Source organism: Quercus suber, unplaced genomic scaffold (genome assembly GCF_002906115.3).
Source record: "Quercus suber isolate HL8 unplaced genomic scaffold, Cork oak 2.0 scaffold_19, whole genome shotgun sequence".
Taxonomy (NCBI): Eukaryota; Viridiplantae; Streptophyta; class Magnoliopsida; order Fagales; family Fagaceae; genus Quercus; species Quercus suber.
In genome coordinates, this window is record NW_027069484.1 from 1,881,985 (window position 1) to 2,012,611 (window position 130,627).

The 130,627-nt window shown below is 33.5% G+C and overlaps 9 protein-coding genes and 3 long non-coding RNA genes across 20 annotated transcripts; 6 read left to right on the top strand and 6 right to left on the bottom strand.

The window, feature by feature from the left end:
* Positions 1–3,265: 3,265 nt before the first annotated feature.
* LOC111987212 (alpha-crystallin domain-containing protein 22.3) lies at positions 3,266–13,142 on the bottom strand. Its single transcript, XM_024018918.2, is given in 5 exon segments — positions 3,266–3,722; positions 3,725–3,745; positions 4,203–4,415; positions 4,418–4,572; positions 13,067–13,142. Coding segments are annotated over 5 exon segments (618 nt in total). The 5' UTR covers positions 13,084–13,142; the 3' UTR covers positions 3,266–3,510.
* Positions 13,143–19,529: 6,387 nt separating this feature from the next.
* On the top strand, positions 19,530–25,297 carry LOC111987208 (increased DNA methylation 2). Its single transcript, XM_024018916.2, has 3 exons — positions 19,530–19,726; positions 23,463–24,512; positions 24,897–25,297. Exons 2-3 carry the CDS (start codon positions 23,492–23,494, stop codon positions 25,148–25,150), a joined length of 1,275 nt encoding a protein of 424 aa, XP_023874684.2. The 5' UTR covers positions 19,530–19,726; positions 23,463–23,491; the 3' UTR covers positions 25,151–25,297.
* An 828-nt stretch (positions 25,298–26,125) lies between these two features.
* LOC111987198 (nuclear transcription factor Y subunit C-9) lies at positions 26,126–29,756 on the bottom strand. Of its 2 annotated transcripts, none has more exons than XM_024018907.2 (4): positions 29,659–29,756; positions 29,367–29,409; positions 27,597–28,412; positions 26,126–26,428 (listed from the first exon to the last, which is right to left on the bottom strand). In XM_024018907.2, the coding sequence occupies exon 3, from the start codon at positions 28,409–28,411 to the stop codon at positions 27,623–27,625; it is 789 nt and encodes a 262-aa protein (XP_023874675.1). In that variant the 5' UTR covers position 28,412; positions 29,367–29,409; positions 29,659–29,756; the 3' UTR covers positions 26,126–26,428; positions 27,597–27,622. The 2 variants fall into 2 exon arrangements, with proteins under 2 accessions (XP_023874675.1, XP_023874674.1); XM_024018906.2 differs by having other exon boundaries at positions 27,597–28,421; positions 29,659–29,755.
* Positions 29,757–35,711: 5,955 nt separating this feature from the next.
* LOC111987204 (putative calcium-transporting ATPase 13, plasma membrane-type) lies at positions 35,712–39,537 on the top strand. Its single transcript, XM_065761885.1, has one exon. It carries the CDS (start codon positions 35,929–35,931, stop codon positions 39,496–39,498), a length of 3,570 nt encoding a protein of 1,189 aa, XP_065617957.1. The 5' UTR covers positions 35,712–35,928; the 3' UTR covers positions 39,499–39,537.
* Positions 39,538–40,241: 704 nt separating this feature from the next.
* On the bottom strand, positions 40,242–42,769 carry LOC136062618 (uncharacterized). Its single transcript, XR_010624357.1, has 2 exons — positions 41,990–42,769; positions 40,242–40,437 (listed from the first exon to the last, which is right to left on the bottom strand). It is a non-coding gene; the product is annotated as an uncharacterized LOC136062618 (long non-coding RNA).
* Positions 42,770–45,161: 2,392 nt separating this feature from the next.
* On the top strand, positions 45,162–48,925 carry LOC111987196 (cation/calcium exchanger 5). The gene is made up of 2 exons (XM_024018904.2): positions 45,162–46,108; positions 47,855–48,925. The coding sequence occupies exons 1-2, from the start codon at positions 45,260–45,262 to the stop codon at positions 48,617–48,619; spliced, it is 1,614 nt and encodes a 537-aa protein (XP_023874672.1). The 5' UTR covers positions 45,162–45,259; the 3' UTR covers positions 48,620–48,925.
* A 3,545-nt stretch (positions 48,926–52,470) lies between these two features.
* LOC111987079 (disease resistance protein RPV1-like) lies at positions 52,471–59,878 on the bottom strand. Its single transcript, XM_065761892.1, has 5 exons — positions 59,164–59,878; positions 55,168–56,275; positions 54,747–55,013; positions 53,849–54,673; positions 52,471–53,726 (listed from the first exon to the last, which is right to left on the bottom strand). Exons 1-5 carry the CDS (start codon positions 59,655–59,657, stop codon positions 52,827–52,829), a joined length of 3,594 nt encoding a protein of 1,197 aa, XP_065617964.1. The 5' UTR covers positions 59,658–59,878; the 3' UTR covers positions 52,471–52,826.
* Positions 59,879–71,176: 11,298 nt separating this feature from the next.
* LOC112024910 (accelerated cell death 11) lies at positions 71,177–87,561 on the top strand. The gene is made up of 5 exons (XM_065762448.1): positions 71,177–71,539; positions 71,665–71,840; positions 73,774–73,836; positions 86,084–86,262; positions 87,143–87,561. Exons 1-5 carry the CDS (start codon positions 71,387–71,389, stop codon positions 87,259–87,261), a joined length of 690 nt encoding a protein of 229 aa, XP_065618520.1. The 5' UTR covers positions 71,177–71,386; the 3' UTR covers positions 87,262–87,561.
* Positions 80,983–84,243, top strand: LOC136062428 (accelerated cell death 11-like). Its single transcript, XM_065761450.1, has 4 exons — positions 80,983–81,344; positions 81,466–81,641; positions 83,305–83,367; positions 84,117–84,243. Exons 1-4 carry the CDS (start codon positions 81,159–81,161, stop codon positions 84,241–84,243), a joined length of 552 nt encoding a protein of 183 aa, XP_065617522.1. The 5' UTR covers positions 80,983–81,158.
* Positions 87,562–88,688: 1,127 nt separating the features above from the next.
* Positions 88,689–98,342, bottom strand: LOC112024905 (cysteine synthase). 7 transcript variants are annotated; one of them, XM_024057552.2, is made up of 12 exons: positions 98,179–98,342; positions 96,204–96,268; positions 95,890–95,946; positions 95,662–95,771; positions 95,118–95,175; positions 94,427–94,690; positions 94,203–94,340; positions 94,049–94,100; positions 93,354–93,433; positions 92,302–92,361; positions 92,067–92,147; positions 88,689–89,190 (listed from the first exon to the last, which is right to left on the bottom strand). In XM_024057552.2, the coding sequence occupies exons 3-12, from the start codon at positions 95,926–95,928 to the stop codon at positions 89,101–89,103; spliced, it is 972 nt and encodes a 323-aa protein (XP_023913320.2). In that variant the 5' UTR covers positions 95,929–95,946; positions 96,204–96,268; positions 98,179–98,342; the 3' UTR covers positions 88,689–89,100. The 7 variants fall into 7 exon arrangements, with proteins under 7 accessions (XP_023913320.2, XP_023913321.2, XP_065617977.1 ...); XM_024057553.2 differs by lacking the exon at positions 96,204–96,268; XM_024057554.2 differs by lacking the exon at positions 88,689–89,190 and having other exon boundaries at positions 92,065–92,147; positions 92,271–92,361.
* LOC112024907 (uncharacterized) lies at positions 89,583–91,601 on the top strand. Its single transcript, XR_002884191.2, has 2 exons — positions 89,583–89,726; positions 90,393–91,601. It is a non-coding gene; the product is annotated as an uncharacterized LOC112024907 (long non-coding RNA).
* Positions 98,343–108,105: 9,763 nt separating the features above from the next.
* LOC112024912 (uncharacterized) lies at positions 108,106–112,734 on the bottom strand. 2 transcript variants are annotated; one of them, XR_010624365.1, is made up of 5 exons: positions 112,507–112,734; positions 111,423–112,354; positions 110,196–110,269; positions 108,983–109,984; positions 108,106–108,256 (listed from the first exon to the last, which is right to left on the bottom strand). It is a non-coding gene; the product is annotated as an uncharacterized LOC112024912 (long non-coding RNA). The 2 variants fall into 2 exon arrangements; XR_010624364.1 differs by lacking the exon at positions 110,196–110,269.
* Between the last annotated feature and the right edge of the window lie 17,893 nt (positions 112,735–130,627).

The window sequence follows — 130,627 nt, forward strand, 5'->3', positions numbered from 1 at the left end:
CAAGTAAACAGGTCCTGTTGTAGATTACTGTTTACCCGCAAACCTCAATACAATCACAAAAGATCGTTTCAATGCAATTTCTTTTTGTAGGTTTTTTTTTCATGTAAATATTTTAAATATCAATCAAATATTATTTATTCAATTTCAAAAAAAAAAAATTTTGAGTCTAAAAGATTCTTCTTATTTCTCTTTATTGAGCTTCCACTATTTACAACATTAAAAATCAAGGGTGCCCTAAATGGCTATCTTCCTTTTGCGATAACAAAATACAATCTTATTAATTATTAAGATAGTTTACCTTAAAATATGTAAATCTATGACCAAAATATCAAGTGACTTACTCATTAAAATCATATTATCTATGTTTAAGAATTTTAAAATACAACTTCATCTAAGATAATATAAATTAGTCAAGATCCTTGTAACTCAACTGGCATCTCTTAATATTTCCAACGGAGATGTCCAATGTGAATCCCTCCTACCCTGGTTTAACTATCAATTTATAATATATAAAAAAATCAACTAAATATATCCCACAAAGCGGATTCACAATGGCCTAAAACGGGCCAAAAAATATGTGGCACAAGTCGGAGCACTCATGAACTAAGCCTTAAAAAAAAAAAAACTCTCATTAAAAAACCATAACACTTTTATATTAGATTATGTCATAATATGGATTAAACACAGACTAAGTTTCACATAGCTCAATACACATAATCACATATATAACCTTCTTTGACTTAGTGTATAAACAATTAATGTGAGATTGGGCAGACACTTACTCTTCACACATTTATCCAATTCTTATACAATGGCATGTCAATCTAGGTCTAAAAGCATAAATACCTTCCCACTTTCTTATCTATTTCTTTTCCTTTTTATTTTGTGTTTGAGAAGATATTTTTGCATGTACAATGGCATAACCATAATTTGATAAAATATTGGGGCATTTTTTTTATCAAGAAAGGTGATATTCCTCTAGTAGTTTTATATATAGTTGAAGTTATAAATGCCCTCCAAGTTAATTGAGAAACTGAAGCTAACTTAGAAACTCCCTAGAGATGTTTCAAAGAATGAATTCGATTCTTGTACCTGTAAGTATTGATTATCGCTTCCACAACATTGTGATATAGATGTTAAATGCATTACTATTGGTGCTATTTAGTTGTTAACTTGCATTTGCATTTTTTTAATTGATAATTACACTCAACTAGTGAGTTTTAAACTCATGGTGTCACCCTCTAGCTTTTATTTTTAAGATGCAACCCTCCACCTTGTTCTTCCAAGGAAATGAGATTTTATATTTTTCTTTTTGATAATTTAATAGTTATAATAATGAAAGAAAGGGGCTTCAAACCTAATTCTCTTAATAAAAGAGAACGGACTTTTCCATTAAGTTACAAGACTCTTGGTGAGAAGATGTCACTTGAGTTAAAAAATTGAAATTAGACTATAATTGCATTTCAATTTAGTGTCAAGTATATATCCTTCTAATTTCATGTTAAGTGTCCTTCCGCTTACACTCTTATTTTGTGTCATATGTCTTTACATAAAAGTTCATGAATCTAAAATTAGAAAATATCAAAACCCTCAAATAGAATTTATTATGTCTCTATATAATCTAGTGAATGTCTACAACTTGTTTACTAGAGCGAAACATTTCATATTATAATTTTGTTTACTATTAAATCTATAAGTTTATTTGTTTAGTGTAGGAATATTGGACCCAGAAATTCATTATCTATTTTTACATTGGGCCTATAGCCCAAGCCGAAGATGAGGTTTTGTCCGAGGAGGAGGAATCTTTGTCAGAAGAGACTATGTTAGTAAACAAAGAAGTTAGTTTTGTATCCTCAGCAGATCAAGGCTGAGGTCTGAAGAAGTAGTCTGTCAACTAAGGTAACATTCCAGGAGATTTTGTTAGTGCAGATAAGCATTGTGAAGACATCAGATAGGGAAGTGCCCTAAAATATCTAAGGGGAAAGCTGCTACTTCCGCATTAAATACACAACAGCTAACTTCCTGGTCACATTAATATGGAGGTGATACCTGAACAGTGTATTTCAGCCTTACAACTACTACATAAAGACTTATAGGAAATGCTAATGGGACAAGTATCAACAACAACCATTTGGCATGCACGTGGAAAGTAGGGATGAAAAGGAAAGACAGGATAAAAGAATGAGGGGGGCAACGAGAAAAGGGAATCGAAAAATCAAAGAAGAAATACTATAGCATTCAAGAACCAAATTTGTAACCAAACCTAAGAATAAGAAATAAGAACAGACCTCCTTGGACCTTGCCGAGGACAATTTTTCTTCAATACAAACATTCTTCTTTTCATTCTCTTATCATCTGAACTCATTCTAATGTTCGTTTGATTAACTAAAGCACAGTTTTCTAACCCATTCTCTATAAATTCATTGTTTTGGGCTTTTTGAGCCTAAGTTCATCGATGTAGTGGGCTAGGAGTTCAAATCTGGTCCTTACATTTAGCATATTGTTTTTTTTATATATATATAGATAATTTAGCATATTTAAGAATTGAAAAAACTATTATTTTCAACACGTATAGATAAGAGACCTTTGAATGCACAATCAACTTAATATTTGGTGAGCATAATAGTTAATTACATGAAAAAAAATTGTGCAAATAACCTCATAATTCAATTGACACCTCTTAGTATTTTCAACTAAGGGTCCGTTTTGATACAGCTGAAAACTGAAAACTGAAAAATACTGTAGCAAAATAATTTTTAAATATGTGAATAGTACTATAGGAACCATTTTTAATGAAAAAGTTGTTAAAAAGTAAAATTTATGGGTTCGTGAACAGTACACACCGTGCACTGTTCACAAAAAAAAAGTCAACTATTTCGGCTCAAAAAGCAAAAAAAAATTCCTTCTCCATATGAAGAGAATACGATCCTTGTACTAAGACAACTCTGTAGCATAAATTCTAAACTAGTTGGAGAAAAGTGCATAGCTTAGCAATTAAAACCTGGACCAACCTTAATTATATAGTCATTTTCAATGTTCCTTCAGCCGCTGCTCCACCATTAATATGTGGCTGATATGAGCAACAGTCTTAATTCATGAACAAAAACATTCTTCTAAATGTGCACCATATCTTTGATTTTAGAACTGAACATGTTCCACAAACAGACTAAAATTACTTAAAAATGGATCTAAAAGGTAGAGAGTATTCCCTCAAACGAGAAATAATTTCAAGTTTTAAACTTATCAAAATTAGAATAGACTTGACTGAACTCAACAGTCTTAAAATATATTTATTTGGAGCAATCTACAGAGATATATTTTGCCATTCAGCTATATCTAGAAACATATATCTGCAAAGTCACTAAACAGCAACCTGAACCACATTTTTCCTAGAGCTTCTCTTATCTATGTTAAGCCCTCAACTAAAACTAGATTAGTCCATACGGATAAATTCATTGGTCTTCAAAATCAGTACGTATATATGTTCACCAACAATTGAAGACTTCTTAGTCACCTTTTCTTCACAATACCTTCCAAAATCCCATCAATTCCGAAAGAACCAGAAAATTGTTGGTTGTCTACTGGACCAGGCAGCTGGAATGAGATAGAGAAGTGCCCTGGTGGGCATAGATTCTGTGATTGCATCTGAAAAATTTGGGAGTTCTTGCACACTATTTTTTCACCAGTAGTTGTTACTCCCTTTATAACTATCTTTCCATCAGTTCAACCTCACAACTGAAATCCTCTGCAGTCAGAAATGACGACCAGACTCAATAACCACAGAAAGATGAATATTAGAAGCTAGCAGTAGGAATGAGATAACCCGATCATGATTTTCCAAGCATATGAAACTCAAATGTTCAGAACAAGTAAATTAGATAATTCGTCAAAGTCTAAAGTGAAGGATTATAGACAGAAATGAATTAATGTACAGAGATCAGATGTAAGAACAATTCTAATTTGTAGCGAGTAAAACCAAACCAATGTCAAGAGGTATGCAGTTATGCCAGCAAGCTAATGACTATATCACACGATCAATACTAGCGTTCCTCATCTATATAAAATAACGCATAAAAGGCCAAACAATCAACTAAAGTTCATACAACATTATTTAAAAATAAAAATTGCCTTAACAACATTTTATTAGCAAGAATTTCAAAATTCAATACTTGAACATAGTTTACTGGTTGAATGAAACTTACTCTCATCCCTTGTTACACCCGGAAGGGAGACACGAAAAAAGTAAGAATCATCAGATTCACCAATGTCCATTGGTCCTACAACTGGTCCTATCTTTCCCATAGCTGCACTCCCAGTCAGTGCAACCCCAACTTTAGTGGCAGCTACAGCATTGTTCCACTCTTCTCGAGTTGAAAGAGAAGGGAGAAATATCATAGCTGGCCCAACTTTTCCACAGTCTCACTATTCTTTTTGGCTGGTGATGAAGCAGTATAGCTGTGTGGTGTAGGTGGACCAATGTATGGCACACTATTGAGAGGTGCCACATGAAGAACAGTTTGCCTAGGATTTAAAGGGTCTGGCTCAATATTGTCACTTCTAGATCTCCCACCCCTGCAAGAAGATCTAAAGTCCATCAGGGATTGCAAATATGGTGTAACATGATCCCTTTAAAATTGTAGCATGATTTAAAAATGCATTAATAATTTCAAATTTTGTGTTAAAAAAATTTTGGTGTTCCAGAAACAATGATGTTCACATCACATGAATTGTCTAGATAAACCTAAGTTCTGAAAATAATTAACAGAGGAATTGCATTTTAGAATAAGTGAATAACTATATTTATCAGTATTGTTATCCCTACCTGAATTGTGTCAATAATAATCCCTGATTTGTTCAAGTTGGTATCATTATCTTGTAAGAAATAAGCTTGTGCAATAAGTGATGCATCACACAATAGGAAATAGAGAGAAAAGAGGAACAAAAAGAGCAATAGAACAACCCTAGGCATCACCATTCACCACCTAAGGGGGTTTGGCATCACCACCAAACAAGGGGACAAAGGAGAAGACATTCTCAACTCATCATAATTAATTCTTATTCAAATTCAATTGTCTTTCACGATTACATGAGTACCAGTTAAATAGTTTTTAGGGATTAAACTAATATGAAAAACATCTAATCAAATCCCTAAAAACCGTCAACATTAACAACCAAATTAATTCAAAACAAAATTAATTGCAAATTAAAACATAAAATCTTGGTTCCCTGCATCAATAAGTTAACCACCAGCATCATCTGTGACTCTTTAGTTTGCAACACGCACAATAATTCTTATATCACATCAACCAATTTAACCTTGGCATAAACACCAAAGACTGGAATTAAACAATTCAAAAAATTAGTTCAACCATGATATGTTTGCAATATGATTGACAGTTTACATAAATATAAAAGTCTTAGTCTTTTCTCAAATAACAAATCATATAAATTTTGCACAAAATTGCATCCCAATGTCAGCAGGTGGAGTGATTTTAATAATGTCCCTTCGATGACTAAAAAAAAAAACTCTCAGAAGTTTTTTTTTTTTTTTTGAGAAACCAGACTGGAAACCCAGCCTGGGCTTTTATTAAACCAACAAAAACCTTAAGAAACATCAGCAAGAGCCAAGTGAATAATGTCCCTCAGAATGTCTTCTAACCACACTTGAAAATCTAAACCAACATTGACTTTTTTTGCCAAAGCATCAGCAACTTTGTTACAAATACGTTTAACATGACAAAAATCAGAGAACCTCATCTGGGCTGTTTGATGAAGAATATCATCAACAATATGCCCATACATGGATTGGTATGCTGTATCAGCTTTGATAGCTTGGATCACTACTTCTGAATCACCTTCAAAGATCACCTCGTGGAGGCTTAATTCGGATAATGTCAATCACTACCAGCCTATTTAACTGAAGTCCCAGTTTAACTATCTGCAAGTAATATGGATAATGTTTTCCTTTCTTGATTAATAGAAGATATGACCTTATATTAGTTGAACAAGGCTATCCATATAAAGGGAGAGGTCTTAGTTCCATCCTTAATATGGCCCCCACTGTATAAACTACTGTCACCAACTCACCGTGCCAAAAACGAAAAACCCTTATATACATAATACAATAAAGGGGAAAAATATCAAGAAATTGGCTGTAACATATTCAGACAAACAGATGAAAATATGAATCATAGAAAAATGTTAAACAGTTTAGTGTAGCAGCTCACAGTGGAAGGTAACTTTGGAACAGAATAATTGGTGCTGGCAGTTTACTAAAAATGTTTCCACTATAATATGACTAACTAATTGTATATATTCATACTGATCCTTGTCCTGATTCAATGAAGCTGGAATTTTAATTAGGATTAAAAAAAAAATTGATAATTACACCAGCATCCAGTGGATTTTAAACCCACAACCTCACCCTCCACATTGCTCTTACATGGCGAGGGGATTCCATTTAAGTTATAACTCATGGGCACCACAACTTTGCTATTTTATAGTCTTAGATCCCATACATAAGTTAATGGTGCTGTGCCAAATCTCTGGTTACATGGTGAATTCTGTTTGGTAACCATTTCTCCATAGAGAACAGAATGTTCTCCTTTTAATGTAAATCACATACCATATCTGCAAATCAAGAACATTGATTTCCTCCATTTCCAAATATATGATTTCTACTAATCACATTGTTGAAACATCACATTTTTTCTGAATCCAAAAGGGAAAAAAAAAAAAAGCACTTTTTTTTTTCTTTTGATAAGTTACACATGCCTAGTAGGACTTCATGCCACAACCTCACCCTCCCCCACATTCTTAAAGTCACTTTCCACAACTAAAGATAATTCTTACAATATATGTGCCTAGGACAAAATGAAAAACTAAAGAATGAAAAACAATTGCCTGGAGTAATGCACTTAATTTATAAACATTGAGATTCTTTATTATCGCTGACAAAATCTATCTCATTCAACGATGCATCAATAGAAAATCTTAAAATGAGAACTATTTATGGACAAAAACCTAAAAGACCTACAAATAAACCAAAAACTACCCAGGTGACATTGCGACAAGATAAATCATCCAACTGAAGTTGTACTGCATTACAAAATCAATCTATTTTGTAAAGGATGTTCCTTATCAACCTTCACACACACAGAGATACTCAGTTTACTACTCATGCAGACCACAACAAGAAATATCATTTGACAATATCACATATCGTACAAACACTTCAAGAGGATGGTTTCCCATCGAAACCTAAAACACGTTCTGGTCATAATCAGGAAGGTTGGTTTTCTGGTAAATTGTAGACCCGATTCACTCACATTATCCTAATGAATTCGCAGTGTTCATCTTCATCTCTATCTTCTTCTTGGATATTGAGAACCCAATTCAATCCCATTTCCCATTGCAGGTGAGATATGCTTTCCTTGGGCAAATTATGTCCAAGTATATTTAACATCAACTAGAGGTTTTCTAGGGCTAAAACCTATAAGCTTGACTTTAAAACAATTCATGTTATCAAGAGGCAATTTTCTGATCACTTCGACTTACTATTTCCTTTCCAAATTACTCATGCGTCATTTATTTGTTTTCCACAAATTCACCCTTCTGATCAGATGATGAATTGTTTTCCTAAAACAGAAGTGCCAATTTATGTAATGAATATTTAGGAGAGCGTTCAAATTAGTGACAGATAATCATATTGAAGCCAGAAGTGTATAGACAGTAATTGCCTATAATCCATGTCTGGAAGTCAAATTTGTTGATATGTGTGTGAGGAGAGTGTTCTTGCACAGATGAATGACTAGGTAGGTGCAAGAACCTCCACTTTCTTGTACATGTCTTTGCTGCCCGCATGTGAACACATGCTCCCGGTGGATCTTGAATCCACAACCTCCACCTCCAATTTGCTCTTACAAGGGAGGAGGTGCCATTTGGGATAGAGCACATTGGCATGCCTGTGAGCACATGCGCTATTNAAAAAAAAAAAAAAAAAAATACAACTAAAACGCAAACGTGCGTTTGGGAAGCGCAAACACGCTAAGATAAGAGTTAAATTCTTCCCTCCCCTATTGTAACTATTGCAATATAAATAAAATAAAATGAAAAAACATTTAATCAAATAGTGGGTTTAACAAAATATTATTGAGAAAAAGAGTAATCAAGTAGTATAAATTTTGTTTTTGTTATCCCATTATGCCATTTGGAAGGGAATCACTAAGCTGTCTAGAATTTAGATTCTTGGGAATATAATGTTTTGGAATCTATGAATGCCTAAGAACGTATTGATACTCAATTTTGGTTTGATAAGGTTTGTACCAATATGAGATTTTTAGTTTTGACTTACTATTATAAATTATATATGATTAAATTTTTATCAAAATAACATTGCACAATATAAACTTGAAATATTTTATATGTTTCAATTATTCTTGAAGATACCAATAATATTGCTAGAAAACTTAAATAAAATAGGGATGAAAATAAAGATAACATTAGTATTACACAAATTCATGGAATAAAATTTAAAGACGTAAGATAAATATTGTTAAATAAAGATCATTGTTGGAAAAAACAAACATTCTTAAAAAAAGGATCTAGCTACATGATTGTTTTTTTTTTTTTTTTTTTTTTTGAGAAACCAGACTGGAAACCCAGCCTGGGCTTTTATTAAACCAACAAAAACCTTAAGAAACATAAGCAAGAGCCAAGTGAATAATGTCCCTCAGAATGTCTTCTAACCACACTTGAAAATCTAAACCAACATTGACTTTTTTTGCCAAAGCATCAGCAACTTTGTTACAAATACGTTTAACATGACAAAAATCAGAGAACCTCATCTGGGCTGTTTGATGAAGAATATCATCAACAATATGCCCATACATGGATTGGTATGCTGTATCAGCTTTGATAGCTTGGATCACTACTTCCGAATCACCTCCAAAGATCATCTCATGGAGGCTTAATTCGGATAATGTCAATCACTACCAGCCTATTTAACTGAAGTCCTAGTTTAACTATCTGCAAAAAATATGGATAATGTTTTCCTTTCTTGATTAATAGAAGATATCACCTTATATTAGTTGAACAAGGCTATCCATATAAAGGGAGAGGTCTTAGTTCCATCCTTAATATGGCCCCCACTGTATACACTACTGTCACCAACTCACCGTGCCAAAAACGAAAAACCCTTATATACATAATACAATAATGGAGGAAAAATATCAAGAAATTGGCTGTAACATATTCAGACAAACAGATGAAAATATGAATCATAGAAAAATGTTAAACAGTTTAGTGTAGCAGCTCACAGTGGAAGGTAACTTTGGAACAGAATAATTGGTGCTGGCAGTTTACTAAAAATGTTTCCACTATAATATGACTAACTAATTGTATATATTCATACTGATCCATGTCCTGATTCAATGAAGCTGGAATTTTAATTAGGATTAAAAAAAAAAAAATTGATAATTACACCAGCATCCAGTGGATTTTAAACCCACAACCTCACCCTCCACATTGCTCTTACATGGCGAGGAGATTCCATTTAAGTTATAACTCATGGGCACCACAACTTTGCTATTTTTATAGTCTTAGATCCCATACATAAGTTAATGGTGATGTGCCAAATCTCTGGTTACATGGTGAATTCTGTTTAGTAACCATTTCTCCATAGAGAACAGAATGTTCTCCTTTTAATGTAAATCACATACCATATCTGCAAATCAAGAACACTGATTTCCTCCATTTCCAAATAGATGATTTCTACTAATCACATTGTTGAAACATCACATTTTTTCTGGATCCAAAAGGGAAAAAAAAAAAAAAAGCACTTTTTTTTTTTTTTTATACATATTGAAGCCCTAATAAATTCATGTAAGTCATTTATTTGCTCATCCACATATATTCCTTCAATGCAGTCAGCAGATTAGAGATTAGTTTCCAAAATTTGTTGAGATTTAAGCAAAGAAATGTTGATGTGAGACAGTAATTATTTCTTAAAATCATTGACAGGTGATTAACCTTATCCATGTATGAAGTAAATTTGTTGATATGGTGTGAGGATAGTGTTTTGCCGATGAGATTGACTAGGTAGGTGCAAGAACCTCCACTTTCTTGTACATGTCTTTGCTGCCCGCATGTGAACACATGCTCCCGTGGATCTTGAATCCACAACCTCCACCTCCAATTTGCTCTTACAAGGGAGGAGGTGCCATTTGGGTAGAGCATGATGCTAGCACATGCGCTATTCACAAAGGAAAGAACCTACATTCCACTCTCCCAAACAGCTAAAATTATAGAAAAAAAAAAAGGAAAATGTCAAATCATAAGATGATTCCATTTTTATTAACTTTATAAGGAGAAGAACGACTTCAAAACTATAGTGCTGCAAATATACCTCCAAGGACATGATTCCTTCAATCCCTAAGATGGAGTTGGAGCCTTTCAACTTATACCAAAAGCAACTAGTGCTTTCTTCTTCAAGGTTTCACTTTGATCATGATGTGGCAATTTCTTTAAATGCATATTTAACTTAGCAGGCTATGGAAGTGACTCGCGTTTCCAAACAGGACCTCAGTTGGCACTTTTTAATTAGTTGCAAAAAAGTTTTGTGGAAATACAAATATGGAGAACACCTGTTCCTACAGTCTTATGCTTAAGTTAATTTTCTACAGAATAATTATGAGTTTGTTCAACATCTTATCACTTAGTGGTAGGGAAATCCACAATGTATAGCCTTATGTTTTGTTGCCATTGAAATGGCTTAAATGAAACGGGGCTGANTCTTTTGATAAGTTACACATGCCTAGTAGGACTTCATGCCACAACCTCACCCTCCCCCACATTCTTAAAGTCACTTTCCACAACTAAAGATAATTCTTACAATATATGTGCCTAGGACAAAAATAAAAAATGAAAAACAATTGCCTGGAGTAATGCACTTAATTTATAAACATGAGATTCTTTATATCGCTGACAAAATCTATCTCATTCAACGATGCATCAATAGAAAATCTTAAAATGAGAACTATTTATGGACAAAAACCTAAAAGACCTACAAATAAACCAAAAACTACCCAGGTGACATTGCGACAAGATAAATCATCCAACTGAAGTTGTACTGCATTACAAAATCAATCTATTTTGTAAAGGATGTTCCTTATCAACCTTCACACACACAGAGATACTCAGTTTACTACTCATGCAGACCACAACAAGAAATATCATTGACAATATCACATATCGTACAAACACTTCAAGAGGATGGTTTCCCATCGAAACCTAAAACACGTTCTGGTCATAATCAGGAAGGTTGGTTTTCTGGTAAATTGTAGACCCGATTCATCACATTATCCTAATGAATTCGCAGTTTCATCTTCATCTCTATCTTCTTCGGATATTGAGAACCCAATTCAATCCCATTTCCCATTGCAGGTGAGATATGCTTTCCTTGGGCAAATTATGTCCAAGTATATTTAACATCACTAGAGGTTTTCTAGGGCTAAAACCTATAACTCTTGACTTTAAAACAATTCATGTTATCAAGAGGCAATTTTCTGATCACTTCGACTTACTATTTCCTTTCCAAATTACTCATGCGTCATTTATTTGTTTTCCACAAATTCACCCTTCTGATCAGATGATGAATTGTTTTCCTAAAACAGAAGTGCCAATTTATGTAATGAATATTTAGGAGAGGTTCAAATTAGTGACAGATAATCATATTGAAGCCAGAAGTGTATAGACAGTAATTGCCTATAATCCATGTATGGAAGTCAAATTTTGTTGATATGTGTGTGAAATGGCTTAAATGAAACGGGGCTGACTGCCCTGTGGAGGTTTTTTTTTTTTTTTTTTTTTTCCAAAACTTAATCAGACTTCCCTATTTGGTTCGTATTTCCTAAGCAACTTTGTACAATCTATCATCTTTTCCAAACTAAAATGATGAAAATTTTACAACAGCAAAAGCAAATCTTTGTCGGTGCATTTGCTGACAAAATGATAATTCAAAGGAAAAAAAAAAAGGGATCCTAATTGGCCTGTTTGGTCACAAAAACTACCAATATAGGTTCCAAAACTAGGAGAGAAAAATGTAATGATGTGTCGTTCTTGATAATGCAATAGAATGTATTGATTGGCCCATTTGGTAACAAAAGTACAACAATTTTAGGCTTCCGATGATGGGAAACATATCTTTATCGGCCCATCTGGTGTCAAAAAACAAAAATTTTCAATGTTTCCCCAAATAGAAGACTTCAAAAATACGCGGGAAACCCAATTAGTAAGTGTAAGACACCATCAAAAATTGTTTCCAAACTAATTTCCACATTACAGGCAATTTTCAGGACATTTAAAGATTGTATTTCTTTAGCAGGATTGCGCCCTACTAACTACTGCATGAGACCCAAAAACAACAATCAAAAAACAAAGTTCATTCCCATCTGTTACAAAACAAATTCCTGAATAAAACTAATTTTCATTCACACTACCAAACAGGCCCTAACCCTCCCAAAACAAATCAGCCACTACTTGTACTATAATGGAAAAATCAGATTCAAAAATCAACCATTAAACTGAACAACTCTTTAGAGAAACATCACCAACTAATTCCTTTTTTCTTTTCCAATCATTACATTTCCTTGCAAATTGCTCTATGTAATCAACAAGACCAACACTAATAATAATTAACAACAATAAAAATGAGATCTTTGTAACATTAAGAAAATTTCTTCACAGCAATTACATAGTAAATGGGAGTCTAATTAAACAAAAAAATTAACATCAAGCATTTACAATCATTACTTCAAAAAAAAAAAATACCCATTACTGTATCAACATCACAAAGTATGGCATTTTTTTTTTTTTTTTTGATGAAACAAAGTATGGCATTTCGCAAGAAGACCCAAAAAAGACCAAATACCAAATTACAAAAAGCAAAGATGGGCATTCAAAAGGACATGCATTTATCTAAGTTTGTATATATGTATAAAGATATGAATCTATGCATGCATGTATGATGAAGATGTTTACATATTTATGAATGTATTCACTAATTTACCTGATAGAGGAAGCCATAGTTGGAGCAGAGAAGTTTTTTTTTTTTTTTTTTTTGGGTGGGGAGTGGTTGCAGAGGCGAGTTTAGCAGAGAAGTTTTTTTTTTTTTTTTTTTTTGGGTGGGGAGTGGTTGCAGAGGCGAGTTTTTTGGGAGCTCAGTAAGATTTTGGACTGAGGAAATCAAATGGGTATTGTTTTTTTTTCTTTACTGTTTGGTCAAGGTCTTATATAGATTGAGTAGACCTTGGGGGTGGAAGGAAATGATCGGGTGCTTCAGAAGTATCGTACACTCCTGGGGTTTAAAGGGTGCGCGTAATAAGAGAGAGGAAAAAGTTGGAGAGTTCAGGAGGAAAAAAAGGAAAATTTTCGATTTTTAAGATTTTTTTTTTTAAATATTAAAAAATTCTTCTTTAAATGATTGGTTATGTTGATTTAATTTTAAAGTTTAAAAAAGAATGTAACCCTATCTTTTTTACTATTGTGGAAATTAATTATTAAAATCATACTAATTAATAATTATATCTCATTTGATTTATATCTCATTTGATTTGTAAAAAAGTAAAACTTAGATACTGTATCTTTTTAAATTTTAGTTATCTGAATGAATTATACAATTCAACAAAAAATGTTAAATGGCGAATTTAGGGGGTGGAGGGGAAGAAGAAGAAAGAAATAACAAGAATGAAATCTTTTTAGAGAGAGAAAATTTTAGAAAGAGAAAAGAGTATGCATTGTTGGTTAAGCCAAATTTCTTCTAAGGAAATCACGGTGCCCATGGGCCATAGTTTGTTTGCACACCTGATGGGTTGACCTGGCCCATTATAATATTTTGCCCAAGGGGTGCCTTGCTTTTTGAATGGCATAGTGAGAAAGTTGTAAATTAGAGTATTGGCCAATTTTTATGATTATGATCAACATTGATTTGAGAAGGAAAACCTAAATTATAGTTTTATTGAGGCCAAATTTCTTTCTTCTGAGATTTAGTGAGAGAATGTCGGGGTTGGAGAGATGCCCAACTGGACTTTTTTCACAAGCCAAAAAATAAAATACTAAAAAACAAACAAAAATGACTGAAATTTAAGCAAGAAACGGTATCTAAAATACTGTATATAAGTTTTATCCTTTTAAAAAGACATTCAATTCAATATAATCCTTATTTAAAAAAAAAAAAATATATATATATATATATATTATGCAACAAGTGCATACATCTACCCTCTCACAGCATGTGAATTCCATTAGAAAAACAACATGAGATGATTCATGGACCCAATAGGAAAACAATATGTGGCGAAAAAAGTTGTTGAACCATCTTTACAATAAGCGTCACGATTGGAAATTCGAGGTTGCATGCAATTACAAAATGATGGCCATGGGTGCAACTAATGGGAAGAAGGACATCAAGTATCTTTATTCATAATCAGTACAAATAATTAATATCATCAGGATGCTTAGTAGAAAGGATGGATGATCCCCAATTCAAAGGGGCTTAGAGCACATGAACTTAATACATGAAACAGATTGACATTCATATGAATTTACACTACACCATTATGCATGTTTCCGAATATTTTGTCCATGGTTCCACCATCTTTGACATGCCCCATGATCAAATCATTTGTGTGGTTGGAATCTCAAAGGTCATGTGGGGATCCTACAAATACTTTCGGGTCGGGCTGATGAATTTGAGAGGAATGAAAAACACACCTAAAACATTTCTAGTTACAAGTAAGCAAAATTTTTTATTGCTAATTTAAGAAACCTGTTGATTTTGCTTGGGATGTTGCTACTTCTACTCTCTAATGCTGTGCAAGAGTTGAGTAATCCACCCGTAGCCATCTCTAATACTGTACATGGGATCTGTCATAAATTACAAGTTTTTTGGTCTATGCAAATGTCACATGTTAAGTGGGGAGGTAACAAACCAATGCATATTTTAGCAAAATATGCCATAAGGATTGGTAGTTTTGTAACTTGGGTAAAAGAGAATCTAGTTATCATTAAGTCGGCTTTAACTCAAGATGTATTGAATTTATTTCCATCTTAATAAAGTTACTTGTCTTTTCATCAACAAAAAAAAAAAAGTATGGGAGAAGTTTTGGCCAATATCACATTGATGCCTATTTTGAGTGGTACAGTATTTACTTATGCAAGTTCTCATGAGTTAGTGCTAAACATGTGGTCATTAATCTTGTGCATCATCAATTAATATTATTATTAACTTTTTCTCTAAAAATTTGTGGCGCATTGAGTGTTAATTTAAAAATAAGAATGGAGGTTTATGTCTTTTTTCTTATATTTTTATAATTTGATAGTTAGGGGAGAAAAGATTTGAACTATGAACATTTTTGTTCGAAACACCAAAAAATGTCAATTGAGCTACAAATCTCTTGACTCAATTTATTATTTTTATTAAAACCTGAAATGGTTTAAGACTTTAAGGCCTTTATCATAATTGCTAAACATGGCAAATTCTACTAAAGAGCTTTTGACAGCCCAAAGAGTGTGATAGGTGTTGATGCCCATTTTTTGCAAATTTGTACCCAAAGGCCCATAAAGAAGAAAGCCTAGTGAGAAGCAAGGCCCAAAGACCCACCAAGAAGACCGAAGAGTAAGAAATTTCCAAAGAAAGAAGTGCAAGTGAATGCAAATCTGCCGCAGAATACAAGTCTGCCGCAGAATGCAAATCTGCCACAAAATACAGTTCTCTGGCAAGATGACTTTGGCAAATGAAGATAAATTGAGCCCAAGACCATTTTGCTCCAGTCAACATCATTTGGCCCACAAAGGCCTAAATCCTTTTGTATAAAACAAGATAGGCGTGAAAACTAAGAAGAAAAACACACGGCAGACTCAAAAGAGTCCGACAGGATTGAGATAAGGAGCAGGCATAACAATCTGGTATGGCAGGAGATGCCAAGCCACGAAGCAAACACCCAAACTAAAGGGAGGCCCAATGATCTAACAATGCCCAACTCTCCAAAGAAAGGGACAAGTCATAAATGTTGGCCTGCCGGAGATGCAATCCACACCAGAAAAGGCCAAAAAGCGCACGGCAAGATATGCGCACCCATTTTCAGACCTCGACAAACGTATGAAACATCGAGAAGGTAAAGCATGCGTACGACCCAGACATCACCAGCCTATACCCAGCCACTATGGGAAAATGTGAGGTCATGGGAGAGGGCACGGTCTGGCAGTGGGGAGAGGAGTGGAAATCTATTCTTGTGTTTCTTGCCCAGGCTCTTTCAGTGGGCACAGTCCTGTTGGAATGACATGCCACCCAAAAGAGGCAAGGCTAGGTAAGAACCATTGGGTGCATGCCATGAGAGACCAAGAGGGAGAGGGTACACACTGGATGAGTAGAAAAGGAACCGTCGTTGTCTGAAAGCCACAGGTCAATGGTGGTAGTTAGAACCATTGACTCGGTAAGTGGTCGGCAAAAGGTTCCTATATCAGACAAGGGCCATGAAAGGGCTAGAACAGTAAAATCGGTCACGGCATGCTCTATATAAGAGACCCGTAGCTGTGTACAGGAAGAGGGGAGGAAGGAATTGAAAGAAAAAACAGAGAGAAAAGATAAAACAAAAGAACGGAGGAGGAATTGGAAAAGAGAAAACAAAGAGGAGAAAACAAAAGAAAAGAAAGAAAGAAAGAAAGTAAAAAAGAAAAGAAAGGCAAGAATTCTAAGAAAGAAAACATAGAGAAAAGATAGAACAAAAGAACAGAGCAGGAAGAAGGAAAAACAGAGTGTTTTATGGCAAGCATGCACCCAAATGGGTTAACCCCCTCTCTCCCTCAATAGCCTTGCTCTCTATTGAAGGAAAATACAACTCATACCCGGGCACATATCATTTGGGGCTGGCCTCTCAAAGCAATTAATTTTTCCTTTGAAGTTACTTGCGTTGAGGGAGCAATTTTCCCTTCCCTGGTTAGAGTCCCGCGGTAATACTTGGTGTGACAGACCCATTACTTTGATTCTACTAACCCCATTCTACTCTTTGTTTAAGTTTTATTCTTTGAACGTGAGGCCTTTTGAGCCATTTACTCTATTTATTATGGCAGGAATAGTGACTGCATTTTCTTTACGTTTTTTATATTATGTCTACCTGCCATAATCTCTTAACAATGACTCTGCCTGCTGTGAGCTTATAAACAGATTTTAGCAAACGTGATGTGGCTTGCGCACAAGCCAAGCCAAGGAAGTGGAAAAATGTTTCTGCAGTAAAAACGAAGAGTGGTCATTCACATTGTAGAAGGCTTTAAAGCACGGCAGACAGCTTTAAAGCACGACAGGAAGCTTCACTGCATAGCAGAAACTTTTATTGCACGACAGACGGTTTTACTGCACGATAGAAAGACTTGCTGCACAGCAGAAAAGTCAATCCTGCGACAGAAATTGGAGAAAAGTTCCTGCGGCAGGAACAAAGGATAAGCCTACTTCGCAGCGTCTTCCCTTGGACTTGGACTCAATGTTTGCGTACAAGCCGGCCCAAGTTGAGTTCTAGTTAGACCGATCTCAACTCCCTTACTCAGAATACTCGGGCCTACTACCGTGGCCAGCAGCCCAGCCCAACGCACAACAAAAAAGGCCCCTACAATAGGTAAAATTGAAATGGGTATTCAAACTTTTCTATATAAATCTTAACCAACCACCTCTTAGGCATATTGCTACCTCTCATGCACATAAGTGCTTGGGGTATTAGGAGGAGTAGGGTTCGAGTAGCAGTATTAGAACTTCTAGCCCCAAAAATTTTATTTAAAAAAAAAAAAAAAAAACTCTTTTATATAAATCTTAGAAAACAAAAATAAGAAACTCAATACAAGGTGATAAAGGTAAGATAGCTTTAAAGTTATTAGACAATATTAGCCTCATCACACGCGTGTGCAATGCCAATAAGGCTCCTTTTTGTTTTGTTTTGTTTTGTTTTTTTGTTTGTTTTTTTTTTTTTTGAGATTAGTGTCATCATTTTTCAAAGTGAGATAAAATTTGAGGAAATCAAAGGAACTGTTGAAAGAGATTAAAAAAAGTGAAATTAGTATAAAATTGCAGAAAAAAAAATGCAAAAACTTACAAAATAATAATTTCAACCATGTAAAAGGAAACAAACCTTTCTGAAATTGGAGATAGTGGTGAAGTGAGTAAAAAATTAAGGCAATCCAAAGACGTATGTAAAGAAACGTGTGAGATACGGCATCTATATAGAGATGGGGTGAACTAGTTTTTAGAAAAAAGATATGTCAAACGTAGTTATTGGCACTTTAAAATTGTTTCTAACCGTTTATAATTATTAAAAAAAAAACAAATTTAATTAGATAACCAAAACGTTTGGCCATTTTGTGTTGGTAATTAGGAAAAAAACCATAAATTTTAGTATTAAAAAGGAAGATATAAAAGAGGCCAAAATTTAGGAATTTAAATTTGAAATGTGGATAGGAGAAACATGGATGAAAAAAATATTTTTTCAAATTATCTAAAATTTTGGAGTTTTGAAATCACTAATTTTACATGTTTAACCCTACAATTTAAACTTTCTAAACATGTAAATTTTATGATATTTTGAGCATTAAAAAGTAAGAATCCAAGGAAGAAAAACCCTTAAATAGTAGTAAAAATAATAAAATAACTCAAGTAATTAATAATTAGCCTCATCATATGTGCTACATACATGGTCATAGATTTTTTTCCCCATTATTTCAAGATAAGTAATTGTTTAGATGTGGAAAAGTTTAAAATTTTTGCATACTTATAGCTGTGTTAGTATTTAATGTTATTTTAATAGTTAGAAATTTTGATAAAAAAGAGAACAAAATGAAATTTTGCATAGTTATGTACCTTTTATTTTAATTTTTTAATGAAAAATTGAAAATGCTTTTTTATTCTTAATTTCTGTTTTTTGATAAAATCAAATTGAATAAAATGCTAGTACTAGACAATAACAATACAAAATTGGTGAAAATCTTGATTATAATTGATATAAATGTTGGGCCTAAGTACAATTTACCTAATTACACTGATAGCTCTTATACTAGGAAAACAGTATATATATAGAGAGAGAGAGAGAGAGAGGATAATTCAATAGACAAAAGAGTAGAATTTAAATATTGAACGACTTTGTTTAAAATATAAGAAAAATGTCAATTCAACATTTCAACATTTTTTTTTTTTTTTTTAAATATAGAGAGAGAGAGAGAGAGAGAGAGAGAGAGAGAGGATAATTCAATAGACAAAAGAGTAGAATTTAAATATTGAACGACTTTGTTTAAAATATAAGAAAAATGTCAATTCAACATTTCAACTTTTTTTTTTACTAAAAATTATTTTAATCTAACATAAGCATGATTAGGCTATTAATACCGAGTATTGGGCCCACATTCAGCAAAAAAATGTATTGGGCCCACCAATACATTTTTTAAAACATAATTCCCAATAGCCCCCCAAAAACAAACAGAAACCCCATTACTTTTTTGGTTAAACTGATGTCATGTCACCACCCAAACGGGCCAAACCCAAAGGTGCCACACTGCTCTTGCCTCTGTGTTTTCCTTCCCAAATGAAATACTCACCACCCCTGCTCATTTTTAATGCTCTTTACTTGTTTTAGTGACACCAACCCAAAAACAAAAAAGACCCTATTGGCTTGGGTTTCAGAACCTCTCTCTGGTTAGTTTCGTCTCCATAAAACTCTATCTCAGTGTTTGTGTTTTTTCTTAAAGAATTCATTATCTATTGTTTGGTTTGGATTTCTTATAAGCTTGAGAATTGATTTCTGGGTTGTGCTTGAATTTCACGTGGGGATTTAATAAGAATACCTTTGTGTTTGGCATGTAGTGTTTGCTACTGGGTCAATTTTACTTCTTTCTGGCAGTAATATTGGGTTGGTTGTGTTTCCCACCACCTTTTTGTATATGGGCTTTTGATAATTTTAAGGAATAACCCAATGCCTTGTTTGGTTTGGTGATTAAGGTGGACTATCCATAATTGCATGTGTCTTTGGTGGCTGCATGTGTCCTGACTTAGTTATAGATGCCTTTGATAGCATTTGGAATTAAATGGGTTTGTTTAATTTACTTTGAGCTTGGCTTCTATTCGTGCAAGTTGAGATTTTGGGGAATGAATTTATTTCCATGTCATGTAGTGATTAAGGTGGTGTTTCATTGAATGCAAGTTTGCATGTTTGATGTATGCTATATGGACTAGTCATTTTGTTTCTTTGTATTTGATTTCTATTTGAAGTATATATCATAGTCATGAGAATTTTTCAACCTCAAAAAAAAAATGTGTTGATCTTTTTTGTTGTTTTGTACACGCTGACAAAATCTTTTACTCGGTTAATTTTTCATTTTATGGTGGGGTTTGGATTAAACTTTTTACATTTCTTATTCTTCTGTTAAATGTTTAAAATCTTGACATTATCCAAAGCAACCATCTCTGTACTCTTTTTTTCAAACTCACTGTGTTTTGATTGATTATCCAATACCTTGATCAAAATATGAACTTATTAGCTGAATTTTCTAAATTTTGGACCATACTCTTCTAAACTTTGTCCAAGTTTTTGGATTCAGGGCTGAACTTTTACATGCCAATTACAATTACAGGATTCATCCAAGTTGACTGGATTTCTAAATTCCATGAATATATGAAGAAACAACATAATGTTTCACAATCCATTTCAAATATTCAAAGTTGGGATTAAGTCTTGGTTGACTTGCCTTTTCGTTTTCCTTGATCATTCAGGCCATTTTACATACATGTTATATAAGCAAGATAATAATCCTGTCATCTTTCTTGAGTTGCTGTTTAGCAATGTTCACAAAATATTGTCAGAATCAGGCTCCAAATTCCCATGACAGAGATTAAGTTGGCAAATATTTTTGCGAAATAAACTCTCATATACAAGGCAAAGTGGTATAATTGTTAATTGTGTCATAAGCAATGAAATTGTAGATTACTCATTAGTTTAATGAGGTTGAAAATCAATCATGGTCCACGTTGTTTATTGGTCCCTGCTAAAGTTTTTTATGTATCTAATGCCTGTCATTCTTGTGTGACATGTTTCTGCCCATACAAAGTTTGTTAACGTACCTTCATAAGATTTTTAGTTTCGAGAAAAAGCGGATCCTGTCCAGTATGCTCATTTTGTCTATCAAGTGAAGGCCCATAGAAATTTTTTTCCCTGCAAAATTAGTTGACTGATTTGTTTTCTTCTGTATTCTCTGACTTCTTGTTTATTCTTCGTTTACTACTAGCCAAAAACCACAATTTGATGACAGCCTGTTAAATCTTTCTGCCTTAACAGTTAAACATATTTCCTGAATTATTGTCAATAGGGCCATATTTTTTAAAAGCTTCCAGATTAATTTGGGTTTCTGTAAAATTGCTGATAATGGGCTCTTTCATCATCAGCAGAAATCATTTTGAGTCCGAACAACACACACACACACGCAAAGCCTTCTCAAGTGCCTACTATTGTTTGAATTATAGTAGATACAAAGCTACATCGTCTAATGCATATAGTTATCAGCATAGGCTGGCCCTAATCTATTTTCCAATTCCAATAAAGTAAAAGAAGTGTTGTGAGCAGTTAAGAATGTAAAAAACCTTGACATACTGACATAATTGCCAATTTGGTCACATTGGGGTCACGGCCTGTATATATTGGTTAGTTCATTTAGATGTATACCAATTCATGTATTCTAGTATTTTTTTTCCTTGGGGAACAACCCAAAATGTTTAACCAAATCAATTATTTATTAAATATGGGCAGTGCAATACACACGATACACTAACAAATTTATTTATAACTGTAGTATGGTTTTACCTCCTCCAGTATGTGAAAATAAGTATCAGTAAATAATTTCTTTTACAGTCTTCACAAAAAAGGTGAAAAGTAAGTCTTCTCTCCTGAAATTGGAGGGCCTGAACTGATGAAAGAATTTCTGATAGTGAAGATAATGATATGCATGTTTAATATACTGTTTATGAAATTCAGCGTATAAAATCTGAAATTTATTGAATATTGTCAAATGATTTGGTAGTGCATATTTAAATGCCTTTTTAATTTGGATAGTTAAGCATATTATAATTGTCTTTGATCTGAATATTACTCTATAGTTGGAATTTTCCCCATTTTGTGTAGCTGCATTCCTTAATCATCAATGGGTTTACGTTTTAAATTTCTTCTTAATTCAATCTGCATATTGCTGCGATTCACATAAAATTGATTTGTATTGTTAATAGCTAGCAATATTTTTCCCTCATGCTTGTGACGAATAACACTCCCAACTATAGGTAAACAAACTGAGCTCCTATTCCTTCTATGTTGGACTGTTACTATCTAGATAAATCTGCAGCTACCAATTTCGTGTTTAGCAAAGTAGTAAGGTTGATTTTCCAACTAAGAAGAAGCACATTCTACAACAACTTTACTCATTGAATATCTCCATATGATCTATGAACATAAAATTCCTTTGATATGCTTTCAAGACTTGCATCAGCTAAAACTACCCAAAGAGGTGTATTAGTTGTGTTTTTAAAGCAAGATACTCATATTGTGTCCAAAACATCGCAAATCCCTCTTTGATAGTGTTATCCAGATTCTTTCTAGCCATTTGTGATAACCATAGTGTAATTTCTTGATTGTAATTATTTCAAGAATATAACTAATGGATTTTAATATGTCAATTTTGTGGCAAATCTTCACTTAAAAGGGTGCTTCAAGGATAATTAGACCATCTATTCTGGGTGCTATCCAGCACATCACATCTGTGCTCTGAAACCTTCTTTGGGAACATCTCAGTGTATTGGTTCTACAAAGGGCATGGCTTTTAGAACTTTGTTTAGAGTGTGGATGTTGATATGTGTTGGTTCAGAGCTAAAATTCACTCCCCTAGTAGCTGTTCTTTTCTTTAACAGTGTTTGGACTACTGGCCTGAGTCAAGATCTTAAAATGATTCTCTAAGATCAGCTGCACCTTCTTCCCCTTTTTCTCTGATGACCTATGAAAATATAAATTTGGTTTCCATTCTTTATGGTATTGGACAATGCAGCATGCTCTTTCTAACAAAGATTGAACTTTTGAAGATATTAATCATTTGAAAAGGATTTTTATAGATTCCATAAAATATAGTACCCTTAAGTCATGGTATTGTGCATTACGTGCCCTCAAATGTTGCAGAGTTTACTATATAGGACAAAGAATTTAGTGAAGAATCTATCAAAAAAGAATTTAGCGAAGAACATGGGAGCCTCAATGCTAAACTCTTTCTAGTAACTTTACTTGCATGTATTTCATCTCATCTATTGATGCTATGCTTTTTGTCAAACTCTTTTTTATAACTAAAATCATTGTGTCTTGTTGTCTTGTTCAATTCTAATAATCTTTGGCATTTTTGTGCAGACCTGTGATTTATTACATCACTAGTGGCAATGGATGGCTCATCTCAGGTTACTGAACCTATTACTTCTGGGGGATTAGAATCTAACAATGTACAAAGTCATATACTAGACGATAATCAGCTTTTCCTCTTGTACTTCATCATGGGTACTTACTTTGGCCCGGATCTCAAAGGGGAGAGGCTGCAAAAGTCAGTTTTGCAAAGAATAGCTGAGGGACTTCCTCCATATACTTCTGATCATCTAGCTGGGACCCACATGAAAACAGTGGAAGTAGAACGGGTGTACTATTATGTACTTAGGAAGGCTGCTGAATCTGTCGCCGTAAAATTACCGTTGTTGTACCAGTTCTTTGAAGGAAATGTCCCTGTTCAGGGACAGGACCCTGCTGCCAATTACCCTCAATTTCCTGATCTCTTTCCTCTGCAATTGCATCCTCATTCAAGGTTCAAAAATCGACATAAAATCATTGAGAACATTGTATTTATTAACAACCCGGAGATCGTTTACATTAAGCCAGAGGATATTGAAAGGTTTAAGAGGCTAACTGGGCTGGAGGATTTTCTTTTGGATAGAGATGCAGCAAGGTTGCACACTTCTATATATGGTGCTGGTTTACATAATGCAGCAGTGCAGGAGGATGAGTCTAACAGAGAGTTGCCTACCCCAAGTTCTTCCCGTGGTTCTCAGAAAACGAGACGCATAGATGATATCCTCAACCCACAGCATCATCAGCAACATTTCCATTTTGTGGCACCTATCAGTAGTGTGCCATATAGTGGTAAACCTATGATGTATAGTTATATGGCTTCTTTGCCAACTAAAGATGATTCCAATCCCATGGAGAAAGTTGGTCCGGCTATGATTTTTCTTCCTTCTCACCCAACTAAAAAAGAGTGGACTAATATTGTAGCTGCTACCAAAACTGGATTTGCATTGACCGGGAGTGCAGCCATGGGACAGGTGGGACCAGTTATAGGACTCATGGACATTGGGGAATGTGACGACTCGTACCTCTTTCGCGTGTCTCTTCCAGGAGTGAAAAGAGATGAAAGTAAGTTACTAATTAGGACTAAAAAAATTACTTATGACATAGTTGCTCTCCGTGGTAGCTGTAAAATGTCTTTAGGACTGAGATTTTGTATCATGCATTCTAAATATATGAAACTCCTCTTGTTTATTTGCATTATATATTTTATAAATTTAGGAAATCTTAAGGAATGGAATTTTAATTTCATAGCAGTGTATAGGAGAATGGCACAACCCCCACCCCCCCAATCTTTCTGCTTTTATTTTTGGTGACATCTTCGTTGTATTGATGACTAAAAGTGCTAACTTGACATCAAAATCATCCTGTGTTTCCCTATTGCTCTTATAGCCTCTTGTTTCACCCTGATGGGTACTATCAATGATTGATATGATTTTTCTCTCACTGCAGGGGAATTTAGCTGTGAAGTTGAAATTGATGGCAAAGTATTGATACAAGGAGTGACAACGACTGGGGAGAAAACAGTGTACAGGTACTCCCAAGTGTTTGAAATGCAGACACAGAACCTCTGTCCACCTGGACACTTCTCCATCTCATTTCAGCTGCCTGGTCCAGTTGATCCTCAACAGTTCTGTGGTAATTTTGGCACTGACGGGGTTCTTGAGGGAATTGTGATGAAAGGGAGACATCAAAATGATCAATAACCTCATATCTTGTTAAAATTCATCATCTTAATGCATTAGAGGGGTCACTGTATATTCTGTTTAGAAGTTCTAGGTTGATGAGTTTTAAGAACCATTGTATATCATCTCCATCTTTTGTTAATTTTATTTCCTTAAATATTGTTTTCCTGTTGGGATTTTGATGCGACAGTGGCTTAGTTTTACGCCTTCCATAACCTCCTTTCTTTGGCCCCTGATATACCCTACAACAAATCCAAACCCATGTCATAGAGGATTTCCGAAAGAATATTTGAGGATGAATCATGGCTGACTATTCTTGTTTATACGAATACAAAAATTAGTAATAGAGATTGAGCATGTTGACCCTTATTTCTGGGTATCATCCCATTGTATAAGGTTTTTGTACCCAAATTCAGGTGCTCTACCCCATTCAACAGAGTGTGTCAACCCTTTGATGTACATGCGATTTCTGGAAAAAATCAGCATATGATTCTCTTGGCGCTTAGCAAATTCCCAATTAAAGAAAAGCAACAGTAAAATTGTATCGCATAGAAGGAAGACCCTACTCAAAAGGATTACCTAAATAATGCATGCAAAATAAAACTTTAAAAAGTTGCGTAGCCCTTATCCTTTAAAAATATGTTTAGAAGTGTCTTGGGCTCATTTTGATTGTCATCTCCAAGAAGGCAATTTGGGTAGGTTTAACCACTCAGGTTCTACCGAACAAAACTCTCCGATGTCGAATCAACTGGGGCATGGAAGAATTACACAAATATCTTCTGAGCATTTTCATTACAAAGGTATTAGTTCCCAGCCTACTGATTGGCACTAGACTATGTCGGTAGAAAAGTTGCATCTCTATCTTGTAAGATACAAAGCACCTTCCAGGCCTTCGATGACAATTTCACATAATTCCAACATATTAACTGCTACTATTACTTCCTATTAGCTAGATGGAAATCATCTTGCATAGGAAACGAGAGAAACAAATCCATAGAACAAGAAAACTATTGTTTCATTTGTGCTCATCAAAGATGGAGGCATTACTTTTAAGTTAGATTTCTATTCATTCATCTTAAGTAACAAGTTTTGGCTAAAACAAGAAAGAAATAAAACAAGCAAGAAAGAAACTCCAGCTCAATCCAGCCCAATCAAGATTGGCTATTCTTCTCAAGCATAGTTATCTACATAAAGTTTGCTTGTCTTTAGCTCAAATCTTGATTGATTGTACTTCTTCATTACTAAGACGTCCCTAAACAGTGCGTTGACATTCCCCAGATATCTTGAGAAACAACAACTCTGCCAAAAAAAGGAAAAAAGAAAAAGGTAAGCAAAAAACAGACGTACATGAAATGCGAAATGTAAACAATAGTCATAGAAGGACAAGAATAAAAGATAAAAAATATTATTTTTATGTTCAAAACATATCAAATCCACCTAAACATTAAGTAAAACTCATCTTTATGTTTACAAAAAGTGCAAAATGACTCACTGCATTAGAGGATATTTTGACTGAGAAGTGCAGGAACTCATGTAAGATTTTTTAAATCAATATAGCATGCTCAGGTTTCTCATATATATTTTAAAAGGGAGGGAAAAATCCACACAAGGGATTGGAGGCTTGGAGCATGTTATTGCAAGCTTCTTGTTATTCCTTCCCCGAGAAAACTTTCTCAGAGCCTACAGCCCGATCCATCTTAAGTCCAAGATATTTAGATCGTCCCTTTTACTTTGTGTTGCTTTTGCTAAACCCAAATGTAGAACTCAAAGGGCACAACCTCCAGCAGTGATAACTCCAAGGTAAAATGGCATATTTTTTGTGTTTATACCTCTCTTAATCTAAAAAGAGAATGGTTTCTCAAAAAAAAAAAAAAAAAAAAAAAAAAAAAAAAAATCTAAAATGAGAATGACAAAAAACTAGACTTTAAGGTGTCAAAGGATGAATAGTCAACATAACAACTAGTGTTCTGACTAGAATAAAGCAAGCCAAATTTATTATGAGAAAAAAAACATTGTAGCGTGAGAATTATCCATAAAACTACAGCTAGATTTATGAAGTGAAATAAATGCCATGTCATGATAAATGAGAAGATCATAGAATTTGTCTTATCAAAAAGAGAAAGAATGTAAAATTTGGTTATCTAAATCACCACAGTTCCAATTTTCATCAGAAAAATCTAAGACAAGATACAATTTTATTTATTTATTTATTTTTATAGTTGGATGCGGGGACTTGAACCCTTGAATGTCTCTGTTGAAAATAACAAAAAATGCCAGTTGAGCTACAAGGCTCTTGGCAAGACAAAAGACAAATTTTGAGGGGGGAAAAAAAAAAGAAAAGAAAAGAAAAGAAAAGGAAGGAAAAGTGAAATTAAAGCGAAAACACTGATCTTTACATGTTTAAATGACCACTTCACTATTTCAGCTTTCATACACAATCCGGCAATAAATGGAAAAGAATACTTACGCTACTCAGCCTCCATGCAACAGCTACTAATGATCTGAGGGCGATGGCTGTTGGTCTGGTGCCTGTGGCCACATCTGTTGAGCCATGTAGGCATGCGACTGCTGAGCATACATAGCTGGGTCCATCACAGGCTTACCCATGATCATCCCAGGAGTGCCAACCTGTGGAGCGTGCTGAGATGGCATATAGCAGTAAGGGAGAGCATCAGCAGGCCCTCCAACAGGCATTGTTCCTCTTGGGATTGATGCAAGCACTTCATCTTTCAGATCCTCCCTTGGCACAATGTCAACCAAGAAATCAAAGATATCAGTCCTTGTGATTGCTGCTGCAATGTCATTCTTTTGAAGTGTCCTCCTTTTGTTCTCTTCTGTGTGATTCCAAGATCGCAAGGTCAACTCCAAGATGAACATTTCGCATGCCCTGGCAAATATTACTGGTGCCTCAGCTGATATCATTCTTACATCCTCATCAGCCTTCATAATCTTTTTGATCCTTGCCAAAGGAAGGCTATGGTTCTTGAAATCAGTCACCTTCTCAATTTCTTGGTACTGATTTGCCCAAAAGGTTTGGAGTTGTTGCTGAAGTTGCTGTTGTTGTTGCTGGTGGATGTGCTGGTAAGCAAGTTGGTGTTGTGCAAGCTGAGCTCCAGAAGGCTGACTTGTAGATTGAATAGCCCCAACTGATGTAACCACTGATCCATGAGCCGGTGCCCCAGTCATTTGACCAGTCTGATATGGGTTAGTGGCATATGGCAATTGAGCTCCGCTACCAATCACTCCCATAGATGGGGCCTGGCTATGTCCTTGCTGATCCATTCTGATCAAACTAATAACACAAAACTTAATTCCTTCAATTTAATGCAACCATAACAAAACATATAAATTACAATTAGGCACATAGTTTGAAATGAATAGTCAACATGATATAATTTTATTTAATATTAAATGCATGAATGGAATTTGCATCAACAAGTGTAAAATCTTTTTTTTTAAAATGGTAAGTTACACAAGCACCCAGTGAGCTTAAACCGCAGCCTCACCCTCCACCTAGCACTTACAAGAAGGAAGGTGCCAGTTGAGCTAGAGCTCATTGGCCATCAACAAGTGTAAAATCTACCTTGTCAACAGGGCAGTAGACTCTTAACTTTATCATTCCCAATAATGAAAGACATCAAACAAATAAAAATTTGATTCTGAGTTCATCAAAATTACAAGAAAATTCGTCAAAACAACAGACCTCTTGATTTATCATTCAGAACCAAGCAGAAGCTCCTAGGTGCAGATATATAAACAATGATATGCACAGAAAAATAGTAAAATGGGTGGACATTAGTAATTATGAGCTTCTATTTTTTGGGTAGATGAATTTTTTTTTTTTTGAGATTCAATACAAAGGTTGGAAATTTATACCCAACAAAGCATAAGCATTTTACAAAAATAGGCCTTTCTACACTTTCATTTCAAACCAGAATTTACTTACCTCACAACCTGTAAAAGAGATCTTCCATCTATTAATCATGAGGAGAAGCAGACAATATCTAACAGATTAAATTCAAACCTAACAATGATATGACTATTATTGAATCAAACAGCACAAACCCCATTATAGCTCAAAAGGCTACCAAATTTACCTATGCCACAAAGATTCACATTCCCAAGAAACATAACCCAAAAAGAGTGTCATACAGAATAAACGCACACATGAACACAAACATACACAAACACATACATCTTTGCATGTAAATATTAGAGAAAGATATAAATTTGGAACCTTTTACAGAAGGATATAAGCTGTGTTCTTCAAGATTGAGGACCTGAAAAAAGAAAGGAAAGAAATTTATGTATCAGAAAAATCTTTCCAGAGATCTGTTCTATACAACAGGAATTTTTATGGGTCGAAGCTATTTTTGGAAAATTCTCAGTATACAAAAAGATCCCAAATTGGTTTTCATACCAAATTTAGGGTTTCAAAAAAAACAATTTATTTATTTTATGTTAGAAAAAAAAAAGAAAAAAGAAAAAAGAAAAAAACAGTGATCAATGTTAGTTTTCTGGGAACGAACCTAAGAAGAAAGCAAAGGAAGAAAGGTAACGAAAAAGCTGAGTGTGTTTTTCGATTCGGACTTTAATACTGTCATAACCGAACTTTTATGGGCACCTTTGTTGTTTCTGACTATATTACCCTTTAGAAAAAAGTTGCATATTTTTACCTCCATTAATTAATTTATTAGCTAGTTTTTAGTTTTTACTTTCTTCCATTGTTAACACTAGCTATTCTAAACTCTCTTGTCAAAGTTAAATCTCTTATTAAAAAAAAAAAAATTTAAATCTCTTCAAACCAATAAAAAAGAATGAAAAGACAAAAAGAGTGGTTAATATCAATTTGTAAAATAAATCTTTAAATAAAGTAGATGCAATTTTCGACTATAATCAAAGCTTTTAACACTTATCATAACTTTGATGTCTTTTTCACCTCTTCCTCTTTCTTAAGAAATACATGAGAATAAAAGTTACATAATGTTTTTAATATTTTATTATTTCAAAATAATTTTTTAATAATTTTTTATTTTTTTTATCTCTTTCAAAAAGTCAAAGGAATTTTTTTTTTTGGAAGATAAAGTAACTTGATTTTAAGAAGTACACATAATTATTTTAAATTAGCTTTTCTACATTAATGACAAATTATTTATATGTATATTTTCTCTTTATTTTCATAATATATAATTTCTCTATATGGAAGCACAAGATTATGAGAGATAATTAAATATTTAATATTCCTTAGCTTTAGAGATACTTGCTAACAAGGCCTTTTGAAAATATATTGCTTATTTTGTTAAAACATAAAATATAATTAGATATTTTGGGGGCAATTTAAATATATATATTTTTTAAAGGTAAAAGATGAATATTTTAAAGAATAAAAAAATTTCCAAAAAGAGAGGAAAAGAAAGAAACAAATGAGGAAGCGACATTACGGTAGTTAGACATTTTTTTGTAGGGGTGTCAATGTTTGATCCAACTCACGAACACAACACAAACACAACACGGGGTTTTGTTGGTCAGGGTTGGGTCTTAACGGGTTTGGGTCATAAACGACCCAATAAAAAATGTGTCATAAATGAGTCAATCTGCATGATCCGTAATAGACACTTTTAGCACACTAATTTATCTTTGTCAACTCGAAATAACCCTTTTAATTCGTATAACAAATAAACATTCATTTTATTTTAGATTTGTTAAATACCTTTTATATCTAACTTATACTTTAAACTTAAAAAGAAAAGTTGGTAATTGCAAATACTTACAAGTAATATAACTGTAAATTGAAACTTTATAATTGAAACTTTATAAACACTAGTCATGATCAATTTACTATTTGCACCAACTCTTTCAATATTGATACTTAACAATTGGTGAGTTTTGTGGATGTTATATTTTTGTTGAACTATGTTATTTTGAATTTGGGTTGAAGTGTATGCACTTCTTTTGAAAGGTAAAGAACTTATTTCTATATGAATGTTATATTTTTGTTGAACTATATTCTTTTGAATGTGGGTTAAAGATTTGAAGTGTATACATTACTTTCTGGATGTAAAAAACTTATTTCTATATGAATGTTATATTTGATATTAAGTAGGTTAAAATGGGTTGTCTTACATTCGTGTCAACCCAACACGACCCTATTTATTAAACGTGTCAAGTGGGTCGGGTTGTGTCAACCCGCTTCATTAACATGTTAGGTTAGGGTTAAAAAGTCATAACACGATTATTAAGTGAGCTAGATTCAAGTTGAGATATTTAGTCAAATACCCCTACATTGACACGACACAAACCCAACACGTTAACCTAAATTGACACTCCTAATTTTTGGGAAATGAGCTTTTATTGAGTTTGGGTATACACAAGATCTTGTCGAATATGGGAACTTAGTTTGTTTAGTTCCATTTGTTTTTTGCCCAAAAGAAAGAGAATTGTGTCTTCCTACAATTGGACCCATAAACTTGGGGTGGAGATATTTAACGAGCATTAATTTAACAAAAGCAATTATGAAAACCTACTTTCCTTAGAACCCACCAATGGTGGGCAAATCAAACCAATCATAACTTTGTCTGGCACCGATCACATTTAGGAACTTTTGTGTGATTTGGGATGTGTTAAGCCTACACATGTGATTCCTCGATGCTAATGATTTACTTTTTTGTCACAACAATAACAACCAATAACAATCTACCACTTAGGATTCGTTGTAAAAATGTTGTGAAAATATTGTAAACATATCATTTCTTTTTACTAAAAGCACAAACTTGAATATTTTAATAACTAATAGCCCCTTGACTTGTTTGGCTCGTGAATGGCTAAGGGTCATTAATATTTTGGATCATCTACTCAAAGTGGATGTAAATTATTTAGTTCAAATTAGGATTGGTCATGGGTCAATCAAAGTCAGATAGGGGGTAAACTTTCCACTCAACCAGCCACTATGGTGAGGAGAAACAAAACCCATCACCATTTGACTCAGTTAGAACACTTAATCAAATTGGGTTTTCATATTGGCATTTGGATGTGATGGTTTCAACTTATGGTGAGGACGATTGAACAATTAGGGAGTTTGGCAAAGGAAAAGGGTGGTGTAGATCGCAAGGAAAGAGGGACTTTGGTGGTCGCTGATGCTAGATTTGTAGTTGTTGGTGTTGAAAACATACCTCGAGTGGCAAGGAAGGAGAGTAAGCTTTAAATGAGAGAGATGAGCCATTGGAGGAGCGATGGGGGAAGGGGATATAAAAGTGGGTCGAGTTTAAAATCTGAAATTTGTTACCAACCGTTGATCCTATCAAATCATTTGTTACCCTAGCCATGATAAAAATTTGAATAGAAGTCCATCTTTCTAATACAATTAATGTCCCTTATGTTTAATGATCTAAGCACTATTTAATGATGGGAAAATAATGCAAATTTGAGATACAACAAAGTGGTCAACTTTTGGCAATAATTTGAAGTTTTCTTTCTAAGAATTTGTTTTAGACCCTTGATTTATATCGACAATAAAGAGTTTTAATTAGAACATCATGACTCTTCATTGTCAATAGCAACTTTTTAAAATCATGAATATTCAAAGTTAATTCATAACCCTTCAAAAATAGTTATTCTTTAAAAGTTATTTTGTTTTCCTAAAAAAAATGACTTATACTATTATAATTCAATGCATTTCATCTTATTTTAATAAAATAAAGGGAAAATTGCACTTTACCATCCTAAACTATACACTAGATTACATTTTGCATCTTAAACTATTCGAATGCAAACTTTGCACCCTAGACTATTACACTTACCACACTTTACACCCTGGCATTACTTTTACCGTTAAGTTAAACAGAAATTAATAGTATATGACTTGCACAATGTTTAAAGCCCAAAACATCCTTTTCACAAACAATTAAAAACAAATGCTTTTTTTTTTCTTCTTTTTCGTTTTCCAGGTCTCTCTCTCTCTCTCTCTCTCTCTCTCTCTCTCTCTCTCTCTCTCTCTCTCTCTCTCTCTCTCTCTCTCTCTCTCTCTCTCTCTCGTGTACAGCTCTTCCTAGCAGCTCTTCTCCTCTTTCTCATTGTTCAGTTACTCCTTTCCCCAAATCAAACATACAAGTTATCTCTAAGTCCCAAAATCAAAATTTTTTCAAAGCCCTAAATTATATCCCCAAATCATCGAGACATTTGCAACAACTTCATTAAATGGGATTCTTTGTTTTGGTACCATTGATGATGACCCATTTCTTTTTTTTGCTATTTTTTCAATTGGGTTCTCCTTGCTTTTCATTTTTTGTATCTAGGTCGTTTTTTGTTTACTGTATTTTGATTGTTAGCTATGTGATAAAATTGGAATATGGGTTATGTATATTTGTTGTAGCAATTGATTTTGGTTTAAATGCTGCAAAAAAAAAAAAAGTTTGGGAAGTTTAAATCTTGTTAATGCATTTAGTGGTGTCAATAGTAGTCACTCTCATGTGGTATTTTATAACTAATATGCAAAACCGAAAATATAATGATACTGCAATTTATAGTTCTCCTATTGTTTGTTCACTTTTCTAATGTGACTAGCCTTAGTAATAGTGCAGCCTTTTAAGTGTTTTTTAGTTCTACTTTGTCAATGTTTATCGTTTGGTTGTGTCAGTAGTAGTCACTCTCACGTAATACTTTTATATATAATTTGCAAAACTGGAAATGTTAGATTACTTTGTTGTGGTACCGCTTATGATTTTGTTTTGGACTTAGAGATAACGTGTATGTTTGATTTGGGGAGAAGAGCATCTGAACAATGAAAAACAGGAGAAGAGTTGCTGGGCTAGAGAGAGGGGAGGACTTGTATGCACAAGAGAGAGAGACTTGAAAAAAAAAAGCATTTGTTTTTAATTATTTGTGAAAAGAGTGTTTTGGTTTTTAAACAGTGTGCCACCTAAGTAAAAATTATATGCAAGTCATGTGTAATTAATTTCCATCAAATTTAACAGTAAAAGTAACATCGGGGTGCAAAGTGTGACAGTTTAGAGTGCAAAGTGTGCATTTAAATAGTTTAGGGTGTAAAATGTAATTTAGTATATAGTTTAGAGTGGTAAAGTGTAATTTTTTCAAAATAAAAATCATCATCTGATCTTTATCACATGTGGCATGTGAGCGTATAATTATACTATTTTCCATGGATTCTTGAAACATTGTCACCTGAGTAATATACCTTCTTTTTTTTATTTTTATTTTTTACTTTTTTTAATATCTGAATAATTCTTGGAACACACTTCTTCTCACACTAAAATTTATACCATGCTTAAGTGTTGACTCATGATTAGTGCATAAATTGACAAAACATGCATAGTTTCTCGTGGTGGACCCACTTGTCAAAGTGCTAAAATCCAATTATTAGTTGACACATAAGCAAAGTTTAAATTTGGGTGTAGCAGGATGGACCCAATATTTCGAGCAAAGGGGAGCTAGAGAATAAGAAAAGGAAAAAAAAAAAAGTTTTATGTCTACAATATTTTTACAACAAATTCTAAGTGGTTAATTGTTACTATTTTTAAAATCCACTACTGAAATTACTTTTTTATTCACTAATAACAGTTAATAATAACCTGTCACTTAAGATTTGTCGTAAAAATTGTAAAAATGTTGTGGGCATAGTATTTCTAAAAAGAAAAATATTCACAAATAAGTTACATAGAAGAGGGGCCAAGCTACAAATATTGGGATGAGGATTTGCATAAGTTCGAGCTAGATTGGAATGAGTTAGGCAAATGATTTTAGAGGGGAGAGGGTCAAGCTACATAGAAGAGGGCCCAAATATAAATTTTTATATTTTTTGGCTGAAAATATGTCATATATATATATATATATATGGTCCAATTAATGTATGTCTTTAAGACATACATTAATCATCTATTTTTGGAAATATTTTATGGGGAATTAAAAAAAAAAAACTGTTAAAAAAGTTGGTAACTTTTTCATTTTTTTATAAAAAGTTTCTTAAAATAGTTTACTAATGTATGATCTAAGAACATAATTAATTAATAAAACAATATATATATATAAAACGTTTAAATAAAGATGTTCTGTTTTGTTAATTCTTTTTATAGGAGCCCTAATTTATTGTATTTTTTAAATAAGTAAAATTCAAATTATACTTGACATGTAAGTCTTGTTTGTATTTCATCACTTAACAACTTTGTAAAGGACGACTTGTATGTATTATGAGTCTGTTTGAAATCCATTTTATTTTGTTGAAACTGGAAATTTTTTGCTAAAAATACTGTAGATAAAGGTAAAGATTAACTGAATTAGTATAATAAGATTCATGAATAGTACCAAAAAGTATAGTTAAACTCATAAATAGTAGCAAAAATAAGCTGAATAATAAAATAAGTTGGTCTTTTAAACTGGAACCAAACACACACTATATCAATATGACACTTAACGCCTTTGTAATGGATGAACTTTTTCATCACCTATTTGAGGTATGTATTAAGAATAAATGAAATGTGAGATTCTAACTATGAGATTTTAAAAATATTAGGAATAATGTCATTGACACAAAATTTTACAATTATTAAGTTGAGAGGTTATTATTAATTTTTATATAAGTCTGTCATTAACACTATTTTCCCTCTTTAATTGTGAAATTTGTTGTAAATTACGGTGTAACTCTAAACTTATTATATACGTAAGTAATGTAACAACACACCTCAAATAGGTGATGACCATCAAATGTGAAAGTTAAAATCCTAACTCAAGCAGGGGGTTAAGCCCCTAACGAAGCAGATGAATCAATTGCTGAGTAATTTCGGTTCACGATGATATTACACGTCTTGCAGCACGTTGAAGTCGGCAAAAGACATTTGTTTGTTTGTTTTTACTCTTTGCTTTGTTTCAACGACCTACTTGCTGTGATACTTCATCACAAACTCCATGCAGTTTCAAATTTAATTAGGCAAACCAGAAGAAAAAAAAGGTACTTCAATGGCATTCCTACTGGAACTTGCATTCCAGTATATCAATGCCCCAGATCCAAACTAGTTATAGCAAATATTGCCATGTCTTCTTTGAACTTTCAACAACATAGCAAGATAGCCATTTGTGATGAAGAAAGCAGGTTGAACTTCAAAACCCACAAGCAGAGATGGAGGTTGGCTTACATGGCGATATACTTCATCAGGGTTCTTGTTTCTTTGTACAAGAAAGATGCTAACAAGAATGGCCCTCTCTTGGGCACTCTCTCTTATGTTGCCATTGAAGTGCAGCCGGTAGATGTGGGCTCTCTGAGTGACAATTCCATTTCATTTCTCGATGGTGGTCGGGAAAAGCTAATAAGGGAGAGAGTTTCTGAGTCTTTGAGGCAGTGTGAGGTTGACCTTATCCACAGACAAAGTGTTTATGGTGCCAAGCGGAGATGGAGGTTGGCTTTCAGGGCCTTATACTCTGCCAGAGTTCTTGTTTCTTTGTTCAAGAAAGTTCTTGACAAGAATGGCCCTCTCTTGCCTACCCTCACTTTTGTTGCCATTGATGTGCAGCCTATCCATGAGGACCCTCGAAATGCCAAACCTGTTCCGTTTCTATATGTTGATCGGCAAAAGCTTGATGACATGGTAAGGTATAAGAATTCTGAGCTTTTAAAGCAGTTTGGAGGGGTAAAAGAACTTGTTTTACTTCTTGAAACTGACGTAAAAGATGGTATAAAAGGTGACGAAGCTGATCTTACTCTTAGGCAGAACGTTTTTACTACCAATAGATACCAAAAGCTACCTCCAAAAGGCTTTCCTAGCTTTGTGTTATTTGAAGTATTTGAAGATAAAACTATTTGTATACTTTTGGTATACGCTATACTCTCTCTCGTCTTTGGTATCAAACAAAATGGATTCAAAGATGGGTGGTATGGTGGTGGCAGTATCGTTGTTGATATTGTTTTAGTTGTTCTTGTGTCTGCAGTGAGTAAATTTGAGCAATCAAGACAGTTTGAGAAGCACTCAACAAAGAGTAGCGATATCAGAGTGGAAGTTGTGAGAGATGAGAGGCACCAGCCTACATCAATCTTTGAGGTTGTTGTGGGTGATATTGTGTGCTTGAAGATTGGTGATCAGATTCCTGCAGATGGGTTATTCTTAGAAGGGTATTCCTTGAAGGTGGATGAGTCTAGCATCACAGGTGAAAGCCATCACATTCAGATTGATGAAAGGAATCCCTTTTTGTTATCAGGCACAAAGGTGATGGATGGTTTTGGTTTCATGGTTGTGACTTCTGTGGGGATGAACACTGCATGGGGTAAGATGATGAGTTCAACAAGTTCTGACTTTAATGAGGAGATGCAACTGCAAGCACGCCTCAGCAAAATAACATCTCATGTTGGGAAGGTTGGGTTGGCGGTGGCAGCGCTTGTTTTCGCTGTTTTGCTGATTCAATACTTCAAAGGGAACACTGAAAATGATAGAGTGAATAAGGATAATGGGAGAAAGACTAAGTTTGTTGACGTAATGAATTCAATGGTGGGAATTGTCGCTGCTGCTGTCACTATCAGCATGGTGGCTATTCCGGAGGGCTCACCTGTGGCTGTTACTCTGGCTTATTCTATGAAGTGCTTGACGGCTAATAATGTATTAGTCAGAAAACTATCTGCTTGCGAGACATTGGGCTCAGTCACAACAGTCTGTACAAGCAAGACAGGCGTCCTAACACTAAACAACGAAGTGAGAGTAACAGAGTTTCGGCTTGGAAAGGAAGAAGTGAAGAAAGCAGTGAAGGGTAACATTTCTTTGGATATATCAGGCGATCTTCTTAAACTACTGCAACAAGCTGTTGGTTTAAACACAGCTGGTACAGTTCACAAACCACATTCTACATCACTTCCTGAGATTTTTGGTAGCCCAACTGAGAAAGCAATACTTTCTTGGGCTGTGTTTGATTTGGGTATGAATATTGAAGAAGTAAAGCAGAATTATAAGATAATCCACGTAGAGGCTTTCAACTCAGAGAAAATGAGAAGTGGGGTTTTGGTGGAGGAGAACAATGAGAAGAAGATTCACACTCATTGGAAGGGAGCTGCTGAAATGATATTGGCCATGTGTTCAACTTATTATGACAGAGCAGGGGTGCTGAAAGTAATGGATGAGGAAAAAGCACTGCAACTTGGGACAATTATTAAGAATATGGGAGAAAAATGCCTGCAATGCATTGCCTTTGCCCACAAAGAAGTTGTAGAAGAAAGTGGACAGGTTATTGAGAAATTAGAAGAAAATGGACTGACATTATTAGGGTTAGTTGGCTTGAAAAATTCATGTCGGCGAGGAATCAGAACAGCTGTGGAATCTTGCACAACTGCTGGAGTGAATATCAAAATGATCACTGGTGACAATGTGCATACTGCAAGGGCTATAGCTTTTGAATGTGGGATTCTCAATCCTGAAGAGGTTTTGGACAGTGAAGCTGTAGTAGAAGGAGTACAATTCAGAGATTACTCACTTGAAGAGAGAAAGGAGAAGATTGATAAAATCCGTGTAATGGCCAGGTCATCCCCTTCTGACAAGCTTATGATGGTACAGTGCTTGAAGGAGAAAGGCCATGTGGTTGCAGTTATAGGTGATGGAACCGATGATGCACCTACTCTAAAGGAAGCAGACATTGGACTTTCCATGGGGATCCAAGGAACAGAAGTGGCAAAAGAGACCTCAGATATAGTCATCTTAGATGACAATTTTATCTCTGTGGTGACAGTGTTGAGGTGGGGAAGGTGTATATATAGCAACATTCAAAAGTTCATTCAGTTTCAGCTCACGTTAAGCATCACTGTCCTTGTCATCAACTTTGTTGTAGTTGTTTCTTCTAGTAAGGTACCATTGGCTGCAGTCAGTGCAGTGCATACATTGGGAGCTTTAGCATTGGTCACTGAGAAACCAATTGAAGATCTCATGAAAAAGCCACCTGTTGGTCAATCAGAACCTCTTATAACCAATATCATGTGGAGGAATCTGATTGCTCAGGCCTTGTATCAGGTAACAATCTTATTGGTTCTACAATTTAAGGGAGGATTCATCTTTGGTTTGGATGAGAAGGTTAAAAGCACCCTCATTTTCAATACTTTTGTCCTCTGCCAAGTATTCAATGAATTTAATGCAAGGAAACTGGAGGAGAAGAATATATTTGAAGGGTTACTTAAAAACAAACTATTTTTAGCAACTGTTGGGCTAACCATAGTTCATCAACTGGTAATGGTGGAGTTTTTGAATAGGTTTGCCAATACTAAGAGATTGGATTGGGGGCAATGGGGTGCTTGCATTGTACTCGCAGCATTTTCATGGCCAATTTGTTGGCTCGTAAAGTGCATTCCAGTTTCAGGCAAGCAGTTGGCAAACCAAAGAGATTCTGCATCTTGAAAGACTGGCCAAGATCAGCTCTTGCCAGGAAAAAATTGTAGTTTCCTTTCTCTGATGGAACTGAAAGGAAAGTTTTGGTACTTTAGGATTCAGCTTTCATCTCTGTAAAGAATCTCTCTCTATTCAAGTTTATGTAAGTATTTAATCCAATTACTAGCTTTTACTTCTCCATATCATGAATGGAATTTTCTTGAATAGAATATAAAAGAAAATATATTATAAATTTGTCTATGGTGCTTTGCTATTGTTTTCCTTTTAGTGTATGTGGAGTTCTCAACTTGAGATACAGTAACTGCTTTAGAATGCAACCAGCAACTGCCTTTTGGAAGAAAGAACAACAGAAAATTCAATAACCAAGATTGCTAGATAAGAACTACCTAGTACTCTTTTTTTCTATAGACCTTCACATATAAGGTCTCCCAAAGTAGGACAATATTGTGATGCAACCTATTTTACCACATAAAGGTATATAAACAGCCCTAGTATGTGTCTCTGAGGAGATATGGACCCAGATGTGCATTGTTCTACTTGGGGAAAGGGAAGTGATGAACCACATTCTCTAAGAAGACAATTCAAGATGCAGATTCATGAAGTTTGGCATTGTTGTTCATATTAAGTACCATCTATACTCCCTAGTCATACTGCCAAAAGATGCAGGGTAAACATTTCAAAGATTGGGAACACCCCTACAAATAGGTCGCATCATTGTTTTGTAATTTACTTCCTCCAGAGACATTGATATATGACCATGGAAGATCCAAAATTTCTCTTATTCACATAATATTTGACAGGCATATCCTAAGAAAGGATCTTTACCAGCTGAAGTAGTGACAAAGTACCTGCCATTGACAAGACCCTAGGAAATTGGAGTTCATTTGGAAAAGGAATCAGAGGAATTTTATCCTTGATTTATTCTTCAAAACAGGATGGTGTCAGATTCTTCATACCATGCATAGAGAGGAAGAGATTAGAAACCAATGCTATATATGATCCCCAACACCCTGCTCAAAATTCTGGGCACTTTAAACCTTATGATAGATTACTCTTTTAAACGATGCCAGTAAAACAAACATAATAGAAAACAAGTACTGAATCCGCTTACTCTTTTAAATGTTACATAAAAATTTAAGACAATTTATTGTTAGTTGGTCAAAATATTATATAAAATGTGTGTCTATCCATTTTTATTATTATTTTCCTTCTTTGGCTGAAATAAAAAACCAGTCAGACACATGGTATTGCTATTACAATTGAAAAAAAAAAGTATTAAACCAGATTTATATGCATAAGAAGACTATTAAGGTAATAAGTTTTTATAAAATGACCAAAATAGAAGATAAAATAGAACAGTTAAAGGACAGAGAAGAGGTGAAGATGGTTGATGACTTGATGTAACTTTTATGTCTTAAACTGCCAATCTACTATGCTTAACCTCTATTTTGAAGCTCAACATAGTGAGAACAAAGAATATTGCCTAAATATTCTCCATCTGCTTGTCTAGAAATTTGAAAGGACATTATTTAAGTACTTCTGCCCTTCGAGTGATTTTATGGCTACTATGATAGTGGCTTATTCAAAATTCTAAAATCCGAGAAAGCCTGACTAGCTTTCCCAAAGTAAAGGTTGATTTCATCCTCTTTTTGCTTGGTTCTGTCTTCATTTTGCCATTTATTTTATGTGTATTTGGTATTTAGATTCCAAATATAAATTGCTTTCTTATTTTTTAGCTGTATCATAACAGATTATTACCATATAAAAACAGAAGCGGCAGGTTTAAACCATAAGAAATCGTTTCGTAATTATATCATTCTTTCAAGTCCATACCACTGCAGGTTGAAGAAAAGGCTACCTCTGTGTGTGCTTCCAGAATAAAAAATAGGTTAAAAAATTTATGAAAACAAGAAAATAATTGGCAATAAAATTATACCATTTTCATTCATGCCATTATAATAGAAAATAATGCCAACTTGACACAAAATTTATGGTAGATACCATCACTTTCATCTGAATATCAGTCTTCCAAGGTCTCACACACACACACACACACACACACACACACCATATATTTTATGTCATTTCAGCATTCAAATGTCCTTAAAATATGCAAAATTCTCATAAATGCTGAGCCAAAAGTGCCAGTCTATAATTTCTGGAGAAGCTTAGTCATGCTTTTATTTGTATTTAGAAGTGGCAGATTCAGAAAATGTAATTTTAAAATGCAATACATGTACATATCCTAACACCTCAAAAACCCAAAAAAGAGAGACCAACAAATAATACTTATGACCAGCCTTAATCTCATTCAGCTTAGCGCTAGTTTCTGCTATCTCTGACTAGGAAACTTCAGGTAAAGAAACCGCAGCCTTCAGAACTAGTTGTCATCGTGCCTTAAAATTACTCTCTGGTTTTGTAGGCACAACATCATATGAGCCTAAGTACAAGAATTCAAGTAAAATTTTCTTAAATATAGTAATCATAATTCATAACTAACCATTAGAGCTCCATAAAAGCACGAATTGTCATATAGGCAGCTTCATTTAGAGCGTCCCTCCCAGCTTTGCTCTGCACCTTCTTCTTATTCTTGAGTTTTTCATCATGTAGCTTTGCTTCTGCACCTTCTTGTTATCCTTGAATTTTTCTTCATGTTCTGCAGCCAGCACTTCCTCAAACTTGCCCTTTGGTTATGTACTTGTGATGAATTCACGCACTGAAAAAGCAATATAACCAACTGGTCTTTCAAATTTGACGAGTTCATATAAGCACCAAATGCAAGATTTTTCAGAGAACACAATTGAAGGTGTCAATACCCTTTCTGATACAAAGGAGCCTCATCTTCAAGTTTGAAAGAGGAAGATGAGTCTCCTTTGAAGGTAAGAAAAGCCATAAGGATTAATAAGCAGACGAGTGAAAGCACATTGAATTTAACGTGCATTCAACTTTAGCACTTTGGACGTTCAAACTCGGTCCCACCATTGACCTGTATGGTCAAGGTCTTTAACAAAAGAGAAGTATCATAGAAGTTGCTCAATAATGTCGAATATATATATATATATACACACACACACACACACACACATATATATATATATATATCCATGAGTGTACCAAGAAATATGTCTGTAAGTTATAAATCCACCTAAAGTCGACAGAATTCGGTGAAACCGAGTCTTTTTCAACTTTTGTTCTAAAAGGAAAAAATATAAACAAAGTCTCTTCCAACTTTCAAACTTTCAAAGCATCATCACACAGCTATTGTCGCGTTCACGTTGCATCTTAGATGTTTCTTGAGAAACCAAAAATAATTGTTTGAACTTTCTAAGCAATATATACTCCTTGGTCCTAAAGCATATAAAACACTGTATGCAACAATTTTTTTTTCTTGGTCTTATCTTCCATGTTTGGACATTCTCAACGTCGTAAAGCATACATTTGGACAATGGGCTTAATACTAACCAGATTACAAGCGGGTTTATTTTCGTATATCTATGTCCACCCTTTTGCAGGTTGGGTCAGCCCATCATGATTTGTTTCTTGTTGTTTGTTTATTTTGTTTTTATGTTTTTTTCCCCCCTTCTTTTTAACATATGTATTAATATGGAAAATATTTAAGCATCTATATAGTATTTAAACACTGCCAAAGGACTAAAATTGCTCATGAGTTAAAGTTTGAGTAATGCTACATGCTTACATCAATAATATTTTTACAATAAATTTTAGGTGAAAATTTGTTATTAGTTCTTATCTAAATCCACCACTAACATTATTTTTTTTATTTATTATTATCTACTACCAACATTTTGGACAACCCTTTTATTGTAAAAATATTGTCGATAGCTTTATTTTTAAAGTCTAGGTACTAACTATGTACTTTAATCTTATAAATTATTTAGATCCTAACACCCACAAATAGTTAAAAAAAAATATGTAATATAATTGGAGCTTGAAAAAATAAATATAATATCTCAAATATACTAACTTATTAATAGTTTTAATTTTTTTTTTATATCAGAATATGATCTTTTTTATTTTATTTTAATGAAAGATGATTTTATACTTCTTATTACACTATAACCATTACATATGACATCCCTTGCACATTAGGGTGGGTTCCTCACTTGTGGGGTCCACTCCCAAATAAGAGGGATGTTGCATATAATTTTACACAAAATAATAAATTTTGAATGCCACATTTTGGAAATTGTTTGTTTGATCACTGATTTGTCACTAAGGTATAGTGAATAAAAAAAAAATATTTTCAAAAAGTGAGAGAAATAAATGAGGAAGCAACATTTAAATTACTTTTACCAAACACTTGCTTTTTAAAAAAGTCCAGTTTTATACTGGACTGGACTTTTTGAAACCATCACTTTTTCAAAAAGTACAGTATAAAGAAATAGAACCAAACTCACCCTTAAGATAGTTAGACATTTTTTGGCAATGGGCTTTCGTTGAGTCTTAGTCTAAACAAGACCTTTTGCTGAATTTGAGAACTTCGTTTGTTTAGTTTCGTTTGTTTTTGCTGAGAATTATTATTATTATTATTATTATTATTATTTATTTATTGTTGATAATACCAAACTTTCATTAAACAAAGCAAAATGAAAAGTCCTTTCTCCTAGCATCCCATACAGGCCCTAGGAGGGAGGAATTTAATGAGCATTAATTTTATAAGAGAAATTATAAAAATCCTATTTTCCTTAGAACCCACTTATTATGATGGGGAAATTAAACCAATCATAACTTGCCTCGCACCAACCACATATCGCATATAGGAGCTCTTGTGGGCTTTGGGCGTGGGTCAAGCTCACACATGTAATTCCTCCATAAACTCTCTAACGTTTTACAAAAAGCATGGACTTGAATGTTTTAATGATTATAGCCCAACTTGGTGAAGTTAAGTTTTAGGTTCGAGAGCCCAAGTAATTAGAAAAAGATGGATGCACAAAACCCAATATGCATAAATACTAATCGGGTCCTAGGACTTTGTTTACTTGGCCCACCTTTCATCTAGGGTAGCATTAGAATTTACATTATTGTGTTATTATTTATTTTAATTGCTTTAAGCCTGAATCTAACAAGACCAACCCTCCAACAATTAACACGAGGTGACACACAAAAAGGAACTCAACAATATGTAATATTGATGATATATTTTTTTGAGAAAAAAAATATTTTAGAATGGCAATGCCAACAATATATTCACAATAAATTATATTTTTTTTAGGGAATAACAAATTATAAATAGTTAGTTGTTATTGGTCCGTTATAAAAAAAAAAGTTGTTATTGGTTCAAATTTGAACTTGTTATTGAAATTAATTTTTTGCCCCACTAATAATATGTAACAACCTTCCATTTAACATTTATTGTGAAAATATTGTGGTTATAGCATTACTTTATTTATTTATTTTTTGAGCTCATCAAATTTTTTTTTTTTGAGATAAGATTTGCCCAAGAAGTCCAAAAAACAATACGTATACTAGACAGCAAGAAAATGCCTAGATAATTTTTTTTTGGCTGAATGCCTAGATAATATTATTTGTAGACCTCTTTTATACATCTTTATATATATATATATATAATTTATTATATGCTTATTCTGCGTAAATATTAAAGAAGAATTAATTGAAAGCACTATGAAAGTGCGGACAAAAGGCCCAAAATTGTCACAAAAACATTGGTCAGTCAAAAAACAGAGAGAGAGAGAGAGAAGAGAGATTTGCCAAAAGAAAAAAAGGCCTTGATGCGAACTCCTCACATGGAATGGCCTTCTCTCTTCCCCAGTCCCTCAAAACCACTGCACTCTCCCTCTCTCTCCTCTCCACACTCCTCTTCATCCTCCTCAAATCCCAACCTCACACCTCTTCTTTTCCCACAATCCCCACCAGATCCCTTCTCACAAAACGAACCACATCACCACCATCACCACCTTGCTCCAAATCCCACTCCAACACTTTCCTAAACTACTCTTGCCTCTTCACCCAAAACCCATTTCTCTCCATCCCTTCTCTCTCCCTCCTCATCCTCCTCTTCTTCTACATCCTCATCAAAACCGCCCAAGACCACTTCTCCATTGTAACTACCAAACTAACTAACCAACTGAATCTCTCTCCCACTATTGGTGCCGTTACTCTTTTGGCCTTAGGCAATGGCGCCCCCGATGTCTTCGCATCGGTCGCCGCGGTCCGAGGAGGCCAGTACCGAACTGGGTTCGGAGCAATACTCTCTGCGGGGACCTTTGTCTCTGCTTTTGTTGTTGGTTTCGTGGCAATCTACGCCGCGCCCTTTTCTTTGAACCCTGTGACTTTTGTGAGGGACGTGTTGTTTTACTTGGTGGCGGCATTGTTTTTGTTCTATGTGTATCTTAGTGCCGAGATTTTCCTGTGGCAGGCTGTTGGGTTTGTTGGGTTTTATGTGTTTTTTGTTGGTATTGTGTTTTGGATGGATTTTGGATTGGGTGGAGGGAGGAGGAAGGTTGGGGCTGAGGTGGGTTTGGTTGGGGAAGGTGAGGTGGAGAAGGGTTTGGTTGGACAAGACTGCGAGATCGGAGAGGTTTCGAGGAATTTGGAGGAAGTGAAGCCGAGGTTCGGGTTCTGTCGAGCTCTTGGAATGGTATGTTTGAGATGCAAGTTGTGTGTTTTTTGTTGGAATGCTTTTAAAGTTTATTATGTATGTTTTTGGTGTTCTATGTGTTTACAGTTTGCTAGTTTATTTGCCATGAGAACGAGCTTAATTTAGTATTCGTGTGTCAATAGGAAGGTGGTTTTGGGGAATTAGATCGGATTTTATAATCTATATAGCTACATCATGACAAACTTGATGCCAATTGTGTTTTATAGTATTCATGTTATAGGCATTTATTGTATCCATAAGAAAAGACTTGAACTTGAATTGGATTTTTTTGTTTTTTTTTGGTTGTTAATCTTATAATTTGTTTACTTTATGCCGCTGTTTAGCACAATGCTTCCATGGTTCCATTAGGAAACCTCTTCAGGGTAGTCGTTTCATTTTCCTCCTCTTTTTAGTAGCTTGAGTGCAATAAGCAATTTATTGCTGTGTATGTAATCTTGCAATGCTATTAAAATAGAGAAAAAAACTGTTTAAAACAGCTTGTTTACTTGAAATACAAATGATTGAAAATGATCTGAATATTTTAGTTTATCATTCGCAACTATTACACATGTGTATACATACATATATAATTACATTTGCATAAATTCCAAATGACAATGATATATGTATTGGGGTTGATTATCCAAACCAAATTCTACACCATTATATCAGAACATATAGGTGAGCATTTGTAATTCTCCTAAGCCAAGGTTGAATCATACTGTAGAATTTTGGGTTTTCTATGTATAAGGGTCATAGGAAAAATGCAGTGTTGGTTTACTTATGGATTGACATAACAGATGGTTGGGGTATCTGTTGTGCAATATAAATTGTAAAAGCTAGTTCTATAGATGAGGTAAAGAAGAATCAGAGTTTTATAGCTAGGATTTTTTGCTTGATCTTGGAGGATTAGACAGGTTCCGAGGAAAGAATACAGCTTGTAAAGAGCTTTTGAAAAAGGTGTATGCAGATGTCCTAGATATACCAAGCTTGACCAGGTAGATGGAAGGGATGTTAATACTTAAAATTGTTGATACTAGTAATATTACACGTGGGTAGCCGTCTCGTAAACTGGATCATGGAGCAATATTAATCTGCATTGATGTTGATCCAGTGGAAACTGTTGATGGCTATTGTATTTTTTGAGTACTGTTTGTTGGAAGTGTGGAATGACATTCTGTTAAATGTTGATAATGATCAATTAAGCTAAATGCATTAATGACTCTTGGATTTTTGTGTAATGTGTATGTCAATAATGATCAACAAAGCTAAATGCCTATTTGAGAGAGCTAATAGAATAAGGTGTACTAGTTGAATAAAATTGAAAAAATGGTTTCTATGTGCTTGTTCAACATATTGGTCTTGAAATGTCATTGGGGTCTTCTGATCAGTAACCTAGCTTACCTTTTCTTTGGTACTAAATATAGTTGCATGCCTGCTTTTGATATATAGACTAGATCAACGATATGAAGGTCAAAAAAGAAACACCGACAATCTACCAAAAATTCCACCCTAAAATACCTGAATGAAAGAAGCAAAAAATTGATAAAAGAAAATGCTAGCAATTTGGAACTAGAAAAGTAGAACTGTGGGCATTATTATTACTTCTCTTCAATTCTCCTTGAACTGGGAGATACCATGAAAGTGTATGTTCAATTTCAAATTGTTTTATTTTGCAGGAATCAATTGGAAGTAGATTTCTTCAATTTGTATTTACTTTATTTTTTATTTAAATTGTATATGCAGATCTCAAAAGCATGGGAACTTCCTGTCGTGTTTCTATTAAAGCTCACTATTCCTCAAACCACACCTTCAGAATGGAACAGGTTCTATGCATCAGCCAATATTGTTCTTTGCCCCCTAGCTCTTTTATATGCTTGCAATTCATTCATGCCATTTGATCATCCAATTGTTTTTCTCCTTCCCCAAACCCATTTCCCTCTCTGGTTTATATTACTATTTGCTAGCTCCTCGCTTGCAGTGCTTCACTTCATAATAGAAAAAGAGCCCCCAAAAACTGAGCAGATACCTGTGCTGCTCATAGCATTTGTCATGAGTGTGTTCTGGATATCCACTATTGCTGGGGAATTGCTGAACTGCCTTGAAGCACTTGGATCACTTCTTGAATTGCCGCCAGCACTTCTTGGGCTCACAGTACTTGCATGGGGAAATTCAGTGGGGGATCTAGTTGCTGATGTGGCAGTTGCCAAAGCTGGTCAGCCTGCAATGGCCATGGCTGGCTGCTTTGCTGGGCCAATGTTTAACATGCTTGTTGGGCTTGGAACAGCTTTGGTGATACAAACTGCCGATGTTTATCCAAATGCTTATGAGCTCCATTTTCATTTGGGAATTGTGACTGCATTTGTCTTCCTGTTACTGAGCTTGATGGGGTCTCTACTGGTGATTATTTGGTACAGATTCCGGGTACCTAGGTTTTGGGGGTTTTGTCTTGTTGGTCTGTATATTCTTTTTATGGCCGTTAGCTTAATAATTGCCAAGTTTTCTGGGTGAATTTTCTGAGATATGACTGATAGTGTATGTCGATAAATGCCAACTAATGTGAGAGGACGCAGCTGCTACCTCTTGGGCATCTGCTTGGTAAACTAGGATTGCAGCTAAAGAGGAAGAATGGAAGGATTGAGTAGACTGCAAATTGAAGATAGGTAGAGGTTATAGGTCGGATTAATTTTTTTTCCACTACATAGATTAGATGATTCTTTTTGCATTGACTACCAAATCTTTTTATGGTTTATATCAGAATTATCCTTATCAACTTGTAATATGAAAATATCTATGTATTAACTCTTTTGTCACATATATACCATTATTGCAGTCACTTGCCTGTACCTTCACGCTCATCTGAACATGCCTTGGTCGGCTTTTCAAACTAGTCAGTATTAGAAGTTTGCCTAAGATATGTTCATCAGCTTATTAATTACTGTGTTTATATTTACCATTTGTTTTTTTTTTTTTAATAAAAAAATCCTTTGTTTTTCTTTATCCTCTGAAGTCTAAACTATGGACAACGGCAGCCATTAGCATCAACCAATGGTCCAAAAGTTTTCCTTGTACCAAAGAATGTTTATTTGGAGTGTGTTTTGGCCCCAACTTATTTGTATTTTGCCTTTTGGCCTCTGTTTTTATTTTTTATTTTTTGCAAATAATCTAACTTCTAGATATTATTTTGAAATAAATTAGCTTTTAGGTTTTTATTTTATTTTATTTTTTTATCAACATTTAATATAGTAAAAGTTATCAAAAACTATATCATTTCATAAACACTACGCAAATATGCTGTTCCAAATGCACTCCTAAAATAAACCTGATAATTTTCTTAAATTTGTAGCAACCTTCTATTATATCTTACGATAATATATGAAAGGAAATTTAAAAAATTTGACAAATTTTAAAACACTTTGATAGGTACCCAAAAAGTGTTAATAAGCCAATCTTACAATAATACAGTAAAGGAAATTAAAAAACTTTGACAAATTTCAAACACTTTGATAGGTACCCAAAAAGTTGTGATAAACCCAATTGCTAGAGGTATTCAAAATTATACATCAGATAATTAATTAATATATATTTTTTTATAAATATAATTAATTAACATTTTTTCAAATGAGTAAGTAATCATTACTAATTAGTATTTGTGGCCAAATAGTTGCTATATATATATATATATATAATATATATATATATATTTTTTTTTAGAGATGGTTTTAACCAATGACATCTGCTTTTGATAATTATTCTTTATTATCAGACTAAGATATTAATTAGTTTTGGTGTAGGCGGATATCGAACTCTAGATATTTTATTTGACTATAATAGATTTTACCAGTTGAATTTATTGGAACTCACACAAATATTTAAATGCTGACTAGGTTGTTTTTTCAAAAGATTTGTGCCCTCTCAATGAAATTTCCAAGTTAAGAGGTTATTGACACTACCCTTTAAAATAAAACAAGCTTGACCATTGTTATACATCTTACAAATCTCCACACACTTGTGAAGATGATTTTTTACACTATGTAACTCATTTATATATCTATATAATATCTAGAAGCTGAAGTGTAATATTTATTGTTGCTATGCTCTTATTGAGCCACATCAATATAACATTTTGGTCCCTTTGATCCATCTCAGTCCATTTCAATCAAGTTCAGTTTAATTCGGTCAACTATGATAAATTTGGCTGTGATATGTTACTCTTCAATCCATGATACTCCTTAAATATACAAAAACATGATAGAAATAACATAAAAAAAATAAAATAGATAAATAAAACAGGAAAGCAACTAAGCCATGCTGTTCTACGTTATAAAATGACTGAAAAAATTATAATTAATAACTATAATTTATTAATATAATTTTTTGATAAATATAATTAATTAACTTGTCTTCAAATGAGTAAGTAATAATTAAACTAATTAGTATTTGTTGCCAAAAGGGGGTGACAAATATTTAGATGTTGACTAGGTCATTTTTCTTTTTTTTTGAGATTAAATTCTATAATGATGGGGTGTAAAACTCATGTTTTACACCATCCAATAAGTGATTGCCACATCAGTATTTTACTTAAAATTCAATATATTCTACCACACTTGATAACATCTCAATAAATTCTCAATTTGGTTGGATTTATATATAGGTATTAGAATTGATTGAGTGTGATTGTGTTTATTTTTAAATATGTGATAAGATGATGTAACATGTTGGGATTGGAGGGGTAAAACATGAGTTTTACACCACGTCCTTATAGAATTTTATTTTTTTATTTTTTTAATAAGATTTGTGCCCTCTGAATGAAATTTCCAAGTTAAGAGGTTATTGACTAATTGTCCTCTAAAATAAATTATGTAACTCATATTCTTAGAAAGTAATAAATAAGGTAGATTTTATTTTTTAATCATTTTTATATGAAAGAGATTATAGGCACAAGGGTGGATGGGTAAGATTGGACGTGGGCTTCTCAAAAAAAAAAAAAAAAAAAAGAAAAAAAGAAAAAAAAAAGAAAAAGAAAAAGGACCTGGGAAATTGAAAATATTAATACTCATCTCCCACTTTATATCTCGTGTACTGAAACCTAAATTCATACTCATTTTTGTTACATGTTTGGGTGTCAATTTTTGGTTAGCAACTCTTACACATGGGAACGACACTGATACTTGGTGAAAGAATACATTGCGGTGCAGCAATCACAAGCTAACACTTGAGCATGCTGTGGATTTGGAGGTGAAATAGGCGTGTCCCTAGAAATTTTTGTCTCTGATAGCACAAAAGGAAATCTGGACCATACTAAGGCTCCAAATACTAATAGTCTACAAAATACAGAGGCCCAATCAGCCCAGCTAAGCTTTAGCTGTTGCTAGGATCAATTCATTAACCAAAAAACTTACTATGCATAAGCCTACAGTGTTCCATTGTTTCATGTCTTCCGATAGTATTGAATCTTTCCAATTCACCAGTTGGTTTTCCTGCTATTATTTCACTTACCTGCTTGTCTTTGGTCAGGATTATCATACTAGTGAAACCTTGAGCTTTTGCTTGGTGAATAGCTTCCCTGGCTGCCAGCATTGTTGAGTGTTTTAGATTTGGGTCTTTACTGGAATGACACCCTTTAAACACCTCTTTTCCCTCCCTGTATTTTGCTATGTACACTATTCCTCCTTGTTCTAGCTTTTTTCTGCTATGCCCTTCTATCAGTAGAAGAATCTGCTGGTCTTGCTGGATCTTCTTGGTCAATGGTCATTTTAGATTGGTATTGAATCACTGAGTGATTCCTGTTTTCCTTCTTGATGTAGGCTCTCTGTTGTACCTGTCAATCAAAATGTTACTAGCCATTAGTATTTCATGAGGGTTTGGTACCTTACCTTCAAATAGGGGTTGGTTTCTGCATTTCCATATTGTCCACAGAGTCATAGCAATGGTGCTATCAAAGCTGGGGTTGAGGTTTTTATACTGCCTCTATGTTCTGCAGCCAATGTTCAAGCCAGTGATGGATATAACTAGGCTGCAAAATATCTGATCTGAGATTGATGCTTGAACCTAGCGACATTGCTTTTGTAGATAGACATGTGAGGAATAAATGATCCAGGTGTTCCTCTTGAGACTGGCAAAAGACACTATTTCTGTTACTATGTTCCTTTTTTTTTTTTTTTGGCCTGAAACCATGTTTCGTTTTTGTTAGCAAGATTTCACAGGCAAGGCATATTGCAACAAACCAAATGATGATTTTCTTTCATTAATTCTGCTTTTCCTTTGCATTAATGCCCTTCCATATTTTATTATGTGCCCATTTTATTTTGGATTAGGATCAATTAGACTAGTTTCAATTAGGATTAGTTTTATTAATAGATTGTTAGATTAGATTTCTTTTGAATTTAAATGTAATCTTTATCTTATAAAGCTACTATTTATTTGGCTTGATGTTGAGTAATAAAGCAGGTTTGGAGTTTGGACTCCCTTGAAGTACATAAGTTTCGGTTCCTCGAAGCAACCAATAAAAAATTGGGTACGCATCATATTTAGAGATTAGGAGAGAGATAGAGAAGTGATAAAGACATCTGAATATGCAAATGAAATAATACAACTATAGAGGACATACCTTACATTAAACACCACAAAAGAAATTGAACAAAAACGATGCAAAAAAGACATATTTCAAAAAATATCATAATAGTACCTTGACATATTTCCTCATTCAAATTTTTGATCAAGATGTTCTAGTATCCCTAGTTAGACTGTTCAAATTCATTGAACACACTGAAGCCAATACCGCTGAGTATGTGGAGCACACCTCCTTTGGACACTGGCAACTGGCTTGAGCTCCACACAAACATATGCAGCTCCTTGCTACTAAAGCCCTCTTTCTCTTGCGGTTGTTGTTGCTGAGTTTTCGTGCTTTTAGTAATAGTTGACGAGAAGTACTCCGGGTTGGGTATAGAGTATGGCACAATAGTTTGCGTAGGATGAAACCTGGACCTCGGAGATGAGATAGTTTGAGCCATTGGTGCACAATTCTCTTTGAAATTCGGCGGCCTCTAGGTTGGACCTCTTCATAGTTGTCATGGAAGATACTAGAATTCTGAGGAGGAGGAGGAGGAGAACACCTGCATTCTACATGGACTCCCATCCTTTTAACAAAAGGAGTAGATTTTCTGGGTGCAAAACGTGGGAAAAATATTTCACAAGATAGCTCAACTTGGTTTTGATAGCCTAGCTTCAAGTCTTGAAATTGCTTTTGCAATGAGCTTTGATGTCTGCAAAAAAACCAAAGACTGTCAAAGCTATTTTTGAATAAGATTCCTCTTTTTAATGTTCGCCTACTACCATTGATGGAAATGTCGACACGATAACAATAATCACTACAATCATCCTCCATTCCAAAAGCAAGACATAGACCAAATGTGGGAAATTCTGGACCAATCCAGAATGATATGGACTTTCCGACACTTTGATGGTTGAACCAATTTGGAATGTCATGTCCAGGCAGTATAATTTCATGTTCATCATCTCCTTGGGATATTCTTCTAGATAACTGTGGATCCATTGATATGTCACTTCTGACACCTAAACATGGTATATTTGGTGGAAGTCCTAAAATTTCTCCAAACTGCATTGAATTAGCAAATTCAAGAAATTACAACTTAGCAAATTTAGTCATGTATTTGTGAAGGTAACACATTTGGTTTCTTGATAACTTTAAGAGAAAAAGAGAAAGGGAGAGAGAGAAACCTGAAGGAATAATTTGCTTGATGATTGTGAAGTCAGTGAGTGGCAGTTTGATATGAGTACTTTTATTATACTTTTTGGAAGCCTTGGAATTTCCCGAAGTTCATTGCACCTTTCAATGAAAAGCATACGCAATCTCTCAAATTTGCCAAAGAATTTTGGAAGGGTAACAACATTGCAATGGGAGATGTATAAACTTTCCAATGAGAAAGGGCAAAAAGAAGTCAAAATAAAATCTATTTCCGAGCAAATTTTAAAGAAATTAAGAGATAGATAGTTCAAGCTCGGAAAAACATATTTGGGAAAGTCTTCATAAGAATTGCATGGTGGTTGTATATCATTCTCGAGGTCCTTTGGAAATATGACATCTCCATAAAGAGAGAGCCTCTCAATATGTTGTAATTTATAAATGCTACTTGGAAGATGTACCAAATGGTTTCCGAGGAGTAAGCTCTTAAGTCCAATGAGATTCCCAAATGATGAAGGAAATTCACAAATACCCGTTGGGTGCAGTGCTAACTTGCCTAAACATTTCATTTCTTGAGAAATATCTGGGAACTTCTTAAGGCTTGAACAGCCAGTGAGAGTCAAAGATGCAAGAGATTTCATCATGAGACAACTTGGAAGAATTCGAAGTTTAGTGCAATTGCTGAGTTCCCATACTTCAAGCTTTTTAAGATGCCCGACAGAGTCATGAACCTCAACTAAATTCGTACAATACCTAAGATCCAATTCTTTTATGTTTGGGGCCTTTGATAAGTCAGGTAATTTCCTAATGAATTTACACCAACTGAAATTTACATATTTCAAGGTTTCGGACGAAAATATCTGTAGAAGAAAAAAATAAATTAGAATATAGTTTTAAAAAGTAATAATTTATAAATATTATTAATAACCATACCTGCTTGAATTTTTTCTCTAATCGGCTGCCAGACATGTTGAGTGCAACCAGCTTCTTAGGACAAAAATTGGTTGGCAATGAAGAAAATGGATATCCAGGCCAATCTAGAAACCTTAATTCATTGGGAAGATATTCAAGGTGTCCAGAGCTATGTAGATTACGAATTATAAGTAATCTGAGATTTTTCATCTTAAGAAATTGCTTCTTTAACTGCATCTTCATTGGTTTAGGTGAGCATAACATTATGCCTTGAATTTTATTTGACCCCTAGTTCGACAAAGCAAAAAGTGAATCAAATTACACAATAGAATTAAAAAAAAAAAAAGAAAAAAGAAATTACTAAAAGGAAAAATATGGAGAAGAAACTGACTACATCTACCATGCGAAGAAAATGGAGAAAGTGAATCGAAATAGATAATACCTTATTTTCAATTAGTAGGTCAAGACCATCCTTATAAAACCATAGCCTGCTACGTTTTCTGGGCTTCCGTGGTGATTCTTGTCGAACAATTTCCCTACCCATTTGTTGTAGCAAGTCTTGCATTGACAATTTATTGTATTGATCAATAGTCACAAGACACTTATCAATAAGTTTTGGAATACCAGATACTGGGTATAAATCACAGGTTTCCAGTATATCCACAACATAATCCATGTAATGTCCATTGAAGAAACATGCAATATCGAGGAAAATATCCCTTTCAGTTTCATCTAATCCTTCATGACTTATTTTCAATATTTTTTGAATATCTTTATTAGGAAAATTTTCATACTTATATAATGAATTTTTCCATTCGGGTTTTTTTCTTCCATGCAAATCAGCACCCATTATTGTTAAAGCTAATGGAAGGCCTTTGGCATTACGTATTACTTGGTTTGCAAGTTCCAAATAATCTTCCTTGGGTTCGTTTCTCTTGAAAGCATATTGATTAAAGAGTTCAAAAGCTTCATGTTCATTTAATCCCTTTACCTCATAGGTTGAAAGACCATTTCCAAAAGTAGCTAGCAAGTGCTTATCTCTTGTTGTTATAATAATTCTACTTCCGGAAGCGAACCAATCACATCTTCCAAGCAATTTTTCTATTTGGTCTAATTCATCCACACCATCAAGAATTATAAGAACCCTTTTGCCACATAGACTTTCATTTATCATGTTGATTCCTCTAGATATGCTGCCCACCTTCAAATTCTTATTCCCTAAGATATCAAAAATAAGTGTCTCTTGCAATTGGATTATGCCTTCATTTGTCTCTGACTTCTCTCTAATGTTCTCTAGAAAGCTTCTTCCATCAAAGAGATAAAAAATCCTATTATAAATAGCTTTTGCGATTGTGGTTTTACCAACTCCACCAAGGCCATAGATCCCTACCATGCGAACATTATTTGATTCTATATCTAAAAGTATTTCTATAGCCTTTGCTCGAGAATTTATTCCCACTGGATATTTAGCAACAAATAATGGCATACGATATAATTTTGAATTTGATACCTCTTCAACAATTCCTTGGATAAATTCGAATTCAGTACAACTGCCATTCATTGAAAATTAACAGCATGTAATGAGTTAGATTATAAAAAGGAAATAAGAGTATAAACTAAATTCAAGATGTTTAGTTTGTACATTACAATTAAAGTATCACTAATTAAAGTAAGGGACATGTAACTCATAAATTGAATAACTATAATTTTATTAGGATTTTTTTGGGCACTTAGCAATTTAGTTGTCACACTCCAACCTAACGAGTGGACTAGGCATGTGAAAGCAGCCACACTTATAAAGTTGTCACTATACAAGCATTCAACGCCTTTTTATAGAGTAGTAACTATCCTCAAAGAACTATCACATCAAACTAAATTCAATTGCTCGAACAATCTCCAAAGTAACAATGACCTAACACAAGATGTTAGGAGTGGCAATTTGTGTTGGTGGATCGTGTCAAAATGGAGGTATTATATTACAATATGAGTTAACCCTAACACGACACATTTAATAATCTTGTCAAAGTTGCTAAATCATAACATAACTTGTTTATTAAATGAGTTGAGACCACACAATTTACATAGCATGTTTAATAAATAATTCGTGTTGAGTTGACATAGACACAACCCATTTCAACCCACTTAAAGAATATGACTCAAACTAGGGGTGGCAATTCATGTTCACGTGTCGGGTTCGTGTCGTGTTAACTCATGTGTATCTGACTATATGAGTCAACATTAATCCGACATATTTATTAAACGAGTCAAGATTCCTCAACTCTAACATGACCTATTTATTAAACGGGTTAGTCGTGTTGACCTGTTTATCTGATTTTATCAAAATGAAGAAAAAAAATTATGAAAAACAAACAAATAAATATTTTAAATATAAAATTCAAAACTAATGAGTAACTGCATCACAAATAATCATTCAAAACTAAAACATATCTTAATATTACAAATAATCAATTACAATATGTTAAAGAAAATAAACCATAACAACTAATAAGTTTATATACATAGGGCTTGAAGGGTATATTGGTAAAATTCCATTTAATTAAACAGGTCAGATGAGTCAAACAGACTCCATAGATTGAACACTAATCCAACCCGTTTATTAAATGAGTCCGTCGTGTTAACCCGGATATGACACAAACATGTTAAGCCTCAACTCATAACCTGCTAATTTCGTGTCAAGTTCGTGGATCGTGTCCAATTTTGCCACCCCTAACTCAAACTGACTAACATATTTTTATATTTGTAAGCATATAAATTATATTTTAGGCAAAAAGGTTAGGGGTTTTCTAATTTCAATGAAGAATTTATCAATACAAAAATTAAAATTATTTTAATTACTCAATTGTATATTTAAAATTTAAACTTATACTTGATAAAAATGAAATTTATTTTTTATAGGTTAAACAGGATTGTGTCAAAATGGAACTTGTCTTGACACGAATAACGAATCTGGTCATTTTAAGTTGACTGCGTGATGCAAGAGTATTGGGATGGGTAATAGGTTGTGTGGCAACCATGTATGCAACATGTGTCATTTTGTGAATTATGTGTCTAATCATCATTTTTTAAAAATTATTCAGTCAAAATTATTCATGGGGTCTTGTCATTTTGTGTGTGCAACAAGTGTCTTTTGATTAAGAAAATTATTTGCAAGTTTGTGTTGCTTTGGAATTGAGTAATTCCTCCTCACAATCGAGAGTCGCATTGAGTGGCATATGTAAGTTACTTCTGCTCCCCCTATTGAGTAGCATCCTGAGACAATCATTTTTTTCTTTGGTTGAATCTTTGGTTTAACCAACACAACAGGTTATAACCTACATCATCATTGTGGGTCAAACAAGTCAACATAGAATTGACTTAATTTACCAAAAAAAAATAGAATTGACTAATTTATTAATTATGTAAAAAATGGATGATCTATTTTGATATGAACCCATTTACACTAAACACTAACCCATAAAAAAACTTGTTGGATTAGTAAGTCATGTCAAATATTCCCACCTCAATTACAAGACCAGTGTCAAAATTACTAAGTCTTCTCCTACCAAAAAAAAGTCCTATTGTCTTTTTCCTTTGGAACCGGGTATCATAATCTCACCCAGTTATAAGATTTAGTCCTCTAAATTCATCTCAAAGTGAACCAAGCCACTAGGCTTCTGTTGCGCATGAACACTAATGCTACCATTTGTGATTGTCTAGAAGATTTTCCTAGTATCGTAAAAGAACTACTAAATTACGAAAACTTCTTTGGATACATATAATTCCGGTCTAAGTAGTTCTTTTATATTCCTTCCATAATGAATGAAAATATCAGTGCCTATTCTGTCAAAATATCCCAAATAATGTGATAATTATCAATCACTATTCTCTAATTGCTCAAAAGTTAAAACTTAAAAGTGATCTCCAAAAATCATAATGAAAAAAAAAAATATTCATGATTTCAACGTTCATCATATAAATCACTAAACTCTGATAGCCATTTAACTCTATACCTCAATATTAGGTAATGCTTTCATTCTTTCACGAGTTCAAACTAGTTGACATGCATGTGCATGTTTTTCCTTCCTCAAAGTGCGTAAAAGGAAATTTTCAAGATGACCTTAGAGAATCAACTAAGCACTAACATTGCTTGATAATACCTCAATCATGTAAACTATCATTTGCGATTAGAATAAATAGGATAACCTAATAATAAGTTCTTTTATTTCTATCTTTAACCTATAACTAATTACCTTCTTAGAAAAATATGATGACAAAATAAAAAATTACTTTCATAATTTGTCAAAACTTAGGGGAAACAAAGAGGAAGAAGAAGAAGCAAATTAATAATTAGGGCCGGGTAGTTGTTTAACAATAATCTAGTGGTCATTCCAAAACTATTAAAACTCTTAAAAGCAAAAAGTAATCAGTAGATTCATACTTGTGTTTGTAATGCCAACCAGAAATATTGGCCACTTCATATAAAGCATTCCTCCATCTTTGTACCTTCTCAGCATCCTTAAATTTTTCTTCATGTTTAGCGAGTGCTTCCCCGAACTTTCCTTTTTGATTACGAATTTCAGATGGATTAACATTGTAAAACACTGGTCGCACCAACTGATCATTCTTTTTACACTGAAGAATCTTAACAAGTTCATCCAAGCACCGAGTAGAAAATGCATAGTTTTCAGAGAATATGATTATTGAAATCATTGAACTCTCAATAGTTTTGAAAAGTTCAGTAGAAATTTGTTCTCCCATTAGGAGATTATTATTGATGAAGGTGTGAATGCCCTGCTCACACAAAGCATTATACAAGTGACTCGTGAAACCAAGACGAGTATCTTCACCTTTGAAACTTAAGAAGACATCAAAGTTCTTGGATTGGTGAGTGAAAGCGGAAGATGAGGCTCCTCTGCTGGTTATAAGCGCCATTGGGATCTCTATGAGTAGATGGATGAGAAAAAAAGATCTGAAAGGAGAAAGGAAGATGTGAAAGGGGTTGGCAATATATGATGAGAAAAGTTACCGACAAATTAGGAAGGTGAATTCAAGCAAGTGGAGATTTTGAAGAAGGGTTTGCTTTTGGTGTGGCACTGACATACAACTCTTCGAAATTTCAAGTGCCACATATTGATGCTTTATAGTTTTTAAGACCCTTTATTATAAAATTATTATTGATGAAGGTGTGAATGCCCTGCTCACACAAAGCATTATACAAGTGACTCGTGAAACCAAGACGAGTATCTTCACCTTTGAAACTTAAGAAGACATCAAAGTTCTTGGATTGGTGAGTGAAAGCGGAAGATGAGGCTCCTCTGCTGGTTATAAGCGCCATTGGGATCTCTATGAGTAGATGGATGAGAAAAAAAGATCTGAAAGGAGAAAGGAAGATGTGAAAGGGGTTGGCAATATATGATGAGAAAAGTTACCGACAAATTAGGAAGGTGAATTCAAGCAAGTGGAGATTTTGAAGAAGGGTTTGCTTTTGGTGTGGCACTGACATACAACTCTTCGAAATTTCAAGTGCCACATATTGATGCTTTATAGTTTTTAAGACCCTTTATTATAAACAATTCAACTTAACGAATGCTGTTCCTTAACAAAAGCACTATTATTATTATTATTATTTTTTTTTTTTTGAGAATAAATGGTAGATCAAAGTAATAGCAATAGATTTATATATCCATAATCCTGCAAAGTTCAAAGAGAGTTTTACACGTTTTAACTTTTCTAGAAAAGTACCAATCTTTTTTTTTTTTTTTTTTGGAGAAAAGAAAAATAACAATTTTTAATCTTTAGAGAGGTTCTTCTCAATAAAATCTTTAGAGAGGTCCACACATTTTTAACTTTTCAAGAAAAGTAGCTACTTTTTTTTAAGAAAAGAAAAGAAACTATTTTTTAGTCTTTCAAGTTTCACCACTCCTTCAGTTGTCAAAAGTTATTCTTTTTCCTACAAAATTCCCCACTTTTCCATTTCCTTGAGATTCCTCACTCACTCAGATATATTTTTCCTGCAGATTTCCCCTCTTTTTCCCTGAGGTTGCCCAAAATCAATTCTACTATACACTCCACAACAAAGAGGAAAAAGGAAAAGGGAATGTGTGAAATGTTCATCGATTTATTGTACATTAATACGGCGGCTAGAAAGCAAAAAATTAATTAAACATAGATCCTTTATTCTTGTGCATAACGTTTTATGCTTTCTAACATGGACACGAATATAAGTCCACCTTTATGGTTGAAAGATATAAGCGTACAAGACGTGGTATCAGAGGAGACTTTGATTTGATGCAGTCTTGATTTTACATTGCTGTATCATTGAATTTTTTTGTGTGAAACCGAGAATAACTCTTTGAACTTTCTTTTTTTTTATTTTTTTGATGTAAAATATTCTTTGAACTTTATTACAAGTTACAACCCAACCGGTCATTGCGATCTAACATTTCACATTACAAAATCTACTCCTCAGTCCTCACGCGTAAACTGGGCCCTTATGAAAAATTTGACCTTAGAGTGAATTCATTTTCTGAGAACAGTAAATAATACATAGCTTCTCAGTCCTTGGTCAATCGAACACTTTCCTTATATAATTTTTTATATAAATTTGGTGCCTTTTGAATTATTTTAAATCAATATGCCAACTGATGTGCATGAAATATATACAATAAAGTACTCACATATCTACATATTTGGCCTTACTTTTATGTTATTTTGTGACTGATTATATAATATCTTTGCGTTGCAGGTAACAAGGGCTTTATATGCAAAGTGGAGCTAGGCCAATTGAATCAAGCCAATTTACATCCAGCCAGGCATGAATATTAAATTTAAGTCCAATTGGAGTAAGGAATCAAAGGAAATTTGCACCAAATCTAAGTCCAATTCGGATTAGGATTTCAGCCTGCACATCAGTTAGTATTTTCAGCATAACTTTTGGCTTAGATGTCCAATTGAGATGATTCAAGTTGGGCTGGAAAGTTAACTTAAAGGGCTACAACTTTTTAGTTTACCAGGAGCCCGAATTCTGACGTTAAATGGGCCAAAATATTCGGTTAAGTGAAGCCTAGAAATCTGGGATTTTCTCCAAACGGGAATTCAACTTGTAATAGGATTCCTTGACCTATTTAAAGGCTTTTTAGGGCAAAATTCAGGGACTGGAGGCTAGTGCTAGGGCTGTGATGCAAAATAGAAAATTGGAGCAAGAGGCAGTGCCGCATGTGGCTTCTCTGCAGCTTTTCTCCATGATAGCATTGTGACTATTTCTTTCTCTATTTTATTTATCTAGTTTAATGTTTAGTATTTTATTCTTTTGTTTTATTTCAATTACCATGAGTAGCTAAATTTATAATTAGGGTTGAGGATGAAACCTTGTTAAGGATTACTAGTAATATTTATGTGATTTAATTTTTCCCACAATAGTTGTTCTTTAATGATTTAAATTGTTCTTGCTTCATATCAATTGACTAAGATGGGATTCTAGATATGAGTTCAATCATGTTTTTCTCATGATTTAGGATTTGTCTTAATTAATTGGATGCTTGGTTTATTAATTCTTGATTATAAAATTGGATATCATTTAACTTTTCTAGAAAAGTACCAATCTTTTTTTTTTTTTTTTTTTTTTTGGAGAAAAGAAAAATAACAATTTTTAATCTTTAGAGAGGTTCTTCTCAAAAAAATCTTTAGAGAGGTCCACACATTTTTAACTTTTCAAGAAAAGTAGCTATTTTTTTTTTAAGAAAAGAAAAGAAACTATTTTTTAGTCTTTCAAGTTTCACCACTCCTTCAGTTGTCAAAAGTTATTCTTTTTCCTACAAAATTCCCCACTTTTCCATTTCCTTGAGATTCCTCACTCACTCAGATATATTTTTCCTGCAGATTTCCCCTCTTTTTCCCTGAGGTTGCCCAAAATCAATTCTACTATACACACCACTACAAAGAGGAAAAAGGAAAAGGGAATGTGTGAAATGTTCATCGATTTATTGTACATTAATACGCCGGCTAGAAACCAAAAAATTAATTAAACATAGATCCTTTATTCTTGTGCATAACGTTTTATGCTTTCTAACATGGACACGAATATAAGTCCACCTTTATGGTTGAAAGATATAAGCGTACAAGACGTGGTATCAGAGGAGACTTTGATTTGATGCAGTGTTGATTTTACATTGCTGTATCATTGAATTTTTTTGTGTGAAACCGAGAATAACTCTTTGAACTTTCTTATTTTTATTTTTTTGATGTAAAATATTCTTTGAACTTTATTACAAGTTACAACCCAACCGGTCATTGCGATCTAAAATTTCACATTACAAAATCTACTCCTCAGTCCTCACGCGTAAACTGGGCCCTTATGAAAAATTTGACCTTAGAGTAAATTCATTTTCTGAGAACAGTAAATAATACATAGCTTCTCAGTCCTTGGTCAATCGAACACTTTCCTTATATAATTTTTTATATAAATTTGGTGCCTTTTGAATTATTTTAAATCAATATGCCAACCAAAAAAAAAAATTACAATTAAACTTTGATTTTTTTTCTTGTATAAAAATTTTCAATAAATCTAAAGTCATAACATATTTGACAATTATTTAGATAACAAGTCATTAATAATGAATATAATAAAGTAGTAGGCCCATATGAAAAATTTCCTACCAACTCAACAGTTATTTGTTGTGAAAATTTTTGCCTATGTAGTAGTAGTAGTAGCTAGCAATTAATAGCATTACTCATGATTTTATGCTTCTTAAGCTGGCGTCTGCGTACTACACATGTTTACCATAGTGTGGCGTTCTCAGTACTCTTTAGTAATAACAAAAGGAAAAGGAATGAGAAAACTCTTTATCCTAGCAACATTACTATTCCTACCAAACACACATTAAGAAAATAAATAAATAAATAAATAAAATAGACATTACGATAATGAGAAAAAATGGCACCTTCGTTTTCCAAACAAAATAGTTTTTCAACTCTCCACTTTTCTATTCTTCCTACCAAACACACATTAAGAAAAATTAAATATTTTATTTCCCCTTACTTTTCCATTCCCCAACCAAATAGACCTACTCTTCCATGCCTCTTTCATTTAGTCACCTTCTTTTTAGACTAATGTGTGAACCCATTTCCATGCATGCCCGAAAATTGATACCTCGTCTTTGACCAGTGGTTAGGGTCTCGTGCGGGGTTAGGCCATTTTTGTCACATGAACCTGAGGATCCGCCAAAGGGTATATCCTAATATTTTGAATTCCATCAGTTTTTTTTTTGATCCCAGGCTTTGTTGGGATCAAGGATCTCCCAGGCTTTGCTTCCTGGAGTCAAGGATCTCCTAGGCTTTGCTGGAATCGAGGGTGTACTCAGCCTTGCTGGAATAAAGGATCTCCTCAACTTTGTTGGGATCAAGGATCTCCCAGGCTTTGCTTTCTAGAGTTAAGGATCTTCTAGGCTTTGCTGGGATCATGGAACTACTCCATTTTGCCAAATCCATGGGCGGAGCCAAGGAAACTTGTCCATTTTGTTAACTTGCACCATATGATATTACTATCAAGTTGTTGCAAAATTATTTAGCCCCACAACGTGAGACGATTGCTTTGCTATGTAATTTACATTTCATCAAGCCTCTTTGATTCGCTTACTTCTCTTTCATTTTTTTCTTTTTAAAAAAAGAAAAAGAAGAAATGAAACAATATTATGAAATTTTTTTTTAAAAGAAAATAAATCAGCCCCCAAACGTGAGGCAATTACTTTACTGTGTAGCTCATACAATCTTCATTCCATCAATCTTTTTTTTTTTGCTCACTTCTCCATTTTTTTTATAGCAATGAGACAATGTTTTGATTGTTAAAATATTATTACATGACCCCTCTTACCCCCTTTTTGTGAAGAGTAGAATCCTCATGAGAAACAAGATTTTGCTTCTTCTAGCTGAGTTCAATATTTATTTTCAACTTTTTGGTTGTACTTTATAGGTTGGTTGTACTCTCAAAATACCTTTAGTATTAGTTAAGTTTTATGAGATCTGTGAATTGCCTTTGGAGATCAATGGTACAAAGTAGTTTCACACCACCAATACCTCATTTAACAAGAATCTTCAAGTTTTGGACTTCAAAGTTTAGGACTAAACTAACTGCATAAATGCTAATCAAACTGACCAGCTTTCTTCTCATCACTCCCTCCTACCCTTTCTATTGCTCAAGGTGTGGAGTTATCAGCAGCCAATCCCATGCCATGCTTAAAACATTGTGAACTTTTGATCAATATCAAAACCATTTAGTAACGTGGTCTTAACCACCAATAAGCTGAAGTAAAACAAAATTGCAGTACCCACCTCCAACACAAGGTTGAAGAATAAGTTGAGCTGAGCTAAGGGCTTGGCCACTAGAGATTCCAAGTCCTTGTGGGCAATTATCTTTTATGAATATCTTTAAATGAGGTCCATTTAATTGGAGGATAAGTATGACAACTAAACTTATCTATGATTCTATATTGTGTAGAACAAGTGTTTACTTCTATTATTAAACAATACAATGCTTTTGCTTTCATGCAACATAGTGATAGCTATCCATTTGAAAGCCATAGATTTCAGTCCAGTATGTTCAAAATATAAAATGGAGAAAATAATGATGCATAAAACTTATCTTGTGTTGGGAACTTCCCCAAAATTCCATATAGAGTCCCTTGGTAGGACGTTCGTTGGAGGAACCCACACTTTTGGGATCTGGATGTTGAACGCACTAAGAGAAACTTTTCTTCCTCTAGGTGTTTCCTAGCTTTGGAGCCATGCTTGTGAAGGGACTGCTTTTTCCCTATCCTTTTTCCCAGTCCCCAGCGGAGTTGCCAAAATGTGAGAGTGCTTTTTTTCTTAGCACACAGGCCCAAGTAGAGATAAGGATCCCGGGCCCAAATACTTGTTGTTTTGGTGGACTAAGCTTGGTTCACCGCAACTAAATGGGGTTGATTACAAACCAAGTTGTGCGCAAGTCACATAAAGCTCCTCAAGATGAAAAATGAAATTCCTCCTAAGCAATAAAATACCATTATAAGTGTTTTAGTCTCGTAAAATGACCATTTACACTTATGAAATAAATAAAATAAGTGTTCATAATGTTCACAATGAGAAGGAGATTGAAATAGAGTATTTAAGGCTTATCTTTTATTGTATAAACATTTAAAAGAGTTCTTTCACTTGGTACCCCGGGGCGTACTGTTGTGGGATCCCGGGCATATGTTGTGGGATCCCGGAGCGTACTAGGCCTGTAAGAACCCAGAATCTTTGGTTCTCTGAACTATATGATCTTTTTCCATGTTTATTATGCAATAGAGTTTTGTCCTTTCCTTTTACTTCTATGGGTGCTATATAAAAACACACTATACAATACACATATCTTCAAATAATTGTTAGTTTCTTAGATTAGGATATACATTTTAATACATATACATATATGTAAATGAATTTCATGAGAATAATTCAGCCACGAGGATCCTGACCCCAATTCTCACAGACTTAGTGCTTTTGCACAAGACTTGTGGGATTTGGAACTCAAGTCTGAGTGGCTTTGCTAGGGCTTTGCCTTTCAAGATAGTTAGGTGAGAAGGATTTTAGCAAGAAACAGTAAAGGAATTGATTGTGGATTACAATATGCTCACTAAGACGTAATACAAGGTCCAAATAAGCTCAAAAATTACAGACTTAGATGGCTATCTAAGCCTCTAAGATTTGCAAAGTTTGAATCCTTTTGAATCCGAGTATGTGCTATAGTGGCTATTCTTGGGGATACCGGGAAATATTCTTCTGTTTTTCTTGAGTTTTACAGAGTTATCTTAACGATTCTCCTATGGTTTTTCTATTCTGCATCATGCCCCTTAATGTTGGTTGCTTCCCCCTTTTTATAGTGTCATTTTAGGGTTTGGATACCATTGATTCTTCCCCCTTGGCTCCTTGGGTACCAGAGCCCCTGTTATGCCAGCCATCCTGACCGTTGATTCTTTCTCTGTTTCTCATAGTTTTCATCTTTTAGTCTTGTTTTCCTAAAAGCCACTTATTGACTTTCCATTTTGGATAGCTGACATTTACCCTCTCTTCTTTCAAGTCCTTTTACCTTTGGACTTAGCTTTTTGCCTGTCCTCCTTGCTGTCATTTTTCCCAAGTGAGCAGAATTCTTTCCTGTTGGGTTAAAGGTTTTCCAGCCACTTCCCTTTATAGTTCTTCATTCTGGGTTCCTTGGGGTACCAGCCTTTTGTTCATGAATTGTCACTCTCCAGGCTCTCTGATTCTTTGCTGCACCACTGGGTGCTTGAGAGGGGCATATTTGTTCTTCATTTCTTGTATTTCGTGGTACTCCTTTTGAGCTGTCTCAATCCCACTTTAGTTGTGCTGCACATCTCGAGGATCCCGAGGATCCTGAGCCTTTAGCAGCCTCTGGGGATCCCGGCCTAGTTCTTTTATTGGAATTTGCTGGACTTTTTTTAATGGCCTTTTTTGCTGGAAATCTGAACATACATAGGGCCTTGATGTTGATTCTTCTTGTTGAACGAATTGGGCCTTCTTTATTTTTTATGGAATGGGCTTTGTTGTGAAATTTTGGACCTCAACAAGCTACATGTTTTTAATTCGAGTAATATACATGTGTTATGTTTTCCTATGTATGCACTATTTTGAGTCAATGTGCTATTTTGAGTCATTCAACCTATTGTGGTCTTTTAAAATATATATATATATATATATATATATATATTAATTTTAATTTTAATTTTACTTTATTTTATTTTTAAGATTTTGATTTATGAAAGTTTGAGCTCATTGTGCTCTTGCTCACACCTCATCCATTGGGTTCATCTTCTTAGCCCATGACAATGTGTTAAAAATGCTTGGATTTAACACAACTCTTGTATCTTTTTAATTTGCACATTAATTTGCTCAGAAATAAACTCTTGATATTCATCACTAATGATTCCACATTGGAATTTTGGTTAGGTTAACCTTGTTAACCCCTTTAAATTATTTATTTGAGTTACATGTTTTTAATTCGAGTAATATACATGTGTTATGTTTTCCTATGTGTGACTATTTTGAGTCATTCAACCTATTGTGGTCTTTTAATATATATATATATATATATATATTAACTTTTATTTTTATTTTACTTTATTTTATTTTTAACATTTTGATTTATGAAAGTGTTGAGGCCCAAAATTTCACACCAAAGCCCATTCCATAAAAAATAAAGAAGGCCCAATTCATGTAGCAAGAAGAATCGACATCAAGGGCCTATGTATGTTTAGATTTCCAGTAAAAAAGGCCATTAAAAAGTCCAGCAAATTCTAGTGAAAGAACTAGGCCAGGATCCCCAGAGGCTCGGGATCCTCGGGACGCACAACATGCTCTAAGTAAGATTGAATCAACTCAAAGCATAAAGGATGAAGGACAAACAGGTCTCAAGCGCCCAGTCATGTGTCAGAAAGTGTAAAGCAAACATTCATGAACAAAGGAGCTGCACCTCAAGGAACCAAGAATGAGAAAACCATAAGTAGAAGTGACTGGGGAGGAGCTTTCAACCCAGCAGTAAAAGATTCCAATTGTTTGGGAAAAATGACAAAGATGGAAGGCAGCCAAAAGCTGAAAAAGTGAAGAGGGCCAAAATAGCTAGGATCAGCAATCTGAGGGGACCTTGGAATAGAACGTTAACTAAGGGCTTTTAGCTTGGTCAGACCAAAAAGAAGAAATTATGAGAAAAAAGAAAAGGACCACCCCTTGGGTAACTAACACAGTGCGAGCTCTGAGGGGCAAAAGAGAGAAATCGCTCGTGCCCTAGAGCCCTAGAGTCACACTATAAAAGGAAGAGAAAACCCATGCTGAGGGACATTCATTGATCACCATTTTGATTTGGGAAAAGATATCACAACAGAGCCATAGAAAGAACTCTGTAAACCCAAAGAAAAACAGAGGACTGTCTCCCAGTATCCTAGAAAATAGCCACTATAGCACATACTTGGATTTGAAAGGATTCAAACTTTGCAAGTCTTAGAGGTTTGAATAGCCATCAAAGTCTGCAATTTTTGAGTTAATTTGAACCTTGTATCATGTCTTAGTGAGCACACTGTAATCCACAATTAAGAAAAATAATGAAATACCTCATATTGATTTGAGGATCTCTAACAATTATTTGGTGTATTCCTTTATTACGTTGTCTTCCTTTACTATTTCTTGCTAAAATCCTTCTCACCTAACTATATTGGAAAGCCACTCTGACTTGAGTTCTAAATCCCACAAGTCTTGTGCAAAAAGCACTAAGTCTGTGAGAATTTGGGCCAGGATCCTCGTGGCTGAATCATTCTTATGAAACTCATTTACATATATGTATATGTATTAAAATGTATATCCTAATCTAAGAAACTAACAATTATTTGAAGATATGTGTATTGTATAGTTTGTTTTTATGTAGCACCTATAGAGGTAAAGGGAAAGGACAAAGCTCTATTGCATAATAAACATGAAAAAGACCATATAGTTCTGAGAACCAGCAATCTGGGTTCTTACAGGCCTAGTACGCCCTGGGATCCCATGACAGTATCCCTGGGATCTCACGACAGTACGTCCTGGGGTACCAAGTGAAGGAACTCTTTTAAATGCTTACATAATAAAAGATAAGCCTTAAATATTCTATTTCAATCTCCTTCTCATTGTGAATATTATGAACACTTATTTTACTTATTTCGTAAGAGTAAATGGTCACTTTACGAGGCCAAAACACTGATAATGGTATTTTATTGCTTAGGGGGAATTGCATTTTTTATCTTGAGGAGCTTTATGTGACTTGCGCACAACTTGGTTCGTAATTAGCCTCATTTAGCTATGGTGAACCAAGTCTAGTCCACCAAAACAACAAGTATTTAGGCCTGGGATCCTTGTCTCTACTTGGGCCTGTGTGCTAAGAAAAAAAGCACTCTCACAGAAAGTTTGTAGCTCATTGTGCTCTTCGCTTGCTCCTCACACTTGCAAAATTATTCTTAAATTGACAAAGTTATTGGGTACTATAAAAATACAACAATTTGGTATTTCATTCTCTTACATAAATAATGAATATAGTCTTGAATTCAATTAGTATGACTCATTTATTATGTAAAAGGATAGAGTACTTCATTATTGTATTCCCAAATACTGACAAATTAATTACTTATTCTAGACATAAACTAGTAATGAGTAATGACCCTTTCCATCCCTTAATAAAGCTTGTGTCCGGAGCAAAATGCCGCATGTGCTAATAGATGCTAGTTTTGTATTTGTGAAGGATAGGATCTGCTATGGAATTCATTGCCATGTATCTAATTTTTATTTACTTATTTCATTTTAAAATTTTGAGTACTTTTTACAAGGGGGGAAAATATTGTAAATTATGATTTTTTTTTTGAAACCATTGTAAATTGTGATTGTTAGTACAAAGTATAGCACTCATAGTCATAGTAAGACATAGTATTTCCATTAAAAAAAAAAATTACAAAACAAAGCATTAAGACTGGCTGTGTCATCGAATAAATTCAAACGTGTGAAAGCCGAGCTTGTTTGGCAAGTATATTTATTTGAAATAAAAAATAAAAAAAAGAAGTTAACAACACAAAGCATCAATACCGGCCGTTAGGGCTGTCCACGGGTCGGGCCGGGTTGGTTTTAGCCCCAACCCAGACTCAACCTGCCGGCGTCGGGTGGAGGGGCGGAGGAACCCGAAACCGACCGTCGGAAAAATCGGTCGGTTTGGTTTCGGGTGATACATAGTGTCGGTCGGTTGCCGGAAATAAAAAAAGGCATCAAAATCTGAAAAAAAAAGATTCGCTAGAATCTGTGATTTACGCCGGAAACTGGAAAATTTTTGTCGGGAACTGAATTTTTTTTATGAAATCTGCATTTTTTTGGCTAGAAATTGCTGGAATTTGGCCGAATATGGCTAAATCCCACCAGATCTAACTGGATCTGGTCGAGATCTTGCTATATCTAGTTGAGATCTCGCCGGATCTAGCTTGTTTTTCTAGATTTGGCCGGATTTTTTTGTAGCTCCGGTCGGGTTCGGGTTGCTCGGGTTTTGGAGATGCAAACCCGTCACTCGACTCGTCGGTGTCGGTTTTCATGAACGGAAACCCACCGCCGACCGACTGGACCTTCAGTTCAGGTCGAAATCGGGTTGGCGTCAGACGGTTTGGCTGGGTTGTCGGTTGCCGGTCGGGTCTGGACAGCCCTACCGGTCGTAGCTTTGCTTGGTTTTCGCCACAAGTAGCAAAGAATAAATTCAAACGCGTGAAAGTTGAGCTTGTCCAGCACGGATTTCAACAAATTTTTCTTTAAAACTGGGTTCTACAATACTATTCGCACATATAAAAATTATTTTGTTACAATATTTTTTGTTTTTAATTTTCAGTTTTTAGCAATAAGTAGTATCCAAACAGACCCTAAGTGTTCAAAAGTAAAATCATGTAAGAACCAAAAGAAACTTGTTTGACTGCACTATTTTTGAAAACTCATCATAAAAATCATGTCCCAAAAACAATTTGCAGACTAGTTGTGCAGCTAGCTATTCACACTTCTCTACACGCTGCTATATAGCCTATATTGTTACTAAAACAAGCTAACCTTCTGTGTGAACCGTGATCTAGCTCTCTTGCAATGGCGGCGACATGGGACAAACCCGTGAGGAAGTTGGCAGATTCAACTCGGACAATCCGCACATCAAGGTCAGCGACCTGGTTCAGTTTTGCCGTATCAGTTATACTGCTATCTTCTACTTTGGCATCACTGTTAAGTTTCCGGACCTGGACCCCCAAACTAAGGTTTGTGTGAACCATAGAATATATAATTTTGATTATAACTTACAATATATCTGCTTCAACCATATAGAATATTACTGCACTCAGTTTGCTCAATCTGTCTCTCCTTATATGTAATATAACCAAAGGTGGATCACTTTTTGGAAGCCTCAAAGAAATACGACACAATACAGGATTTAGTGGAAAGTGAAATCAAGAATGGTACTGCGAGGGATAAAGGTAGTCCATGCAGAACCCTGGCGCGACTTAGGCGTGTAATTGACTTGGCGAGGGAAGTGCTTGAGCAAATTCTTACTAGCGGCCGGTACGTCAAATCATCGATTTTCCCTATCTTAATTCTGTGTGTTTTCCATTAAAAAAAAAAATCTTTGTTTTTAATTTAACAAACTTAATTAAGGGTTCTTCTAAAAAGAAAAAAAAGAAAAAAAAAAGAAAAAACTTAATTAATTAAGGGTGTCCATGAGTTGGTTTGAGTTGGGTTTGAACTCAACTTGAACCCGACTTGAGCCTACTAGGTGGCTGAAAATATAACCTACCATTGACTAAAGAGTAGCACTAGGAGGCATCGAAAAAATAGTTGTAATTGTAGCATTACTCTAATCAGATTATATGTGAATAAAAATATCTTATTAATATTGTTGGGTCACGATTTGTAGCCCAAGCCCAAAAGATGTGAGATGTGAGCCCAATGAGTCCAATACAATGAATTTGTAGAGAGTGGGTGAAAGAGATAGGCTATTTACGAATTTGAACAACGGCTAATAAGGATTTTAAAAAATGAATAAACACAAAAACACACTTAAAATCTGATTCAATTGGTATTTGAGGAGATGAACTATGAATTGAACTATTATTCCTGAAAGCTAATATAGTCCTTAGTGCTACAGTAAATCTTCTTCTCTCCTCTTTTTCTATATCCTCCAATCCCCCCCTCTTATGGGAGGTCTTTTACATTATATAGTTTCCTTTCAGACCATCTTGATCGTACACTTGTTAATCATTTAAGTTTTCACTCGAGTATATGTCCCATCAGGTATCTTCTTTGGCTCTCTGTGAATGGTGGTGGTTGAGACTGCACTATTCAGGGGTCTTCTCCACATAGATGCGGCCAGAAAAGTTGCTACAATGCATTTAATGCGGTGGTAACAACTTTAATTATTAGTGTGTCATGATTCATGTGTGTAAAGGGTTTTTTTTTGGGTCACCTTGACACCTTGAGATTTAATTGGGGAGTTCTTCAATTCGGGTTAAAGAGAGGACATTAAGAGCATGTATGACATCGGTTTCAACTTTCAGGTTTTAGTTTTTATATATGTATAGTTTTTTAAAATTTTATTTTTTCTTATATTTTTTTACTTTTTCAAAAATGTTTAAGGTGTATAAGTATACTTTAACATATTTTCAATAAAAAGTTAGATAAATTATCTCCAAATGGACGCTAAGTTTGAAATTCCTTCATAGTCAAATGGTCAAAGAAGGCTGCCATTTTGTACCCTAATGAAAATACGAGACGTATTAATAAACAATATTCATGCCTAAGTAATGTATGGAGAGAAACATAAATGACACAGCAAACTGTTGGTGATGAATTTGGAAGATTGAATTGGATTTAATTATATAAGGAAAGTACTAGAATAAGAAAAGAAAAAATATTAGAAAATTACTAAAATAAGAAAAGTAGTTTGCATGAATTAATAAAAAAGATGCTTAAGAGTCTTAGCTTAGCTTAGGTGCACTTTGGCGATAGTGCGCGCTAACAATACAATACATAAATATTGCTTTAATTCTTTGGCAAAAGCCACATTTCGTGGTGAAGTGACCCATTTAGTATCAACAAAATTTGTTCAATAACAATTATGCCTGTTCTACGACAACTCGACTGGTCTGGATGCAAAGTATTACTCATTTAGCAATATTCTTGGACTTTTAGCTGTAACTTTATTTACCAGTTCAGTGATAGAGTACTCATCCAATGGCAAACTCTTACATCCAGCAATAATCCAAGATTTGGAGTTTTACTTTGCAGAGTATACAACTCCGCCATTATTGATTTTTTAGCTACAAGTCCGCCAAAACTTCACAAAAATAATCAAAATGCTCCTATGAATGCCAAAATCACCCGATGGAGACTGTAATCTAAATTCCTGTAGTTCAATTTTATTCCTGCTCGGCCCAGGCCTCTCTTAGGTCTTTGGCTTTTAGTTGAACATTACTAATTTTTTTGTTTATGTGGTAAGAGTTGCTGCACAATCGATCGAGGGGAACAGTCAACAATCAAGCTTTGATTTTACGCTTTTGAGGTAGGTCTTCTTCTTTATTTTAGGAATCTATATATGTTTTATTGTGTATTTTAGTGTTTTATTTTTTTATTTTTTTATTTTTTATTTTTATGATGGATATTGGCTCAAGTATAAATTATAGCATAATATGGATAAAGTGATTGAAAACTGAATTAAAAAAAAATACTGTATGAATCTAAATCTATTAGATATTGCTTTCAAAAAAAAAAAAAATTATTAGATGTTTATTTAATATTTTATATAGCATAATTTATGTAGCATTTTTGTCCATTTGACACACTTCTATCTAATTCGTCTATTTCCATCTACTTCAGTTCATTTCGATTTACTTCGAAAAAAAATATTAATTAAACACAAAAAAATAATAAATAATATATTTGTAGAGATAAAAAGATAAAAAATTACTTGTAGAAGTCTTAAAAAAAAAAAAAAAAAAAAGAAGACAATACTTGAAACAAATGTTTTTTTTTTAATATATTACACTTTATTGGAAAATAGTTATATATTCTCACATGTTACGCAAGGTTGCAACTAGAAATAATAAAATAAAAATTGTACTTTAATCAAACTTGGACATGTGTCTTAATAAATTGGGAACTGTGTGAAGGAATTTTCCCTCTTCAAGCTGAAGCTGATGTAGTGAAATGGGCTTTGTTGTTGGCAGCCAAGTTAGAATTTGAGGGTATTTACATTGAGTCTGACTCTAAGATATGTTGTGATGCTCTTATGAATCCTAGTCAAGCTTCGCCTTGGAGGATTAGATCTATAGTTTTGGAGATGCAGGTTCTGCTTTCTGAGCTGTCTAATGTTTTTATCACTAATTGGGTTCCTAGATCAGCCAATATGGTTGCCCATTATCTAGCAAAGAGGTCCTTGTCTTGTAATTTGTTTGGATCTTTTGATTTTGGTTGTTGCCTCCCTAATTTTGCTTTTGTTGTTTGGGGTGATTCTGGCAGCTAATGTGTTTTTTGTTGTCTCTTTTTTTTCTTGTTAATATAGATTTTTCCTTCATAAAAAAAAAAAGTATCTTCCCAATAAAATTTATATAGGACCAATTTAATTAAGCATGAAAATTCGTTACTGATGAGTGTAAACTCGTCAGTGCTTGTTCGATGGATTGAGACGATCTTCCAGCCCTTTGAGATGAACACCGGTGTGGTGCCTGCCACGACGCCTCCGATGCCAAAGTTAGTAAGAGAGTACTTAAACAATATAATGCAATTGGAAAAAATTCAAGAGAAAGATCTCAGTGAGTTTTCTGTGTGTATCTACCTCTTCTTGGCTAATGTGGGAGGCTTATATATGTCCTTATGGCCTCTAGCCGTTGGAGTAGTTATGGAGGTCTTAATGCTCCTTTTGGTAACGTCTGGGGCTGTATAATGTGTCTTCAATATCCTCCAACGGATCATATAGTTGTCTCTGTAACCGCTCTTGGGTTTGATTGCCTGCATTGAATGGCCTAGATTACTTCGTCAGTAATGCATATCATTGATGCACCTAGCCAGAGGTTGAATTCGTCCGTGTCGATGTAATCGTCAGTAAGTCCATGAACTTCGTCAGTCCCATCAGTTTTCTTTTTTGATTACGAATTTCTGATGGATCAAATATTATAAAAAACTGGTCGCACCAATTGATCATTCTTCTTACACTCAAGAATTTTGACAAGTTCATCCAAGCACCGAGTAGAGAATGCATAGTTTTCAGAAAATACGATTATTGAAATATTGAACTTTCAATAGTTTTAAAAAGTTCAGTAGAAATTTGTTCTCCAATTAGGAGATTATTATTGATGAAGGTGTGAATACCCTGCTGACACAAAGCGTTATACAAGTGACTCGTGAAACTAGATAGTATCTTCACCTTTAAAACTTAAGAAGACATCAAAGTTCTTTGATCGGTGAGTGAAAGCGGAAGAGGAGGCTCCTCTGCTGGTTACAAGCGCCATTGGATCTCTATGAGTAGATGGATGAGAAAAAAGATCTGAAGGTGAAAGGAAGACGTGAAAGGGGTTGCCAATATATGACTGAGAAAAGTTACCGACGAATTAGGAAGGTGAATTCAAGCAAGTGGATATTTTGAAGAAGGGCTTGCTTTTGGTGTGACGCTGACATACAACTCTTCGAAATTTCAAGTGCCACATATTGATGCTTTATAGTTTTTAAGACCCTTTATTATAATTTATAAACAATTCAACTTAACGAATGCTGTTCCAAAAGCCCTTCTTTTTTTTCTTTTTTCTTTTTGAGAATAAATGGTAGATCAAAGTAATAGCAATAGATTTAGATATCCATGATCCTACAAAGTTCAAAGAGAGGTTTACACGTTTTTAACTTTTCTAGAAAAGTACCAATCTTTTTTTTTTTTTTTGGAGAAAAGAAAAATAACAAATTTTAATCTTTAGAGAGGTTCTTCTCAGAAAAATCTTTAGAGAGGTCCACACATTTTTAACTTTTCTAGAAAGTATCTTTTTTTTTTTTTTTTTTTTTAAGAAAAGAAAAGAAAAGAAACCATATTTAGTCTTTCAAGTTTCACCACTCCTTCAGTTATCAAAATTATTCTTTTTCCTACGAAATTCCTCACTTTTCCATTCTTGAGATTCCTCACTCACTCAGATATATTTTTCCTGCAGATTTCCCCTCTTTTCCCAGAGGTTGCCTAAAATCAATTCTGCTATTCACACCACAACAAAGAGGAAAAAGGAAAAGGGAATGTGTGAAATGTTCATCGATTTATTGTACATTAATACGCCGGCTAAAAAGCAAAAAATTAATTAAACATTGATCCTTTATTCTTGTGCATATAGTTTTATGCTTCTAACATGGACACGAATATAAGTCCACCTTTATGGTTGAAAGATATAAGCGTACAAGACGTGGAATCAGAGGAGACTTTGATTTGATAAAGTCTTGATTTTACATTGCTGTATCATTGAATTTTTTTGTGTGAAACCGAGAATAACTCTTTGAACTTTTTTATTTTTATTTTTTTGATGTAAAATATTCTTTGAACTTTATCACAAGTTACAATCATACCGGTCATTGCGGTCTAACATTTCACATACAAAATCTACTCCTCAGTCCTCACGCGTAAACTGGGCCCTTAAGAAAAAATCGACCTTATAGTGAATTCATTTTCTGAGAACAGTAAATAATACATAGCTTCTCAGTACTTGGTCAATCGAACACTTTCCTTATATTATTTTTTATAAAAATTTGGCGCCTTTCGAATTATTTTAAATCAATATGCCAACAAAAAAAAAAAAAAACAATTAAACTTTGATCTTTTTTTTTTTTCTTGTATAAAATTTACAATAAATCTTAAGTTATAACATATTTGACAATTATTTAGATAACAAGTAATTAATAACGAATATAATAAAGTAGTAGGCCATATGAAAAATTTCCTACCCACTCAAAAGTTATTTGTTGTGAAAATTTTTGCCTATGTAGTAGTAGTAGCAATTAATAGCACTACTCATGATTTTATGCTTCTTAACATGGACATAAATAAGTCCATTATTGTCATATATGTTGAAAGATATAAGCTGGCGTCTGCGTACTACACATGTTTACCACAGTGTGGCGTTCTCAATACTCTTTAGTAATAACCAAAGGAAAACGAAAAAGGAGCGAGAAAACTCTTTATCCTAACAACATTACGTACTATAATGAGAAAAAATGTCACCTTCATTTTCCAAACAAAATAGTTTTTCAGCTCTTCACTTTTCTATTCTTTCAACCTAACACACATTAAGAAAAATTAAATATTTTCTACGCTCTTACTTTTCCATTCCCCAGCCAAACAGACATACTCTTCCGTGCCTCCTTCATTTAGTCACCTTCTTTTTAGACTAATGTGTGAACCCATTTTCATGCATGCCCGAAAATTAATACCTCGTCTTTGACCCGTGGTTAGGGTCTCGTGTGGGGTTAGGCCATTTTTGTCATACGAACCTAAGGATCCGCCAAAGGGTATATCCTGATATTTTGAATTCCATCCGTTTTTTAAGGAACGAATTCCATCATTTTTTTTTTAATCTCATTAATGTACACATTTATATGTAAACACATAGGTAAGTATGTGTATATGTTTTGTGTATTTTCGATTCGGTTAACGTACACATTTATGTGTCTCAATTCCATTGAGCTATAGATTTATGTGTCCATTTGCGTTAATATACTTATGTTTATGTGTTTATATATTATCCTCAATATATATAGAGATAGGTTCAAGTTACATCTGGTATTTTTTTGTACTGTAGATTTTTAATAGATCCAACGGTTGAAAAAATAGCATTAAATGATTAAGGATTTTCACCTTATTTACCTAATTAATAACTAATTTTCTCTATCTTTATTTATTACTTTCCATAGACGTCATTGGATGTTATTTAACTGTGTCCCTTTCTTTCTTTAAAAAAAAAAAAAAAAACTTTTGCAAGCTTAGTAACGAAAATTATTTTTATTATAGAACACAGTTTTGACACTCTGCCACCTTCTCTCGTTGACTGGCACTCCACAAAATCTGATGCTTTCTTTACATAAACACTCTTCTTGTCCTGCTCCTTCTTTATTTTATTTTTGTCTTCAATAGATTTGAGTTTTGTCATGTGTTTTTGCTATAATGCGTTGAAACTGGAAACCACAAGGCTCTTGCTCATTTTGTGAATTGTTTAGGGGTAGTTCTGGCAGGCATAGTGTATTTATAAAATCACAAATTATATATCTTTAAATCTTTCTCAAGGGAAACACTTTTCAAGTAACAAGCCTCTCTGGATTGCCTATATATTTACCGCCATGTACCAGTCAGTAATTAGTCACATTGGTATTTGGGCTCCTCAATAAAACCACACTTTTCTTTCTTTGTGAACCTGAGGGAAGAGGAGTCCATTCTTCACTGAAATCAAAAGTGGAATTCATACCCAACTGGAAATCCTCCACCAAATCCACCACCACCAGGGAAGCCTCCCTCTAAAGTAAATGTAAATGGCTGTCCCCCACCAAAGTTGAAACCACCCTGTTCGTTTTTCTTCATTGCTGAGAACCTCATATGCAGCAGGCCGACACCCAAGGATTTTGAGAGAAAAAATTTAACTTTTTTAGTCTTTGTTTTTTGCCTAAATTCAATACATCCAGCAATTTTAGGAAGAAAGGGACACAGTTAAACAACATTCAATGAGGTCTATGGAAAATAATAAATGAGGATAGAGAAAAAATATTATTAATTAGAAAAATAAGGTGGAGAGTAATAATCATTTATTACTATTTTTTCAACCGTTGGATTTATTAGAAATTTACGCTATAAAAAAGGTGTAACTCTTTTAAGGGTTACACCATGTATAACTTGAAACTATCTCATATATATATATATAATATATATATATATATAGAGAAATGATATGTCAACAACNTATATATATATATATATATATATGTAGTTGCATGTTTATATTGATGAAAATATTGTTGGAAACATCATAGTACCGTGGGTCCAGCCCACACTTAATAAAACACCTCATTAAAGAGGTAGTTGGACAAGTGGTGAGAAGTCAGCAAAGTGAAATGAGTTTGTTGGTAGCTTGACCGAAAGAGAAGAACCATCAACATTTATGAAGGGATGTACAAAAGTCAAGCTATATAAATGAAGATGTGATGTTAAACTTGTGAGACACGTTGAAGGAAGAAAAGAAGAAAAGGAAGAAGAAGGACGAAGAAGCTGAAGAAGAAAAAATGAAAAAGAAGAAAGAAGGAGAAGGAAAAGAAAAGAAGAAGGAGAAAGTGAAAAAGAAAAAGAAAGAGATAAAGATCAGATATACTTTGGCATGTGTGTTAAAGTTGGTCTGACCATGGGTGGCTGTGAATAATAATAAAAAGTGAGAAAAATATTATTTAAATAAAAGAAGGTGTTGAATAGACAAACTAATATGAATATTTTATAAAAATGAGTATGTAAAATAGAAAAAATAAGTTTTTTTTTTTTTTCAAAATATAAGGAAAATTTGCATCCACTGTGGATGCTCTAAGGCCATTCGGCCATTTGAGGAAGTGTAAAAGAGTGAAGTCCCAGAGTGTGAGGACTGGTGCAGCCTTGAAGAACTGCGTGAGTAAGAGCAAGCAAAAGAGAACAGAAAAATAGAGAGCAAGAGAAAATTGTGAGAGATACACAATGAGAAAGAGAGCAGTGAGTGAAAAGAAAAAGAGAGTTTTTTTTTGCTCAAGTTGTATATCTAAGTGTTGTAATTTCTATTTAATATAGTGAAATTATTCGGAGTTTGTTCCGTAGTTTTTCCCTTCAAGGAGAAAGGATTTTCACGTAAATATTTGTGTTCTTGTGTAATTGTGCTTCCACTGTACTTGTTAAAATTTATTTACAGTTATATAAAATTTTTCCTAACAAATATAAACACACTACTTATTGATGGAATATATGTGTGTGTTTTTATATTCTCGCCAATATAAATGTTTGTATGTTTATGTTTCATAATATATGTTTACGTGCATATTTACGTATTTATCATTTCTTTGTGTGCAAACATGGATATCAACACACACACAAACATATGTACGTGTGTGTGTATATATATTATGAAAACATATATGCATATTTATGCATTTTGAAGTTTCGAACCTAAGAAGAATTTGAAGTTTCGAACCATGCATTTTGTGGATCCAAGGCCCACCTTGGGTACCTCATCCATTAGGTTCATCTTCTTAGCCCATGACCAATATTATTATACTAATGGGCCAAGAATGTGTTATAAATGCTTGGATTTAACACAACTCTTGTTTCTTTTTAATTTGCACATTAATTTGCTGAGAAATAAACTGCTTGGATATTCATCACTAAAGATTCCACTTTGGAATTTTGGTCCAGGTTAACCTTGTTAACCCCTTAAAATTATTTATTTGAGCTTCATGTTTTTAATTCGAGTAATATACGTGTGTTATGTTTTCCTATGGATGCACTATTTTGAGTCAATGTGAAGTCATTCAACCTATTGTGGTCTTTAAAAAAAAAAATATATATATATATATATATATTAATTTTTATTTTTATTTTACTTTATTTTATTTTTAAGATTTTCATTAATGAAAGTTTGCAGCTCATTGTGCTCTTGGCTCGCTCCCCACACTCGCAAAAGTAAGAACCAAGAGAAACTTATTTGACTGCACTGTTTTTGAAAACTCATCATAAAAATCATGTCCCAAAAACATTTTGCAGACTAGTTGTGCAGCTAGCTTATTCACACTTCTCTACACGCTGCTATATTGTTACAAAAACAAGCTAACCTTCTGTGTGAACCGTGATCTAGCTCTCTTGCAATGGCGACACGGGACAATCCCGTGAGGAAGTTGGCAGATTCACTTCAGGTGCTCGCCGATACTGTAAACTCGGACAATCCACACATCAAGGTCAGCGACCTGGTTCAGTTTTGCCGTAACAGTTGTACTGCTATCTTCTACCTTGGCATCACTGTTAAGTTTCCGGACCTGGACCCCCAAACCAAGGTGTGTGAACTATAGAATATATAGTTTTGATTATAACTTACAATATATCTGCTTCGACCATAGAATATTACTGCCCTCAGTTTGCTCACTCTGTCTCTCCTTATATGTAATATAACCAAAGGTGGATCATTTTTTGGAAGCCTCAAAGAAATACGACACAATACAGGATTTAGTGGAAAGTGAAATCAAGAATTGTACTGCGGGGGATAAAGGTCGCCCATGCAGAACCCTGGCGCGATTTAGGCGTATAATTGACTTGGCGAGGGAAGTGCTTGAGCAAATTCTTACTAGCGGCCGGTACGTCAAATCATCGATTTTCCCTATCTTAATTATGTGTGTTTTCCATTAAAAATAAATCTTTGTTTTTAATTTAACAAGCTTAATTAAGGGTTCTTCTCAAAAAAAGAAAAAAAGAAAAAAAAAAAAAGAAAAAAAAAAACTTAATTAATTAAGGGTGTTCATGAATTGGGTTGAGTTGGGTTTGGACTTAACTTGAACCCGACCTAAGCCTATTAGGTGGTTGAAAACATAACCCACCATTGACTGAAGAGCAGCACTAGGTTAGATCGGAAAATTAACAGTTGTAATTGTAGCATTACTTTAATTAGATTTATATGTGAATAAAAATATCTTATTAATATCATCAATTTTTTTTTTTTTTTTTTTGGTGAAGAAATTTTCAAAACTATTTTAATTATTAGTGAGTGTGTCATGATTCAAGTGTGTAAAAGTTTCCTTTTTTTTCACCTTGCCACACATTGAGATTTGATTGGTTAGTTCTTGAATGCGGGTTTAAGAGATGACATTAAGAGCCTGTTTGATACCAAGTAATGTTATAACCACAAACTGTTTTACAACATTTTTACAAATTATTGATGTGACTAACTTCTTATTAGTTTTTATCTAGGCCTATTATTAGCATAATTTTTTCATTTATTAATAATCACTCATCACATCAGTAATTTATAAATTTTTTTATAAAAAGTTTATATCTCTAGCATTACTCGTTTGACATCAGTTTCAGTTTTTAGTTTTTAGTTTTTATGTATAACTTTTTAAAACTTCATTTTTTTCTGCATTTTTTTACTTTTTCAAAAATTTTCAAGGTATAAGTATAGTTTAGCACATTTTTAGCAAAAAGCTAGATAATTTGTTCCCAAATGGTCACTAAGTTCAAAATTCATTCATTGTCAAATGCTCAAAGAAGGCTGCCATTTTATAACCTAATGAAAATACGAGATGTATTAATAAACAATATTCATGCCTAAGTAACGTATGGAAAGAAACATAAATGACATAGCAAACTGTTGGTGATGAATTAGGAAGATTGAATTGGATTTAATTATATAAGGAAAGTACTAGAATAAGAAAAGAAAAAATATTAGAAAATTACTAAAATAAGAAAAGTAGTTTGCATGAATTAATAAAAAAGATGCTTAAGAGTCTTACCTTAGCTTAGGTGCACTTTGGCGATAGTGCTAACAATACAATACATAACTATTGCTTTAATTCTTTGGCAAAAGCCACATTTCGTGGTGAAGTGACCCATTTAGTATCAACAAAATTTGTTCAATAACAATTATGTCTGTTCTACGACAACTCGACTGGTCTGAATGCAAAGTATTACTCATTTAGCAATATTCTTGGACTTTTAGCAGTAACTTTATTTACCGGTTCAGTGATAGAGTAGTCATCCAATGGCAAACTCTTACATCCAGCAATAATCCAAGATTTGGAGTTTTACTTTGCTGAGTATTAGCCGGATCTACAGCTCCACCATTATTGATTTTTTAAGCTACAAGGCCGCCAAAACTTCACAAAAATAATCAAAATGCTCCTATGAATGCCAAAATCACCCGATGGAGGTCTGTAGTTCAATTTTATCCCTGCTCGGCCCAGGCCTCTCTTAGGTCTTTGGCTTTTAGTTGAACATTACTAATTTTTTTGTTTATGTGGTAAGAGTTGCTGCACAATCAATTGAGGGGAACAGTCAACAATCAAGCTTTGATTTCACACTTTTGAGGTAGGTCTTCTTCTTTATTTTAGGAATCTATGGGTCCATTTGGATACAACTTATTATTGCTGAAAACTGATTGTTGCTTAAAACACTGTAGCAAAATAATTTTTAAATGTATGAATAGTATCGTGGGACTCATTTTTAATATTTTTAATGCATGAACAGTGCTTGAGTGCACACACTATTCATGCACAGTACTTCTTGTCCCTCAAAAGTCATTAAGTCCAGCTAAAAAAAAAAAAAAAAAATTAAAACGCAACGCCACATTCAGTGGAAAGAAGTGCTATCCAAACCGGCACTATATATGTTTTATTGTGTATTAAAATTACTTGTAGAAGTCTTAAAAAAAAAAAAAAAAAAAAGAAGACAATACTTGAAAAAAATGTTTTTTTTTTTAATATATTACACTTTATTGGAAAATAGTTATATATTCTCACATGTTACGCAAGGTTGCAACTAGAAATAATAAAATAAAAATTGTACTTTAATCAAACTTGGACATGTGTCTTAATAAATTGGGAACTGTGTGAAGGAATTTTCCCTCTTCAAGCTGAAGCTGATGCAGTGAAATGGGCTTTGTTGTTGGCAGCCAAGTTAGAATTTGAGGGTATTTACATTGAGTCTGACTCTAAGATATGTTGTGATGCTCTTATGAATCCTAGTCAAGCTTCACCTTGGAGGATTAGATCTATAGTTTTGGAGATGCAGGTTCTGCTTTCTGAGTTGTCTAATGTTTTTATCACTTGGGTTCCTAGATCAGCCAATATGGCTGCCCATTATCTAGCAAAGAGGTCCTTGTCTTGTAATTTGTTTGGATCTTTTGATTTTGGTTGCTGCCTCCCTAATTTTGCTTTTGTTGTTTGGGGTGATTCTGGCAGCTAATGTGTTTTTTGTTGTCTCCTTTTTTTCTTGTTAATATAGATTTTTCCTTCATAAAAAAAAAATGTATCTTCCCAATAAAATTTATATAGGACCAATTTAATTAAGCATGAAAATTCGTTACGAATTGATTGGACATAATAAAAATAATTTACTCCATGAAAAGTCAAATGATTTCCCACAATTAAAATAAGGCTTCAAGGTGTGCATCTTAAATCAGTGAAATGATAATTTTTTCCAAAATAGTGGGATTCATCTAGCCAAAGGAAAAAAAAAAAAAAAATAGAGCACAAACTCCATAAGAATTCAAAATGACATTTCAAAGGAAATTAAGGGTCCGTTTGGATAGAACTTATTTTGCTGAAACTGAAAACTGAAAACTGAAAACACTGTAACGAAATAATTTTTAAATGTGTGAATAGTACTGTGAGACCCATTTTTAATAAAAAAAGTTGCTGAAAGTGTAATTTGTGGGACTCGTGAATAGTGCACAAGAGCACTGTTCACAGTTGACTTGTTAACAATTGCGGGCTAAAAAAAAAAAAAGAACAAAAAAAGAGAAAACGCGTGAAACGCGAAACACAACCGTGGACGTAGAATCCAAACACATTTTACAACAATAAAACACGTTTCCTAAGAAATATTAAAATAAATATTTAATTGAGTAATTTATTTATTTTTGCGATATCTCACTCGATTCAAACCTAATTTTGTTTATGAACAATCACATTGATGGGAATTTCATGGTCTTTACTGTGTTATCAAACTTAATCCAATTAAGTGGTTGGATTTTATTTAAAAATTAAGCATATTTGGTCATCTTAATGAAAATTGACCCCCCAAAAAAAAAAAAAAAGATCTACCATTTGAACCATGAAATTATGTCCCTGAAATTAGAAATCAAACTTCCATCAAAATTAAGAGGCTAGACAATTAAAATATACGGTATCAACAAATTAATGGTATTGAAATTCAGGGATGAATTGACTTCTTCTTAATAAACAAAAGATATTAAGACCCATTTTAGGGTTGTAGCGAAGTTTTTTTTTTTTTTGAGAAACCAGACCCTCAGTCTGGGCTTTATTGAAAGAAAAAAGGATTAATGAACATCAAAGCCCACCAGAGGGGCAATGTCAGCAGGCATAACAGTAGACCATACTTGACAACCAACCAATTCCTTGGCTTTTTTGGCCAAGGCATCAGCCACGATATTACCACTACGAGGTACATGGACAAACTCAAAAGATAGGAAAGCTGATACAAGAGTATGAATATCCTCCACAATAAAACCATACGAAGACAATGCTGCATTTTCCTGTGAAACCGCATTGATAACAATCGCCGAATCTCCTTCGAAGATAACTCTGTGAAGACCAAGATTTGCCGTGAATTGAACCGCCCGACGGCACGCTAAGGCTTCCATATCCGAAACTGAGTTAGCCAACGGCATTGACATGGATAATGCTCCAATGGCATGGCCACCCCAGTCACGAATAATGACTCCTATTCCAGCCGTATTAGAACCCTTGAAGATCGCTGCATCGACCCCCCCCCCCCCCAACAACAAAAAAAAAAAGATCTACCATTTGAACCATGAAATTATGTCCCTGAAATTAGAAATCAAACTTCCATCAAAATTAAGAGGCTAGACAGTTAAAATATACGGTATCAACAAATTAATGGTATTGAAATTCAGGGATGAATTGACTTCTCCTTAATAAACAAAAGATATTAAGACCCATTTTAGGGTTTTAGCAAAGTTAAATACAATTTTATCATGTAATACAACTATTGGCTTTGCATATATGCAAACTATTTTTTCATAGATCTTTTTTTATGACAGGCAAAATACATTTGTTGAGACATTTGCAGTAGCTTATGAGCAAGTTTTTGTTCCATATCCTGGATGGACTGCCGGTGAATGTTTCAGTTCGTCCATCGGGTTGTCCAAGAATATTGTGCTTGGTGCATTGGAAGAACTTCCTCCTCCAGACCTCTTATTGAAGATTTTAAATGAAGATGGTAAGAATTCCTCGTTACATTGCTAGTTTTAGTTTGTCCAAATATAAACTTTTATACATTCTGGTTACTGTTTAAGCTATGATTCTAATTGCATTTATTACTGCACCATTCTGAAAAATCAATGCCCATTGTTGCACAAACAATGACCAAACTCAATATGAACAATTATTTGGGACCTCTCCCACTAATAGTCAACTTAAGGAGTATGGTTCTTCTATTTTGTCGTGCTCCAATCTCAGGAACAAACCAAACTACAATCAGTCAATCATGTTCCCGCCTCTACGTCTTCCTTGGATATGGTGTTGAGCATAAAGGATACAAGTGTTATTGAAGTCCTATTTCCATGAATCTAAAGATCTATTGTTCCATCGAAGGCTTTTGCTTTCTATTTGGTAACTCTATTCAAATTGCTCACAAGTCACAATCATGTGTGTTTTACAAGTAGACCAAATGTATCGAGTTTGAGTGTGGTTCATGGTCAACTAAGTAACATTTTCAAACAATCTCACACACCTAGACGTACGGTTTCAATATCTAGTATTCAAAGTCAAATTGGTATCTCGTAATCCATCTTGATATATACACTATTGGAAATTTAGAATGTCATGTGTCGACATGTTTGGCCCAAATCTGGCGTGCTAACCTTAACCAGGTGAAGGCATAGATTGAGGCAATTCCTATACAGCTATACACTGATGATAATGCAGAGTATTTTTCTCACATTTCTAATAGTTTAATTTCGATATCTGAGTTTTAATCATGCTATTGTTCGACATATATGATAAACACGATTACACCAGTAGTGAATAAGTTTTCACTCGACCAAAAATTGACTTCCTTATTTGGTTTTGTTCTTCTGAATTTTCTTTGCTTTTATCAGAGGATTCATTGAAGGAGCATATTCACAAGTACATTAATGCGGCAAAAGTTGTTCTGCAGTACATTGACAGCGTCTTCCTATCAACTGAGACAGGGGCCGAGATGCTTAGGACGATCTAGTTTAAATTCCATTCTGGAAAGTGCTTATGAAGGATTGATCAGTTTGTAAAACATTGGCATTGCAAAACCAGTTTGATTTGATAAAGAAACCTGTACGCTGCTCTACTGGTTTCAACTACGAAAACTATGTCAGGAGTTTGTGCTACATAAACAATGTGTGTTTTGATAATGATGTGAAATTTGATAACTATATGTTTTCTTATGGATCGTCACCTCAGATGGGATTTGGAATATCAACTTTCACTTACTACAGCTATCTAGCCTACTTAACCATTCACATGTTACCCTTTCTCACATAAAAATGGATTTTGTTAATTAAATTTTTAGTGAAACCCACTATATGAAAAGAGTGATTGTTGATCCTAGAATATTGAATAATTTAAACTCATATGTATGTATATATTACTTATACATAAAGTATGTATGTAACATTGTTTAAGATATAATAATTAGTCTTCACATAATTCAAAATAATTTCCTTTTCATTCAAGTTTGTTTTGTAAAATATTTACTTGCTTAAAAAATTATTCATTGATTAAAACTATCATAATTGCAAGTCAATATCATTAAAAGTAAAAACGTAATCCGAGACTTCGATGAACATGCAAATGCAATCAATTCCAAAATATATTAAACTTTACAACAATCAAAATGACACAATGGATGAAAAGAGCAAGCTATCCGATAAGAAAATCAAGCCACATCAAGATTTAACAACTAATATACTTTCTTGTAATCTAAAGCTTAAATTGTGTGAAAGAAATTTTGAATAATGGTCAAAAAGTAGTGGAATTTAAAATTCCATGCAACCACACAATCTGACTATCTAGAAAACCTATCAACAAGAACAAACACGGAGTCTACTCCCCTTTGAGTTTTTGGAAGTCCTAACGCAGTCCATTAGTAGGTCCTCTCAAATTGATTATGTGAAGCTAATTGAAGAGAGTGATGCTGCATTAAAACAAATTAATGTCTCTCTTAAAAAACTCTCTCAAAGTTTCTGCAGACTTTTTCTTTTAGAAATTGTTCTTTTGACTATTATCCAAAATTTCTTGCTCACTTTTGGCTCACTTTGTGGAGGAGGTTTGACATGAGCTTAAATTATAGCAGTATCATGCACCTCAGACTGATGGGCGCAAATGAAATTGAGGTGAGGCCATGAATAGAACTTTGAGGAATTTAAATTGTAGCATTTTCCAGGATAAGACAGAGCCATAGGATAATGCACTTGCAAAAGCTGAATTTGACTACGTGTTGTCCATAGTTTTACTAGACAATCACCATCCTCTATTATCTATCATGGAAAGTTCTGAAACATGCATTGAACTTAGTCACATTGCCTAAAGTTTTGCACCTCAACAATTAATATAGTGGAACAAATTCAGCCGGTTCAAGTAGAGGTAAAGAAATTTGGAAGACATTTAATATGTTGGACTTGGTACAGATTACATAATTTTATATATTAGACTTGTACAAATTACATCCACCTGAGGAGTACGCCATCCAGAGATCGAAGTTTTTCGCGAGTGGAAGGGAAGTGCCCCTAGAATTTCTCGATAAGTTGGTTAATTAGAAAATAGAAACCAAGGCAGATGGGGTGTAATTCAAATTACAAATTACAAACTACATGTGTTTAAATTAAATTGCCATCCTATTTGAGCCTTTCCATGAGCTTTCTGAGCACATAGAAATGTTTAAATATAAGAGTCAACAATGTATAATATCATGTGTATTTTTTTTTTAATTGGTATATCTTGAAAATGGAGACTATGAAGATAATCTCTCAAATTAATCATACTACATCTCTGTGGAGACATTAGTTCTTATTCAATGAAAACATCAGTCAAAAGTCATATTTTCCGCCTCATGTCTAACGGAATCAAAGAGTGCAGTAGACAAATAACGCTCCCCACAGCTGGGGAAAATCACCTGTGTGGCACGCAAAATCAGAAGATATCGTTAATGGAATTGGGTTCAACATATGCTGATAACTACAGTTTTAACTTTTAAGCCATGCACTTGACATCATTCTTCTTTATAAAAAAAAAATTATATAATTAATTTATAAGTAATGTTAACGGGTGCCTTATGGTTAGTAAATTATATTAAAAAAAAAATTATATCAATTTTATAAAAAATGTAAAAAAAATTGTCAACAAAATTAATTATTATTATTTTTTTCATAAAATATTTTTAAAAATAATTCTTAAACCAATAATACCCTTAAAACATTTGGGTATATTTGGGTCAATGGAAAAATTAAGAAAGAAGAAGGGCAAATTGGAAATTCAACAAATGGAATGAGTGGATGACAACTCATCCTCACTTTCTCCCAATGAACACCACGTAGACCCCTTCTCTTATCTTTTTCTCTTCTCCACCATTCTTTTGGTGGTAGCTTTCCAGCAATCTTATATGGAAGCTGTAGATTTTCCTCTCTATTCTTGGCCGTCATAAAAACAAAGGTAATTTTCATATTTCTTTGATAGCTTAGTTTAAATATGCGTGTTTGTCATTAACGGTGGATCCTAGTCATATTAAGTTAATACTACTACTTGGGTTTTGTTTAATTTAATATGAAGGGTTGTCTTGGATTAGTGGTCGAAAATATCAAGTTAGGGGTTGGAAGTTTCAATTTATGGCATCTATGGGTTTGGGTTTGGGTTTTTGTGTGATATTTTCATGCAATTAGTTTAATGCTTAGCCGTTAATTTTGATGTATGATGTGGTAGATTTGAAAACTGAATTTGAGGGTTAGTTTTCTTGAGCAACATTATGGGTTTTATTAGGGTTGTTGAAGTTGACTATTTAGGCTCGTGTGAATGTGATTGTTGCATGTCAAGTGTTCGATAAATTGCCTCAATGAATTATGAGGTTGCATTTACTTGACTTTAGGGTGAGATGATTGCTATAGGTGAAGTTATGAGTTTTCAATCTTGGTTGTTGGTGCATGTTGACTTGAGTTGGTGTAATCCTTGAATTTGTGACATTGTATATTGGCACCCATTCTTTGTGACAACCTCGTCTTTGTGACACTTTGTCATGTGGCCATGGATTGGATTTTCTAGTTTTGGAATGGTGTACTTTGTGATAAGCCTTATTCTTAATAGACTTGATGATTGTCTTTCTAGGTTCCATGGTACTTGGTGGGGGACATAGTAATTTGACTTGCTTGCTTGTGTAATGTCCAACTGAGGTAAATTGGTGAACTTTATGAGGTAAGTATATTTTTAATGGGGTTTTTGTAAAAAAATCATTATTGCACATCTGCACTCAATTATTTTATGGTTAAACCCCAATTTGGAACATTGTCCTTGGTTTTCCTAAAATGTACTATGTGTACTATTCTTGTTAGTTAATCGCTTATGGAAAATGCAGGAAACATGGCCAGTAAATTTATATTTGAAATTGCATATAAAGAAATGCATGATTTGTTGGCATGGAAATTCTAAAGATGTTTTATGTTGACTTGTGTTATTCGGAAAATTGATAGAAAACTTCCTGACAAAGAATGGTTTTGGAAATCTTGTGAACCTTGTGGAAATATATGTTCGTTTTGGAAACCTTGTGGAAATATTTGTTATTGAAGGTTTTCTTGGAATTACTTGGAAATATGTTATGAAATTTAATTACATCATACTTGTGAGCTCATTATGTTGTTTGTGCATGTGTGCTGTGAATATGTGATAATTGTGATTACCCAATGATTACCCAATTGGATGCTGCTGTCTTTGTGACGTTGGCATGGAAGCACCTAAGTCTTTGTGACACGGTGGCCCAATAATTGCAGTCTTGTGACATGGCCAGTAGCACAACACCCGAGTCTTTGTGATACGGTGGTTTATATGGTGACACCTGAGTCTGTGACACAATGGCCGGTAACTAGTACTTGCAGTCTTTGTGTCATGGCCAGTAGTGCAACACCTGAGTCTTTGTGACATGGTGGCTTAATATAATGGCACCTGAGTTTGTGTGACACGATAGCTAGTACCTATTATTTGCAGTCTTTGTGTGGCACTTGAGTTTGTGTGACACGGTAGCCAATGCCTGATACTTGCGGTCTTTGTGACACAGCTAGTATCATGACACTTGAGTTCATGGAACTTGTCTATGTGACATTGGTGACTAGATATATTAGTCTATGTGGAGTCCTACTAGAAGATGTTGGATTCTATTGGAGGTCCTAGGAGTTTTTAGGTCTTGGGTGTGCTAGACCTAGATTTGTTGTTTGGATTGCATATTCTAGGAAGGGCTGTGGCCTTGAGTTGATTCATTTGGGGTTTTGGTATATATTCATGTATATTATGGAGGTTCATGATTTATACTTCGTTTTGTTTGTATATGTGTTATAGAGCTCTAACTTACTTTGCGAAGATTCTAGTATTTTTATATATTTTTATCATATTTGAAAGAGGGGGGGTAGGGGGGAATCTCCTTCAGTTTCTCTTGCTTTGGAGCATTTGGGGTTTGGGGCGTGACATAGGCACGGCTATAACAATTCAAAAATGACCTAAGGGTGGGAAAAGGTCAGGTTTAGATCTGACATAAAGACTTTTCTGGAGTTCCAAATCGATAATTGACCTGAATTCTATACAAACTCAACCTGTTCTTTGTTCCAAGCCATGTAAGGAAATATACATTTTATATTTTGAAATAGGTTAAATATCCAATTTTAAAAGAATTTTTTTGGATTAGGTTGATAATTGATATGCATTACTTTGGGTTGGTTAAACATGTCTGACATATTTATGACACTACTAGGAACACTAACTAGGAAACACTAATAGGAAGGCTATAAGACTTACGACAATGAGTTTCCCAGCATTTTCCGGCCTCTTTCCCACCTTTATCGCAGCAGCTGCTGCAGCACCTGATGAAATCCCCACCTGCAATAAACATGCTCTTACATTCACCAAAAGAACTGGAAAAACCAAAAAGACAAGCAGCAAAAGCAGTGTTGATATTATCTGTTTAACAAAAAAAAGAAGGGTAAGGAATTCCTCTAGAACCTTTACATATTATCTTAGATAATCACTATACCAGCAAACCTTCCTTCAGGGCAAGCAGCTTAGCAGTTTCAATAGCTTCCTCACTAGATACCTGGAAAAAGTTGCCAAAAACATCTCAAATCATTGCAAGGAAATCCATGCATAGTAGCAGCTTACAGAAATCAGAAATGTTGCCATGGAAACAATATAGCTGGGATAAGCTTATATTTTGACAAGATTTACAAAGAAAACACTAAGTATGGTAAATGTTTAGTAGAATGATCCATTTCATGAAAATGTACGCATTTTCCTTTCCAAGCCTTCCTTAACAAAAAGAAAATAACAAGATAAACAAGGTCTCCAATAAAATAGTCCATTATCATTAATATAAAATCCTTCTAAACCAAATATAATTTTGAATCTTTCCTTTTCTAAAATATAATTATAAAAGTAGCGCTAGAGGACCAATTTCTCAGAAAGAATTAGCTTTCTTTGTTATGAACTCAACTGGTTATCAAAATAGCGAATAAAAACAGTTTTCAACCTGAACCAAACATGAATTTTAATCTTTTCTTTTCTAAACTATACTCAAGAAATCAGCTTGCAAGAAGTAAACTTTCAGAAAGAATTAGAATTGTTCATTACATAAAGAAACCCGACCAACTGCAAGCTCCATAAATCAACTCCATAAATCGACTCACATCTGGATGATATATCTTGGAAAAAGTACAACTGAAATGAACTTTACCAATAGACAGGATTGAAATAAACCAAAATTAAAAAAGATCAAAAATCCCTCAAAGGCTTAAATAAATTAGAAAAGACCTGACTTGGTTAAAACCCTATACACTTGAACTTTGTAATGTCGTTAAGGACTAAGGAGCTGATTGTCTGTCACTTCCAAAATGCATCAATCATTTTATATTAATGATTACACAATTGTAAAGATGATAATGGGTTGTACCCCCATTGCAAGACTATTGTAATTGCATTTCCCATTTTCATGTATTCTGACTGTTCTAGTACCTTTACAAAATTATAGCACAAGAAGATAATATTACATGTGAAATCAAGATGAATGCAAATATAATACTCTAGACTCACTTGAATAACTTCATCAAGCACATTGACATCCAGAACAGCAGAGATAAAACCAGCACCAATTCCTTGAATCAGATGCTTGCCTATGAGATGTGCATTCGCGTGACAGTTAGAGAACTGTCATTTAAAATCAAATGCAAAACATATAAGTTAAATAAATATCACATATAATGAGACATTAAATGATTTATGCCAGCTAAATTTAACAAGGAATTGACTGTTCAAACATGAGTGATCTCTATCCCATAAAAGAAAAAGAACAGGCCATTTTCAGTTCTAAAACCAACAAAGGTGGTCCAACCTCTAATGACACTCCAAAATGATGATTGCAAAATATATTACCAATTGATATTTAGTTTAACTAGTAAAGCTTTTTATCGTCAAATAAGAAATTTGGAGTTTCTGATGATAAAAAATAATCATTAAGATGGGGCACTACAGGTTTAAAACTCTCTCTAAAAAAACCTAATATTTAGCAAAATCACACATCTGATAAAGTTATAACCTTTTGAGTTTAGACACCTCGTAATGTCTCATAAAATAGAGGATGTTTGATACTGGTGAAATTTGAAAATCTAGAACTTTTTTTATGTACAAATAAAATAATAAGATTTTAAGCACAAAAAATGCATATGTATTATAGAAGGGAAAAGTACCAAGAGAGAATAAAGAATTGAAGCTACTAAGCATTAACTAACCATGTTGTCCTCCATTCAAGAGGGCACTTTCAACCGGTTCTACCCCATACACCTACATTTATACAAGATAAAATGGAGTCAATGGACCATTGAATACTCTCTCTCTCTTTCTCTCTCTCTCTCTTTAAGAAACAAGCATTGTACACAAGTGGACCTTTATCTCTGGGTTTTTCTCCTTGAGGAAATTCCCTGCACCAGTTATTGTACCCCCAGTACCTATCCCTGCAACTAGAACATCAACTTTTCGTGCTGAATCTCTCCATATCTCTGGGCCAGTGGTTTCATAATGGATCTGAATTAAGAATGACAGAATGATTTGTTAATGGTGTCAATCATCTATCCATATCAGAAGATAGCAGATGCAAACGCAAACAATACCCTTGGGTTGGCAGGATTTTCAAATTGTTTTAACAGATAACTATTAGGGATTTTGCTTAAGAGCTCGTCAGCCTTCTTAAGAGCTTCTTCATGGTCCTTGTCAGGATCTGTAAGGTACAACTCAGCTCCAAAAGCTAGGGACACAATTCTTCTCTCAAGGCTATATGAAGCTGGCATGATAAGGATTAGCTTGTAACCCTTGATGGCTGCAATGAAAGCCAACCCAATTCCAGTATTGCCACCTGTTATCTCCATGAGAACAGTCTTTTGCCATTGTTCAAACATGTCCAAAATCAATGAAAAATATGTTAGTTCAACTGTTCAGTAATTTGGACCACATATATAACAATATCTCATATACAATTAAATATGAGTTGTTAAAGATAAACTAGAAAAACAAAGAATTAAAAGTAGAAGTGAGAATAAAATTATAAAAATAGAAATAAAACAGCGTAATATGAGCATTACTAAACTGTGAAGCAAATCCCTGAATGGTTGTCTGAGTCTCACTTTAAGAGTTTTAAGTCATAATGAGGTTAATAACAGCATAGTGTGCAATGAAAATGTGTATCAAATGCCTTATGAAAAGCCATAGGTGCAATCAGAGGATATATTTTATTTGGGTTCAATTCTATTCTACCAAGAAAGGAAATTTTGGAAGGAGCAAAACCTATATGACAAATGTACCAACCTTCCCCGGTGTAATCAGACCCTTATCCTCTGCATCTTGGATCATACTATATGCAATCCTACGTGCCAAAAGTTTCATTCAAATGCATATCTAAAATAAGATTCTTAAGGAAATATAATATTTTCTAGGGTAAATTGCAAATTACACTCCTAAAGTATGGGGGTGTTTGAATTTTACATCCTGAGATTTCAGAATTTGGATTTACCTCTTGGAGTACCCCTTAAAATTGAGAGTTTTGGATTTTACACTCCCAAATTTTGAAACTTCAGGGTGTAAAATCCAAACATTCACAAACTTTGGGAAGTGAAATCCAAACACTTCTAAAATTTAGGGAGTAAAATTCAAATTCTAAAACGTCAAGGTATAAAATCCAAATATTCTCAAACTTTAGGGGGTAAAATTCAAATTCTGAAACTTCATGGCGTAAAATTTAAACACCCTCAAACTTTAAGAATGTAGTTTGCAATTCACCCTAGTTTTTATATCAACCTATATATACCAAAATACAATCAATTAAAAAAAAGGTTAATTAAGAGTTATATGCCTGTCTTTAATACTGGAACATGGTTGCATCATCTCAAGCTTGGCAGCCACACGGGCAACACAACCATCCACAACATTATTGAGATATACCATTGGGGTATTGCCTATCAACTGCACAAGCCAAAAATTACCATTAGCAAAATGGATTATGAGAACAAAAGAGTTCATAATAAAAAATAATGAGAACGAAAGCAACATTAAAGCATTGATTCTATTGGAAAAAGAATACTTCTGTAACATCATTCTTGATTCCACACTTGTCTTCCATGTTATCGTCTTAAAAATACTGCAAAGATAAATAAAAATGAGGAAGAGTGTGAGGAAACTTCTAGGAAGACTGTAGTTGCATATAAAGACCTGAAAAAATATAATGGGCACATTTGCACATTCGTGAACAATAATATTGTTCCATTTTTTTTGTATAATATCAATCCTTTTTCAAGTTTTAAAAACCATAAAACAAATAAAAACTTTTGATCATTAAAAAAAGTTAACATGATATGAAATATATCAAAATGTACAAGGTTTTATATGATGACCTACCTATGATTCCAAATACTACGAATTATTTTCATAGGAAGCACTTCAAAGTGAGAATCAAATGATACCTGTAGAAATTATCAATACTGAATCTCGTAAAATAAAACAACAACGAACCTTTTTTAAACTTAGTGTTCTAAAATTTCTACAAGCAAAACCAACAACTCACAATCAGAAATCAATTAATATAAACTAAGAAAAATCCACCAAAAGAAAGGCTCAAAGAGAAATATTTTTTCATTCAGATTTTCTAGATTCACCAAAAGCTCAAAAGTTGATTTTTTTTTTTAAACCATTTAACACACTTACTATTAGGTCCGAAGGACTTGATTGGCAAATTGTGACCTTGTGTAAACTCTTAGAATCATTGTAAGTCTTGTGTTGGTAATGAAGACATAATTGTAATCTTTCAAAGTTTGTTTTTCAATCAATGCATAATACTCTTTTGTAAACAAGTATAAAATTTGAGTTTACTTGAGCATTGATAATAATATATCCATATACTAAAAATATGGACTATTAAATTTTCATAGCATAGTCCCTTATTTAGATAAGCAGTTGGATCAATCAAGAGTCTCAAGCAAGTCCACAGCCTTCACCTATCTTCCGTGACTCCTCCTAGACCAATAGCAAAGGCTAATTACTAACTTAAAGGAAAAAAAAAAAAAAAAAATACACAAAACGCAACTTTACTTTGAGTAAGAAAAATTGCTATCCAAACGCAGGCTTTGCAACATAACTCTAGTTAACCACAACCCTTGGCATATATCTCATTGATTAATACCTAATCTAATTTCTTCAATTATCACCATTCCAATCTGTCCTAAGCCCCTAATAACCCCACACAATATGTTTAAGGCATCCCAATCAACCAACATGGGAAGAATCAGTCAACCATCAAACAATTGCAAAGCTGTGCACTAAACAGAAACTGTAGTTGCAACATTTACAATTTATCATATGTGTATTAAACAACATAATCAAGGCATTTCAAAATTTATCTAGGCTCTAGACGTACCAAATGATGAGCATAACAATTTACAGCTCACTTCGTTCATTTTTTTAACTATGGAAATAAATCCTCAAAGTTAGGTATGTCACTTGATCACTGCCTATTCCAGCAGGGTAGACTTCACTTACAAAATTCTAAATGGGCTATCAAATTCCATCCAAATTTCATGCCAACTTCCAAAGTGACTACTATGAATATCTAGTACTTTCCAAGAATTTTTCAGAGCCAAAGCATAAATCCATAATTTATAAAATATCATACAAGCCATCCTACTCAAATCTGCAGCCCTAACAGAATTTTAGTCAAATTAGAAATTGTATTATAATTTTATACTCATCCAATTGGTAGGAAACCTTCCATTGCAAAGATATGAGTTTTAGGTTTCATTTAAACTACTCTAGATATCCAAAGTTACAGTGTACAATTTATTACATAATTTTTCATGTTTTACGCACAAAAACTTCCCTGTCAACAGTTTTGTCCTCAAAAGGCCTTATCCTCATTTAAAATTTCATAAACATATGCTAGACACACGATGCAATAACCCTCAATATACTGTTTCCATGGTTGCCGTAGAAAATTTCAAAACTTTAAATTATCAAACAACTCAACAGATTAGCACAACTTTTAACAAGTATATGAAATGCATAAGCTCAAATCACTCAATCAACTACACATGCAGCACATAAATTAGCGATTTCATAAGTTCATTTAGTCATTTGCCTTAATCTATCGTCTAAGAGTATATGCAAGCATAGGTTTCAACTTTCAAATCAAATCATACATGCAAGCCATATTCTTGGGAAATCACCACACCCACATGTAAATTCATGTAACTACTTAACTTCACAGCAACGTCCACTAGAAAACAGTTTCTACAAGAAATTTCTCAAACGCAAACAACAACCAACTAATAATTTCATGGAGATTCATGGTTAAAAGAGTTTAAACCTAGATTTTTCTCACCTTAGCTTAGGGTTCTTTGAGGGAAGTGGAGCTAGAATCAGTTTAGCATGAACTTGTAGTGGAAACCTTGTTAAGAAATGAAGGACCCGATGGTAAAGTCGCAGAGAGAGCTCAGAGAGTTTTTTTGTTTTCTAACTTCTTTTTAGAGATGATAACTAAATGAGATGAGGATTGGCCTTTAATTTGCATGGCCCATTATAGGGTATTAAGTGGAATAGGTCTCACTCATGCATGATAACTTGGTCCACGTGTCTTACTTTGATTGGTCACTAGGGTGTGCGAGTGAAATAACCAATTACCCTCACTTTTTTTTCCTTTTTTATTTTATTTTTTATTTTTTTTTATAGGACCAATTACGCTTCCTTGAACGCATAATTACACTATTAGATACCAATGTTCTAATTTACTAATATATATACCACTTTATATATCTATTTGTCTACATCAAGGAAATTAACCAAATATAGGATATTTATATTGGTTTGCCCCTACAAAGAGATAATTATAACGTACACGTTATGTGTAAAAGAGGAAGTTTAGTTTTTTTTTTTTTGGTTGATTTACAGATTTCATACTTGATGGTGGCTAATGCCTATCCAAAACTAGTAGTGCAGTTTGCTTTCGACGTTGGTATATAAAACATTATTAATTCTTGAAGGGACTGATCAGTGGCCACGTTGAAATAGTTGTTATTGTCGTTATCTTTTTTGAGAAAGTTATTGTCGATATCTTGAAGTGGTGGAAAGCTGGGAGGGAATATACTTTTAGGAATTTGGTGCATTAAATGTGAAGATCGGTGAGAGTGAGGAGCAAGTAAAATTTGGTTTTTCCGTAACTACTGTAACAGCATGTATGATCAGTGGCCACGTTGAAATAGTTGTTATTGTCGTTATCTTTTTTGAGAAAGTTATTGTCGTTATCTTGAAGTGGTGGAAAGCTGGGAGGGAATATACTTTTAGGAATTTGGTGCATTAAATGTGAAGATCAGTGAGAGTGAGGAGCAAGTAAAATTTGGTTTTTCTGTAACTACTGTAACAGCATGAAGAGCTAATTTCAAAAAATCATATCTTAGTCAATTCTGATCAAAATTGTCTCATTTTTGTGCTCAAATTGAAGTTCCGAATGTCTAGTTTTGGAAAAATTAATCACATTCATAGATTCAAAATATTCTAAAAGATATTAATAAAATTGTGAGCAGAGGTCATTTGTTAGAAAACAATTTCAGCACAATTAGCATTAATATGTCCCAAATTAGTTCCTAATTAACACTAATAGGCTCCAATCACTCCCATTTCAGACCTAATTAGTTCCAAATTTACTCTAATTAAAAAATAATTGCACAAATTACTCATTGAATGATTAATGTTTAACTATCTAGTTAATTAGGTGTGTGCAACTCTACCATAAATTTTAGGCTTAACCAATCAAATTATGACACATCATCGATCTCAAATTGATTATACTTATAACCAATTGAAATCAATTGTTCATAATTACATATAGTCGGACTCAATTTGTGATAGTGCATCTCAACCATTAAAACTTGATTTGATGATAACTTTCAATCTGGTGGTCCGATTAAGGCTTATGACGAGTCGATTTGATTGTTACAACATCAATATCATTTTAGTGAAATGAGATTAAGGATTTAATGACCAGAATCAAGATACATATTTTCAAGGGAAAATTACCTTTTTACCCTCCAGGTAAGGTTAAATGCGGGTTGTAAAATGAGGTGTCAATAATGAGGTGTCAATAATTAGTTATCATGTGATGTGACATTCTAGGCAAAGATGAAATCTTTCAATCCATTAGGAATTGAAATGAGGTGGTTTGTGTTTCCTTTCGCAATTTTTTTTGGTGTGAGTTTGTCATAAGCTTTTTAAAACATTATATTTTCAATTACAAGTACATTAACCCATTTTCAACAAAGAAGAAGACAAATATAATGATTCCAAATAGACACTATACATAGCGTTTAGGTGGGCTTGGTGGAATTTGTTCAATGGTTTACTCGATTTTGTTTAGAATTAATGAATTCAGTGAATTTCTTTCCAGTGGGTGCATAGTATCTGGATTAGTTTAGTTGAATTTTTCTTTTCCTTTAATTATTTGTCAAATTCTCTTAATTTATTTTGAAATTTAATATTACTTGAATTTTGCAAATATAAGTGCAAGCAAGGAAGAATTTTAAATAATCTCATATTGTGATCATATGATAGAAGGCTTAGTATATATTAAGTAGGAAATAATATAATTTCAAAATGATGTAGACTTGTTTTAGAATGGTTTATAATAAACTTTCTACATGTCTTGGTATGATATTTGATGATTTAGAAGATAAATGTGTATGTGTTATAATGTATATGCGTATGATTTAGTAGGGGTGATAGTTTGTGTTGAAGGGTATTTTACTATATGGGTCAAACACTAACTTGACCTATTAATAATTGTGCATCCGTGGTTTACTCTCTAGGTGTAAGTGGCTCCAAAGAGCCTTGGATTGGTGAGGTTCCACAACATTAAATAAAACAAAAAACATTTCAAAGCCCCCTAACCCTAACACAACCAATTTATTGTGAATTGACATAGCACAAACATGGTACATTTCAATCTTTTTAATAAATATGTTGTATTGGGTTGACATGATTCATGAATAGAACCTATTCACTCATTTAAAGAACATGACTAAATTGATTAATGTTTTTTTGTGTTTTGTAAACACATATATATTATAATAATTATTGTAAACAAATAAATTCTACACAACTTCTAATTTCAGACAACATCAATTAAAATACTAATATCATACTGTAAGGACTGGAATAGAGGCCCAAGCCTAATTAACTTAATAATTCCTAGCTCTTCAAGCCCAGCACATTAAATTTGTAAGAGAATGAGCTTACGAGTCAATTGCAATGCTAAGATGGCTACAAGCTATAGAAAAACAATACTAATAGGATAAACATAAACGAAAGAGACCAAGATTCAACATAACTCTATCCTCGGGCAAATCCGAGGATGGATTTCTTACAACAGTGAAGGCTGATATTTTTACAATCTCATATAGTTTCTCTCTCTCTTTTTCTCTTGTAGAATGTTCATCCCCTTTTCAGAGGGATTTTCTTACTTATATATCCATTTACACTGCATCTTAGCCCTCCATTTATACATCTAAAGAGAGCCATTTGGATGCTTGTTCCATCAAGACCCTTCTGAAGGTGGTTGAGAGAGAGATGTGAGTTGTGTAGCTACTGTTTAGGTGTTTTTTCCTCATAAATATTGCCAGTTCAGTTGATGTAGAGCATTAAATGTGGAGGTGGTAGTCACCTTGCCAGATGTTTTCCCCTTTCATTGCTCACTCGACTCTGTTATCTCCTTTAGAGCTTTACTTTCTGATGTAGGGAGTCAAATATAGGACTTCCAAGGTGCTTTTGCCTCCCATGGTCCTCGGTCGGCGGGTTAGTTAACCTTTTCTCCTCGGACCTCTTACTCTTGGCTTTAGTCTGGTCATGAATGGCCCTGATCTCTTCCTTTCTTAGTCTCGGCACACATGCCAAACCTTGGCTTACACATGTGTGGACCTTTGATCGTCCTTGGACATGACCCATAGCCTTAATATGTCCTTGGACCATTTGCTCCCACATATACAATCTAAAAGTTCTTATTTCATTCCAATAAAGTTTTACTTAAAGTTAGAATCGCATAATCTAAGATAGATAAAATGAGTTTTTTTCCCCTTTGTTTGAATAAAATAGTCGAAAGCTTTAGAGTTTCAAAGAATAATTTTATCAATAAAACTGATGATACAGTTGATTAGTGGTGTGTCCTCGTCCACATATACCTGCAAAGAGGAGTGAAAGAGACCAAAAAACTACCACTGGTTTGCCAACGAGGGATGATAGGGATTGCTTAGGAGATTTTCGTAAGGTTAAGGTTCATACCTTACATAGATTTTTCCTTCATTGTAGCTGGAACATAAAATTTGAGTTGTATCTAGTTTTGGAGATTAGGACGAGAACTGGGGACCTTGGTGGGGGTAGGTACTTAGAATTAAATATGTTTCACTATGAGGAATTAGTAGACTAGGAGATTTTCTCGCTCAAGAGAGCTTGGTCTAAAGCTCCTCATGCATTTGATGAGCTGCCATGTTATCTCAATTATGCTCATGCTTGCCACACATCATAATTTCACCCATCAATGATCATTCAAACTCTTTTAATTAAAAAATTTTATATTTGAAATTGATTTTTATATAAATAAAATAACGTTTATTTATGTGAGTTAAACAAATTCGTGTCTAAATGAGTTAAGTCACCTTGCACAAATAATGAACCGAGTCATTTCATGCTGGTAGCAAGTCATCAAATTCTTTTCATTAAATAATTTTGTATTTAATTTTTTAAAATAAAAATGGCATTTATTTGTATGGGTTAAATAGAGTCATGTCAAAATGGGTTACCTCCTCTTGACATAAATAATGAACCAAGTCATTAATATTTCACATTGATTGCAAGTCAACAAGAAATTAACCTATTTATTAATAATTTTAAATTGACTCAACCCACCTTGATATGAACTCGTTTACACTAAAAATTTACCCACAAAAAAGTGTGCATGTTTGATTGCCACTTTATATATTAGCATTTGAATTGTGAAAAGAATATATATATCACTTATAGAAGATTTCTATTTGAGAGAAATGTTTTGTCATAAAAGATATCAAAAGAAAAATGTTTTGTCATAAAAGATATCAAAAGAAAATAAGAACAGGTTTACAACCTGAAAAAAAAAAAAAAAAAAAAAAAAAAAAAAAAAAAAAAAAAAAAAAAAAAAAAAAAAAAAAAAAAAAAAAAAAGAATTGTAAGCAAGTTTGTGGCTAGTCACAATTATGAACTTCTTACTCCTATATTTAGTACGTGTATACTTTGTGGACAGAGAGATAACCCATGCCTAAAAGAATCTCATAGATACACTTAATGAGTCAAGTGTGCCTCCAAAATAGATAATGCCAATATTGAGTAAAGAATTTAGTGGTGACCATAATAATAGTTGTGTTGTAGTTGATGTTCCAAATTAGTTAGGTAATAAAAGAAGAAAGTTTCTTGAAAAAGGAGATGCACCAAAATAATAAAATAATATATTTGTAAAGATAAAAAGATAAAAGAAAATACTTGTAAAAATCTTTTTAAAAAAATAGACAATACTTGAAATAATTGTTACTTTTTATATAGTATACCCTATTATATAATATTTATATATTTCCATGCATTGTGTAGATTTGCGACCATTTTAAGCTAATATTCAAAACACTAAACCCTCTAACATTTGGTTTCAAATATCATAAATTCATTATACTATAATTAATTTACAACTCCAGCAAATCGATCAAATGAAGCAAATACACCGAAAACACACCAATCCAAATTCGCAACATTGTTTTTCCAAGAAATATTGCCATTAAAGTATGAAATAAATAATTCTGTGTTTACAATATCTATAAAATATGAAAAATATACATCATGATCATAAAATACAAAACACATGTGGATTATTAGTGGTAGTTTTTTTTTTTTTTTTTAATGGAAAATTATTAGTTATAACTTATATGTACCTTTGATTCTCCAAAATTTAACCTTTAGAAAATCCTATCAGTAGATTCCCATTTCACGATATCACCTATGTATCTCCCTTTTGCAATTTGCATACATATATCAATCAAAATAATCACCGCCTTAAGCAATTTAAGTTGTCCTAATCCAGTCATATATACAACTATCTTCGGCCCATTGCTAATTTTTGCCTATGGATTAATAACATAAAATTGAATGTACGAGGGGTCTATTTGCAACTGATTCGAATCCCAAGAGGTCTAAATGTAATTTAACCTTAGGTTTTACTTTTTGACATTAGTTTTTTTTTTGTTTTGTTTTTTTTTTTTTTAATTTTTTTTTCTCAATATCTGGTAAAACTTCTATGCTTGTGGTGATTTGATTTGTAAGATATGTAACAATTAATTAGACCTGTTGCATCATAGGAGACAATGTATTAGTAGACTCTTAACATGGAAATCTTATTGGAATGACAGAATGTTTGGAAAGAAGAAAAAATCTAGTCCACACCAAAATTGTTATTACACATATCTTAAAACATTCTTTGGTATAAGGGCTGCCCTTGAATATAGGATAAGGATTGAAATAGGAATAAATACGCCAACCAATATAACTGCAGAAAAGCTTGCCAAGAGTACTATAAACCAGATACGCAAACTGATGTTGTGTGTGGGTAGGAAAGCAATGGAATGATCGAATTGCATGAGTGAATTGCAAACTTATAAGAGGGATAGGGACAAAGAGCAGTATTGGCTGATACGTAGATTCTGTTTCTTTCTGAAGGTCTTGTTTGTGGAATTGTGAGTGTGACACTCTCATGTGCAAGTTAAGAAGAAAATTAGGCCAACACAATTTGAAGAACTCCAATCGCAATTCTTTTTTTTTTTTTTTGTAAGAAGAACATTACTCACAATTGATTCTTGTAGAAATTGAACAATATGAACTTCTAACACATATTTTGTTTCTGATTTATTTATAAGTGAACCTGAACATAGAATTTCATAGTACCTCCCAGTGCAAGGAGATCATAAGAAAGTTACAATGATGTTTAAAGTTCTGGTTTCAGATTGCAAGCATGCTCTTTTATCACTTTTTCTGTAACTTGTTCTCTTTTGGGATTTTTCGGGTGGAATTTGGGAAATTCTGTTAATGAAGGGCCAAATGCGTCAAGATAAAACAAAGAAACTAGTGTTTCACTTTTGGACCCTCAATGTTATTCATAGTAAATAAAAAAATTACACTTGGGGTACTGATCACGAGACCCCCAATGTTATTCAATGCCAATATGTTGACCGAGCACTTAGCAACAATTCCTCCAATTTTATATATATATTGACATGTACACCTTTTTTACCAGCTCTTCCTAATAGCCAATTAGCTATGTTGATTATTATCAACTTTAATCAGGTGTATTGCCTATAAACATTTAAAAGAATGTCAAGTAGACAAACATTGTTCCACATGATATGAGATAGCTATCCAATTCTATATTTTGTTTTGTGAGTTCATAAAGGAATGGAATGGAATGAGTAAATCATAAGGGAATGAACTGGAATAGAATACCATAATGGAATGAAATAAAGTAATTCCTTTTTTTTTGGAAGTTTTAAAATAATGAAATGGAAAGAAATGGAAGATACATAACCTTGTTGAAGAGTAACATAGAGAAAAAAATGTGGATTCTAGTTTGCTAAATTAGTAAAGTCTCTGATGATTAAATAAGAGATCTGGGGTTCAATCCTCACTTACACCAAAAATTGATTGGTGTTTTGGTCTGATGATAAAGAGTTATCATCAGAAGTGAACGTTATAGGTTGAAACAATCTAAAAAAAAAAAAAATAGAGAAAAAAATAATGGAATCATTTAATCACAATATTACGATTAGATCTCCATTTTAAAATAAAATGTTGAATATATAAGGGTATTTAAAGGGAGGAATGAAAATTTAAGGTTTTGAGGGAATAAAGAGAAATAAGTGTTCTTTCCTACCTATTCGATTCTTTCTCACTTAATTTTACAAACAAATAAATGAACTTTTTATTTCCTCCATTAAAACCCCCAAATAAGGGAGAAAAAAATTCTAAAATTATTTTTTCGTTCCTTTCTATTCCATTCATTTCCCTCATCCCAAATGGTCAACACTCAAGTGTCAAACACTCTTCAAGTCTAAACATCTCATCCATCTACCAAGTCAACCTTGTTATATCCTTGAGCAAGACAACATCTGAGTACACAACTTTCTCCAATTCTCTTTATAGTTGTACTCTTTCCGATAACCCTAATCAAATCTATGGGAAAAAATTCCACTATAAAACTTCTGACTTTTCTTGAACCATTCTAAATATTAGCTTTTACAATTTATATTGCAGGCCAGCATCTAAATTTTGTTTTGCCCCAGCTCTTATTTGACCAACATTGCATTATTTCCTTGGCCCTCATACATAGAAGACAGAAATTCTATCCCATGTTTTGTGCTTTTGCTCCAAAAAATCACATTTGGTCTTTTTTCATGTTGTCCTTGTCAAAGAAGAACCTTCTTTTTTCCCCTTGAATTAGCATCAAGTATACAGTCAATTGAACGTTCTAATTCCTCTACTACTAACACCCCCCACTTGAAAGATCCAGATTCTGTAATAGGATTTAACAATTTCTGGATCAATTTAATTTCTAATATAAGACAGAAGATTTTATAATGGCTCTATTTAATGGAATGTATTTAGCATAACGGATGATAATGTACATGCAACTGAATAGAAAAACATTTTGGCAGATATATACACATACATATCTAAATAAATATGTTTGTACACACACACTCAAACATGTGTGTGAGAAAATAAAAGCATCATTTTGTTTTCTACCATTTGTATTGCAATTAACCAAGCCAATCAACCATTCCTCTCTATTGTAATCACACTGCAAGATTACACAGAACTAAACAATTTGTGTTGCAGTCAAGCCTAGTAAATTTGGAGGAGGAAAGAAAATAGAACAACCCTGAAGATGATAATGTATATGCAACTAAATAGAAAAACATTTTGGTAGATATATGCACGTACATATCTATATAAATATTTATAAATGTTTGTACACACACTCAAACATGTGTGTGAGAAAATAAAAGCATCATTTTGTTTTCTACCATTTGTATTGCAATTAACCAAACCAATCAACCATTCCTCTCTATTGTAATCACACTGCAAGATTACATAAAACTAAACAATCTGTGTTGCAGTCATGCTTACTAAATTCAGAGGAGGAAAGAAAACAGAACAACCCTGAAGAGGTTTTGCTATGGAAGCACTATGCCGAACGGAGGCATAGGTAAACAACTGACTCAGAGAACAAAACCCAATTCATATTCAAGTATTTGATTTTTCCAATGACATAGGAAAAAAATTAAAAAAAAAAAAATTGTCACATGCCAACTCTCAATTGGCATGATATTGTACACTTTGGGTTGCTTCTCACTTGGGCCTCATACACATTAGGGTTCAAGACATTCCTTATAAAGCATAGGAGCTCACCCTACCTAGGCAATGTGGGACTCAGCCATGATTTGGTTCTCCCTCACCTCACCCCATTTAAGAGGTTTTTTGGCCTTTTGGGTCCCCACAAAAGTTCTATCAAGTTTTAATGAGGTATCATAATAAGCTTATACCTCATTGAAAATAGATAAAGCTTTTCAACTTGAGTCAAAATCCACCTTGAAATGAGTAATTTGATATGAAATGACATACAATTAATCTTTTGATAACCATTTACAACTGTAGGATGTTCTAAAAGTAAATTGCTGTCAAATAATGTGTTAGAATGGAGAATTGGTGGCTCCTATCTTCTTGGGTTGAAGTTTATAAGCATAAGCCCAAATCCACCTAAAAGTGTACATTAACTAGAATGGACATACAATTAATTTTTTTAAAATTTATTTTCCTATTGATACTACAAAAAGGGCTGGTACAACAAAGAACACTAGCCTCAATTAATAACTGATATGAACAGGAAAAAAAAAAACTTGCATCCCCTGCTTCAGCAAGTCAGAAGTGTCTTCCACTATCACTTTCAATCTTCAAGGAAGCCTTCTCTTCTTTGCGTAGATATCCTCCTATATATGGCTTGCAATCAAGACAACTAGGTGAGAGCACCCTTTAGGCTTAGCTGTCAAAAACAATTTTTGGTTGCCAAATGTCTTAGCAGTCTTTTTTACTTGATGTATTGCAGCTGAAGCAACCAGCAAACAGTTCTTCATGTGATTTGGCTACAAAAGCTATCACCTTCCCCCCCCCCCCCCCCCACCCCCCCTCTTTTTCTCTCTTTCTCTCCCCAACTTGGAAGAAGCTTGCCAAAACCCTTTAGCAGTGATCACCAACTGCAACTATCAGGAGCTGTGCACATTCTAACAGGCCTCTCTGGTCCTTAATCCTGAGATTGCAAAGCCTGAATTGTTTCGAAAGCACTTGAGTACCTACAAAACAAAGACTTAGATAGCATTTGGACAAATGACAAAGAGCTTTCTATCTTTTTTTACAATTTATAAGTAGAGAGTTCTTAAGTAAATCACTCTTTAGATAGTGCATTAAAAATTAAGGTTGATAACTTTTTTCCTTCTAGGGTTATACCAACTAGCAAGCTTCCCCAACTCCTCAATATTCACATATGTTTTGACTATACATGGCATCTCCTCAACCACTCCTTGATGTCTCTCTAAACTTTTTAAGAACATGCTGGGGCCTACAAATTTGCATACTTTTTTGTTTTTTTCTCTAATAAGATATTCAAACTCCCAAGATGGATATTGCATATTCTTTATAATCATCAATTCCCACCCAAAGAGCATTAATGTTGATCTCCACTTTTATATCCAAATAACTTGATCTACTATTCAACTTGCATTACCATAAATCAATCCCAAAATCACAAATCGGAGATCCTATCACTGTATGTAATTTTTAAATGAAAGCTACTCAAAATTATCCTGTTCAATGCTCAAGGATAAATATGAATTATGCTGCACAACCTATGTTACTCACTAACATTTTATTTACTTCATGAAGAAAGTTTTAACATCATTTCATCAAGGGGAAAAAAATCCTAGCAACATTACTGTGGGGTAATCTTTAATGAAAACTAGAGGAAACGAAATAGCAAAATCCCCAATCCCAACAACATTACTAATGAGAAAACTGGTCACCTGGATATAAGTTTCCCAAATATCATCATCAGCTGTCACTGTTTGGCAAATTTCATCACTAGCAAAGCCATTCTGAATGGGGAGATCCTTTATTTCCTTGTAATCTGTCATCAAGCTTAAATTATGATCTTCTAGTACATCTTTGCCACCCAGAATGCCAAATTTTCTACTACATGGTGCAATCATCTAGGTCAAAGCTTGAGCCACATGTAGGACCAATCTTATTCCCTCTGCACAATTGCTATAACTCAAGGTTAATATAATCCATGAGAATCACTACTAGCAAAGAATTGGTCATCCTTTTCACCTATAACTTCAAAAATAACTCTCATTACATGCAAAAATTTATTCTAAAGGGAACCAGAGAAAAATTGGAACAATTATTTTGTTTCATATTGTTTAACAACATCAATCTCAAACATTACCTGAAATGGGGAGATTTCATTGTTTTTATATGACACGTTCAGGAAAACTAAATGCAGTAATTGCATTATTGTGAAATTAAAACATATGACAACAATACTTGGTCAAAGTTTTTGAATTAACTTATGCTAGTGTAGTTTTCCAATGGCTTTCATCTATACTTATGCAGATGGTCATAATATATTGGTAAAGTCATAAATTTAATGTACAAATCCTTTCTACCTATAGGTAGTATTGAAAGAGAGAGAGAGCATCAGTCCTAGCTCATAGCCTCAATGTCCAATGAGTGACTTCAGTAATCTGGCCTTTCATCACTATTGTCATTTCCGTATATGAAAAACAAATATTTGAAATTTGGGAGAGTTCTATTATGGTATGTTTATTCATAATATCTTAATTTGAAACTTATGAGAGTTATATGAAATTTTGCACCTTCCGAAGAATTCTAAAACAGAATAAATATGGGGAAAATCTCACCAAATGTTGCAACCTGTTATAAGCATGTGAAAAGAAAATCTCACCAACACCATTACATGCAACCGATATCTTGACCCACTTGGTTATACCCTCCAACAGAAGCTGGATTTCCATAAATCAAGCAGAAATAAGCATAATTATCAGTTCTAAGACATCAGACTTAGGATGGTAATGACAGAAAATGACATGATATAACTGAAAGAATGCTGATATTGTAGGTTAAGGAACAACACAATAAATAAGAATATATAGGCAGGCAATAATATTATTTGAATTATTGGGGAAGCTCTCAATGCTGAAACAAGAAATATACCAATCATCAAATTGGGGTCTTTACTGTTGAAATCTGCATTGCATGAGGAAATTCTGCATCTTCATTAGAAACCCCTTCAACATATATAAAAGCAATTTGTAACAACTCAAAACAGATTAATTTCTATGAGACCAAGCACCAGGATGCACTTGGATTTTTTTATATATAAGCAGCATAAAAGAAAAAAAAAAATATCTGAAGATACAAGAGTGGATAGTTGGCAATTCATCTAGGTATAAGAATCCTACACATAATCTCAACGGTTACCAAGATAACCCACTCTATTGAAGAACCTTTAGGTCATTATATTGCCTTCTCAAATGTGTGTATCTATGACTCAGAGCATCTTTGTCATGATGAGACCAATGTCCCATTGAACAGCTTGACCATTTCAGTCTAAGCCTTGGCAACAAGTCTATGAACTACTTTATTCCCTCCAAGTTCCTGGATTCATGATGAATCAATGAGGTAATTTTCCATTGTTGATGCAGAACTTATTCTCAGACATTCATTATTAGGAATAATAAATCCATTGGGTCCCAATAAAATCTTATTTATGGAGATAACTATCCATTCATCAAAACATTTTAGAGTGCTCTTTATTTGAATGCATTTAATATGCTGGGACAAGGCTATTCATTGTAACTCCTAATTGATAATTAGTTTTTATCCATTAAAAGTAGATGATACTTATCAATCATACTGCCCTTAGTTCTTATCTAGTTAATAAAACAACAAATTAAAAAAATTACAATCACTTCCATAAACAGGCAAAAGGGAAAAAAGATCATCAAGGCCAGTCCAATCAATCAAGTATTTGCAAAGCCAAATACCTTGTGCTCATTCTCTACAACACTTTTCTTTTACCTTTTTTTTTGTGTGTTATTGGGCTGGGGGTTTAAAAGTGTTAATTTCTCCCATAATAAAGATATATTTGCAAAACCCTACTTATTATTAGGTACTAGTTAGGTCATAATTGGCTTAGCTTACAAAAACTATAAACATATTACTAATTCTTGTGCAAAGTAGATCAATGTTGATTGCCCATTAGTAAATAGATCTTGGAGATGCTAAAAGGCCATTTTTCTTCAAAATATACTAAATTCTTGTGGAAAAAGAGTCCATCTATGTTTGTATTCACTCATAATAAGAGATGGGTGAATATTTCAATGTAATAACAAAAACGAAAGATCAAGTGGAAAACAGTTTCATTGAAAATAACAGTACCTTGCCATGTTTCTTCGAAATTTGATCAAGCGGTTCTCATTTTCTTGGACTGTGGATATGGACTGAAGTCAGAATCATCATTTATAGAGGAGGAACCCAAATCAAACCCATCACCAACGGTTAAGTCAAATTCGAAAGCAAACTCAGACCCATTTGCGACATCTATTGGAAGCCTTGAATTAGATGGCAGGGATACCGAGGATGACCCGCCACCATCTGTATCACTTGAGATAATAATCTGACTTTCCAAATTGCTCGAATGCACTGAAGCTTGTCCTGCTGAATGCGTGGAGCCCACCTCCTTCAGACACCGACAACAGGTTTGAGCTCCACACAAACATGTGCAGCTTCTTGCTTCATAGTTGTCCATTGAAAGTCCCAAAGCTTCTACGTTTTGAGGTTGAGGACAATTGCATTCTACATGGACTCCTATGGCTTTAATGTTGGGAGCCATGTAAAATTTTCTTATACGACGATTAGTTTCACAGAAGAGCTCAACATGATTTTTGATCACCTAGATTCAAGTCCTGAAATAGTTTCTGCAATGAGCTCTGAGGTCTACAGGAAAAATATAGATGCCCATTCTTTGTGTTTGAAGAGGTTGGTGTGATTTCAAACGTCCTTTTACTACCATTGATGGAAATGTTGACATGAATAAGAAAACTGCTAAGAGTAGAATAGTCCTCTTTTTGAAAAGCAAGACACAGAGCAATTGTTGGAAATTCGGGACCAATGGAGAATGATATTAAATTTCCAACACGTTGATGGTTAAACCAATTTGGAATTTCATTCTCATCTCCTGGTACTAGAATGCGATATTCACTACAGTGATAAGGGAAGCCTTCTGTATATGAGTGTGTAGCCTTTAACACGTGGCTTGTCACACCTAAACAAGGTGGTAGATTTGGTGGAAGACCTATTATTTCTCGAAACTGCATTCAATTAGCGAATTCAACAAATTACGTCTTGGCAAATCATGTCAAGTAGTATTTGTGAAGGTAACAAAATTGTTTCTTAATAACTTTGTGAAGGTAAAAATAGTTTTTTTTTTTTAAAAAAAACTTTGAGAGAGAGAAAAAGATACCTGATGAAAGAGTGATTGTGAATCTAGCGAGTGGCAATTTAATGCCTCTACATATCTTATACTTTGTGGAAGCCTTGGAATTTCACGAAGTTCATCGCAATATTCAATACAAAGCGTACTTAATCTCTCAAATCTGCTTATGCTTTCCGGGAGGGTAACAAATTTTGTGCGGAACCCAATTTCTAACACTTCCAATGTGATGGGGCAACAAATATTGAAATTAAAATCTATTTCTGAGCGATTTGTTAACGCAAAAAGCCTTAGTAATTTCAATCTTGGGAAAACATAATTGGAAAAGCTAGCATGAGAATTACACAGTGGCTGTCTATCAATCTCCACGTCCATTGGAAATGTGAAATCGCCAGAAAGATCCAGTGTCTCTAGATGTTGCAAAGTATAGATGCTACTTGGAAGTATAACCTGTGTTAAATGCGCTCCAATATCAAGCACCTTAAGGCCAGTCAAATTCCCAAATGACGGAGGCAACTCACTAATACCCACATCCAACAGATGTAACATTTCTAAACCTTTCATTTCGTGCAAGATATTGGGGAACTTCTTAAGTCTTGTGCAGCCGACTAGTTCAAAAGTTGTAAGAGATTTCATCGTGAGACAGCTAGGAAGAGCTTCAAGTTTATCGCAATTCGTAAGGTCCCACTCTTCAAGCTTATCAAGATGCCCCCACGGACTCATCAACCTCGACTAGGTTTTAACAAAATCGAAGATACAAACGCTTTATGTTTGGGGTCATTGATAAGTCAGGTATTTTCCTAATCAATTCACACCAACTGAAGTCCATATATGTTGCGGCTTTGAATGCACAAATCTGTAGAAGAAAAAAAATTCTAAATTTAAAATATAGTTTAATCTTTAAATTAGTATTTAAATTAGTAACAATTTATAAACACTAATGACCATACCTGCTTAATTGGCTCCTCTAATTGACTACGAGACATGTTGAGCACAACCAGACTTTTAGGACAAAAATTAGATGGCCAAGAAGAAAATGGATATTCATGCCAATCAAGCACCCTTAATCCATTGGGTAGATATTTAAGGCGTCCATGGCAATGTACACTATGAATTACAAGGAATCTAAGATTTTTCATCTTGCAAAATACTTTTGCTTCTAATTTCACCTCTGTTGGTTTTATTTCAGGCGACCATAACCTTATGGCTTGAATTTATACAGTTATTTGGTGGATTATTTCACTAAAATAGTGGACCACGTTATTTACCCATGTTATTTGTTTACTATTTCATTAAAATAGTAGACTACATTTTATGTATTATAAATATTTTAAATATCTATAGTTTGTTTTAAAAAAAAAATTACTTTAAATACATATTTTTACAATATTTTTTAAACTATAATTTTCATATTATTTTATACAATAATACTCAAACATATCTGCCTAAAGATTCGGCGCCTTCAATACTCGCCACCTAAAAAGCAAAAAATTAATTAAACGTTGACCCTTTATCCTTGTGCATAAAATATTAAAATTTTATACTGCCCAACGTTTACACCAATAAGTCCACTTTTTTGCTGAAGTCAATAATAAGTCCACCTTGTCATATATGCGCGTCAGCGTGCAGCACCCGGAATCAGGAGAAATTATACTGTTACTTGGTGGACTATTCCACTAAAATAGTAGACTACGTTATTTGCTCACGTTATTTGCGCACTATTGTTGTGCAAAAAATATATACAAGTACACACATATCTACATATTTAATTTTACTTTTATGTTATTTTGTAATTTATTATATAATATTTTTGTGTTGCAAGTAATAAGGGTTTTACTTGTAAAGTGGGACTAGGCCAATTGAATCAAGTCAACTTACATCCAGCCAGGCATGAATTCAAGAGAAGACCAACCCAATTAAATTTAAGTCCAATTAGAATAAGGAATCAAAAGAAATTTGCGCCAAATTCAAGTCCAATTCGGATTAGGATTCCAACTACACATCAGTTGGTATTTTTGGCATAACTTTCGGCTCAGATGTCCAAATGATTCAAGTTGGGCTAAAAGTTAACTTAAAGGGCTACAATTTTGTAGTTTACCAAAAGTCCAAATTCTGAAGTTAAATGGGCCAAAATCGTCGATTAAATGAAGCCTAAAAATTTAGGATTTTCTCCAAATTGGAAATCAACTTGTAATAGGATTCCTTGACCTATTTAGAAACTCTTTAGGGCAAAATTTAGAGGGGGTTAAGGCTAGTGCTAGGGCTAAGGGCTGAATGTATAGAGAGCTGTGGCTACCTCTTCCATGACAATTAGTTTTAATTATTTTTTCTAGTTTAATGTTTAGTATTTTATTTTTGTGTTTTCTTTCAATTACTATGAGTAGCTAAATTTATAATTAGGGTTGAGGATGAAACTTTGTTAAGGATTATTAGTAATATTTATGTGATTTGATTTTTTCCACAATAGTTATTCTTTCATGATTTAAATTGTTCTTACTTCATATCAATTGACTAAGATGAGATTCTATATATGAGTTCAATCATGTTTTTCTCATGATTTAGGATTTTTCTTAATTAATTGAATGCTTGATTTATTAATTCTTGATTATAAAATTGGATATCGCTTGTGATTTATCTGTCAATGGATACAACTTATGATTTGATTTTTAGAATTGGATATATCTTGTGATTTGTTTGGCTATGGATACAATTGATGATTTGATTTTATACTTAAGAAACGAAGAAGAACATGCTTTTGATTTTTAAAATAAGGATTTTAATGAGGGTATTTTCCATGATAGCAAGATTGATTTCTAGATTATCATGTAGTGAGTTGAAAAAATTTAATGATCATAAATATATGCTGATATGACTTATAAGGCAGATTCCAAAACCTTAATTCCTTTCCCTTGATTGTTTACATCTTTTTATTACTTTATATCTTTTGCTTAGTTTAATTATTTGCTTAATTTTATTATTTGCTTAGTTTATTTAATTGCAAACAACCAATTTTTATTAAACTAGATTAAGATTAATTTGGTTAAGGTTTAATTAATTTTCTATGTTTATTCAAGTTCTTGTGGGTTCGACCTTGTTCTTGTCAAACTATATTTTGATACCGTTTATACACTTGCGAGTATTTTAAAATTTTATAATAACTATTTTAATAAAATAATGGACTACATTTTATACATAAGTACTTTAAATATTTATTGTTTGTTTTCAAAAAAAAAAAAAAGTACTTTAAATATATATTTNCATCACACAACTACCCATTTGGAGGCTGCCAAGCGTGTTCTGCGCTATGTTAGAAGTACTTTACACTTTGGCACCCATCTATCTCTAGGTCCCCTTACTCTCTCAGCCTTTTCAAACGTAGACTGGGCTAGGGACCCTTCTGATAGGAAGTCTACAACTGGTTTGTTGGTCTTCCATGGTTCCAACCCAATTTCATGGTCCTTTAAGAAGCAGTCCACAGTCTCTCGTTCTTCCACTAAGGCGGAGTATCGTGCTTTGGCCTCAACAGCTGCTGAGTTGTCCTGGCTTCGTACCTTGTTCAAGGAGCTTCATTTGTTTCTTCATCACATTCCAGTTCTTTGATGTGATAATATCTCTGCCATTGCCTTTGCTTCCAATCCAATTTTTCATTCCAAGACCAAGCACATTGAAGTTGATTATCACTTTGTCCGAGAGAAGGTTGTCAGGCGTGATTTGGGGGTTAAATTCATCTCTGGCAAGGATAATTATGCTGATATTCTCACTAAGCCTTTACCTGGGCCTCCATTTTTGTTTCTTCGTGGCAAACTCTTGGCTGATTCAGCCTCATGTTTGAGGGGGGATGTTAAGACTAAGGCTAAACCTCAGTCCACTGTCAAGCTAAAGCTGCTTCCTAATTCTACACCAACGGCTAGTTTATTTCAAAGATCAAAACAGAGGGTCTTCATATGACACCGTTTGGATTAATGACCCTATGCCACGCTGTCACTCCTGGAGCCTTAGAGTTAGTCATCTTTAGGCGGGAAAATTAGTTGTTATGCTCAACTAATTCCCTGATTTGTGGGATTAGTCCCGTGATTTCAGGAACTGTAATTATACAGTTATTAGATCCAATCTCATTGTATATATAGATTCATCTTGTACTTTGTATTGATTAAGCAAAGCATTTCTTCTAGAATTCTCTTTCTTTCTTTCACTCTCAGTTTCTTCTCTCATACTCTTAGTTCTTTTCTTCTTTTCTTGTTGATTTCTGTAAATTTGATTCACTTGCTTCACTTGCAAGCTCAAGCTTTGCTTAGTTTTTCTTCAGTGGCCAATGAAACTTTTTAAACTTTCGAAGTCACACTTTCACATTGCAAAACCATGGAAGTTTTTGAGTGAAACCCAAAATAGCTCTTTAAACTTATTTAAAAGTTACAACCATACCTGTCGTTGCGGTCTAAATTTTTACATTGCAAAATCATAGAAGCTTCGCACGAAACCAACCAAAATAATCTCTGAGTTTGAGCTTTACAACTTTTATAAGCAAAACTCCCCCAGACGTAACAGTTAATTCATTTCTGAGTACTTACCAAACAGGAAAAAGAAATTATTTTCTGAGAACAGTAAATAATAAATGGCTATGTACTTGGGCAATCAATATAATTGATGACGATGCCACTTAAACAACGTAATAAATGTTGTTTTATTTATTTATTTACTTTTTTGAGAAAGTATTTTTTTTTTTATGAATTAAGATAAACCATAAGAAAAATATCAACAGTTTACTAGACACAGTTTTGTGTACGCACAAAAACTTCCCTGTCAACAGTTTTGTGGAGTTTTCTTGTAAATTCACATTGTCCTCAAAAGGTCTTATCCTTATATGAAATTTCATGAGCACATACTAGACAGTAGACACACGATGTAATAACCTTCAATATACTGTTTCCATGGTTGTCATAGAAAATTTGAGAACTTTAAATTATCAAACGATTCAACAGATTAGCACAACTTTTAACAAGTATATGAAATGCATAAGCTCAAATCAATCAACGACACATGCAGCACGTAAATTAGCAATTTAATAGGTTCATTTAATCATTTTACTCATTTAAACACTTAATTACCCAGAACATATTTTGCCTTAATCTATCGTCTAAGTGTACATGCAAGCATTGGTTTCAACTTTCAAATCAAATCATACATGCAAGCCATATTCTTGGGAAATCACCACACCGACATGTAAATTCTTGTAACTACTTAACTTCACAGCAACGTCCATTAGAAAACAGTTTCTACAAGAAATTTCTCAAGCGCAAACAACAACCAACTAATAATTTCATGGAGATTCATGGTTAAAAGAGTTTAAACCTAGATTTTTCTCACCTTAGCTTAGGGTTCTTTGAGGGAAGTGGAGCTAGAATCAGTTAGCCATGAACTTGTGGTGGAAACCTTGTTAAGAAATGAAGGACCCGATCGAGGGTAAAGACGGAGAGAGTGCTTAGAGAGTTTTTTGTTTTCTAACTTCTTTTTAGAGATGATAACTAAATGAGATGAGGATTGGCCTTTAATTTGCATGGCCCGTTATAGGGTATTAAGTGGAATAGGTATCACTCATGCATGATAACTTGGTCCACGTGTCTTACTTTGATTGACCACTAGGATGTGCGAGTGAAATAACCAATTACCCTTCCCTTTTTTTTTTTTTTTTTTTTGAGAATCAGATACCAATGTTCTAATTTACTAATATATATACCACTTTATATATCTATTTGTCTACGTCAAGGAAATTAACCCAATATAGGATATTTATATTGGTTTGCCCCTACAAAGAGATAATTATAACGTACACGTTATGTGTAAAAGAGGAAGTTTAGTTTTTTTTATTTATTTATTTACAGATTTCATACTTGATGGTGGCTAATGCCTATCCAAAACTAGTAGTGCAGTTTGCGTTCGACGTTGGTATATAAAACATTATTAATTCGTCAAGGGACTGATCAGCGGCCACGTTGAAATAGTTCTTATTGTCGTTATCTTTTTTGAGAAAGTTATTGTCGTTATCTTGAAGTTGTGGAAAGCTGAGAGGGAATATACTTTAGGACAAATACTCTATGTACCATATTCTTTAGATTACTGATTACAATGCAATATACAATTTCTACCTGTTTTTCAACCAAAAAAGAAAAAAAGAAAAAAAGAAGAGATAATCTACAAATTGCCTAATGACACTTGGTCTTTCACAATAATTGAAATTAAATTTTTCATATTGCAACACTTCCTAAGTTAAAAAAAAAAAAAAAAAAAAAAAAAAAAAAAATCACATACCAAACCATTTTTTTTCCACATTCTTTTAATTTAAAAGGTCTTGTAACTGAATTGATATTTCTTCATGCACAAAGTGCTTGAAAATTTAAAGGGGAAATAGCTTGAGCTACCGGGTTTTAAAAAAAATAGTAAAATGGAAATTGAACTCTTTAAGTTTGATTGAAATTCATTTAAGTTCTTTAACTTTACATTTCTTCAACTAAGTCCTTTATGCTTGTAATTTATTCAATTCTAGTTTTTCGTTCAATTATGTTAAAAAAAAAATTGTAATTAAGTATGCAATTAGCTAATGAAAACAAATTCTCACCTAAAACATCGATAAAATAAATACTTTCTCCGTCCCATTTTGTTTGTCCTCTATTCCATTTTGACTTTTGAGATGTCCCAAAATATTGTTATGTTTCTAAAAATAAAAGTCATTAATTTACTAATATACCTATTATACCCTTATTAATTTACTAATTCAATTTTTTGATAAATTTATTTAAGGGTAGTTCTGAAAACTTATATATTTTTAAAAGGTAGATAAGACAATAAATGATATTCCCTTAAAAAAATTGACTTTTCAAACAGGACAAACAAAGTAATCTTTCTCTCACTCTCAGTTTCTTCTCTCACTCTTATACATTTTTCTCATGTGAAAATAATATTTTTTTTTAATGAAAATTTTTAACAAAATTAGATAGAAGACATGAATTAAATAAATTTGAAACTTAGAGAACTCAATTAAACGAAAATAAAATTAAAGGATTGAAATGAATTTTAGCCAACGTAGAAGGTGCGATTTACCTTTTAGCTAGCCTTCATCCCTTCACTAATTGTTTTTGCTTCAAATTACATATTTAAACTTTCTTTACGTAGATTTTTTTTTTTAGAAAAAACTTTATTTACGTAGATTAATCTCTTGAATTAATTTTTATTAGTTATGAATTGATTATTTGTTTTTTTTTTGTTATATAATTTTTTAATATATTTTTATTAAAGCTGACTAATATATATATATATATATATATTTTTATCAATTTCGCCTCTAATCTTATCTTTTAATCTTGCCTCCTAAATTAAAATCCTAGTTTTGCCATTGTACATATATATATAACCCTTGCCAAGTAATTACTATCAACTAACCACTAATATATATATATATATAGAACTAACTAACTCAACAATCACTTACAGACACAACAAATTAGCTTCATCTATGCTAATTGGCTATTAAGAGCCATTGCACTTAATTTAGGGTTCTAAATGGTGTGGGGCACTGCACATTTTCCGAATTTGGAGCACAATGAAAATACAAACTTTATAATGAGGTAGATGTTGGACTTTTCAATAAAAATATATAGAGTTTTAGGTTAGCTTAGATTGTAATCCATGGGATTAGAGCATCTATTGAGATATATGATATGCACTGTGACTTTGAAGTTTGAGATATACTTTTATTCCTAAAATTTTAAGAAACATAATGCAATAGAATTTTATTTAGTAAAGAGTTAGCTAAAATTTAATGACATAATTTTAATTTATTTATATTTTTTAGCGTTGTTACTTATGAAACATTGAGTTTGAATAATATTAGGTGGCTTGTTTTTTAAACTTAATTTTAGTTAATAATTTAGGCTTGCCTTATATTTTTTTAATTACATAATTATTTTATGATTTTTTTTAAACAATTATTTTATGAGTTTTCAAACTAATAAGTTTTATAGTTTTTTTTTATCTAACTTTGCGGTTCACCTGGTGACCCATTGCCTAGTAACCTAGCTCTTAAATCAGGTTAATTGTGGTTCAAATCCCCCAAATCTCTTGTTTGATGATAAGAGATTTTACGAGCTGAGCTAAATTCATAAAATTGAGAATTTAAAATGTTTCTTAATAAGGATTTAAAAAAGAGGACTTAGGGTTACTCCTGTAAAGCCCTCTCTTTCCTACTTAAAAAACATCAAAACAAGGTTATGCTATATTGCTATTGAGCCTCCAATGAAACATTACCACATCAACTAATTTCAAATAAAAGAATATGAATTACCACACTCAATTAAAATCCTATAATCTTCTCAAAAAAAAAAATCCTATAAACCCCCATAAATTTTTTTTTTAAAAAAAAAAAAAAACCGTATAAACCCTATTTAGTATCTACTTTTGAAATATTAAAAAGAAAAGAAACAAAACAAAAGAATCGAAGTAGTGTTGCGGTAACCGGTTAATAGATGCATGTGAGAGATTTGAGGTTCAATCACTGCCCACACAAAAAATTTATTGGTGTCTTGATCTGATAATAAATAACTATTATTAAAAGTAGACGTTATAGGTTGAAACTATCTCCAAAAAAAAAAAGGTTCTTGTGAGTTATTTTTATATTTTGTTCTATTTTTTGTTTTCCATCTCCATTTTATGGTAAAAGACTTTGAGAATCTTTGGCAATTCTGTGTCTAAGATTAGTTATCATGGGATGTGATATTCTAGGCAAAGATGGCATCTTTCAATCCGTTAGGAATTGAAACGAGGTGGTTTGTGTTTCCTTTCGCAATTTTATTTGGTGTGAGTTTGTCATAAGCTTTTAAAACATTACCTTTACAATTACAAGTACATAACCCATTTTCAACAAAGAAGACGACAAATTTAATGATTCCAAATAGACACTATACATAGCGTTTAGGTGGGCTTGGTGGAATTTGCTCAATGGTTTACTTGATTTTGTTTAGAATTAATGAATTCAGTGAATTCTTTCCAGTGGGTGCATAGTATCTGGATTAGTTTAGTTGAATTTTTCTTTTTCTTTAATTATTTGTCAACTTTTCTTAGTTTATTTTGAAATTTAATATTACTTGAATTTTGCAAATATAAGTACAAGCAAGCAAGGAAGAAATTTGAAATAATTCATATTGTGAAGATATGATAGAAGGCTTAGTATATATTAAGTAGGAAATAATAGAATTTCAAAATGATGTAGACTTGTTTTAGAATGATTTATAATAAACTTTCTACATGTCTTGGTATGATATTTGATGATTTAGAAGATAAATGTGTATATGTTATAATGTATATGCATATGATTTAGTAGGGGTGAGATAGTTCGTGTTGAAGGGTATTTTACTATATGGGTCTAATACTAACTCAATCTATTAACAATTGTGCATCCGTCGTTTACTCTCTAGGGGTAAGTGGCTCTAAAGGGCCTTGGATTGGCGAGGTTCCACATCATTAAATTAAAAAAAAAAAAAACAAAAAAAAAAAAAAAAAAAAAAACAAAAAACAAAAACAAAAAAACAAAACAAAACATTTCAAAGCCCCTTAACCCTAACACAACCAATTTATTAAGTGGATTGACATAACACAGACATGGTCCATTTCAATCTTTTTAATAAATATATTGTATTGAGTTGACATGATTCATGAATAGAACCTATTCACTCATTTAAAGAATATGACTAAATTGATTAATATATTTTTGTGTTTTGTAAACACATATATATTATAATACAAATTGTGTTAAAATACTTAGTATTCTCTAAAGAAAAAACAGTGGTTAATTCCACATTAGAAAATGAGTGTGAGTTATAGAGGTTTAAAGTATATGTTGTGTATCTAAAAATTAGGCCCTTTTGGATATACTCCACTATTAGTTTCTTTAAAACCTTCTCCTCTCTCCCCTTGTGTGTGTGTGTTAAAATACTTAGTATTCTAAAATATATATATATATATATATAATAATTGTAAACAAATAAATTCTACACAACTTTAGACAACATCAATTAAAATACTAATATCATACTATAAGGACTGGAAAAGAGGCCAAAGCCCAATTAACTTAATAATTCCTAACTCTTCAAGCCCAATACATTAAATTTGTAAGAGAATGGGCTTACAAGTCAATTGCAATGCTAAGATGGCTACAAGCTATAGAAAAGCAATACTAACAGGATTAACGTAAATGAAAGAGACCAAGATTTAACATAACTCTATCCTCGAGCAAATCCGAGGATGGATTTCTTACAATAGTGAAGGCTAATATTTTTACAATCTCATACAATTTTTCTCTCTTTTTCTCTTGTAGAATGTTCATCCCCTTTTCGAAGGGATTTTCTTTCTTATATATCCATTTACATTGCATCTTAGCCTTCCATTTGTACATCTCAGGGGACCCATTTGGATGCTTGTCCCATCAAGACCCTTCTAGAGGTGGTTGAGAGAGAGATGTGAGTTGTGTAGCTACTATTCAGGTGTCTTTTCCTCATAAATGCAGCCAGTTCAGTTGGTGCAAAGCATTAAATGTGGAGGTAGTAGTCACATTGCCAGATGTTTCTCCCTTCCATTGCTCACGTGACTCTGTTATCTCCCTTAGAGCTTTACTTCCGGTGTAGGGAGTCAGATATAGGACTTCCTACCTCCCGTGGTCCTTGGCGACAGGTTAGTTAAACTTTTCTCCTCTGCCCTCTTACTCTTGGCTTTAGTCCGGTCATGAATGGCCTTGATCTCTTCCTTTCTTAGTCTTGACACATGTGCTAAACCTTGGCTTACACATGTGTGGGCCTTTGATCGTCCTCGAACAAGACCCATAGCCTTAATATGTCCTCGGACCATTTGCTTCCACACATACAATCTAAAAGTTCTTATTTCATTCCAATAAAGTTTTACTTAAAGTTAGAAATGTGTAATCTAAGAAAAAAATATAATGAAAAAAGTTTTTTTTTTCCTTTAATAAAATAGTCGAAAGCTTTAAAGTTTCGAAGAATAATTTTATCAATAAAANAAAAAAAAAAAAAAAAAATCTACATTAGTATTATTATTGAGGAATTGCAAGATGAGTATATGAATATCGAGGCAAATGACCCTTCTTTATTCATTGGAGGGACTCAAGATGCAACATCAACTCGTTGACATGCACAACAGGCTTAGGTGTAGTTAATCTTTGTTGTATAGGATGCTGACTACATATGTCCTTTTAAATTTTAAGAAAATTCTTTGAAAACCTTAACTCACATATATGGCTCTCATAATAATTTGGGAAGCACAGGTGCGATTCCAGGGCCGTCGCACCCACACCTGACTTGCGTCGACACGCCAATTCACACTCAACGCATTGATTCGCAACTTCTTTTCTCTTTTTCTTTTTTCGTCCTCCGATTCGCGCCAATTCGATCTGAAACAGGCGGAAAGCCAAATCAGATCTCTTTGAATCTTTCCTCTTCATGCACTTACTAGTGAAGGCAATGTTGATTGGCAATGAAGGGCGACACTGGAAGTTCATGGAGGTTACAAACTGAGCTCTTGAAACTGTGATAGAGAGAGTAAGGGAGAAAGTTGTGGACTATGGACAGATTTTTGAATATGTGTATTGGTGTAAAAGATAAGGACTTCAAAAGTCAGAAAGATAATGTGTAAAAGGAGAAAAAAACTAAAAAAAAGGGTTAGAACTTGTGAAAACAGTAAAAATACAAGTTTTGATTCTTTGATTTTGTCACCTTTACCCATCACTTTTTATTATTCTTTAATACTTTGATTTAATACTTTGTTTTACTAGCCACTTCTTCCCCAAGACCCCACTTCATTATCTCATTACTTCTTCTCTTTTTTTTCTTTTCTTTTTTTTCTTTTTTTTGCCTTTTTTTTAAGGAAAATAATTTAATATTATAAATATGTTTTTGGGCTAAAATTGGGGTTTTGTATACATTATAATAATATATATATATATATATATATATATGCTTTTAAATTTATCTACTATTACTCTTAAATTGATATATGTTTACTATTATATAAAAAAATATGCTTAGCAATATATCAAAAAAAAAAAATATATATATATATATAATTTAATAATTTATTAATAAACGTATCCCGCCGCACCCACATCTTACTTGCCACACTACACCCGCATTCGCACCCGAACTAGAATCCGCACATATGCTTCCTAGATTATAATTGCCTAGCACTGATGGCCTCATTTTACTACATTCTCTCATAAGATACTTCTAGTTTCCATATTGCGAATGGGCACTATGAGACAAAGGGTCCGGCCTTCACAAGGAAACAACTCATTTTTAATGGAGTTGGAGTGCAAGTAGCGCTCCTCTTCTTCTAGGTACCTAACTGATCCAACAACTATTTAAACAAAACTAGATATTGGTTGTTGATGGGAACATTCATGTGGAAGTCTTCGCATGTGCATAGATTATTAGTAAGCAAGTGGCCCTATTCCTCAAGTTGCTATTTGTTAAAACTTAAAAGATTAATTCTATTATATGTTTCAATTTTGGTGGTGACAGATTCTACCGTTAGAAAGCTGCTTTATGATTTATTGGGACAATATTTGTAAACCAAAACTTGGAGTAAGGAAGACTAAAACATATACAACAACAACAAAGTCTTAAAATTTAAAATTATCTTAAGAGGGCTCGGAGTAAGCAAGTAGTCTCAAAATATATACAAATTTTTAAAATTATATTGACATTTTTGAAAATACGAAAAGTACGTTAAGTACAATAATGATTATTTACATTTGAAAAAAAAAAATATATATATATATATATATAGATAAGATGACCTCAAATGAATTTAGAATTTAATATTGATGCCAAATGACTAGAAGTTCTTGGACAAAATTGGGAAATGCCCTGTTTGGGCAAAAATAGCAGCGTTCTGCCCTTTTTCCAAACTATATAGGGAAATGCCCCTGTTTTGTAACTCGACAAACCGGAAATCGAGTTATATTGAAAAACTCGATTATTGTATAAGCGAGTTATGTGTGAACTTTGTGCCACGCGGCCAAAACAGAAGTGACTTCTTCCAATTATGTATGCACACATAACTCGGTAACACGTAAATCGAGTTTTATGAACCTGTTGCCATTTCAAACCCCAACGTCTCAGAAACTGTTCACTCTCATACAGTCATACTCTCCCTCGCTCTGCCATCACTCTCTCCTGAACTCTGCCTCAACGTCTCCCTCTCCGTTAGTCTCACTACCCCTCTACACTTTCCCTCACCCTCTCACTCACTCTCCTCTACACTTTCCCTCACCCTCTCACTCTCCGTGGTGCTTCCGTCGAACCCTCATCGCCGCCGTTGATTACAGGTACGTTGCTCTTCTCTTTCTCTTGTTTTGTTTATCACAACTGACCATAATTAGCCTTGCATGCATGTTGTTGGTTTAGAAAAAGTCATCTGGAAATCTCTGTTTCACACATACGAAGCAATTTTTTGTTGTGTGTGGGTATTTTGTGTGGGTATTTTGGGCTTTCAATCAATCTTGTGTGTGTGCACCCGTGTAGAGACCATATAAATAACTCCAATCAATGGCTACCTACGTCTTCCTGATTCATTTACAGTTTCCTGTTTATATGGGTCATGCTCATTTGCAGTTTCCTGTGATCTCTGTGTTTCTGGGTTCATGAATTTTAGCTTGAAGTAGAGATATTTGGATGACAATGGTGAAAGATGTATTTTGTCCGTGTCTCTTGGCAAAGTGCATTCTTTGAAACTTACTCAAAAGTAGTAATTTTAATAATAAAGATGAGAATTTTGTTGTGTTTTATATGCTGCAATGATGACATTATAAATGTAATGTGATTGTTTTGTTTAAATACTTTGCATAGTGTGTGAAAATTAACTTGTAAAAATTGCTTAGGGAACCTAGGTAAACCCTTAAACAGCAAAACCCTATTCAAGAACCTTAACTGAATGCTGAGTTTTAAAATTCCTGCATCGAAATTTGTATCAGATCCATTAAGGCTTCTGTCCTGTATCAGATTTATGAAATTAAAGTTGGCACAATTCTTGTTTTGTGTAAGAGTGAAGTTACAGCAGTCTGAAATCATGCATCACCTCTATCTCTATTGTTAGAAGAGGAAGTGTATAATTGTATATTCAATACCTATTACGAAAAAGTTATCTTTGCTTGTTATTGTCCTTTTGTTTTTTAATTACGCTTTTCTGAACAGTTGTCGTAGCTTTCATATAATTCATGTCTATGCATTATACGATTTCATATTTTGATGAAGCTGTACAAATTAGACTGCTCCTTTTGTGCTGAATGCATAATGTATGAACTGAATCCTAGTGCCTCAAATTTTTATTGATCTTGGCATCTTGGGTTTAAATAATAACTGTTGGTCTGATTTGTTAATAAATAAACTATTGAGATGATATGTCAATATAGCTTGAGATGAAATTTGTCATCAAGAGTTGTGTTATGTGACCAATAGATTGATACTTGGTAACAAAATATTTTAATTAAGTTACGATGGTTAATTCAGCTGAGTCCACAATAGGATAGGTAACTGGCTGCCTAAAATGGCTTAGCTATTGTCTCAACTTTGAACTTAAACTTTGGGTAAGCATGTGTTCAACATGTAGAAGTCTTGAGTGTGAATTGGCGTGTCGACGCAAGTCAGGTGTGGGTGCGACGGCCCTGGAATCGCACCTGTGCTTCCCAAATTATTATGAGAGCCATATATGTGAGTTAAGGTTTTCAAAGAATTTTCTTAAAATTTAAAAGGACATATGTAGTCAGCATCCTATACAACAAAGATTAACTACACCTAAGCCTGTTGTGCATGTCAACGAGTTGATGTTGCATCTTGAGTCCCTCCAATGAATAAAGAAGGGTCATTTGCCTCGATATTCATATACTCATCTTGCAATTCCTCAATAATAATACTAATGTAGATTTTTTTTTTTTTTTTTTTTTCCATGTGTTCAAAACGACTAGTATTTTACAATTACATCATTTTGAGTTTAATTGGTACTTTACAGATATATCAAGAAACTTCAAATAAAATGCTACATAATGTTATCAGCCCAAATATTTAAAAATTAGGGGATAAATAATAAATGACTAAACTTTAAGTATGTAAATGGTTTTAGCCAAAAAATAAAAAAAGTAAATGGTTTTTTTTCTTTTAGAGAATCATGTAAGTGGTAATTTAATGGAATAGAACACTTGTTTGTTGACTTCTCAAAAGCCACGGTAACTTAAGGAAGTGTAAGGTAAGTTATACTACATACAATACTCTCTTAAACAATGTGGGACAATAATTCATTCTTTTTTTTGGAAACAAACACACACATAAGAGAGAAGGAAGGAAATTTTAACATAAATGTAAACCACAAACTTTACTCAAAAGTTATTATAACTTTTACTGGTTCAATGACTTGACTGCAAAAGAAAAACGAAACTTATTCAATGTGGGTTAAAAAAAAAAAACGCATTAGCATTAGGACACTTTTTAGAAATTTCGAAGCAGTGACATTAAACATACCTTTCAGAAATTTCGTAGTGGTGACTTGAAAAAAAAAATGGTTTCTTTGTTTGTTTTCCTTTTTCTTCTCTCTATCCAGCACCGCAATGTCATCATCCTGATGCTAACCTCACCTTTATCTTTATTATTATTCTTCTTCTTCCCTTTCTTTGCAGCTCAACACTAACCCAATTCTCAATTTTCAACCTCACTCGCTTTCATCTTCCAAGATTTGCCCGTCAACAGCTTTTCTCTAACATCAGTTTTCGCACTGAACATTATTTCTTCTTTCTTTTTTTCTCTGATTATCTTAATTTAGTGGTTTTTTTTTTTTGTTTTTTTTATTTTTATTTTTATTTTTTTTTACAGAGAGAGTGACTGAAAATTTTGGTCAATGATCCAATTGCTTCCATTTCCTTTTATGGCCACTCAAACAGCCTCCTCTTCTTGGAAATATGACGTGTTTACAATAGTAAACTCACTACACAATAAACGAATACAAACAAATCAATATTAAAATAAATAACAAATATTAGTAAAAATTTGAATTTAAAAGCCAAAATTCATTTAACTTGTATACCATATGCAACAAAGTTTTCCTAGAACCAGTAGCCCATAGTTCAATAAGAGCCCCAGTTACCTTCTAAACTATTCAACCAAGTGATTTGCTGAGGAACAAAACAAACAACCTATGTCCTTGGTTTTTGTACTAAATTATCTTTTCATTAATTTAAATCCTAGTTACTTGGAATCTTATTTGTTAATGGGTCCTATTAACATGTGACCTTAGGGCAATTGATAATGAACAATTTTAGGAAAGTTTTGATGTTACTTTTACGAAAACTAGAAAAGACTGTGAAAACATTAATTTTTTTCCCCCATAAAAATTTTCTTAAAGTGGTTCACTAACAAATGCCCTTAGAGCATCCATTAACATTTTCCTTTGTTAATTTGTTATATGTATTGCTCTACATTGAACTGCATTATCATTTTGTCACATCAAAATGTTGAAATTTGAATATTTTTTGCTTTTTAGGATCTAGTGACAAAACAAGACATTGGAATTAGAGTTGTAATGTGTGAAAATGCAGGAAGTGCAAATTGAGTCTTAAAGCTTTTTTATTCTGGTATTTTTTGAGTGAATTTGTAAAACACATATTGTGTGAAATTAATTAAGAGATTTTAACATAGTGTTAAGAGGTGTCGTTTGGAAGATTGACAATTGTGGAACATTGGAACTTCATCCTTTGTTGTATTCTGTATTGTGTTTCCACAAATTGCCTGGTCTGTTTTAAGGATCAGTAGGCTGGCTTATGTTTGTAATACATTAACTTGAAGGTTATACAGTTGCTGTGAATTTAATGACTCCAAAGGCTTATGATTTAATCTGCTTCTTGTATTGAAAATCGAATCAAGTCTCTATTAAGGTGATGGTAGCCCTGCTTGTTCTACCCTACTTGCCAAACTTTGTTTATGCATATATTGGCAGTAGCTGTTATATGGGAGTAACACTTGGTTAGCATTTCTAAAACTATTCACTACACAATAAACGAATACAAACAAATCAATATTAAAATAAATAACAAATATTAGTAAAAATTTGAATTTAAAAGCCAAAATTCATTTAACTTGTATACCATATGCAACAAAGTTTTCCTAGAACCAGTAGCCCATAGTTCAATAAGAGCCCCAGTTACTTTCTAAACTATTCAACCAAGTGATTTGCTGAGGGATAAAATAAACAACCTATGTCCTTGGTTTTTGTCCTTGCATTTCCAAAACTAATTTCTTCCCCTGCTGAAAAGGCAAAACGAAGAGATACAATGTCTTATCTGGTGATCATTTTAAGAAGTTATTTATATGCAGAAAAGCTAAGGTTTAAATTTCAGGAGAAGCACAATGTAATTGCTTTTGCCAGGCTAACTTTTCTTATTTGTTCTACCGTGAGTGGCAATGCACCATGATTTTAAAAAGTTTTCTTTGGGCAGGCAAACTTCTTGTGGTCTTGATGAATTTGCTTTTCAATTGCTGATATAACAAAAAAATTGTCGGCTGAGTTGTGGGTCTTTGTAGAAATCATTCTCACTTGGCTACCAATAAGAGAGGCAGTAAAGACAAGCAATTTGTCCAAGTAAATGGAGGTATAGATGGGCTACACTCACTCATCTTGTATTCGATGAAAAATGTGTCACTTTAACCAATGACCAAGCTCGTCGAGAACAAGCTCACTGATACAGTAGTAAATATACTTAACAATATTGTTGTTATAAAAACCTCCTTCAAATAAGTTAAATTAAGGCTAGATTCAATAAAGCTAGCTTTCCAACAGTAGAATCAATCTTTCTTACAAATTGCAGCTGGAAGGCGTAGGGCCACTTGGGTATCAATAAGTATAACCAATGCAGACTTAAATGAATCCCCTTTCACAAACACTTAGGCGCTATTTGGTAACGTTGTTCATTATCTGTATTTTTTGAAAATATGTGTGGATGAAAAAATGTGTGAAAATATATGTAATATTCTTTAAAAACTGAAAAATGCTACTTAAACTACCATACCAAACGGCCCCTATTCACACAAATACCTATGTTCAACAAGAGCCA

Bases quoted from the DNA above. Each gene is read 5' to 3' on its own strand.
- LOC111987079 (XM_065761892.1), bottom strand. From the start codon at position 59,657: ATGGCGCTTATAACCAGCAGAGGAGCCTCATCTTCCGCTTTCACTCAC. The intron at 55,014-55,167 runs GTATTATCTATT...TTGTCGAACTAG, and splicing joins ACCTACTAATTGAAAATAAG to GGGTCAAATAAAATTCAAGG. The intron at 54,674-54,746 runs GTATGGTTATTA...TTTCTTCTACAG, and splicing joins TAGAGAAAAAATTCAAGCAG to ATATTTTCGTCCGAAACCTT.
- LOC111987208 (XM_024018916.2), top strand. From the start codon at position 23,492: ATGGATGGCTCATCTCAGGTTACTGAACCTATTACTTCTGGGGGATTA. The intron at 24,513-24,896 runs GTAAGTTACTAA...CTCTCACTGCAG, and splicing joins AGGAGTGAAAAGAGATGAAA to GGGAATTTAGCTGTGAAGTT.
- LOC111987198 (XM_024018907.2), bottom strand. From the start codon at position 28,411: ATGGATCAGCAAGGACATAGCCAGGCCCCATCTATGGGAGTGATTGGT.
- LOC111987196 (XM_024018904.2), top strand. From the start codon at position 45,260: ATGGCCTTCTCTCTTCCCCAGTCCCTCAAAACCACTGCACTCTCCCTC. The intron at 46,109-47,854 runs GTATGTTTGAGA...TTGTATATGCAG, and splicing joins TCTGTCGAGCTCTTGGAATG to ATCTCAAAAGCATGGGAACT.
- LOC112024910 (XM_065762448.1), top strand. From the start codon at position 71,387: ATGGGACAAACCCGTGAGGAAGTTGGCAGATTCAACTCGGACAATCCG. The intron at 71,540-71,664 runs GTTTGTGTGAAC...ATATAACCAAAG, and splicing joins ACCTGGACCCCCAAACTAAG to GTGGATCACTTTTTGGAAGC. The intron at 71,841-73,773 runs GTACGTCAAATC...TTATGTGGTAAG, and splicing joins CAAATTCTTACTAGCGGCCG to AGTTGCTGCACAATCGATCG.
- LOC111987204 (XM_065761885.1), top strand. From the start codon at position 35,929: ATGATATTACACGTCTTGCAGCACGTTGAAGTCGGCAAAAGACATTTG.
- LOC112024905 (XM_024057553.2), bottom strand. From the start codon at position 95,928: ATGGAAGACAAGTGTGGAATCAAGAATGATGTTACAGAA. The intron at 95,772-95,889 runs GTATTCTTTTTC...TGGCTTGTGCAG, and splicing joins TCAAGAATGATGTTACAGAA to TTGATAGGCAATACCCCAAT. The intron at 92,148-92,301 runs GTATAGTGATTA...TGTTTATTGCAG, and splicing joins CCCTGAAGGAAGGTTTGCTG to GTGGGGATTTCATCAGGTGC.
- LOC136062428 (XM_065761450.1), top strand. From the start codon at position 81,159: ATGGCGACACGGGACAATCCCGTGAGGAAGTTGGCAGATTCACTTCAG. The intron at 81,345-81,465 runs GTGTGTGAACTA...ATATAACCAAAG, and splicing joins ACCTGGACCCCCAAACCAAG to GTGGATCATTTTTTGGAAGC. The intron at 81,642-83,304 runs GTACGTCAAATC...TTATGTGGTAAG, and splicing joins CAAATTCTTACTAGCGGCCG to AGTTGCTGCACAATCAATTG.